The sequence below is a fragment of the Hypanus sabinus genome, chromosome 10 (assembly GCF_030144855.1).
Source record: "Hypanus sabinus isolate sHypSab1 chromosome 10, sHypSab1.hap1, whole genome shotgun sequence".
In the NCBI taxonomy this organism is placed as follows: Eukaryota; Metazoa; Chordata; class Chondrichthyes; order Myliobatiformes; family Dasyatidae; genus Hypanus; species Hypanus sabinus.
Window position 1 is genome coordinate 104056230 of NC_082715.1, and position 144179 is coordinate 104200408.

At 41.6% G+C, this 144179-nt stretch overlaps 1 protein-coding gene across 14 annotated transcripts; it reads left to right on the forward strand.

Moving 5' to 3' along the window:
- Positions 1-13034: 13034 nt before the first annotated feature.
- On the forward strand, positions 13035-91789 carry LOC132400922 (general transcription factor II-I repeat domain-containing protein 2A-like). 14 transcript variants are annotated; one of them, XM_059982466.1, is made up of 5 exons: positions 21968-22273; positions 39842-39977; positions 40765-40818; positions 43029-50679; positions 50765-50998. In XM_059982466.1, exon 4 carries the CDS (start codon positions 49518-49520, stop codon positions 50673-50675), a length of 1158 nt encoding a protein of 385 aa, XP_059838449.1. In that variant the 5' UTR covers positions 21968-22273; positions 39842-39977; positions 40765-40818; positions 43029-49517; the 3' UTR covers positions 50676-50679; positions 50765-50998. The 14 variants fall into 14 exon arrangements, with proteins under 14 accessions (XP_059838459.1, XP_059838451.1, XP_059838452.1 ...); XM_059982471.1 differs by lacking the exons at positions 21968-22273; positions 43029-50679; positions 50765-50998 and adding exons at positions 23168-23629; positions 39472-39557; positions 91473-91789 and having other exon boundaries at positions 39842-39965; XM_059982470.1 differs by lacking the exons at positions 21968-22273; positions 43029-50679; positions 50765-50998 and adding exons at positions 23168-23629; positions 39472-39557; positions 68463-69158 and having other exon boundaries at positions 39842-39965.
- Positions 91790-144179: the final 52390 nt, after the last annotated feature.

The following is a 144179-nucleotide window of genomic DNA, read 5'->3' on the forward strand; positions in this document are numbered from 1 at the left end:
AAGTACAAAACCAAAGCGACACAGGAATGGTTTTAAAACAACAAAGTTGATGTCCTGCAGTGGCCAAGTTGGAGGTCAGACCTCAACCCAATTGAGAATGTGGCTGGACTTGAAAAGGGCTGTTTACTCATGATCCCCATGCAATCTGACAGAGCTTAAGCAGTTTTGCAAAGGAGAGTGCAGAAAAAATGCAGCATCCAGATGTGCAAAGCTGATAGACCTGCCCAAACAGATTTCAGGCTGGAATTGCTGCCAAAGGTGCATCTACTAAATACTGACTTGAAGGGGGTGAATACTTATGTAATCAATTATTTTGTATTTTATATTTGTAATTAGTTTAGATCACTTTGTGGAGATCTGTTTTCACTTAAATATGAAAGTGTTTTTCTACTGATCAGTGTTAAAAAAGCCAGATTAATTCCACTGATTCAAAACAACAACATGAAAACATCTGGGTGGGGAGGTGGTGAATACTTTTTATAGGCAAATTAGTAAATCTAATTTACAAAAAGCTAATATTCAGAATGTGTCTTGAAATAAGTTTATGAAAACATGGAGGAGCCACCATGAACTCTTGCATCCCCTGATGATTCTGTGATTTCATACTCTGAAGCCAATGTGCAAGCAGCCTTCAGAAGTGGGAACCTATGAAAAGCACCTGGCCCACACAGGGTACCTGGATGAGTAATAAAGACATGTACTCATCAACAGCGGTCTTTAACCTCTTGCTTCAGCAGTGTTTGGTACCCACCTGCTTCGAGCAGGCTTCAGTTATATCAGTGCCCAAGAACAGCACGGTGACCTGCCTCAGTATTGCCCAGCAGTACTTACATCCACAGTGATGAAGTGATTAGAGAGGCTGGTGATAAAACATTAGCTGGTGACTTAGATCTGCTCCAATTTGTCTACCTGAGCAACAGGTCCACAGCAGATGCCATTTCTTTGGCTCATCACTCAACCTTGGAACATCTGGACAGCAAAGGTGTTAACATCAGAATGCTCTTCATCGACCACAGCTCAGCATTCAATGCCATCATCCCCTCAAAACTGATCAATAAGCTCCAAAGTCTTGGCCACAACAGCTCCTTTTGCAATTGAATCCTGGAGATTATCATTTGCAGACCTTCGTCAGTTTGGATTGGCAACATCTCCACCATCTTCATCGGCATGGTTGCACAACAAGGCTGTGTGCTCAGCTCCTTGCTCTACTCTATTTACACTTACAACTGTGTGGCTAAACACAGCTCCAATGCCATATCCAAATTTGATGACAACACCACTATCATAGGCTTAAATAATGGTGGTGATGAATCAAAATATAGGAGGGAGATTTAAAATCTGGCTGAATGGTGCTATAACAACAACCTCTTACACAAGGTCACCAAGATCAAGCTAATTATAGATTTCAGGGGAAGAAAACTAGAGGTCTCTGGGTCAGTCCTCAGAGAATCACAAATAGATAATGTCAGCAATTTCAAATTCCTCAGTGTTATAATTTCAGAGTACCTATCCTGGGTCCAACACACAAGTTCAATTATGAAGAAAGTACTGCAAAGCTTTTACTTCCTTAGGAGTTTGTAGAGATTCGACATGACATCAAAAAATTTGACAGACTTCTATATATGTGTAATGGAGATCACAGCCTGGTATGGAAACACCAAGGCCCTTGAATGGAAAATCCTACAAAAAAAAGTGGTTACAGCCCTGCCCATCACAGGTAAAGCCCTCCCCACCAATAAGCTTATCTACTGTACATAAATCACTGATACAGTAAACTAGCATCCATCTTCAGGGATTCCCACCACCCAGGACATGCTCTTCTCACTGCTGCCATCAGTAGCCCTAGGATTCACACCACCATTTTCAGGAATAGTTACTACCCATCAACAATCAAGCTTTTGAACCAAAGGAGATAACTTCACCGAACTTCACTTATCATTGAAATGCTCCCCCAACCTATGGGCTCACTTTAAGGACTCTTCATCTCATTCTTGACATCTATTGTTTATTTATTTATTTATTTATTATTATTTCTTTCTTTTTGTATTTGTACAGTTTGTTGACTTCTGCACATTGGGTGATCTTCCTGTGATTTCATTAAGATTATTATTCTATAGATTTATTGAGTATGCTCACAAGAAAAAGAATCTCAGGGTTGTATATGATGGCATATACGTACATCGATAATAAATTTACTTTGAACTTTGATTGTATGGCATGCTGATGAGATGCGCACCTTTCTTTATTGAACCTGAATAATTTGTAGAGCTGAACTCAAAGAAAATAAAGACAATAAACTAAGTTAATGTGCAGTGTGCTAGAGTAGACAACTTTCTTCTCACTTCTGGGAAATCTTTTCTTCTTGGTCACTTCAGAGATCTGACTTCCCTCTTGGCTATTCCTAGAGCTCCCAGTCTGAAATTCCCTACTCGGCTACTTTTTCCCTGCAATGCAAAGCAATCACATCCCCAGATGATAACAAGGGTATGGAATGAACTGTCATAAGAAATAGAGGTAAGCATAACAACAAAATTTGAACAACACTTGAACAGCCACATTGATGGGAAAGGTTTATAGTAATATGGGTCAAATGCAGCAAATGGAGATTTTCATCAGCATGGAGGATTTGGGTTGAAGGGCTGTATTACTCTCTGACTCCAACTCCAGACCAATGGACTGCACTGCAGCAAAACTAGTACATTGGAAAGAACATTTACCATAAAGTTAAAACTTAACCGTATAACAATCACAGCACGGAAACAGGCCACCTCGGCCCTCCTAGTCCATGCCGAACCCTTAATCTCATCTAGTCCCACCTACCCGCACTCAGCCCATAACCCTCCACTCCTTTCCTGTCCATATACCTATCCAATTTTACCTTAAATGACACAACTGAACTGGCCTCTACTACTTCTACAGGAAGCTCATTCCACACAGCTATCACTCTTTGAGTAAAGAAATACCCCCTCGTGTTTCCCTTAAACTTTTGCCCCCTAACTCTCAAATCATGTCCTCTCGTTTGAATCTCCCCTACTCTCAATGGAAACAGCCTATTCACGTCAACTGTATCTATCCCTCTCAAAATTTTAAATACCTCGTTCAAATCCCCCCTCAACCTTCTACGCTCCAATGAATAGAGACCTAACTTGTTCAATCTTTCTCTGTAACTTAAGTGCTGAAACCCAGGTAACAACCTAGTAAATCGTCTCTGCACTCTCTCTAATTTATTGATATCTTTCCTATAATTCGGTGACCAGAACTATACACAATATTCCAAATTTGGCCTTACCAATGCCTTGTACAATTTTAACATTACATCCCAACTTCTGTACTCAATGCTCTGATTTATAAAGGCCAGCATTCCAAAAGCCTTCTTCACCACCCTATCTACATGAGACTCCACCTTCAGGGGACTATGCACTGTTATTCCTAGATCTCTCTGTTCCACTGCATTCCTCAATACCCTACCATTTAGCCTGTATGTTCTATTTGGATTATTCCTGCCAAAATGTAGAACCTCACACTTCTCAGCATTAAACTCCATCTGCCAACGTTCAGCCCATTCTTCTAACCGGCATAAATCTCCCTGCAAGCTTTGAAAACCCACCTCATTATCCACAACACCTCCTACCTTAGTATCATCAGCATACTTACTAATCCAATTTACCACCCCATCATCCAGATCATTTATGTAAATTACAAACAACATTGGGCCCAAGACAGATCCCCGAGGCACACCAGTAGTCACCGGCCTCCATCCCGATAAACAATTATCTACCACTACTCTCTGGCATCTCCCATCTAGCCACTGTTGAATCCATTTTATTAATCCAGCATTAATACCTAACGACTGAACCTTCTTAACTAACCGTCCATGTGGAACTTTATCAAAGGCCTTGCTGAGGTCCATATAGACTACATCCACTGCCTTACCCTCGTCAACATTCCTCGTAACTTCAAAAAATTCAATAAGGTTGGTCAAACATGACCTTCCACGCACAAATCCATGCTGGCTACTCCTAATCAGATCCTGTCTATCCAGATAATTATAAATACTATCTCTAAGAATACTTTCCATTAATTTACCCACCACTGATGTCAAACTGACAGGTCTATAATTGCTAGGCTTACTCCTAGAATCCTTTTTAAACAATGGAACCACATGAGCAATACGCCAATCCTCCAGCATAATCCCCGTTTCAAATGACATCTGAAAGATCTCCGTCAGAGCTCCTGCTATCTCTACAAACTTCCCCCAAGGTCCTGGGGAATATCCTGTCAGGACCCGGAGATTTATCCACTTTTAACTTTCTTAAAAGTGCCAGTACTTCCACCTCTAATTGTAATAGGTTCCATAACTTCCTTACTTGTTTCCCACACCTTACACAATTCAATATCCTTCTTCTTAGTGAATACCGAAGAGAAGAAATCATTCAAAATCTCTCCCATCTCCCTCGGCTCCACACATAGCTGACCATCTTGATTCTCTAAGGGACCAATTTTATCCCTCACTATGCTCTTGCTTTTAATATAACTGTAGAAACCTTTCGGATTTACTTTCACCTTATTTGCCAAACCAACCTCGTATCTTCTTTTAGCTTTTCTGATCTGTTTCTTAAGATTCCTTTTACATTCTTTATATTCCTCGAGCAATTCCTTTACTCCATGCTGCCTATATCTATTGTAGACATCCCTCTTTTTCTGAACCAAGTTTCTAATATCCCTTGAAAACCATGGTGCTTTCAAACCTTTAACCTTTCCTTTCAACCTAACAGGAACATAAAGATCCTGTACCCTCATAATTTCATCCTTAAATGACCTCCATTTCTCTATTACATCCTTCCCATAAAACAACTTGACACAATCCACTCTCTCTAAATCCCTTTGCATCTCCTCAAAGTTAGTCTTTCTCCAATCAAAAATCTCAACTCTAGGTCCAGTCCTGTCCTTCTCCATAACTATATTGAAGCTAATGCTATTGTGATCACTGGACCCGAAGTGCTCCCCAACACATACATCAGTCAGCTGACCTATCGCATTCCCTAACAGGAGATCCAACACTGCCCCATCTCTAGTCGGTACTTCTATGCATTGTTGCAAAAAACTATCCTGCACACATTTCACAAACTCTAAACCATCCAGCCCTTTTATAGAATGAGCTTCCCAATCTACGTGTGGAAAATTAAAATCTCCCACAATCACCACCTTGTGTTTACTACAAATATCTGCTATCTCCTTACACATTTGCTCTTCCAACTCACACTCCCCATTAGGTGGCCTATAATACACTCCTATCAGTGTTACTATACCCTTCCCATTCCTCAATTCCAACCAAATAGCCTCTCTAGAGGAGCTCTCTAATCTATCCTTCCAAAGCACCACCATAAGATTTTCTCGGACAAGCAATGCAACACCTCCTCCTCTGGCCCCTCCTACTCTATCACATCTGAAGCAACTAAATCCAGAAATATTTAGTTGCCAATCACACCCTTCCTGCAACCATGTTTCACTAATAGCTACAACATCATAATTCCAGGAATCAATCCACGCTTTAAGCTCAGCCTTTCTTACAATGCTCCTAGCATTAAAATAGATACATTTAAGATACTCTCCACCTCCTCCTCTCTTTTCATCCCTAACAATGCATTCAAATTTATTATCCTTTTCTTTCTTCTCCCCTACATCTTCAGGCTGAGCACATCCCTTCTCCATCACCTGCCTTTCCTCCCTCACACACTGTCTATTTACTTGCTCTACTGGTGAACTAACCTCCTCTCCCATAGTTTCCTCAAATTGATTCCCGCCCCCCCATCATACTAGTTTAAAGTCTGCCCTGTAGCCCCAGCAAACCTCCCCGCTAGGATATTGGTCGCCCCCCCCCCCCCCCCAGGATTCAAGTGTAACCCGTCCTTCTTGAACAGGTCACGCCTGCCCAGAAGAGGTCCCAATGATCCAGAAACTTGAATCCCTGCCCCCTGCTCCAATCCCTCAGCCACGCATTCATCCTCCACCTAATTCCATTTCTACTCTCACTGTCGCGTGGCACAAGCAGTAATCCCGAGATTACTAACTTTGTAGTCCTTCTTAACTGCCTTCCTAACTCCCTATACTCTCGTTTCAGGACCTCTTCCCCTTTCCTACCTATGTCATTGGTACCTACATGTACCATGACCTCTGGCTCCTCACCCTCCCACTTCAGGATATCTTGGACGCTATCAGAAACGTCCCCAACCCTGACACCAGGGAGGCAAACTACCATCTGGGACTCCCGATCACCTCCACAGAACTGCCTGTCTGAACCCCTGACTATCGAGTCCCCTGTTACTATAGTCCTCTTTCTTCTATCCCTACCCTTCTAAGCTACAGGGCCGTCTTCTGTGCCGGAGGCCCGGCCACTGTCACTTCCTCCAGGTAGGTTGTCCCCCACAACAGTACTCAAACATGAGTACTTATTGTCAAGGGGTACAGCCACTGGGGTACTCTCTAGTACCTGCCTCTTCCCCTTCCTGACCGTGACCCACCTATCTGCCTCCCGTGGCCCCGGAGTGACCACCTCTCTATCGCCTCCTCACTCTCCCTGACCAGGCGAAGGTCATCGAGCTGCAGCTCCAGTTCCCCAACTCGATCCCTCAGGAGCTTCTGCAGACATAGCTTAAATACCTCCATAAAGTATAAAAGTGTTTATTTACTTTAAACTGTTTCTTCTCCCAGGAAAGAATGTTTACTGACCTGAAAATTACCACAATCAAGAAATGTAAATGTTACTTTTCTGAAATGATGACCGCCTTGTCTATAATTCAGCCACAATTTTTTTTGAAGGTCATCCTGGAATTAAGGTTTAACCTTAATTATGGCTTCTTTTTATATTCATCATGTACAGGATGAGGATGCTGCCAATGAGACTTCTATTCCATTACTAACTGTACAGGACCTGAGATAGCACATTGGTGGGTTGGTGGTCACAAACTGGGCAAAGCATGAAAGGATGCCAGGCTTCCTTTCCTCAAGCAGAACTGTGAACCAGCAAGTGCTTAATTCATCTACACAACCAAAAGAAACATCTTGGCGTAGTTTTTCTTTGAAAAAGGAGGACATCTCCTTCACTGTAGAATGAAAAGCATAATCCTGAGGGGAAATGCAAAAGAAACAGGCTTCCCTTCCTCCACCATCAAAGATGCCCTCAACCCCATGTCTTCCATTTCACGCTATCTGCTCTTACCCCATCCTCCTACCACTCTACCAGGAAGAAGTGCTAAACCTGCCCCTACACCACATCCGTCAGTACCATTCAGGGCCCTAAATAGTCCTTCCAGGTGAGGCGACACTTCACCTGAGAGTCTGTTGGGGTTATATACTGTGTTCAGTGCTCCTGGTGTGGCCTCCTGTATATCGGTGACACCCGACGTAGATTGGGAGACTGCTTTACCAAGTATTTACACTCTGTCCACCAGAAAAAGCGAGATCTCCCTATGGCCACCCATTTTAATTCCACTTCCCATTCCAATACGTCCATCCACGGCCTCCTCTACTGTTGTGATGAGGCAACATTTAGGTTGGAAGAACACCTCATATTCTGTCTGGGTAGCCTCCAACCTGATGGCATGAATATTCTGGTAATGACCCCCACTCTCTCCCTTCACTATTTGCAATCCCCATTTCCCTCTTTCTCCTTAATTCCTTGCCCACCCATCACCTCGCTCTGCTGCTTCTCCCCCTTTTGTCTCTTTCACTAAAGAACTTCCAAGCTGTCTACTTCATCCTTGCAGAGGGCTAGCTCAAAGGTGAAGAGGCAATTTCGAATAAGGCTGGGGGCAACATTAGATGCACGGCAACTCTGGCAGGGTCTGCAAGACATTACTTCCTACAAAGCGAAAACCAATAGCATGAATGACAGTGATGCCTCACAACCAGATGAACTCAACGCCTTCTATACATGCTTTGAAAGGGAGATCACAACTACAGCTGTGAAGATCCCCGCTGCACCTGATGGCCCTGTGATCTCCGTCTCAGAGGCTGATGTCAGGCAGACTTTAAAGGAGTGAGATATGCCAACTAGTGGACTGGTGCCACAGCAACAACCTGGCACTCGATGTCAGTAAGACGAAAGAGCTGATTGCGGACTTCAGAAAGGGTAAGATGAAGGAGCACATACCAATCCTCACAGCGGGATCAGAAGAGGAAAGAGTGAGCAGCGTCAAGTTCCTTGGTGTCAAGATTTCTGAGGTTCTTATCTGGTCCCAACATATCGATGTAGTTATGAAGGTGGCAAGACAGCAGCTATACTTCATTAGAAGTTTGAAGAGATTTTACATGTCAACAAAGAAACTCAAAAACTTCTATAGTTGTACCATAGAGAGCATTCTGACAGGCTGCATCACTGTCCAGTATGGAGGGGCTAGTGCACAGAACCGAAAGAAGCTGCAGAAGGTTGTAAATCTAGTCAGCCCCATCTTGGGCACTAGCCTATCAAGTACCCAGGACAGCTTTAGGGAGCAGTGTCTCAGAAAGGCAGCGTCCATTATTAAGGACCTCCAGCACCTAGGGCATGCCCTTTTCTCACTGTTACCATCAGGTAGGAGGTACAGAAGCCTGAAAGCACACACTTAGTGATTCAGGAACAGCTGCTTCCCCTCTGCCATCCGATTCCTGAATGGACATTGAAGCTTTGGTCACTACATTTTAATATACAGTATTTCTGTTTATGCACACTCTTAAATCTATTCAATATACGTAATTGATTTACTTGTTTATTTATTGTTATATTTTATTTTTTTTTCCTCTCCCTGCTAGATTATACTTTACATTGAACTGCTGCTAAGTTAACAAATTTCACGTCGCATGCCAGTGATAATAAACCTGATTCTGACCCTTCACCCTCCAGGTTTCACTTATCACCTGGTGTTTCTCTCTTCCCTCCCCCCGTCTTTTAAATCTACTGCTCAGATTTTTTCTTCCCCAGTCTTGCCAAAGGGTTTCAGCCTGAAATATCAACTGTATTTTTTTCCATATTCGCTGCCTGGCCTTCTGAGTTCCTTCAGCATTTCGTGTGTGTTGCTCAGATTCCCAGCATCCGCAGATTTTCTCTAGTTTCTGATCTGGGATCAGAGGCTTCTGTCTTAGTGCTGGCTGAGGTAGACCATTCTATATATTGCAGAGTACTGTTGTAGTCTGATTGCTAAGCTTTACAGACTGATGAGAACTCTTAGTAAAAGCAGGGAAAACAAAACAAATCATCAGCTGAAATATTCTCGTCAATGTGTAACTGTGATGCCTGGGAACAGGTCGAGAACAATTAACTAAGTCAAAGATCACTACTGAAATTTTGGAACACTGAACCTTCAATAGCTTGATATCTAACTATTCCCATTGCTGCAGCATCTGGCTCATCAGCAAATGTTTGTCATGCATTCTTTAATACATTAGTATCTCAGTTTTGAACACACCCAGGCCCCAGTTCCTCTATTCCCTTTCAACACTGTCATCCGGGGTCCTACAGTCACTTCCTGCTCACCAGGTTCTCAGTCCCCGCACTCTATCCACAGTCCCATGCTCCCTTTCACCTCACCTGAAGAGCATGTTAATGGAGCATATATCATACTACGTAACATCTAAAAAGTGTTAAAATTGTGTTGCCCAGTTAAGTTTAAGAACATCTGATAGTGTGAAACTCTGCACCATCAAGTCCTATGCAACTAGCCTTTAACATACTAATTCCTATTGGATAGCTTACCTTCAGGAGACTGCTGTAATATAGATGAAGGTTAAATTAATTAAACACAGACTGTGAGGTCAACACAAAGAGCAAATTTCAGGCAAATTTCTGACAAGTGTTAAATCAATATATTACTAACAGTACTGGAATTAATGACTAATATTGACTGGATATAATCAGCATGAAGGGCAAGAGAATGTACAACTCCTAAACTCAAGCCTGGAGACTTGAGTAAAAGGGTCAGTGAGAGCATTTTTGTAGTTTGATCACAATCCAATAGGAATTAGTATGTTGAAGGCTAGTTGCATAGGGCTGAGAAATGATTTCACAAGAGGGCCAGAAGCTGTTCCTCATGATAAATCAGAGCAATGTGTGGAACTAAGGAAAGAGATACAAAGCAGCTGAGGCATTCTCATAAAGAACAGAAGGTTGTGAAAACTTAGTTAGCATGCTTGCCTTCAAAGGATGAGGCATAGAAGAAAAGAGTTGGGATGTTATGTGTGCAACAGTACAAACTACTGATTAGGCTGCTTTTGGAGGATTCTGTGTAACTCTGGTCACCGTACTATAGGAAGTATGCTCAAATGTTCATTTCTTACCAAAGAATACAACTCTGAAAATCTTCAGTACCCCAGGTAGTCATGAAACCAAGAGAGCAGCACAATCATCAACCCCCAAATCCCCCCTCCCTGCAAAAACAAACAAGAATGGAGCAGGTACATCAACTCCCAAATCCCTCCTCCTCTACAAAAATCAAGTAAAATGGATCAGGCACATTGACCTCCAAATCACCCTCTCCACACAAAAAGACCAAGCAAAACAGAGCAGGCACATAAACCCCCAAACACCCCACACAAAAAAAAAAAACAGGAATATCAGGCAAAAATAACACAGAGTATAAAATCCATAAGACTAGAAAAAAAGGATTTATAGTCCAAAGCCCAAATCCAAAAAGCAGAAAACACCTGGTCAACACCCTCCAGGCACAGCTGCAGGCTCTCCCCTCTCCGGTACAGTACAACCAATCTAAAGGCAAGCAACTAGCACTCCCCCTCCACACTCAACTCAATGCTTCAATCTCCATTGCTCAATGATTAGAGTGACATCAGGAGTTTAATCAGTGAAATAGAGCCAAACATCAGCCTACCTGCTATGAGGTTCACTCACACTGCCTCTGCCTGTTGCACGGGGCAACTGAGGAGAGCCCAAGTGCAGGACACCAGCACATCAACTGTGTTGGGGAGGCTGGCATAGACATGAACATAGAACAGCAAACCAGAAGAATCTTGACAAGGAGACAGGATTTACAGGGACTATCTTGAAACTAGAGTAGAACTAACCGTTCTAATCAGACAAGGGACCAAAGTATTACAAAAGAATAGACCTGCAAATGGGCAACCTGTGCTACTGATGCCAGTACTTATTCCACAATCTCTGATGAAAACCAGGTGTACTGTAATTAAGTAAGCTAGCAGTAATTGGAAATCTTATGACTGAAATTAGGGCATAATCGGGGAGAAAGGAGCGTTAAAGGGGAACCATGACACTGCCTCATGGAATTCTCTCAAAGACTGCAGAGTGCTGGAACACACAAACAATCTCCAAACTTCTGCACTCGCCTTGATGTTTCAATCCCCCTCGTCGCTTTAATCAGAAAAGTGGGCTCAAAGATCAGCTCATGCACCATCTTGCAGCCTTCCTGCCACGAGGGTCACTCATGCTGCCTCTGCCTACGGGAATGCTCTCAGAGACTGCAGAGCACTGACGCACCCAAATGATCTCCAAACAGCAAAACCGGAGCACTGGAGAGAGTGCAGAGTGGATTCACTGGGGTGTTGACCAGACTGGAGTACCGTACTTCAGTTCTGGAGGAGAGAACAGATAAGGTGGGCAAAGGAGTTCTGAAGGATGATCTGAAAGAAGTCTATAACATCATAAAAGATATAGATAGGGTGAAAAATCCAAATGTTTCTCCTGTGGTAGGAGTATCAAAGACAAGTGGGCATAACTTTAAGCTGAGAAGTAGTAGATTTAAAGGGGATTCTATGGCTAAACAACTTTACACAGAGTGGTTGATATCAAGAACAAGTTGCCACACGCAGTGATGGAATCAGATAAGGTATAATTACGACATATAAAAGGCATTACAACATTAAACATTAGTAGCATTTAAGTAAGTAAATCATAGAAATACATGGGTCTTAGTAAGAGCATCAAAGGAGAGAAGAGATTGTGAGGGCAAAAAAAATCAGTCATGATCAAATGGTGGAGTAGACTCGACAGGCTGATTAGCCTAATTCTGCTCCTGTTTTTTATTGTGCAGCCAAGTGGCATTAGTGTAGATTGGTAAAAGGGTCAGCATGGTTGTGATGGGCTGAAGGGCCCACTACTGTTCTGTACAACTCACAGTGTACAAGTATAGGACAAAAGTGGGACTGTCCATTCTGGAACTTCCTGAATGACATGATGCACAGACAGTATAATAAGACTAAAGAGCAAAGTTTATGTCAAACACAAAGAAATGAATAATCCAGAAATTCTAAAAATGTGTAGATCACGTAGAAATAAATTGAAAGGAAACTTAAAATACCAAGAATCAATATGAAAAGATATTGACAAATAAAATCAAAGAAAATTCAAAGATGTTTTATAAGTACATAAAGAGGGAATATGTTACAAAGGAAAGCAACCACTAACATAATCGGTATGTGGAGGTGGAAGATGTGGACAAGCTTGTTAATGAATATTTTGTGTCTGACTTCACAAAAAATAGGATAATATCATTGTTGTTGCGAAAGCAAAGAAGAGTGAAATATCAAGTGGGATTAATAGTAGGAAAGGTATTCAGCCATTTATCACCTTTGAAAATGTATAATTTGCCAGGCCCACAGGAAATCTATCCAGTGTGTAAAAGAGGCTTGGAAGTCAATAGGAGAGACTCCACCTATCACTTTCAATAACCCCCCAGCCAGAGAGCGGTGTGAGAGGGAGGACTGGCAAACTCCTACGATTGTACTGTTGTTCTAAAGGGATGGATAGGATCGATACATGTATAGGTTAGTTTTCAGTGTGTGTAAATTATGGGAACAAATCCCAAGGACAGCATAACCCTCCATTTAGAAAGATTAATGATGGGTCAATCAGAAGGTCTCGCCTGACTCAATCATGCTGAGTTTTTTGGAAGGACAATGCACAATGAAAATTAATTAGGACAGTATGGTTAATATTCTGAATGTGAATCTTGGTAAGACTTTTCATGTTCTGCATGGCGCACTGCACACAAAAAAAACTCAAACTCATGGCATTTGAGAATGTGGTGAAATTGATCCAAAGCTGACATTGGCAAGAAGCAAAGTGTGATGGTTAATGAGTGTTTCTCTGAATAGAAAATCGTTACCACTTTGTACGCACGGTGTATCTCTATATATACACTGGCTCAGTATGCAGATTCTATTTTTATTGTTTGAAATATAGATCAATGATTTAGACAGATTCAGAAAAGGTTTCAAAGGTTTCATGTATTTACAAAAAACATGGCAGATGTTGATACTGAGAGGAAAGATTTGGGTTGAGAGACAATAGTCTGCTCAGTCAGGAAGGAGAGCGGCATATGGAATTTAATCCAGAGGACAATGAGTAACATATTTGCAGAAGTGAAGCAAGGTAGGCAATTACACATTAAATGAGAGAATATTGGGAAGGGTCCTGGAGCAAATGTTAACAGATCCAGAAAAGAATGAGAAAGGGTCATTTAGAAAAGCATGTGAGATGCTTTATTCTATAGGCAGGCTATATACTATAGGAACAGGAAGAACTGTCTACAATGCAAGTTAGGCCACAGCTTGGGCACCACTTACAATTCTGGACAGCACGTTACAGAAAAGATGTAATTGCACTGAAGAGGGTGCAGCGAAAAATTTAAGTGGGAAGAAGATTGGAGCAATTAAGGTGTTTTCTTTGAAACAGAGGGAGCTAAGGGGCAATTTAACAAAGGAACATAAAATTAAGAGGGACCTGCAGGGAGGTAATGATAAGAATTGGTTTTCTTCTCTCTCAGCAGAGGGGTGAAAAGCCAGAGGGTCAGTTTAAAAATAACTAATGGAATGATTCAAGGTGAAGTGGACCTTTATCCCCCTAGGGATAGTTAAAGATCTGGAATTACAGTCTAAAGGGATGGAGCAAACAGAAAAATCTCATCACATCTAAATAATACTTAATTACATTTGAGGAGCTGTGATCTGCAGGGATATGATCTACAGAGGGATTAGGTTCTTTTTCTGCTCTAACACATCCTGCAGAACAGATTTTCTGCAATTCCAGGCTTCATCAGGTCCAACTTGTAACATTTTTAGTGGTTTCAATGAAAAATCTAAGCAGTATCTGAATCCATCATTTCCAAGAAATGCATATTTATATGTGTGTGTATACTTGCCCAATGCACGATTCCATTAAGAATTCTATTCTTACGTTCTTTTGGGGATTCCTAGTAACATGAAATAAATTTTAAAGATATGCTGATGATTGTAAAGCCTGCACACCCAGTATTGATGTGCATTTATCAAATATTATATGTCCTATTAAGTCTGGAAAATCACATATCCACAATCTTAGCCCAATAGCGCAAAACACTATTGCTGTGTTTACATAGTTGAAATGTAATGGTGCGCACTCATATTGACGTGTCAATGTTGAGTCTAGCACATGTAGGCAATATGCATCAGCTGTGCACTTTATTGTGCACTTAATGTGGGAACAAGATGTTAATAATGTTATATTGTGTGCCAAGACCATGATTCAAGCATAAACTCTATTTGCTGTGATTCTGGGAATCATACTTTCCAGCAGTAATCATCACTAAGAGCTCCTCACACTCACAGAAAAATTATTATTTAATCCATAACAGCTCTTTGCTGCACCTTCAGCCATCTGGAATGTTTTAGATGACGTTGGCAGGAGCAGCATACAAATGAAAAGGAAAAAGCCAGGGGCCAGAGTTCTGAAGTACAGAAGCAAGCTCTGGAGGTGGTCTACAATCGAGAGCTGCCATTGCAAAATAAGAGAGTCAATACTGCTTAGTGCTGGTAAATGGGATTAATACAGGGTTACGTGAGATCTCCAAGGGTGTTCCGTGCTGCATCACTCTGATATAATGATTCCATGAAGGTGCGATTATCAAAACCTGCAGGGAATCCAAACAGGATGAGATGAATCATGCAACAAAATCATAATCAGAAAATGACATGATTCAACAACGATGGGACATCATTTGCTGGTGGATAATGCATTCACAACGGTACCAAAAAATGCTATTGCATTCTTCCCATCACAAATGAAGCAGGAAACTCCTAAATTCCATTTATTTAACTCGAAATTGAGTTAACAGCCATCATATATGTTGTCCGATTGATAATAATGCTCAAGTTTCTTCAGAATATAGGAACGGATGTAGCCCATTCAGCTTCTTAACTTTGACAAAACAGTGACATGGACAAGGGGGTAAGAAATTGACAAACAGCTGGAATATTGACACACTAGTCTGCTGATGCTGGGATCTGGAGTAATAAAACCAACTACTGAAGGACCAGAAACTATGCAGGTCATCTGTAGAAGGAAGTAGTTAAATCCTTTCATCTGGGCTGTAAGAGTAGAGGGGAGATGGCCAATATAAAGAGGCGTGGGGATAAATAAAGTTCAAAGTTCAATGGAAAATTTATTATCAGAGTACATACATGTCACCACATGCAACCCTGTGATTCTTTTTCAGCAGGGATACTTAGCAAATATATAGAACAGTCATTGTAAACTGTAAATATCAGGAACTGTTAACTGTTAACAAACTGTGCAAATGCAGATATAAATAAATAGCAATAAATAACGAGCCTGAAATAACAATATAACAGAATCCTTAAATGAGCGTAGCTATTCCCTTTGGTTCAGGAGCCTGGTAGTTGAGGGATTCAAGGCAGAGGTTGATAGGTTCTTGAATGGTCAGGGCACGAAGGGATTTGGGGAGAAGGCAGGATATTGGGGCCGGGAGGAAAATTGGTCAGCTGTGATGAAATGGCAGAGTAGACTTGATGGGCCAAATGGCCTAATGTTGCTCCTATGTCTTATGTGCTTACGGGTAGTAACTGTTTTTGAACCTGGTGGTGTGAGTCCTGAGGCACCAGTACCTTCAACCAAATGGCAGCTGCAAGGTGGAGATGGAGCAAGGGCTTGTAAGTGATAGTTGTTAGGATGTACTCTGGAGTTAGGAAACATAGCAAAATATTAACTTCAGCAACCAATCTTTAGACCTGAACATAGATTGTAAATTAAATTTAAAATACAGCCCTAGACAAAAGTTTCCTTGAGCTGTGGACTTCAGTTAATTGAAAAGCAGACAACACTGATTAACATTCATTTTGGGTGTCTGGAGTATGGGTGCTAAGAAGGAGATGCGAAAATTATATGTAACTCAAAGGAAGTATTGTAGATACATTGTAACTACAGAAATGTGCCTTGGTTTTTAGCATATAAAATGTCATGTAACATTAGGTCGAACAAGCACCTTCCTGCAGAAAAATCTTCAATCATCTAGCTTCAGTCTCTCTCCAGTGACTTCGTTCACATTACAACATTTGGGGGCTCGAAATGTTGTAACGTGAACCAAGTCATGAAGTAACTGGAGTTCACAGCTCAAGGAACCTATTGTCCAGGACTGAATTCTTAAATTTAATTTTCAATATTCAGGGCTAAAGATTGGTTGCTGAAGTTAATATTTGGCTATATATCCTAACTCCAGAAAATGTCCCAACAATAGTGGGGCCTAGGTAAGGAGATGTGGAGGGGGGAAATAGCAACAGAGGCTGGGAGATGATATATGGAGACGATGAAGTGCTGAAGATGATGGAATCAGATAGAAGAGTTCATGGAACCAAATAATGGAGGTGACAAGCAGATGCTAACAATGCGGGGAGTTCCCAGTGTGTGCGTGATAGACATGAATTCAGAAACATTTCTTGTTAGCAAAAACCATCACTAGTAAAGAGTGATTATCTTAACAAGAAAGCTTTCCATATTATTCTAGAAGAACCTGAAGTGTTAAATAGTGAACAGTTTTTTTTGTGTGTTCCACTTTACACATGAGTCAGAGAGTTATCCATAGTTTCCTAGCCTTCCTGGAATCCTGTAAATCTGTTGTGCAACACCCAGACAATTTGGCTGCCAATTATTACTTGCTTCAATCAGAAAAAAATATTTACACTACTTTTCCAGTTCTGACAAACTGGATTATTTATTTCTTCAAATCCGTTTCACGCTTAAAATCGGAAGTGTGATCAGAAGTAACACATTAATTCATCTAAACCATTGTCAGGAGGTAGTATTTACGCAAGTATCTGTCGGACATGTAAGGGGGAGGCTTTAAGGCCACATGCGGAGGCAGAGAGAAAAAAGATAATAAAAATCATTCAGTAGGGCAGATAACAAGAGTTTTAACCTTAAAGTCATAATCTTCAGAGTTGATATCTGGAAACATTCATTCACCCAAGGGATAGGAGGGGTCTGAAACCTTCTCAAAATAATTCTGCATTTGGCCTGGATAGATGGGTAATTTCAAAACTGAAGTTGGGATATGAATTGTCTACTGCTGTTCCTTAAATCCAATGTACCAAGGCAGTTTTAATTTGAAAGAACCTCATTATCTCATACCACTCCAATTAATGAAATGGTATAAAGTCCCAGCTACCACTGGTGTGCAGAGATGATTTGGCTGCTATTCTGCATGCATAAAGATTCTATAAACAGCAATGAAATGAATGACTCGTCAGCCTGCTGCATCCTAGTTGCTACTAGAATGCAAGAAAAAATGATCTTGGCATCCCAGTGTCAGCGATAGACTGCTCATAGATTATTCAATGAGGTAAAGAGATAGTCATGTGCCTCAGGAAGCACAGAATAAGGAATAGTGTTCCTTAAAGCTTACCACTGTGCAATTGGCTCCTCAAATTCTTCTCTGCCAGTCCCCAGTTAGTACTGGCAACAACATCTCCACAATCACCATCAGCACAGGGTTGTGTGCTTAACTTCCTGCTCTACTCACTTCATACTTATGACTATGAAGCTAAGTACAGCTCCAATGCCATGTTTAAGTTTACTGATGACACCATTATTGTTGGCCAAATCAAAGGTGGTAACATATCAGCATTTAGGAGAAAGATGCCACAGCAAGAACCTCTCACTCAACTTCAGCAAAACCAAAGAGCTTATTATCGACTACAGGAGGAAGAAGTAGAGATCCATGAGCTAGTCCTCATCAGGGGAACAGAGATGGAAAGAATCATTAGCCTTAAATTCCTTGGCGTTAACATATCGGAGGATCTGATATGGGACCAGCACATAAGTGCCATCACAAAGAATGCACAACAAATTTCGTAGATGTTTGCATTGATTCGGCATGTCACCAAAAACTTCAATAAACTTGTATAGGTGCACAGTGGAGAGTATCCTGAATGGTTACATCATGGCCTGGTATGGATACACCAATGCCCAGGAATGGAAAAGGCTACAGAAAGTGATGGATACAGCCCAGTTCACCACAGGCAAAGACCTCCCCTCCACTGAGTACATTTACATGAAGCACTGCCACACGAATCAGCATCCATCATCATCCAGGCCGTGCCATCTTGTCATGGCCATCATCAGGCAGGAGATACAGAAGCCTTAGGTTCCCCACTACTCAGTTCAGAAACAATTATTACCACTTAACTATCAGGCTCCCAAACTGGCATTGATAACTTCATTCACCGCTATTCTGGACAGATTCTATAATCTACAGTAGAGTCTTTCAAAGACTTTACTACTCATGTTCTAAGCATTATTAGTATTAGTTTTCATTTGCACAGTTTGCCTTCTTTTGCACAACAGTTGCCAGTCTTTGTTTATGTTAATTGTCGTAAAATTCTATTGTTCAATAGATCTTAGGGTAACTTTAAATGTCAGGACATTATAATGGACTGCAAATCCTGCACTATGCTCATATTGCTCTGTGCATGTTTACTACACATATTGTTCTATGTTTGATGTTCTTTTTATTCCTGTAAATGCATGCACTAAAATGAATCTCAAATTAGAATACATACTTTGATAATAAATTTACTTTGAACTTTTGAACTTTGGTTGCCATGCATCTATATATATCAAAAATGGAAGAAGTTAAGAAGGGCTGACAGCAGAAAGTGAGTCCACATGAAGGATATCAGCTCAAAATGATGCGTCATTTCCCTCCAGATGCCACCTCACACACTGAGCTCCTCAAGCAATTCATTATTTACTGTATTTCTTTCTCTCTTGCAAAAGAGCACCAGGCAGAGTGAGCAAGCATCTTTCCCAGAACGGCAGGCTTCCGATAGAAGCACTGTGTTTCTAATAAATCTTCGAAGTTCCTACTCTCACTGGACTCTTGGTTCCTCTTCATTTCCATCACTTTTACTATTTTTTCTGCAGTGAAAATTGATATAAAATACTAGTATACCCTTTCAGAATTTGTCCTTTCACTGATTCTATCCATGTTCTTTTTACTGCAAGTTTCCTTTTTGCATCATAATAGAAGTTCTTACAATATGGCACCACAGTGGCACAAACAGTTAATGCTGCCCCTGCACATCTCCAGCAGTCTAGATTCAATCGGGACCTCACACGTGGAGTTAGCTTGTTCTTGCAACCATTGGGTGTCCTCTCGGCATTCCGATTTCCTCCACATCCCCAAAAACATACAAGTTGGTATATTGGTGACAGTAAATTGTAGTTAATATAAGGAAGTGATAGGATAATTTGGGTGGATGGTGGTTGAGATGACGATACATAGAAAAAATAGGTAACAGGAAATTAATTGGGGAATAGTCCTGATGGGAATTGTCTGACAACTGACATAGACTTAATGGACCGAATGTACTTTTTAAATCTGCAATCTCATAATTTATTCTCTTCTTCTAAGAATTCCTTCCTTATTTGACACTGCTTCCAAAAACTAGCAAAATATTCAAGCTTATTACTGTTCCCTTCATCTTAATGGTCTCCAGAATGGTCAGAAGAATTTATATTCACTAAGCAATTTGAAATACTTCTTCAGATACCTGCCATTATTTTGGTACTGGGCAACTTTTAATCTGATCTCCCACTCTGTCAATGAATCACTTACAGCTATATAAATGAATTTATTTAAATTCAAGATGCTAGCTTCTAACTCAAGTGTCATTTATTTTGAAGGCTGCTTACTGATGTTATTGTTGTCACATCACTACATAAAGGCTGCTTTATAAACACAAGTTGCTAATGTGTGGGCAAAACAGAACCAGTGTAATTCTACCCTAATCACCATGACAAGGGAGAAAGAAAGTTCAAAGTAAACTTATTATTGAAGCATGTGTATGTCACCATGTACTACCTTGAGATCCACTTTCTTACAGGCATTCACAGCAAAAAAGAGAAATACAATAAATTCAATGAAAAACTACAAATAACAACTTGAAAAATGACCAAAGTGCCAAAGACAAAGTAAATGAAAACATACATACTGAGAACAACACACACAAAATGCTGGTAGAACACAGCAGGCCAGGCAACATCTATAAGGAGAAGCACTGTCGACTTTTCCGGCCAAGACCCTTCGTCAGGACTAACTGAAAGGAAAGATACTAAGAGATTTGAAAGTAGTGGGGGGAGGGGGAAATGCAAAATGTTAGGAGAAGACCGGAGGGGGTGGGATGAAGCTAAGAGCTGGAAAGGTGATTGGCGAAAGTGATACAGAGCTGGAGAAGGGAAAGGATCATGGGATGGGAGGCATGGAGGTCAGTGACCAGTGGAGTGCCTCAGGGATCTGTGCTGGGACCCTTATTCTTTGTGATTTTTATAAATGACCTGGATGAGGAAGTGGAGGGATGGGTTAGTAAGTTTGCTGATGACACAAAGGTTGAGGGTGTTGTGGATAGTGTGGAGGGCTGTCAGAGGTTACAGTGGGACATTGATAGGATGCAAAACTGGGCTGAGAAGTGGCAGATGGAGTTCAACCCAGTTAAGTGTGAAGTGGTTCATTTTGGTAGGTCAAATATGTTGCCAGGATATAGTACTAATGGTAAGATTCTTGGCAGTGTGGAGGATCAGAGGAATCTTGGGGTCTGAGTCCAGAGGATGCTCAAAGCTGCTGCGCAGGTTGACTCTGTGGTTAAGAAGGCATATGATGCATTGGCCTTCATCAATTGCGGAATTGAATTTAGGAGCTGAGAGGTAATATTGCAGCTATATAGAACCCTGGTCAAACCCCACTTGGAGTACTGTGCTCAGTTCTGGTCACCTCACTACAGGAAGGATGTGGAAACCATAGAAAGGGTGCAGAGAAGATATCCTAGGATGTTGCCTGGATTGGGGAGCATGCCTTATGAAAACAGGTTGAGTGAACTTGGCCTCTTCTCCATAGAGTGACAGAGGATGAGAGGTGACCTGATAGAGGTGTATAAGATGATGAGAGGCATTGATCATGTGGATAGTCAGAGCCTTTTTCCCAGGGCTGAAATGGCTACCACAAGAGGACACAGGTTTAAGGTGCTTGGGGGTAGGTACAGAGGAGATGTCAGGGGTAAGTTTTTTACACAGAGAGTGGTAAGTACATGGAATGGGCTGCCAGCAACGGTGGTGGAGGCGGATATGATAGGGTCCTTTAAGAGACTCTTGGATAGCTACATGTAGCTTAGAAAAAATAGAGGGCTATGTGTAACCCTAGTAATTTCTAAGGTAGGGACATGTTGGGCACAACTTTGTGGGCCAAAGGCCTGTATTGTGCTGCAGGTTTTCTATGTTTCTATGTTTCTAAAACTTTCTTTTAGAAGATTCAATCTGAAGCTTTTATGTCATAAGTAGCTTAAATCAAAGACAAACTAAGATAGAATTGATATTCATGCCAATTTAAACCTAGAAGTCCAGCAATGAAAAGGATCTCCAAACATTATTATGGCAAATAATAATGAATGTCAGAGATAAGTTTTTCACAGAGTGCTGGGTGCATGGAACACACTGCCAAAGGTGGTTGTACAGGCAGACACAGGTTTGTGTTGTAATGTTCTCTGTTCAAACATAAATCAGTCATTAATCCTGCTTAGGTTATCAGTCACTATCTAATTATTTATTTTTGTCAAAGTAAACTTTAACCATTCAATGTTCTGAACAACAATATTTGAATATAACATACAATTTATACCAGTCAGACATTTTTTGGCCATTAAATGTTTCTAATAAGAATATTCCACTGGTAAATAGCACTTTGCTGATGAACAGTGCAAAGTGACCATTAACTGTAATGTTAAAAAAGAATTAATCTAGCACCTTAATTTTCATTAACCAGTAATTCCATAATGTATTGCTTAGCCTCATTCTGTTGTTAATAGGCACTCTGCCAGAAACATTTGGTTACTAAGGAAGATGAGTTTCAGTGTTTTTTACTAAGGGAACAGAGTACAAATTGTAACACATCTGATGCTGGATGCATCACAATGTACTGTAGTGAGGTTCACAATGTTTCTTATTGACGTAAGTATTGTCCACATTACAAGCATGTTTGCATTTCTTTAAGATTTCAATATTGTGTTATCTGCTTTGTAAACAGTTGATGACAAAAGACAAATATTTGAAATGCCTCAAATTTCAGTCTCCTATTTATCTGCTGACTGGTAAATCAAATCTTGAAACATTTGAAATCCTTAATAGAGGCCTCATTTTATTTTGGATAGGCTCTGGTAAACCATTAAGTCTACTTTAAGATGGCCCTCAATGTTGGCTACTTCAGAGTAGGACAGATATTCCTTGGCTTTCCCTAGAATAAGTTATATTAAATATGCAGCGCTGCTAAAAGGCAGAGCTTACGTTTGTTGACTTGGTGTATGCTGCCTTAGATTTGTAGGTGGAGGAACAGAAATACTGAAACAGACCAAGCTAGAGTAAAAAATATTTGATGGGTTGGTCTAGTGCAAGTCAGCCCATTGATTGGCCAGGATATTGTTGGCCTAGCCTATCTTTCCCTCCTTCATCCTTTCTGTACCTTAAAACTCTGTTTTCTAGTTATTCCAGTACTGATGCTAAAGGCTATTTCTCTTTCTACATATACTGTACCTGCTGAGTGTATCCAGCACCTATTTGTTACAGTTTTAGTTGGAAAGAATTAAAGGAAGACATTTCATTTATTTTATTCAGGAGTAAGGCAATATTAGATTGATAGGTCTAGAGCAGGGGTTCCCATCCTACAGTCCATTGCTTGGTCCATGGCATAAAAAAGGTTGGGAATGCCTAGTCTAGAGTAAGAGCATTTAGATGTCTAATTACTTTTTTTTTAGCTTGTTTCACTGGATACCTAAAGAATCAAGTAATCAAATGATGGGTTCATATATTTTCAAACAACCATTAAGTCTGTAAATACCCATTGCTCCCAGACAGTGAAGCTTTGTCTGCATACACTGAATTCCATGGCAGAAGTCCACAGATTAGGTTTACTGGATTTGTCTGTAAAAAAAATCAATCAGTACTCTGCAATCAAACAGTGCAACTATACAGAGATAAACAGTAACTAGCTCTTTCTTGGACATCAACCTGATTTTCACATATCTCTTAAAAAATTTTCCAAAATTGTTGAGAACATTCTCCGTGACAAATATGTTTCCTTTCCACACTTTTCAGTTTCCTTATTGCTGATTGTGGGTAATGATTTATTCGAGCTCTCATTGCACGTACCAGCAAAGTAAATTCAGCTTCTTCTTTAACAAGATTCCACTATAAATATAGCTTAATGAAGATAAATAATCTGTGGAAGTGGACTAGTGGTCTCAAATTCAGCACCTCAACATCGTCAGTAAATGGAAAATACGATCTCATAATTCATGTGCAGCAGAAACGGTAACATAATACTTCAATGCATTTTAATTTATTCAACTATCCAAAATAGAATAATACAAGTTTTTATAATTGTTAAGGACATCTGGCTTCTGAGAATATCCATGTCAGGGAGTGGAGAAATGAAAGATATGCATGAGCCATTGAAGACCATTTTATGTAAAGATAATTAATGGTCAGTTTTACACAAAGTGCTGGCACCACCTTCAATGGGACCTATCTCCAAACATACCTTTACCTCCCAACTCTCCATCTTCCACAGGCATTGCTCCATCCATGATTCTCATGTCCATTCATCCCTCCCCACTGATCTCCCTCCAGGCACTTATCACTGTAAGTGGCAGATAAGTTACACCTGACTGTTCACCTCCATCCAGAGCCAGGTGAGGCAACAATTCACATGCAAATCTGCTGGGGTTGTCTACTAAATCTGATGCTTCCAGTGCGGCCTCATCTACGCTGGTGAGACCTGACGTAGATTTGGGGATCGTTTCGTCGAGCACCTCAGCTCCATCTGCAAAAAGTGGAACTTTCCAGTGGCCAACCATTTCAGTTCCTCTGCCCCTTGCCGTTCCAACACGCCGGTCCATGGCTTCCTCCTCCGCCACAACAAGGTCATTCTCAGGTTGGTGGAGCAACACACCATATTGCATCCAGGTAGCCAGCAACCTAGTGGCATGAACATCGATTTCAGTCATTTTCCCTCCCACTTCTCTCTTTTTCACTTCCCCACTCTGGCCTCTTACCTCTTCTCATCATCTGCCCTTCACATCCCGCAGTTCCTCTTCTCCTTCCCTTTCTCCCATGATCCTCTCTCCTCTCCTATCAGATTCCTTCTTCTCCAGCCTTTTGCCTTTTTCCACTTATCACCTCCCAGCATCCACCCTCCGCCACCCACCTGGCTTCACATATCACTTTCTAGCTTGTCCTTCTTCCCCCTCCCCACTCCTTCTTATTCTGGCATTTTCATCCTTTCCTTTCAGTCCTGAAGAAGGGTCTCAGCCTGAAATGCCAACTGTTTCCATAGATGCTGCCTTTGAGTTCCTTCATTGTTGAGTTCCTTCAGCATTTTGTATGCGTTGCTCTGGATTTCCAGCATTTGCAGGATTTCTTGTGATTATAATTGTTTGTTTTAATGAATACAGTATTACAATAACTGGATTTCTTAAGAAGTTTTCATTGATTTACTATATAGGATCCTGATCAAACCCCACTTGAAGCACCGTGCTCAGTTCTGGTCGCCTCACTACAGGAAGGATGAGGAAACCATAGAAAGGGTGCAGAGGAGATTTACAAGGATGTTGCCTGGATTAGGGAGCATGCCTTATGAGAATAGGTTGAGTGAACTCGGCCTTTTCTCCTTGGAGCGACAGAGGATAAGAGGTCACCTGATAGAGGTGTATAAGATGATGAGAGGCATTGATCATGTGGATAGGCAGAAGCTTTCTCCCAGGGATGATATGGCTAACATGAGAGGGCATAGTTTTAAGGTGCTTGGAAGTAGGTACAGAGGAGATGTCAGGGGTAAGTTTTTACACAGAGAGTGGTTATAAACAAGATTCTGACCTGTTAGATATTATTTTAAAAATGAATCCTTTAGTGAAGGGTTTTATTGGGAAAATTTATTATTTATTGTTACAACAGCACAATTACCCTTCACTTAATATTAAGCAAGATTGGGAGAGAGAGCTTAACATGACCTTGATAACAGAAGATTGGTTGCGGATTTTGAAGTTAGTTAACTCTTCTTCGATCTGTGCCAGTCACTCTTTAATTCAATTTAAGATTGTACATCGTTACTATTTGACAAAGGAGAGACTGTCTAAAATGTTTCCTAATGTTGATAGTCAGTCTGACAGATGTAAAACCGAGACAGCCACATCGACACATATGTTTTGGTCGTGTTCTGTATTGAAACATTTTTGGAAGTCTATATTCTCTACAATTTCTAAAGTTTTAAAAATTAATTTATAACCTAGTAAATTGACAGTTTTATTTGGTATAATTCCTCAATATATTCATGGTATTTCTCCATCAGACCAATATGTAATTGCATTTGTTACATTATTGGCCAGAAGGACTGTTCTGTTGAAATGAAAGATGCTTCTGCTCCTACTTTGATACAATGGTTTTCTCAGGTGATGTTATGTCTTAGTTTGGAGAAAATCAGAAGTCAAACTTTTGATCCTTGATTTGATTTTGAGAAAAGGTGACGTTCATTCACCCGCTACTATCATCTGATTTGAGTTAATTAATATGGTTTCCTTCTGATTTTTCTTTAGATGGATTTGAGTTGGTGGATTGATTTTTTTTATGGAAGCTTGTATGATCTATTGCTCCTGGGTTGTGTTTCCAATGGGGTTTTTTTCCTCATTTTGTTTTTCAGTTAGTAGGGTTCTTTTTTCTTACAAAAAAAATCCTTAACACTTTATTTTTTCTTATTATTGATATATTGCTTAGCTTTGTTAACCATATAACAATTACAGCACGGAAACAGGCCATCTCAGCCCTTCTAGTCCATGCCGAACACTTACTCTCACCTAGTCCCACTGACCCGCACTCAGCCCATAACCCTCCATTCCTTTCCTGTCCGTATACCTATCCAATTTTACTTTAAATGACAATACCGAACCTGCCTCTACCACTTCTACTGGAAGCTCATTCCACACAGCTACCACTCTCTGAGTAGAGAAATTCCCCCTCATGTTACCCTTAAAGTTTTGCCCCCTAACTCTCAAATCATGTCCTCTTGTTTGAATCTCCCCTACTCTCAATGGAAAAAGCCTATCCACACCAACTCGATCTATCCCCCTCATTATTTTAAATACCTCTATCAAGTCCCCCCTCAACCTTCTATGCTCCAAAGAATAAAGACCTAACTTGTTCAACCTTTCCCTGTAACTTGGGTGCTGAAACCCAGGTAACATTCTAGTAAATCTTCTCTGTACTCTCTCTATTTTGTTGACATCTTTCCTATAATTCGGTGACTAGAACTGGACACAATACTCCAAATTTGGCCTTACCAATACCTTGTACAATTTTAAGATTAAATCCCAACTCCTATACTCAATGCTCTGATTTATAAAAGCCAGCATACCAAAAGCTTTCTTCACTAGCCTATCCACATGAGATTCCACCTTCAGGGAACTATGCATCATTATTCCTAGATCACTCTGTTCTACTGCATTCTTCAATGCCCTACCATTTACCATGTATGTCCGATTTGGATTATTCCTACCAAAATGTAGCACCTCACACTTAGCAGCATTAAACTCCATCTGCCATCGTTCAGCCCGCTTTTCAAACTGGCCTAAATCTCTCTACGTGCTTTGAAAACCTACTTCATTATCCACAATGCCACCTATCTTAGTATAATCTGCATACTTACTAATCCAATTTACCACCCCATACTCCAGATCATTAATGTATATGACAAACAACATTGGACACAATACAGATCCCTGAGGCACACCACTAGTCACCAGCCTCCAACCTGACAAACAGTTATCCACTACTACTCTCTGGCATCTCCCATCCAGCCACTATTGAATCCATTTTACTACTTCAATATTAATACCTAACGATTGAACCTTCCAAACTAACCTTCCATGTGGAACCTTGTCAAAGGCCTTACTGAAGTCCACATAGACAACATCCACTGCTTTACCCTCATCAACTTTCTTCGTAACCTCTTCAAAAAATTCAATAAGATTTGTCAAACATGACCTTCCATGCACAAATCCATGCTAACTATTCCTAATCAGACTCTGTCTATCCATTTAATTATATATACCATCTCTAAGAATATTTTCCATTAATTTACCCACCACTGATGTCAAACTGACAGGCCTGTAATTGCTAGGTTTACTCTTATAACCCTTTTTAAACAATGGAACCACATGAGCAATACGCCAATCCTCCAGCACCATCCCCGTTTCTAATGACATTTGAAATATTTCTGTCAGAGCCCCTGCTATTTCTACACCAACTTCCCTCAAGGCGCTAGGGAATATCATGTCAGGACCCGGAGATTTATCCACTTTTATATTCCTTTAAAGCACCAGTACTTCCTCCTCTTTAATTGTCATAGTTTCAATAACTTCCCTACTTGTTTCCCTTACCTTACACAATTCAATATCCTTCTCCTTAGTGAATACCGAAGAAAAGAAATTGTTCAAAATCTCCCCCATCTCTTTCGGCTCTATACATTGCTGTTCATTCTGATTCTCTAAGGGACCAATTCTATCCCTCACTATCTTTTTGCTATTAATATAACTGTAGAAACCCTTTGGATTTATTTTCACCTTACTTGCCAAAGCAACCTCGTATCTTCTTTTAGCTTTTCTAATTTCTTTCTTAAGATTCTTTTTACATTCTTTATATTCCTCAAGCACCTCATTTACTCCATGCTGCCTATATTTATTGTAGATCTTCCTCTTTTTCCGAACCAAGTTTCCAATATCCCTTGAAAACCGTGGCTCTCTCAAACTTTTAACCTTTCCTTTCAACCTAACAGGAACATAAAGATTCTGTACCCTCAAAATTTCACCTTTAAATGACTTACATTTCATTATTACATCCTTCCCATAAAACAAATTGTCCCAATCCACTCCTTCTAAATCCTTTCGCATCTCCTCAAAGTTAGCCTTTCTCCAATCAAATATCTCAACCCTGGGTCCAGTCCTATCCTTCTCCATAATTATATTGAAGCTAATGCTATTGTGATCACTGGACCCAAAGTGCTCCCCAACACATACGTCTGTCATCTGACCTATCTCATTCCCTAACAGGAGATCCAACACTGCCCCTTCTCTAGTCAGTACCTCTATGTATTGCTGCAAAAAACTATCCTGCACACATTTTACAACCTCCAAATCATCCAGCCCTTTTACAGAATTGGTTCCCAGTCTATGTGTGGAAAATTAAAATCTCCCACAATCACAACCTTGTGCTTACTACAAATATCTGTTATCTCCTTACAAATTTGCTCCTCCAATTCTTGCTCCCCATTACGTGATCTATAATACACCCCTATAACTGTTACTACACCTTTCCCATTCCTCAATTCCACCCAAATGGTCTCCCTAGATTAGCCCTCTAAACTATCCTGCCAAAGCACCGCTGTAATATTTTCTCGGACAAGCAATGCAACACCTCCCCCTCTTGTCCCTCTGATTCTATCACACCTGAAGCAACGAAATCCAGGAATATTTAGTTGCCAACCACACCCCTCCTGCAACCATGTTTCACTAATAGCTACAATATCATATTTCCAGTTAATCAGTTATTTGCTAATTTAATTCTTCATTGTACATAATGACATATTGACTTAATGTATCTTTTTTGTTGATCAATAATAATTAATAAACAAGATTTTAAAATGAGAGAGTGGTGAGTGCGTGGAATGGATTGACAGCGGCAGTGGTAGGGGTGGAAACGATAGGGTCTTTTAAGAGAATCCTGGATGGATACATAGAGCTTAGAAAAATAGAGGGCTATGGGTAATCCTAGGTAGTTCTAAGGTAAGTACATGTTCAGCACAGCATTGTGGGCCGAAGGGCCTGTATTATGCTGTAGGTTTTCTATGTTTCTGTTTCTATTAACCTTGTCTTCTTTTGAAACTTTGAAAGATGTTCTTAATGTCATGCAGCCAAAGATAAAAGTTGGTTTCCTGTTGCAGACTGTTTTTGTTCTTCAGTGAATACAGTGGAACATTTTTACTGTTTGTAAGCATAACCATCTATCACCAGAAAATAGTTACCCAATAAAAGGAGACAAAGTTTAGTACAGCCACGTGCTGCAGTAGCAGAAGGACTATCCTGACAATTAATTCTGATCCCAGGTGTACAAAGGTTAACGTGGGCTGTCGACAAAACTTACGAAACCAGGAAGTGAGTGAATCCACATGTTCTGACAATCATAAACATCTGACTGAAAGGATCCCAGTTATTCTGAATTATTTTGCAGTACTGATAAGAAAGTATCCCAGCAGCTCCTTCCCTGTCGTGTAGTGAGAGAAGTGTTTGCTCACAGTAATTTAGCTTTGAGGCCATAACAAGGCATTCACTATGGCTTGCTGACTAATGGGAACATAGAAACTAAGAGAAAAATAGGCTATTTAGCCCATCAGGGTCACTCCAGCATTCAACATGACCACAATCAATCATCGATTCCTGTACCCTGTTTTTACCTTGATGATAGAATGGATGTACCTCCAAATACACATAGCTTCATGTATATTAGTGAATCCTCCCCTCAATATCAGAATCAGAACGAGAATCAGGTTTGTTATCACTGGCGTTTACGTGAAATTTGTTAACTTAGCAACGGCAGTTCAATGCAATGCATAATCTAGCAGAGGGAAAAAGTAATGATAATAAATAAACAAGTAAATCAATTATATTGAATCGATTAAAAAAAGTGTGCAAAAACAGAAATACTGTATATTTTTGAAAAGTGAGGTAGTGTCCAAAGCTTCAATATCCATTTAAGAATCAAATGGCAGAGGGGAAGAAGCTGTTCCCAAATTACAGAGTGTGTGCCTTCAGGCTTCTGTACCTCCTCCCTGATGGTAACAATGAGAAAACAGCATGCCCTGGGTGCTGGAGGTCCTTAATAATGGATGCTGCCTTTCTGAGACACTGCTCTCTAAAGACGTCCTGGGTACTTTGTAGACTAGTGCCCAAGATGGAGCTGACTGTGGATTTACAACATTCTGTAGCTTCTTTCAGTCCTGTGCAGTATCCCCTCCATATCAAACAGTGATGCAGCCTGTCAGAATGCTCTCCACAGTACAACTATAGAAGTTTTTGATTGTATTTGTTGACATGCCAAATCTCTTCAAACTCCTAATAAAGTATAGCCTTCTTTATAACTACATCGATATGTTGAGACCAGGTTAGATCCTCAGGGATCTTGACACCCAGGAACTTGAAGCTGCTCACTCTCTCCACTTCTGATTCCTCTATGAGAATTGGTATGGGTAATAAAGAGAGTGTCCTTGTCTCTGTAGTGCCCTGATGAAAGGTCTCAATCTGAAATGTCAACCCTTCATTCCTCTCTATAGATGCCACCTGATCTGCTGATTTCTTCCAGCATTTTGTATGTGTTAATCTGGATTTCCAGCATCTGCAGCATCTCTTGTCTTTGTCATCTGCTTTAAGCGGTGGGTAGGATCTTAGGAACATCATGTGACATTATAAAGTGCAAAATTAAGCAAAGACCAATCTTATACCAAACCTGGTGCTTTTTGGACCCTTTGTCCAACAGGACACACTGATGCATGATTTCCCGCTGTGCCGTTTGCAATCAAATATCCAATTAGTCTTTCAGCTTCAAACCCCAAACTAATTTCAGACATACCTTTAACTCTGGGTTTTGCGTTATAAAATGGTGTTAGTATGTCAGAGACAGAGCTTTGTATGTTTGTATTATTGTGATCTCTTGATCACATTCCTAAGAAGGGACCTGAACTGATGAAAGTCTCAGTTGTAACGTTGACTATTTATTCCTCTGCATAGATGCTACCTGACTTGCTGAGTTCCTCCCCTGAGTTGTGCGTGTTTTCTAAGACGTTTCTCCTTTTCATCAACCATGCAGACGGGATGGACTAAAGGGCCTATACCTCATGGTCTTTTCCTGATTATCATTGGTGAGCCCAACAGCAGGGGAGCGGCATGGCCTCGGTTGTTGCGCAGACTGGACCTTCACACTGCAGAATCACCAGTGGCAGCCACACGGGGAGGGAGGCGTGGATGCGGTGTGGAAGAGAGCAGAGGCTTGGCGGATGTGCTTGAGTCCATGCTGGGTTGGGTCTAGTCCCTCCCGTTGGGTGCTGCTCTCCAGTGTTTGCTCGGTGGAAGCCGTGTTGGATTGCACTGGGCTGTGGCTGCACAGGTGGCGTGATGAGGATCTGCTGCATGCTTGTTCTTGCAGAAGTGTGGCTCCAGGACAACATGCCATCAGTCCATGCCACTCAGGGACTTGAGCTAATGCTATTTTCCTGTGACTGTATGCACTATTGTAAATATATGTGCTCTGTGCTGTGCGCTGTGTGATGGTATTACAGAATTTTGTACTTAGGCCCCGGAGAATGCTGTTTCATTTAGCTATATACGTGTGTATAGCTGAGGATTAATTTAACTTGACCTTGCCCTTAAACTTCAGATTCTCCAACATTATAAACTTTCTCTTTTGGGGATGTCTGCTTTCCTCCAGTTCTTCCCTTCAACAGGATTACTCCACCCAAACAAATTTCTCCTTTACTCCACTGTTGCTTCCCATTATGTTTCTCTTTAACATTTCCTCTTTGCCCACTAATTTCTTGCCCTGAACCTCTGTTCTAAAACTGCCTTTAAATTATGAAAATCAGCAGAAAACTGTGGTCTTACTCAATCCAATCCCCACTTCCTTGGTGTTGCAGATGAACTTGGTAGCCAAAGAGGTTGAGAACCTCAAGGTCTACCTGCCACTGGGCCTCACCTCCACAGCTATTCTTGAGCTGAAGGAGGCACTACAGACCATGTGATTCACCAACTACACGGTCATCCCTAATGGACATCCAGCTCAGCAAATAAGGACACCTCCCAATGGTTCTATTACCAGGTCCATACCATCAAGAAGGGCAACCACTCAGCCCAGTGCTGTCACGAGGATGGGGGCAGTGATGTTATCTGATGGCTCTTCTGTGGTACTAAGCCACCTGAACCTTGAAGGGAGGAGGAGCAATGCCTGCAGAGAGTCAATTGTATAGACATGGGTTGATCTGTAAGCATTGGGAAGTCAGTACCAGTACTGAGTCTGCCCCACCATAAGGCACCGCTGGTTATTACCTTGAACCAAACTGTATGCTGTTTGTTCCAATCTTGGCGATGGAAAGTTTCTTTTGAGTTGAAGCTTTTGGACTTTTTACTGAATTACAAGTTTGGAACTTGGCAGACAAGTCAAATTTGACATTAAGTTTATTGGCCTGGTTCACTGCACACTCACATGCAAAGAATGCTCACTTCAAGGTCAATGATCAAATTGGCCAACACTTGCCATTCCTTCAGAGCGTGTTGTTTTATAACTGCATGTTCAATCTGGGCATACTTTAGAGATAATCTTCTCAAGAGGATGAAAGTGCAAAAAGGAAAATTAAGTTGTATTTAATGCAATCTGTATTACATGATTATGCTCACAGAACAAAGATCAAGAAAAAAGATTTGCTTTACTCTTCTTTTTGTATACCTTCTTACCTTCAAATGTTGTTGAACAACGTGTAGGTTCTGTGCAACTCTCACAAATTCAGTCCATATGAAAAATCTTATCAGCAATTTTCCAGATCTTATTTTAGTCGTTGTTCTGAAAATAAAGCAGACTCTGTTTGTGATGCCATTTTGAAGTTGGATTATAATGGAACACAAAGCTAAATTTTAACTCTGTGATATGCTGGGAGCAAGGATGGGATAGTGACCTGCAGAAGGAAACACTTATCATTTTCAGCACTACTGGTTGTTAGTGCAGTCTTTATTCAGCAACAGTACTAATATGACATTATCAGATTTCCTGACCTGTTGGGTCAAACAGGCAAAATGACAGCACCACATGCTCAATTTCATCTCCACTATTTAAAGACAAATTGCACGTAAGAAATCTGATGGACTTCCCAGCTCAACAAAGGAGAACAAGAATGGAAGTGTATGTCGTAGATTCAGGGACAACTCGAGTATTCTAAATGCAAGCGAGTCTTCGTCTTCCCTGCCAATGGCAGGAGGAAGTGTCTAGATGATCCTTGAAATGCATCGCATGGGTAATCCAGAAGTCAAGAACAGGAGTACGGGTTCACTCTCACAAGCACTTCAAACAGTTCATCAGGACAAGAAAGATGAACACAGTAAAATGCGAATTCAACCCTATCAATTTACCTTCTTAATTCCACTCTCCACACTTAAAATCACAGCTTCTATTATTTTAAAATCCCCTCTATTTTAAAATAAAATTGTCACGGTATTGAAGCGGTTAGCACAACACTGTTACAGCTCAGGGCATCACAGTTCAGAGTTCAATTCTAACCTCCCCTGTAAGGAGTCTGTACATCCTCCCCATAGAATGCACGGGTTTTCTCTGGGTGCTCCAATTTCCTCCCACTGTCCAAAGACATCCTGGTTAGTAGGTTAATTGGTCATTGAAAATTGTCCTGCGATTATACTTGGGGGAGGGGTGGCTTGCTGGTCAGCATGGCCAGAAATGCCTGTTTCGCACTGTATACCTAAATAAATAAACAAATAATTTAAAAACCCGGATTTTATGGTCAGAGTGTTTACTAAGCAGTAGTCCAGGTTTAATGTGTCAATTAAAACTTAATTCATGCAACAATGCATAGTGTTTTCAGATCATTTTAAACAACCATAGGGAATACACACTTGAAATATTCCACCATTTGCTGATTACATTTGATGTGTGAGGAAGACTAGTGGAGATGGATTGCACAACTTTATGATTTCCATCATAAACTCCTCAGGGACAGAATTACAATATTCATCACTTGGGGCTGTTTGGAAGACATATCACTATGACTTCATCAGCATTAGAGTTCAAAATGATAACCTGAATTGATAGCACCATGATGAACAATTTATTCCATTTAGATCAGGGAGGAAAATGCTCACCTTTATAACTTGTCCACATCCTGATCCAGGTTGGACGTCAGGAGTTGGATCTGTTCCAGGAGTTTAGACCTCAGAAGCGGGTTGCCATACTGCTGATAGACACAGATTTTTGCTCATTTCCTTCAGTCAACAACAGGAACTGTTTCAAGATGAAGATGAGACCACATTATTAAATGGACAATATTCAATGTACTGGTTTATACGACCATAAGATATTGGAGCAGAAGTAGGCCATTCGGTCCATCGAGCCTGCTCCGCCATTCAATCATGGGCTGATCCAATTCTTCCAGTCAACCCCACTCCCCTGCCTTCACCCCACACCCTGTGATGCCCTGGCTAATCAAGAACCTATCTATCTCTGCCTTAAATGCACCCAATAACTTGGCCTCCACGGCCACTCGTGGCAACAAATTCCACAGATTTACCACCCTCTGACTAAAGTATAAATCATAGTTAATGTGATCCACATAGATTGTTAACCTTGTGCTTAAATCATCCCTGACCTAACACTTCTCTAATTCTGAAAAGCTCTCCAGACATCACAAACTACCCCAAACTTGCCCCCACCCTACCCATCACCACCACCCCACATACTCTTTCTATTGGAAATATGATCCATTACTCAGCTGTTTATTCACTTATGTCAACCACAATCTATAAAATAAATTCCTCACCATCACTGTTATCATATCTCTATCTTTCTCTCTTGCTCACACACACGCACTCACTTTTTCTCCTTCTCTCTCCTCTCTCGCTCTTCCTTTGTCTGTTTTTCTCTCTCTCCTCTCTCTGTCTCCCTATCTGTCTATCTTTCTCTTGCTTTTTCTGTCTCATCTCTCCTTTCTCTCTCTTTCTCCATCACTATCTATCTCCCTTTCTCCCCCATTTTCAGACCCTCATTAAATCCTGACTATTGTTTTACATTCTTGCAGTGTCCGCTTTATGTATATATAGTAGATCGTAAAACTCCTTTAGCGCCCTGAGGTAAAAGAGCATGCAAAATTCTTTTTCTGTGGTTTGTGATCATGGCTTAACCTCTCATTTCTCCATTTGCTTCCTGTGTACTTCCTAAATTCTTTTGTAAATTTTTGTAAATGCCTTTTGTAAATTCTTTGGAGATCTATTTCAATATGTAAGCATCATTAAAATGGAAAAAAAAGTTATTGTTTTGTTTTGATAATTAATGGCCCCCTAGGGCCAGTACATTGCCAGCTTCTGTTTTGAGTTTTGCTTTGCTCTGTCTACAACTCTAATCTCAGGTCATACAGGAGTTCTTCATCGGATTAGAAATAAAGAAACAATATGAAAGCAGCAAAGACTTGATTTCATCATCTCTCTATAGTAGCTTCCTGACCTACAAATAATGAAGTTATAACTTCAAGACATCTCTAGAAAATTGAACCAAAAGTCTGGTCTGAGCCATCTGGCACTATAGAGCAGTGCTTAAGAACTGCTGCAGCCATGTTCTAGATCAGCGGTTACACCTTCCCCCCATTGCTCTGTAAGGTAGATACAAGGAGTCTCAGGAAAGTGCATTAAAGAAAAGCAGTAGTGTTATCCCTGGTGATGCTCACCCTTCGACTGACGAGCAGCCAGAATTAGAGTCATATTGTCATGGAGCTTACAGCACAGAAACAAGTCCTTTGGCCCATGTAGTCCCTACCCACCTGGTCTGCCCTGTCCCGGCTACCTGCACCCAGACCATTGCCCTCCATACCCCTTTCATCTAGGTACCTATCCAAACTTCTATTAAATGTTGCAATTGAACCTACATCTGCCAGCAGCTTATTCTGTGCTCACATCACCATCTAAGTGAAGAAGTTCCTCCTCAGATTCCCCTTAAATATTTAAATTTTCACCCTAAACCTAAAACCTCCAGTTCTATTCTCACCTAATCTCAGTGGATAAAAGCCTACTTGCATTTGCCCTATGAATACCTCTCATAATTTTGTATCAAATTTCCTCTCATTCACCTGCACTCCAGGAAATGAAGTCCCAACCTATTTGGCCTTTCCTAATAACCTGTAGCTTCAAGTCCCAGTAAAGTTGTTGTAAATCTTCTTTGCACTTTTTCAAGTTTAATATGTTTTCTGTAGATAGGTGACCAGAAATGGACATAATACTCCAAACTTGGCCTCGCCAATATCTTATACAAATTTAACATAACATCTCAACTCCTGTACTCAATAAACAGACAAAAGAAAATCTGCAGATGTTGGAAATTTGAGCAGCACACAGCATACTGGAGGAATGTAGCCGGCCAGGCAGCATCGATAGAGAGAAGTCCTGCCGAAGGGCCTCAGCCTGAAACGTTACAAGAAAGGTCAGAGCCGTTTCTACTTCCTGAGGAAACTGAGGTCCTTTAACATCTGCCGGACAATGCTGAGGATGTCCTACGAGTCTGTGGTGGCCAGTGCTATCATGTTTGCTGTTGTGTGCTGGGACAGCAGGCTGAGGGTAACGGACACCAACAGAATCAACAAACTCATTCGTAAGGCCAGTGATGTTGTGGGGGTGGAACTGGACTCTCTGATGGTGGTGTCTGAAAAGTTGTATGCCATCTTGGACAATGACTCCCATCCACTCCATAATGTACTGGTTAGGCACAGGAGTACATTCAGCCAGAAACTCATTCCACCGAGATACAACACTGAGGGTCATAGGAAGTAATTCCTGCCTGTGGCCATCAAACTTTACAACTTCTCCCTCAGAGTGTCAGACACCATGAGCCAGTAGACTAGGTCTGGACTTATTTCCACTTGGCATAATTTACTTATTATTATTTAATTATTTATGGGTTTATGTTGCTATATTTCTACACTATTCTTGGTTGGCGCGACTGTAATGAAACCCAATTTCCTTCGGGATCAATAAAGTATGCCTGTCTGACTGTCTGGCCTGCTGAATTCCTCCAGCATTTTCTGTGTGTTGCTATACTCAGCACCCTGATTTACGAAAACTACACTACCTCAGTTTTGGAAAATTGAGACATTGCATTCAAATTCCACAATGGCAATGGGAATTTGAAATTCAAATAATTCAATAAATCTGGAATTTTAAAAGAATCAGAAAAAAAATCTTAGAAACAGTAAGCATGAAACTATCAGAACTCCCTCAAAAGGCATTGAATTCACTGTTTTCCTTCAAGAATGAAATCACCGAAAAACTGCGAAGTGTAATTCCAGATGCGACATCATGGTTGACTCGTAATTACCTTCTTAGCTGAGAGGCAATAGGACATGGATAATAAATGCCAGCATTACAGGAAATATCCACATCCTGTGAATGAATAAATAGAAACACCCTGCAAAAACAAACCACCTGATTTTTACCCGACTGATCTTCGTGGGGGTTTTCTATGGCCAAATGTATCTGCAGCTTTTTCTATATTCTTACAAAAAGGCATTCATTGGATCTCAAGCACTTGACCCTCCCAAGGTTATAAAATGCATTGTATAAATGCAAGTCTTTCTGTTTGCTGTTGTGAAATGTATATTTACAATGAATAAAACTGTTTGTGTTTGCATATAGAATAATAGATCTTCAATATTATCAAAATCTTCAATACTACTGATAATGTATATCAGAAATTAAAGATAAGGAAGTTTATAGCTATTGGTTTTACTTTAATAAATCAAGACGCTCATCGTTATTTCTATGTCAGCAAGGCTAGTATTTGTAGAGCAATTTTCTTGACCACTAGATACTCCAAAATAACCCATAGCCCATTAATTATATAGATTTTGAATTATTGTTACCATTGTCTTGAAGATAATTTGCTTTAAGCAAAGATCCAACCCATAAACTTGTCAAGATTGTGCTAGATTATGCTAATGCATATCCATCTATTAAATCTATTGCAACCATTCTACTTTTTAAATATAAATTTACTTTGTACTACTTCAGTATACTTAATGTTTTGACATAATCTGCACAGATGGCTTTCAAAACGAAGTTTTTCACTGTATGTCAGTATATTTGACAATAATAAAACAATTATCACTGACTAATGAGATAAAGGACCAGGAGACAAGAAGATACAGAAGAGGAGCAGAATTATGTCGTTTGGTCCATTGAGTCTGCTAGTCAATTCAATCATGGCTTTTTAACCCCGTTCTTTTGCTTTCTCTGCGTAACTCTTAACCCCTTATAATCAAGACCATTGATGAGAAAAATATGACTGCACTGGAGTGGGTTCAGTGTTGGTTCACCACGATACTGTCTCAGGTGGGGTGTCCCAGTTATGCAGAGAAATTGTAAAAGCTGTTACAGAAAAGGCTTAGGGGTCCTGTTTGAGGAGTACAAAATTGCGATGGACATGGAGTAAATTGTCAAAAACTTTTCCCCTGTACACACTTTAGTTCTGGAGAAAGGTTTCTTACACTTTACACCGTATTCCTCATAATTCTGTATTCCTGAAACAGGTACCCCACCTCAGCCTCCTCTGAAAACAGACTTTACAATTTCTCTGCATACCTGGAATGCTTATGGTAAGGGGCAGAAAATTCAGAGGATCTCTTAACGTTGAAGGAGTATCTAGACCAGCATTTGACTTGCCAGTTGATAGAAGGCTACCAGCCATGTGCTAGAAAATGACGTATAGATAAGAACTGGAGGTTTGATTTAGACATAGTTTGCAAAAGAGCCTGTGTCCATGCTGTAACAAAATTTTTGGTCTATGGAGCAGTCATCCTTCTGACATTAGTATGGAGCCGAGTCATGGATCACCTACATTAGGCACCTAAAAGCCCTGGAACAAATATTAAAGATTTTGTGGATCAGCTGAAAGGACAGACATACCAACAGCAGTGCACTGGAGGAGACCAATATGATCAGCGTCTCCACCATGATAATGTATCATAAACTCTGATAGATAGGTCAAGTCATTCAGATGTATTATTCACATCTCCCCAAACAGATCCTTTGCTCCGAGTTGAAAAAAGGCTAGCGAGCCCCCAGTGGGCAAAGGAAACGTTTCAAAGATAACATCAAAATCAGCCTGAAGAAATTCAACATTACACTTAAAAACTGAGGTGACATTGCACTCAATAGATACACCTGGTACAGAAAATCTGGTCACGTGTGAGTGACCTCCGCTTTGTCACAGAGAGCAAGCGGCAGCTGTGGAAGAAGAAACTAAACAACCAAAAATACCCAGCCACTAACCACAGCCACCACTTAATCTTGCCCTCACAGCACCAGAACATGTGGATTCAGGATTGACCTCCACAGAGGGCCCACCAATAGAATATCACTTGCTGTTCACCACACCATAATTCCAGGTAATCTTCAAGAATTGACTTCAAATTATGAGGATTTTAGTGTTGTTAATGCTGTAGCAACAATTTCCTCAAAACTATGGGTAGGGCTGTCAGTACCAGTAACTGTGGTGTTAACTGTTCATGCTAACAAAATGGCTTCTCTGTAATGTTACTTAATGCTGTAATGGGCTTCTGTATCTGAACTGTTTGGGTTATAACAGTAGATAACAGGGGAACTAACCAATGGAGAACTGTTATGCTATCTTGAAAGTGTAAGCTGAGCGGGAGTTCGTGGTCTTTTTCAGGAGGCAAGCGAGGAAGACGGACGTGTGAGGAGCGGACTGCGGTTCCAGGGCGGCAGATACAGGATATCGGCGGTTCGGACGGTGGCAAAATGCTCAGAAGGTCGTTGTGGATAGAACCAGAGGCGTGAGCTCAAACGTATTAAAATATTATTTGCACAAACTGATAAATTTACTAATTTGGCGCCTGTAGGTTATCTGTTTCTACTAAGCCATCACTAAGGAATAACTATAAAGTTGCAATTATTTACCCACCTTTGGTGTTTTGTCTGGTATTTATGTTATGAGCGTGTACTAGGGGAGGGCATTACTCCATATTTACACCAAAGTATTGCTCAATTGGCGGGGCAACAGCAGTTCACCCTAGGCGATCGGGGGTAAATTGGGGGCATGGATGCTACATATGCTTAAACAATGCATAGCATTTTTGCTGCCAATCTTTAATTTACTAGGATGCTTGGTATTGTTTAATGGACACCTCTTTACAAAGACCTGTTACAGCCAATACCCAGTCCCTACATGCAGAAAGGTTTTTGGAACAATAATCTCCTGACCGCAGTTGCACTCTTCCAGCATTCTCACACAGAGTACATCAAGAGGCAAAAACCACAGCTTTTAGTTAGCTTTGAAACTTTATACTAAATAAAATTTGAATCACATAAATAAGATTATAGTCAAAGGTGAAATATCATGAACAATTGACTTTAAAAGTTACAAAAGTTTGTATGCTTTGAAATCCTTATGCTGGAGAATTAGAGCATGCACACATTTCATTTATTTGTTCATTTGTTTGTTTATTTATTGACATACAGTACAGAATAGGCCCTTTGAGCCAGGCCGTCCAACAATCACCTGATTTAATCCTACCTCATCACGGGACAATTTACAAAGATCAGTTAACCTACCAACCTGTTGATTTGTTGCAGGAAACCGGAGCACTCCCCATGCAGTCACGAGGAGAACACACAGAACCTTTACAGGTAGTGACAGTAATGGTTTCTGCATTACGTTCTGGAGAGTGTGATCAACCAGTATGTAGCAAGCCCAACAAGAGTAGGGATGGTCATGGATGGAATTATGATTTTAAATTTGCATCCAGTGTAATTGTATACAGTGTCATTTTTTAAAATTATTTAGACAGATGTTGCATGGAGATGGAAAAGGACAGAGATAACATGGGAGAAAGGGTTCTAAATTAGGTGAAGATCAATTTTACTAGACTAAGAAATGATCTAGCAAATTTGATCTAGAACCAGCTATTGATGGTAAATCAGACTTAGAGCAATAGGAAGTAGCCAAGAAGGTGATTCAAGGAATTGAGGATAAGCACAAAGGAAACAAGTCAGTCTGTCAAGGGGTCTCAGCTCGAAACGTCAACTGTTTATCACTCTCTACAGGTAGTGCCTGACTTGCTGAGTTCCTCCAGCATTTTGCGTGTGTTGCTCAAAATTTCTGGCATATGCAAATCCTCTAAACCCTGGAGCCTCTGGAGCAGCTGGGGTGCGCCCAAGCCTCGATCCCAGTTCATCACACCAGCAGAGCAAAAACACAGAGCAGCCAGATCAGTTCACAGCCACGGTGCTGTGGAGCAAGGAATGAACATTCACAGGAGAGCCAGTGAAACCAGCCCGACCCTCGCCTCCGTTCCTGACATTCGAGCTTCCAGTCTTTAAATTGCCCGAGCACTGGGTAGTGCCTGCTTTAGGATCCAGACTCTGGTGCTACAATGCGGAGTGAATAATTTAATTGAATTATTCAGTTTTGCTGCAAGTATTTTATAGACGTATAGTGGAGAGTAGTGCATCAGAGCCTGGTATGTAAACACCAATGCCAATGCCTTTGAACAGAAAATCCGACAAAATGTAGAGGATTCGGCCCAGTATTTCAGGGTAAGGCACTCCTGTCCATTGAGCACATCTACATGAAACACTGTCATAGTATAGCAGCATCTGTCGTCAGGGATTCCCACCACCCAAGCTGTGCACTCTTCTCACTGCTGCCATCAGGTAAAATGTACAAGAGCCTCAAGACTCGCACCAGCAAGCTCAAGAACAGTTTTGACCCCCCAACCATCAAGCTCTTGAATAGACTCACTTGCACCATCATTGAAACATTCCTACAACCAACCAACGATCTCACTTTAAAGACTGGTTATCTTGTTATTTCATGTACTCATTATTTGTTGCCATTTATTTATATTCACATTTGCACAGCTTATTGTCTTCTGCACTCTAGTTGATTGTTCATTGATCTTGTTATTGTTCCTATTCTACAGATTTTTTAAGTATGCACCTGGGAAGATGAATCTCAGGGTTGTATATGGGGACATATATGTACTTTGATAATAAGATTTACTTTGAACTTTGTTTTTGCACTGAGAATGAAGAGTTTTCACATGTTAGTCTTTTGTGGGCAGTGCCATCCATATTGAGAATGTGACTACTGTTTTGATCAGCATGGTTAGACGACTGAGAAAAACTGTAAACCAATCTAAGGATAAAATACTAGAGGCACTGACCATCATTTTGCAGTCTGTCCGGCTACAGGACTAGTAGCCGTGGGTTGGAGAACTCACGTTCAACCATTGTTAAAAACAGGAGACCAAGATAAGACGAGTAATTCCAGGGCAGTTCATTCCACATTAGTGAGAGCTAATTATTGGAGTGCATTCCACTTAAAAAAAACCCCTTCATTTGGAAAGCCACAGGAGCTGTAGACGTTGATCTGCAAAGGCAATATCATGACATTAATTCCACACAAACCAGGGAAAATGTCTAGGAATTCTCTAATCTGTTGCTTATTACTTAATCATATTGCTCATTTCGGTCCGTGTTACATTTTGTTTTATTCCCAAGGATCTCAATTGTGAAGCACAATTTGTAATTTTTTATTGTAATCTAACTTGTTCCATTCACTGTTAATGTACTTGTTCTGAATGATACACACTGTTCAAAGTTCACAGCTTTGCATGCAGGTGCTAAGAAACCAATTTGTTGTTATGTGTTTGTTCAGCTGGTGCCCACACCTTCAAATGGATATTACTGATCAGCTGTGCACTTTGTTACTGCGTTAGTCAGTAGGGAAAACTCATGTTACTTGTAGAATAGCTCATAATGTTATGCACATTCCTGTGCCCTTTTTGTGCTTGAAGCAAAATAGCAATTCTGCTTCCTTTTTCTCTTTGCTTCAGGAGGTGATATTTTCCTCCTGCAGATGACCCAAAACTGGACAAAACACACAGAGGTTGCAGCATTCGAACATTGAACAGACAACAGTAAAGCAAAGGAAAGGACTTTGACCCCACAGTGTTGTGCCAAACCAGCAAAAAAAATTAAATCAAAAACACCCAAATACTAATCCCTCCTACTGACACAACGTCCATATCCCTCCATCTTCCTACGTCCTATCTAATCGTCTCTAATGTATGTGCCTCTACCACCATACAGGCAATGCACTCCAGGCATCCACCACGCTCTGAGTAAAGAACTTACCCCTCACATCCTCTTTGAACCTACCCCCTTTCACCTTTAATGCTTGTCCTCGGGTATTAGACATTTCAACCCTGGAAAACAGATACTCCCCAACTACTTTTATATCTATGCCTCTCATAATCTTATAAAAGTCTATCAGCTCTCCCTTCAACCCCCACAGCTCCACAGAAAACAACCCAAGTTTATCCAGCCTCTCATGACAGCACATGCCCTCTAAACCAGGCAGCATCCTGGTAAATTTCTCCTGCACCCTCTCCAAAGCCTCAATGTTCTTCCTACAGTGGGGTGACCAGAACTGTATGCAATACTCCAGGCCTAACCAGAGTATGATAAAGTTGCAACATAACCTCTTGACTTCTGAACTCAATGCCTCGACTAATAAGAGCAAGCATTCCAAAAGCCTTCTTAACCACCCTACTGACCTGTGTAGCCACTTTCAAGGAGCTATGAATCTGGATCCTGAAATCTCTCTGCTCAGCAACACTGATAAGGATTTTGCCCTTAACAGTGTACCATCTCCTTGCATTTTCCCTACTGAGGTGCAACACCTCACACTTATCTGGGTTAAACGCCATCTGCCATTTCTCTGTCCATATCTGCAACTGGTCTATATTGAGCTGTATGCTTTGCCAGTCTTCTACACCATCCACAAATCCATCAATCTTGGTATCCTAACCCCCCACACCCCATCTACATATTCATCCATGTCATTTATATACATCACAACAGCAGATCCCTACAAATCACCCCTAATTACAGACCCGTGGAAATCTGCAGATGCTGGAAATTCAAGCAACACACACAAAATGCTGGTGGAATGCAGCCCCAATGAAGGGTCTCAGCCTGAAACATCGACGGACCTCCCGGTTGAATGAGTCCCTTCAACCTCTACCCTCTGTCTTCTAAGGGCAAGTCAGTTCTGGATCCAAACAGCCAATTCACCACGGACCCAGTCATCTTAACCTTCTGGATTAGACTCCCATGGGGGACTTCGACAAACACCTTACTAAAATCCTTGTAGATAACAACCACAGCTCTACCCTTACCAATCTCGTCACTTTGTCAAAAAACTCAATCGTTGGTAAGACACATCCAGCTCCACACAAAGCCATGCTGGCTTTCCCTGATTAGGCCATGGGTTTCCAAATGCTCATATATCCTATCCTTAAGAATTTTCTCCAGCAATTCCCTACAACTGACGTGAGTCTCACCAGTGCATGGTTCTCAGGAGTTTCCCTTGTTCCCTTTTTAAAAAGAGGTACAACATTAGCCAATCACCAGTCCTCTGGGACCTTGCCTTGCTTGGAGAGGACACAAAAATAATGGTCAACGCCCCAGCAATCTTGTCTCTTGCCTCCTTCAATATCCTGGGGTAAATCCCATCAGACACTGGGGAATTATCCACTTTAAAGCTCATTAGGAGGCCTAACAGTCACTGCTCCTTGACCTCCAAACACTCCAACATTTATACACTCAACAATGATCTCCCTGTCCCCCATATCCTTTTCTTCACTAACTACTGAAGCAAAGTACTCCTCAAGTACCTCAGTCACATTCTCTGCATTCAAGCAGATGTTTCCCCCCCTTAATTCTTGAATGGCCCCATCCACTCCCCAGTTACCCTCCTGCTCTTGGTATATCTATAATGCCTTGGGATTCACCTTAATTCTACTTGCCAAGAACCTTGGGCTTTCATAATTCCTTTCATTAGTTCTTTTCCTGTTTCTTTATACACCTCATGTGCTTGTTTGATCCTAATTTCTGAAACTTTACGTACCTTTCCTTTTTATTTCTTGACTAAATTCATCACCTCTCTGGACGTCCAAGGTTCTCTTATCTTTCCATCCTTGTCCTTCCTTCTAACAGGAACATACCTTTCCTGTACTCTCTACAATTGAACTTTAAACACCCACCACATGTCTTATGTGGACTTGCCAGAAAAAAAGATGTTCCAATGAACTTATCTTAGTTTCTGCCTAACGCCCTCGTAATTTGTCCTACTCCATTTTAAAACGTCCCCGTAAGGACCATACCTATCCTTATCCGTAGCTATCCTGAATGTTAAGGAGTTGTGATCACTGTTCCCTTACTGCTCACCCAGGCTTAAGAGCCAACATCAGGTCCGGTGAGCCCCTCCTCTCATTGGACTGTCCACATATTGATTTAAGAAACTTTCCTGGATGCACTTAATAAATTCCACCCCATCTAAACCCCATCAAAGCCCTAAATTCAGCCCCATCAATACTAAGAAGGTTCCAGTTTATATTAGGGAAGTTGAATTCCCCATGAGAGCAACATTTCCTTAATCTGATTTTATATCTGTTCCTCAATGTCCTGGTGGCTATTGACGGGTCTGTGTTCAATCCCATCAGTGTGATTGCACCCTTCCTATTCCTGAGTTCCAACCATTCTGACCCCTCCATTGTCCCCTCGAGTGCAGCTATGATATTGTCCTTGATTAACAGTGCAATGCCTCCTCCATCTTTTCTAAACCTTCAGAAGCCTGATACATTAATCACACATTCCTGCTCCTCTCTCAACCATGTTTCAGTAATGGCTACGGTTCACAGTTCCATGCACTGATCCACGCTCTAAGTTCATCACACTTACCCAAAATACTCCTAGCATTAAAATACACACACTTCAAATTATCCGTCCCAACATACCTGTTATTTTGATTTTGCCTTTCAATACTTCCCCTGGCAGCTACCTTCCGGTCTTATCCTTCCCTTACTGACCTGGTGCTCTGGTTCCCAGTCCCCTGCAGAACTGGTTTAAACTCTCCTGAGTAGCATTAGCAAGCCTCCCAGCCAGGATACTTGTTCCCCTCAGTTTCAGGTGCAACCCATGACTACCTCATGTCTCCAACTAAAGCTCTCACTTCCTCTTTCCTCTATGACAAGTGCTGGCTATTCTTTTCCCGATCATGGGAGGAACAGGCTTGGGTCTTTGAAGGTTACCCTCTCACCTGCCCAGTTACAGAGCTGGCTGAGAACCTGTGTGCAACCCACTCCCTCCACCATCCCTGGCAAGTGGTAGTACAACTAACAGTCAGCTCTTTCTTATCCTGGCATTCAGATGAATTCAGCTAGATCTCATCCACTCTACACTGGAATCCATCTTTCCTAACAGCTCTTATTCCTTGACCTAAAGATTCATGTTTTTCCAAATGGTGAGAGAGGACACAGAGTAGTCTACTCCCTCTTCCTTATCAGTCATAAACACATTATCAAACATTCTGATCCAACTTTCAGGATTCAGGTCATTCGTTCAGTGGTTGCCATTGTTTTTTTTTGACAGGTGCAATGTCTAAGACACACCTACCTTCATCCACAGAATACCTTCGGCATCATCAAGTTAAAACCATCAACTTGGCCTACACTGTGCCTCTTAATTATACAACAGCTCCAACTCTACAAATATTATATTCAGGTGGGCTGGGTCAGTTTTCTGCTTGGATTATCCAATTGTCAAACGGCAGTGGACAATCAATTCTTCCCCTTCCGATCTTCAAGTGCTTTATCAGGTTACCTTGTTCCTGAGCTGCCTGGTTAGCTTCACAAAAGTGACCCCTGTTTCAATCCATTTCAGAGCCACAGCCTGCATGATCGGTTTCCGTAGCCTGGCCCTCCTCAATGACTGGTCAGTGGACTTCTGGCGAGTGTCATACTGCATTTTAATTTTCAGAGTGCTAGGCAGCTGCTTAGAGGAGCCCACGGCCACTGATTATTGGGACAAGGCTTGAGGGGTCAGGATATTTATAAAGCTTTGAAATTTGCATCACCTGGCCTTTCCTAACAATGACTGTGAACAAGCCATATCCCTAACAAGCTAATTAAGGTCTGAGACCTTGGTAAAAGTTATCTGAGAGCTCAAATCTATTGGGATGTCCAAACTTTTGCATGGTGCTTCTTTCCTTTTTTTCCACTCTAAAATTGTACAGAACAAAAATAATACACTAATCTTGCTTAAAATGTTGAAAAGAATGTTTCATCTTTATGCCTTTTAGAAATCCTGTCATTTTTTTACTCGCTTAGCTATTCACAGTAACAGAAATTTTGACCAGGGGTGCCCAAACTTTTGCATGCCACTCTATCTACAACAGCCATTTAACCTTGCACCTGATCGATCATCTACCAGCTCTCAAGGGTCTTGTTATTCAGTTTTGATCTCATTTTGTACCTATATGTTTTTTTGCCTTTGTCTGATTGGAAAGTGAGCAGATGGTACCCAATGTCCCAAGCAAACAGTTCTACAAAAAATAATTTTCTTTTTCATCTCTCTTTCCCCACCAGCTTGCGGAATTTGGTACACTTGTCTCCTTATGCCTTTTCATTACTTCAATTATTCTGCTTTACTCTTTTCCCTTTACACAAACTTAGTTGTGTATAGTTTATGGCTCTTGGATGCTCATCTTCAACTTTCTTGCACTTCCAAGCCTGTAAGAACCTCATCAAGAGCCCACACATGGGCTCTTTGCTTAAAGCCATAAAGCCATCAAGAGCATTCAATATTATTTCTATGATACTAGCTAAATTTCTACAGCGGTAATTGGAATAGAGAATTGAACCAAGATCTAGGAGAACTACCAACAATGAAAATTTTAAAAAATATAATTCTATTTCATTTCTCACCAATGCCATCCAACATTTTGTAGATCATAACTTTTTAGCCCATTCTTTCTAAGTTTCAAAGTATATTTATTGTCACTAATCTTGCTTAAAATGTTGAAAAATTATACAACCTTGAGATCTGTTTGCTTACAAGCAGCCACAAAGCAAGAAACCCGAAAGAACCCAATTTAAAAAAATAAAAATAAAGACAATATCTGATGCGCAGAGAAAGGGGGAGAAAAACACAGATCATGCAAACAACAGAAGCGAGAAAGAACACTCCAAACTAATGTGAGTTCTTAGATCCGAACCCCGGAGCGGTCCTAAGCAGGCCCAAAGCCTCGTTCTCAGTTCATCATATTAGCGGGCATGGAGCAGAGCAGCCAGAGCAGTCTTCATAGGCTCAGTGCCATAGAGAGAGGAGTGAACATCACGGAAGAGCAAACGATGACTTTCCAATCTATCTGTGCTAGAAACCAGGCTGTGCCGCAGTGAAATGCATGGGCCTAGACCAGGGGTCGGCAACCCGCAGCTCCAGAGCCGCATGCAACTCTTTCATCAATGTGATGCGGCTCCCTGTGGCTTTGGAAAATAAATGATGAGTATTTAATTAAAATGTATTTTATGTTAGTTTGTTAGTTTCTGAAATGTAATTCTAACTTTGAAGATTATGGTGATCTTGTCCAATCTAAATAAAATGTGCTTTTTGTCGCTATTAATATACGTCACCACTGTCAATGCCTGACACCCGCCAGTGCGCGATTTCTTTAATCTTTCGATCCAAGGTAAGCTAACTACGGAGAATTCTAAAAAAAGAAAAGTGACTGAAGAAAACAGAACGTTTAATGATACGTGGGCAGATTCATTTGCTTTCACTGCTGATGAGACTGGTTTACCGGTATGCTTAATATGCAATGAGAAGCTAGCAAACAACAAAAAGTCAAAAGTCGCAAGACATTTCCAGAATAAACACGCAGCCTTTGCTCAAAAATATCCGGATGGAGATGAGAGAAAAAAAGCCGTTTCGGAACTGATGCGGAAGGTTGATTGGAGCAAAAATCATTTCATCAAGAAGTGGATGAAGTCTGGAAAATCAACTACATATGCTAGTTTTGTTGCCGCTCAGGAAATAGTCAGGCACGGGAAGCAGTTTACAGATGGTGAATATATAAAATAATCTTTCATTAAGATTTCAGAACATCTATTCACGGACTTTAAAAACAAGAGTGAAATTGTGCAGAAAATCAGGGATATGCCCCTCTCTGCAAAGACTGTCAAAGACAGAACCATAAAAATGGCAGAAGACTTCACAAGCCAGCAAATTAAAGACATCAGTTCAGCTGTGGCCTACTCAATTGCCTGTGACGAGTCTAAAGACAAAGGTGATATTGAACAAATAGCGCTGTTCTGCCCGTATGTAAACTCTGCCGGGCCACAGGAAGAAATGATTGAGTTGATACCTCTAAAAGGCCAAAGAGGAAAGAGGACATATGTGAGGCTGTCTTGAATTGTTTAAGAGCCAAAGGATTAAAGATCACCCACCTGGTGTCTGTAGCTACTGATGGGGCACCAAGTATGACAGGAGCGCACAAGGGATTTGTGGCTTTACTGCAGAAGTCGCTGGACAGAAAGCTGCTGACTTTTCACTGCATCTTGCACCAAGAGGCACTGTGTGCTCAAACATTTCCTCCGGAATGCACAGAAGTAATGGATGTTGTCATTCAGATTGTCAATAAAATAATGGCTAAAAGTTTAAATCACTGTCAATTCCGTTTGTTACTGGACGAGCTGGAAAGCGCATATTCTGATCTCCTGCTGCACAACAAAGTCTGGGGGCTGTCAAGAGGGGAGGTGCTGAAACGCTTTGTCGCGTGTCTGGAAGAAGTGAAAACTTTCCTGGGCAGCAAAGGGCTCACCTTTCCTGAGCTGGAACAGCCAGAGTGGCTGGAAAAGCTACACTTCATGGTAGACATGACAGCGCACCTGAGCACACTGAAAACAGCTCTTCAGGGGAAAGGACGTACAGCCCTGCACATGTTGGAGGATGTTTTGGCATTCGAGCGCAAGTTGACAGTGCTTGCCAGAGATTTACAGAAAGGCACATTGTCTCGCTTCCCCAATTTGAGAGAGTTCAAACAAGCTCACGACATGATAAACTCGGAGTATTTACATTCTGCAATCATCGCAAAGCAAACATCGTTTGGGAAACGCTTCTGTGAGTTCAGAGAGGAAAAAAACACATTATCCTTCCCGGTCACTCCCTTAAGCATCGATCCTTCCCTACTGAATACGACTGCATTGGCAGGAGTGAGTCAACCTGATCTTGAGATGGAACTGGCCAACATAGCCGACAAAGACACATGGGTGTCCAAGTTTAGACGCTTGACAGCAGACCTTGAAGATGTTGCCCGTCAGAAGGCCGTTCTTGCTCAGAATCACAAATGGAGTGATATTGAAAACCTCCGTAAACCGGACAAACTTGTGTTCGAAACATGGAATGCTATCCCCAACATTTATGTAAACATTAAAAAGTATGCGCTTGGAGTCCTGTCCATCTTTGGATCCACATATGTATGTGAACAGGTGTTCTCCAACATGAACTTTATTAAAAACAAATATCGTGCACGCCTCACAGATGACAGCTTGCGATCCTGTGTAAAGATGAAGGTGATGTCATACAGCCCTGATGTGCAGACACTGTACGCTGAGGTCCAGGAGCAGAAATCCCATTAACCAAGTATGATAAATATTTTAATTGCCTATTATTTTACGTATATTCATATTTTTTCATTGTTCAGTAAAATAGTCCTTTTATTTTTCAGGTTGACAGCTGGCTGACGTTATTTTTGGTTTGCTGCTGGTGGATAATTTAAGTTTGGCGTTTTTCATAAATACAAGAAGGACTCAAATAGACATTGAGTATGTTACTTAAAAGTAACCTTCAACCCAACGTCTTTTTTTCGGAGTTCAAAATGTTTTTGTTGCATGCAGTAATGTAATTTCGTTTTCTCTGCAGGAGTTCATCGATTTCATAAATGCAACACATTATAGTTTGTTTATACATAGCATAAAGGCAAAAAAACGTTGTATGCAGTGTTATTTCATTTTAAATGTCAAACGGGTTTTGTGGCTCCCAGTGTTTTCTTTTCTGTAGGAAACAGGTCCAAATGGCTCTTTCAGTGGTAAAGCTTGCCGACCCCTGGCCTAGACCATACTGCCCAGTGACTCACTCCAGGCCCAGATTCTGCCACCCAGCCCAGAACTGCTCTTGACTTCTCCAAATCAGTCCGGCGCAGAAAGATCCAACCTTGCGACCGGGCCGATTATACAGGCATTAGAACTCCTCTGTCTCGAGTTCTCCTCTCTGGGTGGCTCACTCCATCTGTGTCGATTCTGCCACATTCCAGCACGGTTCATTGCTCGAATTTGTTTCACCTTCACTCACCTCTACATGAATTTACCACAATTTGTTTCAGAAAAGGTGTTATTAGTAATACTTTAATCAAAATTTTAAACTAATATGGCAGGGAGATGGGAACCCACACAGAAAAGAAGAGGGAAGTGATGCAGAGACCAAAGCTAGATTTGGTGAAGAGAAAAGAGTAGAGTGCGTAAAAGTAAAAAGCAAAAATCGCAAAGGTCATTAGATTCTAAAAGGACGATGAGTATAAGGGCACTTTATCTAAATGCCTGTAGTATTAGAAACAAGGTTAGTGAACTTGTGGCACAGATCAGTAACAAGGCATATGATTTAGTGGCCATTACAGAAACCTAGTTGCAAGGCGGAGATGACTGGGAATTAAACATCCAAGGGTATCAGGTAATACAGAAAGATAGGCTGGAAGGCAAAGGAGGTGTGGTGGCGGTCTTGATTAAGAATGAGATCAGGACGATTGTGAGAGACGACATAAGATCTACAGAGCAGAATGTTGAGTCCATCTGGGTAAAGATTAAGAATAGTAAAGGGAAAAAGTCACTGGTTGGTCTTGTCTATAGGCCACCTAATAAAAATATTGCAATGGCAGAGGCGATTAACCAAGAAATAGCTGAGGCTTGTAAAAACAGAACTGCAGTTGTCATGGGGAATTTTAACTTCCGCATAGATTGGGTGAATCATTTTGGTCAAGGAAGTCTTGAGGACGACTTCACAGAATACAGCTGTGATGGCTTTCTTGAGCAGTATGTTAGTGAACCTACAAGGGAAAATGCTGTCTTAGATCGAATCCTGTGCAATGAGACAGGTAAGATTAATGATCTTGTAGTCAGGGATCCTTTTGGAAAGAGAGATCATAGTATGATTGAATTTCGCATACACGTGGAGAATGAAATAGTTAGATCTAAACTAGTGTATTATCCTTGAATAAAGGAGACTACAACAGGATGAGGGAGGAGTTGGCTAATGAGGATTGGGAGCACAGGCTATTTGGTAGGACAGTTGAGGAACAGTGGAATACTTTCAAAGAGATTTTTCACAGTGCTCAACAAAAGTATATTCCGGTCAAAAGCAAGGACAGTAAGTGTGGGGAGATCCAGCCTTGGATAACTAAGGAAATAAAAGATAGTATCAAGTTAAAAGCTCATGTGTACAAAGTCGCAAAGAGTAGTGGGAGACTGGAGGATTGGGAGAACTTTAAAAAGCAACAAAGAACAACTAAACAAGAAATAAGGAAAGGGAAGATAGAGTATGAAAGTAAATTAGCACAAAATATAAAAACAGCAAAAGTTTTTATAAATATATAAAGTGGAAGACAGTGGCTAAAGTTAATGTAGGTCCCTTGGAAGACGAGAAGGGAAATTGATATTGGGTTATAAGGAAATGGCTGAGGCATTGAACGACTATTTTGTGTCGGTCTTCAAGATCAAGGACACATCTAATATGCCACAGAATGATGTTATGGACGAAATGGGAGGTGAGGACCTCGATAAAATCACTGTCACTAAAGAGATAGTGATGAGCAAACTAGAGGGTGTGAAGGTAGTTAAGTCCCCTGGTCCTGATGGGATGCATCCCAGGGTGCTGAGGGAATTGGCGGAGGTTATAGTAGACGTGTTGGTAATCATTTATCGAAAATCTCTAGACTCTGGGCAGGTCCTGTCGGATTGGAAGACAGCAAATATCACGCCACTTTTTTAAAAAGGACATAGGCAAAAGATGGACAAACATAGGCCAGTTAGCTTACCATCTACAGTTGGAAAAATGCTTGAAGCTGTCATTAAAGAAGATATAGCAAAACATTTAGAAAGGAGTGGTTCCATTAGACAGATACAGAATGGATTCAGAAAGGGCAGGTCCTGTTTGACAAACTTACTGGAGTTCTTTGAGGACATAATGAGTGCAGTAGATAGAGGGGAACAGGTGGATGTTTTATACTTGGACTTCCAGAAGGCGTTCAATAAGGTGCTGCACAAGAGACTTATAAATAAGACAGGGATACATGGAGTCTGAGGAAGTGTATTGGCATGGATAGTGGATTGGTTAATGGATAGAAGGCAGAGAGTTGGTATAAATAGGTGTTTCTCCGGTTGGCAGTCGATGGTGAGTGGGGTGCCGCAAGGCTCGGTGCTGGGCCTGCAGCCGTTTACCATTTACATTGATGATTTGGAAGAAGGGACTGAGCGTAGTGTAGCAAAATTTGCTGATGACACTAAACTGAGTGGAAAAGCAAATTGTACAGAGGATGTGGCGAGGCTGCAGAGGGATACAGATAGGTTAAGTGAGTGGGCCAAGGTCTGGCAGATGGAATATAACGTTGGTAAATGTGAGATCATCCACTTTGGAAGGAAGAATAGAAGAGAAGATTATTATTTAAATGGTGAAAGATTGCAGCATGCTGTTGTGCAGAGGGACTTGGGAGTGCTTGTTCATGAATCGCAAAAAGTTGGCTTGCAGGTATAACAGGTTATTAAGGTGGCAAATGGAATGTTGGCCTTCATTGCTAGAGGGATTAAATTCAAGAGCAGGGGAGATCATGCTGCAACTATACAGGGCACTGGTGAGGTTGCACCTGGAGTACTGCGTGCAGTTCTGGTCTCCATACTTCAGGAAGGATATACTGGCTTTGGAGGCAGTGCAGAGGAGGGTCACCAAGTTGATTCCAGAGATGAAGGGGTTAACCTGTGAGGAGAGATTGAGTCACCTGGGACTATATTCTCTGGAATTCAGAAGAATGAGAGGGGATCTTATAGAAACATACAAAATTTTGAAAGGGATGGATAAGATAGTAGGAAAGTTGTTCCCATAGGTCGATAAGACTAGAACTAGGGGACATTGCCTCAAGATACAGGGGAGGAGATTTAGGATGGAGATGAGGAGAAACTGTTTTTCCCAGAGAGTGGTGAATCTGTGGAATTCTCTGCCCAGGGAAGCAGATGAGGCTTCTTCACTAAATATATTTAAGATACAGTTGGATAGATTTTTTACATAGTAAGGGAATTAAGGGTTATGGGGAAAAGGCAGGTAGATGGAGCTGAGTTTACAGACAGATCAGCCATGATCTTATTGAATGGCAGGACAGGCTCGATGGGCCGGATGGCCTACTCCTGCTCCTATTTCTTATGTTCTTATGAATTTCTTGTCTTTAAGAACTGTATACGTTCGGTAGCATCGTCTTAAATCTGAAGAATCTTCCAAGAGGTTGTTTACATATTCTTGTAAACACCTCCATGGAAAAATTAAAACTTGCATCATTATATCTCCAAGATGTGGATGCTTCCTACAAACAAGCTATTAAATGACTTTAAGTGAAAAATAAGAAGAGCTCGATTGATGACACAGGCATGGTATTCTGAAACACGAGTAACTCTGTACACAGTATTACAAATTCTAAATCTTATGCTTTAAACCTAAATTCTCCTAAATCAAGTGACTCATCTACACCAGCACTGTCCTGGCACAAAATAAATATTACAAGGAAATCAGTGGGATGGAAAGAGTGATACAGAAACACACAGCTGTGGGGACACATAGAAATGAAATAATACTTCAGAAAGAACTAGCAAGACATTGGCTTAAGATGTGAGATCTCTGGAAAATAATACAAAAAAAGAAAGTCAAGGTACACTGGTTTCATTACAAAAGCATTTAGGAGAACTACAGATCTGCTGAAAGAAACTACATATAGTTCACTTTATCAAGCCTGCTGGAGGCAGCTCAATGTGGTTCATTCACATCAAATTAATTTTAATATCTGCAGTAAAATGTGGCAGCTAGTTAGAGCGAGGAAATTTTCTTATAAATAACCATGGGCAAAATACCAATTGATATAATTTTGGTGGAGTTATTTGAAAATGTACTGACACTTTCTGATATAGAATGTAAACAGAAAACTTCTTCACCCAGAGAGTGGTGAATCTGTGGAATTCTCTGCCACAGGAAACAGTTGAGGCTGGTTCATTGGCTATATTTAAGAGGGAGTTAGATATGGCCCTTGTGGCTAAAGGGATCAGGGGGTATGGAGAGAAAGCAGGTACAGGGTTCTGAGTTGGATGATCAGCCATGATCATACTGAATGGCAGTGCAGGCTCGAAGGGCTGAATGGCCCACTCCTGCACCTGTTTTCTATGTTTCTATGTTTGGAAGAACTTAGCATGTCAGACAGAGAGTACCACCTCACTACTGTGAGTAGTAGAGAGGTGGTACCCTCTTTCCACCATTTGCACAGGGATTCTGTAAATGACCATAAGGTTCTCGATACTCTCCTGAAAGCAATGTGATTCAAGATGGCGGCACGACACAGCTTGCAGCGGCCACTCCGGAGCTGATACATTATTTGCTAAGCGGGGGTGCCATGCGCAATCCTAATCTAATAAAAAAACGGACGTGGGAGCATGGAGCACGGAGCACGGAGGAACATCTGGAAATCTCCAGGAAGGTCCTCTTCATTCCTGCTGCTGCGCGGTCCGGGTCTCTGCTGAGAAGAACAGGTCCCCAGTCCTCGGGGGTCACGTTGCCAGTGGCCGTTGGCAGAGGCGTCTTATACACTCGGCAGAGGATGGTGCTCGGAGAAGCTGTGCCGGAGGGGATGGTCGGAGGCTCGGAGGTTCGACGGACTTGGATTCCGCTGAAGTCGGGGCTCTTTCACTGTGCGTTGCGTCTGCAAGGCGGGGTTTGACGGAGCTTTCACTGTGTGCTGTGTCTGTGAGGCTGGGTTTGACGGAGCTTTCATTGTGTGCTACGTCTGCGAGGCTGAGTCCAGCACCGTGGAAGTCCATAGCGGGGGTATTCCCTTCTGCCGTCTGCATGGGATGATGAGTCTATCAGACTTGTGGAAACTGTGTGGTGGTTTCTTTCGAACTTATAGTCTTTTAACATCTTTGGACTATTTTTACCGTGCCCATGGTCTGTTTTTTTTATCAAATTATGGTATTGTTTGCACCATTGTAACTATATGTTGCAACTATGTGGTTTTGTGTGGGTCTTGTAGCTTTAGTTTTTGGTCTTGTTTTGTCTGGTGGAATTGGAGCTCCTTTCCGGGGTACGTGCTAGATTGTAGCATGATGTTAATACGCAGCAGCCTCTCCGGACTCTGGATTGGGGATTGCCAAACGTTATGTGGATTTTCTGGTGTAGTCTGTTTTGTCATGTGCTTTGTTGATATCATTCTGGAGGAATGTTATCTCATTTTTTAACTGCATTGCATTTGTGGTTTTTAAATGACAATAAACTGAATCTGAATCTGTATTTTGAGCAATCTTCAGCCAGCGGTTCCCAGGCATCAGCAAGGATGCTGATAGTAGCACGGAAGTTCGCACAATGCTATTACAGCTCAGGCGTTCCAGATTTCAGAGTTCAATTCAGGCTCTATTCAGTAAGAAGTCCCTGTACAAGCTCCCCATGGAATGGTGAGTTTTCTCCAGGTGCTCCAGTTTCCTCCAAAATCCAATACGGGTCAATTAATTGGTGATTGTAAATTGACTGGTGATTGGGTTATGGTTAATCAGGTTTGTAGGGGGCTGAGTCGTATGGTTGAAAGGGCTGGAAAGGCCAACTCCACATTGTGTCAGTAATTAAGTAAATAAATAACAGCAGGAGATTCCATAAAATTTCAATAGTTACAATGGCAACAATTATTTCAACAATCTGTGCCTGTCAATATTCAGTTATGTGTCTACAAAGGGAGACACTTCTGAATTCTCCCACCTTTGCTGGGAGAAAACTAATTCACAAGGATAATCCCAAAGCTTCAGTGCTTAGAGAGCACAGGGACCCCAGAGACCCAAAGTTAATCCAGACTCTGAGTACACGAATATCCCAACCATTGGCAGGTCAAATATGCCTGTGACCATGTTTGATGTGCTAAGTGACAATATCAATCTGGTTTCCTAACTTCCTTGAATTCAGTCAAAAAAACTCAAGTCATATTGCCTAGTTTGAGAGAGGCTAAGTAACATAATACCTTAGTTTTATATTTAGCTGGTGCATACAAAAACATTTCATTAAGAACTGAAGACTGATTCCTAATTGAATTCATATCTGCTGTGTCCACTTAATTCTTTAATTTTTGAATCCTTAACAGTTGAAACCTCAAAATTCAAAGTTCAAATTTATTCTTAAAGTACATATGCCAATTATAACCTCAGGATTCATCTTCTTGCAGGCACCCACAAAACAAAGATATAGAATCCACAAAAAAATCACACACAACATGCAAAAGAGGAAAATTGTGCAAATAGTGAAAAAACAACAAAAACATAGAGATCATGGGCTGCAGAGTCTCCAAAATGAGTCCACAGGATATCACATCACTAATTGGTAGAAGGAAAGTCCTGTGAGTCGTCTAGTAGTCAGGTTTTTTCATAAATTCGCACTGTTAAAACATGTAAAGATAGGATGAAAAGAATGGAGATGGTTTAATTCACTTTTAGACAAATATTAAAAATAATATAGATCGAAGTTAAGGACAATATCTACCTAATACTGTAAGTGTACAGGGCCAATGATAGTCAGTAGCTTTCAATTATGGACATCCCCTTCACTGCAGGACCAGCAGGTCTAAGGCAGATCAAAGTGCATCTTTCACTGAACTACTGATCTTTCTGCAACAGTTTGGAAAGCCCCAAGAATCACAGAGTCTTCTGTTATACAGCTCTCAGGTTGAAGTCAGTATGGACCTGAGCATCCTTTATCCATCATATCGGAGAAAAAACCTGGGTGAGAGAGTTTTTTAAAGCAGAAAAGCCATTGCACTGGGGCATTTCCATTCTCTCGTCCTCAGATGTCTAAGTCCAGTGGTACGAACAAGCGTCACAAATTAGGGTCTTCCTTGGTTACAGTGGATGACCACGATGTCTTCTTGCCTTGTCATGCCCTTTGCTTTCCACGGAGCATTGCAGTACCACCTTCCTGGCCATTGGATTTCACTGTAGTTCTCATCCACCCAGGCTGTCGGAGCTGACTTTGCATGCTAGGGCAGACATGTCCCTAGCTTACTGGGGTATGAGGCCATTGGCTACCCTCTCCTAGTTTCGGTCACTTGTCGAAGCGGTGTACCACGGTGTGGCCACTGTTGCATGCAAACATCTACTTGCAGCCTTAGGTGAGAGCTGAGTGGCTGGTGGGGACCAATGGTGAGTGAGCTGCTCCCAGATGGACACAACAAGGCTCTTCACCAGAGGTGCTATCCCTCCCTGGACACCCCATACTTTTCCATTCTTTACATGCCAATGCATTTCTAGACCTTCTCGGCAGATACATAGTTCATCGAGATTTGGACCAACAATTCATCTGCACTGCAGCTAACTTGACAATAGCAATACTGGAACAGATAGTGGAATTTGGTGTCTGCAGACTCCAGCTCCACACACAATTCGATGCTGTCACACACACACAAGGATGTCCTTCAGGGCTATGTTGGATATGGTTTCCCCCACTTCATCAGGAGACTGGAACATCATATGCAAAGGACACGGCACATTCTGGATCTCTCTGAAATGGAAGATGACTCAGGTGACTGGCAAAGCACAGGCACCGTCCACAGAAACACCGTGAACATCTTGCAACTGATTACTATGTTCCTGCCCACCACTGAGAGGAAGTACCGCTCCGACATTCCCATTTCTGATTCAGCTTGGATACCTACCCCACCCAGCATTGCCACACAACCTGGCTGCTGCGAACCAGGTCCACAGCAGTTTAGGGAAGTTGGACTTAATAGTGTTGCGACCAGAGTATTGATTAGGGCAATTACAAGAAGATATGGCCTCACTCCAAACTGGTCACAGATGTTATTCAATTTTCAGGTAAACTGTAGATCCAGGGAGAAGACGGCAATATCTTCAACACACAGAGAGGTTGTGATCTGCGTACCTCCACTGCTCACATCTCAACCCTTTCATGCCCACATCTTTCCTGACAGATTTGGCAAACAAGACAGGAACGTAGGCCATAGAACAATACAGCACAGTGCAGGATCTTCAGCCCACAATGCTGTGCAAACCTTTCAATATACCCCAAGATCAATCTAACCCTTCCCTCCCACACAAACCCCCATTTTTCTTCAATCCATGTGCCTAAGTCTTTTAAGTGTCTCAATGAGTCTGCCTCTACCACCAAATCCAGGAAGTGCTCCTCGCCCTTACCACTCTGTTTGAAAAAAACACCCCTGACTTCCCCACCCAGTTCCCTCCATCACTTCATAAGTATTGAGAGGAAAATGAGACTAATCTCATAGTAGTCATTTCTACCCTGGCAGGAAAACATATGACTGTCCAGTTTATCAATGCTTTTTACCATCTTATACACCTCCATCGTCATCTCTTATTCTCCTTCATTCCAACACTAAAGTTTGAGTTTGCTCAACCTCTCCTCATAAGACATGTTTTCTAATCCAGACAACATCCCAGTAAATCCCTGCTGCACCATCTTTAAAGCTTCCACATCCTTCTTATAATGAGGGGATCAGAACTGAATGCAATGCTCCAAGTGTGGTCTCACTAAAGTTTTATAAAGCTTCAACTCAATCCCTGAAGTAATAAAGGCCAACATACCATATCCCTTCCTAAATATCCTTCTGCTTAGAAATTCGTTTTAACCTTATTAATCAGGAGGACTTCTTAGTCATCCTCCTGTCTTCATGTACATGTAAAATGCTTTGGGGTTTTCCTTAATCCTACTTGCCAAGGCCTTCTCATGCCCCTTTCAGCTCTTCTAAGTCCCTTCTTAAGCTCGCTCCTAACCACCTAGCTTCCTAGCTATCATCTGCAAACTTACCCACTCACTTTCTACATTTTCATCCATGCCATTTATATATATATCACAAAAAGCAGGTCCAGTATGGATCCCTGCACATCACACACCTCCAGCCGGAATAAGTTCTATCAGCCACAAATGAAACATAGAAACAAAGAAAACTTACAGCGCAATACAGACCCTTCAGCCCACAATGTTGTACCAAACATGTACTAACTTTAGAAATTACTTAGGGTTATTCACAGCCCTCTATTTTTCTAAGCCCCATGTACCTATCCAGGAGATTCATAAAAGACCCTATCGTATCCACCTCCACCACCGTCGCTGGCAGCCCATTCCATGCATTCACCACTCTCTGCGTAAAAAACTTACCCTCGACATCCCCTCTGTACGTACTTCGAAGCACCTTAAATCTGTGCCCACTCATTTTAGCCATTTCAGCCCTGGGATAAAGCCTCTGACTATCCACATGATCAATGCCTTTCATCATCTTATACACATCTCATCTTCCATCGCTCCAAGGAGAAAAGGCCAAGTTCACTCAACCTATTTTCATAAGGCATTATCCCCAATCCAGACAACACCCTTGTAAATCTCCTCCACATCCTTTCTGTAGTGAGGTGACCAGAACCGAGCACAGTACTCCAAGTGGGGTCTGACCAGAGTCCTATATAGCTGTAACAATATCTCCCGGCTCTTGAACTCAATCCCTTGGTTGATGAAAGCCAATGCACCACATGCCTTCTTAACCATACAGTCAACCTGTGCAGCAGCTTTGAGTGTCCTATGGACATGGACCAAAAGATCTCTCTGATCCTCCACACTACCAAGTCTTACTATATTCTGCCATCATATTTGACCTACCAAAATGAACCACTTCACACTTATCTGGGTTGAACTCCATCTGCCACTTCTCAGCCCATTTTTGCATCCTATCAATGTTCCACTTTAACCTCTGACAGCCCTCCACACTATCCACAACACCTCCAGCCTTTGTGTCATCAGCAAATTTACTAACTCATCCCTCCACTTCCTCATCCGGGTCATTTACAAAAATCTTGAAGAGTAAGGGTCCTAAGAACAGATCCCTGAGGCACACCACTGGTCACCGACCTCCATTCAGAATATGACCCGTCTACAACCACTCTTTGCCTTCTGTGGGCAACCCAGTTCTGGATCCACAAAGCAATGTCCCTTTGGATCCCATATAACCATATAACAATTACAGCACGGAAACAGGCCATTTTGGCCCTTCTAGCCTGTGCCGAACACTTACTCTCATTTAGTCCCACCTACCTGCACTCAACCCATAACCCTCCATTCCTTTCCTGTTCATATACCTATCCAATTTTTTTAAGTGACAAAATCGAACCTGCCTCTACCACTTCGTTCCACACAGCTACTACTCTCTGAGTAAAGAAGTTCCCCCTTGTGTTACCCCTAAACTTTTGCCCCTTAACTCTCAACTCATGTCCTCTTGTTTGAATCTCCCCTACTCTCAATGGAAAAAGCCTATCCACGTCAACTCTATCTATACCCCTCATAATTTTAAATACCTCTATCAAGTCCCCCCTCAACCATCTACACTCCAAAGAATAAAGACCTAACTTGTTCAACCTTTCTCTGTAATTTAGGTGCTGAAACCCAGGTAACATTCTAGTAAATCTCCTCTGTACTCTCTCTAGTTTGTTGACATCTTTCCAATAATTTGGTGACCAGAACTGTACACAATACTCCAAATTTGGCCTTACCAATGTCTTGTACTATGCCTCCTTACTTTCTCGATTAGCCTTTCATGGGGTACCTTATCCTTCAGATTTGCTGAAATCCGGATGCACTACATCTACTGCTCTACCTTCAGCAATCTGTTTATTCACATCAAAAAATTTAATCTGGCTCATAAAGCACAACTTGCCTTTGACAAATCCATGCTGATTATTCCTAATCATATTATACCTCTCCAAATGTTCATAAATCCTGCCTTCTCCACAAACTTACCAACCACTGAAGTAAGACTCACTGGTCTATAATTTCATGGGCTATCTCTACTCCCTTTCTTGAATAAGGGAACAACATCTGCAACTCTCCAATCCTCCAGAACCTCTCCTGTCCCCACTGATGATGCAAAAACCATTGCCAGAGGCTCAGCAAACTCCTCCCTCGCCTCCCACAGTGGTCTGGGATGTATCTCGTCCAGTCCCAGTGCCTTACCCAACTTGATGCTTTCCAAAAGCTCCAGCACATCCTCTTTCTTAATGTCTATATGCTCAAGCTTTTCAGACCACTGTAAGTCATCCCTACAATCACCAAGATCCTTTTCCGTAGTGAATACTGAAGCAAAGTATCCATTAAGTATTTCTGCTATCTCCTCTGGTTCCATACACACTTTTCCACTGTCACATTTGATTGGTCCTATTCTCTGAAGTCTTATCCTCTTGCTCTTCACATTCTTGTAGGACACCTTGGGGTTTTCCTTATTCTTGCTCACCAAGGCTTTCTCATGGCCCCTTCTGGCTCTCCTAATTTCATTCTTAAGCTCCTTCCTGCTAGCCATGTAATCTTCTAGACTATCATTACCTGGTTTTTGAACCTTTCATAAGTTTTTCTTTTCTTCTTAAATAGATTTTCAACAGTTGTTGTACACAGTTCCTGTACTCTACCAAACTGTCCCTGTCTCATTGGAATGTACCTATGCAGAACACCACGCAGATATCCCCTGAACATTTGTCACATTTCTGCCATACACTTCCCTGAGAACATCTGTTCCCAATTTATGTTTCCAAGTTCCTGCCTGATAGCCTCATAATTCCCCTTTCTCCAATTAAGCACTTTCCTAATTTGTCTGTCCCTATCTCTCTCCAATGCTATGGTAAAGGAGATAGAATTGTGATCATTATCTCCAAAATGCTCTCCCACTGAGAGATCTGTCACCTGACCAGGTTCATTTCCCAATACCAAATCAAGTACAGCCTCTCCTCTTATAGGCTTATCAATAAACCTTCCTGAACACACCTAACAAACTCCATCCCATCTAAACCCCTCGCTCTAGGGAGCTGTCATTTGATATTTGGGAAATCTAAATCTCCCACCATAACAACCCTGTTATTACTACTCCTTTCCAGAATCTGTCTTGCTATATGCTCCTCGATGTCCCTGTTATTAATGGGTGGTGTATAAAAAACACCCAGTAGAGTTATTGGCCCCTTCCTGTTCCTAACTTCCACCCACAGAGAGTCAGTAGACATCCCCTCCATGACTTCCTCCTTTTCTATAGCTGTGACACTATCCCTGATCAACAGTGACACACCCTCACCTCTTTTGCCTCCCTCCCTGTCCTTTCTGAAACATCTAAAGCCTGGCACTCTAAGTAACTATTCCAGCTCTTGAGTCATTCAAGTCTCTGTAATGGCCATAATATCATAGCTCCAAGTACTGCTCACTCTAAGGTCACCCGTTTTATTCATAATACTTCTTGCATTGAAATAGACACATCTCAAATCATCAGTCTGAGAGTATCCCTTCTCTATCACCTGCCTATCCTCCCTCTAACACTGTTTACAAGCTTTCTCGATTTGTGAACCAGCTGCCCCTTCCTCCATCTCTTCAGTTCAGTTCCCACCCCCCAGTGATTCTAGTTTAAATTCTCCCCAACAGTCTTTGAAAACCTCCTTGCTAGGATATTGGTCTCCCTCAGATTCAAGTGCAATCCGTCCTTTTTGTACAGGTCACTCCTGGCCCAAAAGAGGTCCTAATGATCCAGAAATCTGAATCCCTGCCATCTCCTCCAAACCCTCAGCCACGTATTTATCCTCCACTTCACTCTAGCCCTATACTGACTGTAACATGGCACAGGCAGTAATTCCAAGATTACTATCTTTGAGGTCCTGCTTCTCAACTTCCTTCCTAACTCTCTTTTCAGGTCCTCCTCCCTTTTCCTTCAGGATATTATGGACACGATCAGGAACATCCCAGACCCTGGCACCTGGGAGGCAAACTACCATCTGCGTTTCTTTCCTGCGTCCACAGAATCACCTGTCTGACCCCCTGACTATAGAGTCCCCTATCACTGCTGCCATCCTCTTCCTTTCCATACCCTTCTGAGCCACAGGGCCAGTCTCTGTGCCAGGGGCACGGCCACTGTTGCTTCCCCCTGGTAGATCCCCTCCCCTCAGGAGTACTTATTGTTAAGGGGGACAGCCACATGGGTACTGGCTAGTATCTGACTCTTGCCCTTCCCTCTCCTGACCGTTACCACTTATCTGTCTCTTGAGGCCCCGGTGTGACTACTTGTCTATAGCTCCTCTCTATCACCTCCTCACTTTCCCTGACCAGACGAAGGTCATCAAGCTGTATCTCCAGTTCACTAACACAGTCCCTAAGGAGCTGCATCTCCAGTTCCCTAATGCTGTCCCTAAGGAACTGCAACTCCACTCACTTGGCACAGATGTGGCTGCACAGGAGGCTGGAAGTCTCCCAGACATCCCACATCCGACACCCAGTACAGAACACTGGCCTCATAGACATACTTCCTATTCATATTCTTCACAAGTAAGTTACCTAGCCTCGACCCCTTATCACCAAAGCCCTCCTACTCCAACTCCCTCTACTCCATTGCCCGCTCCTCAAATACCCGCTCTTATTATATTCTTCTCTTCGGTCTAACTCGTTGATATCCACGTGCCTGCACGGTCGTTCCTCAATTAAACCCATTTGGAATCCAAGTGTCCTATTCATCATGGATCCCATGCATCTTAATCTTCTGGTTCAACCTCTCATGAGGGACCTCGTCAAATTCCTCAATAAAATCCATGTAGACAGCACCCACAGCCCTACTGTCATCAACCACCTTTGTCACTTTGTCCAAAAACTTGTTAGTAAAGCATAACTTGCCCTCCCAAAGCCATGCTGACTGCATGTTTTCCTAATTACACCTAAATGGAAATCTATGGTTTTCCAAATGCTCTTAAATCTTATCCCTAAGAAACCACTCCAGTAACTTGAGACTCACCAGTCTTTAGTATGCAGGATTATCCCTATTTCCTTTCTTGAATAATGGAACAACTTTAGCTACTCACCAGTCCTCTGGGACACAACCTACAGCTAGAAACATAAAGATATTACTCAAGGCCCGAGCATTCTCATATCTTGTCTCTCTCAATAACTTGGGGTACATCACATCACTCACTGCCCAGATGGGACATACCAAACTCTGCTCTCCTCTAAAGTCAATCTGACTCATCATCAGCCTACTCAGTGCAGCAAATGTTGCCCAAATTCCATCCATTGTAGTTTTTAGGTTTCCTGTTCTCAACTTGCAGTATTTTCCTTGAATATTCTCAAAGCAGTGAGTCAGTGAATTGGACAGAAAAGGCCAGTAACTGTGATGTATTCAGTTTCACTCCAGCTGGCATGAACGATTAATGGAAATGCTTGACAGCGATGACAAATGCATTTACAGAGAATGACAGTGCTATTGATAGGCTTTTGAAGCCCAGTAGTCAGTGATTCAGTGTTTAGTAGTCCACTCTCATCCTGCTCCAAAACAATCTACACAGCCTCTGCAATGCTGTTGTCATTCAACATGACATTCTACATCAGCCAACACCCTGCAATCTGCAGAGGAGTGCAGCACACAGGAGAAAACGATTGCAGATTAGTACAGGGTGGTGTCTTCCTTTCGGAATGGAGTCCATTTGACCAAATTTGGACACTTTCCTCAATCCTCTCGGGCCCAGCCCTCGAAGCTTAACCAGAGCTATTATTTTAATTTCTAAGGTTCAGTACATATAAGTAACCACATCAAGGAGCATCAGGAAAAATGAAATTTATACTTTTTGAGAAAGAAAAAAATGTCTTTTAGTATGCATAAATCCACAACTTCATCTGACCAAGGTATAGATCATCAGAGGCATAAAAACTTATCTCCAGTTTCCAGTCCTCTTACGCATGTGTCACAGCCTAGGCAATGTCATGCACTCCCTGAACCTAACCCCACATCCCTCCTCCACCCTGCTATTTGAACCAAGAATTGACCAGTTTGGTCATAATGCATTTTCCACTATATATCACATCTGCCTCATTTAAAATATCCACATCAATGTAAAACTTGCCAAACATTGCTAGGAGTTACCCTGAAGGCAAAATTAAGCTTAAAGGAACAAACTGTTCAATGAACATTGTTTTAAGGAGTCGCCCTAGCATACATGCATAACGCCATGGTAGAGAGTGTTACTGCTATGCTGGAGGTATTTCATTTTAGCAGTTCTGTAAGAACAGCCTGCTTGGATCTGAGCTGAGATAAGACACTTTGTCGCTCAACTTAGATATGTGTTGTCAGCCAATCAGGACGGTGGAATTGGGAAAAGGTTCTGGAGAAAGCTGGGCAGGGAAGTTTTGTGGCGGACATTGGTGTGGGTCGAAGTCTTCTTTGGTGGGAGCTGAGAGAAGATGGCTGTGGATGCCATCCCTGTTGTACGAGCTGCTTTGTGCAGATGAATGGTCCCATGGGAGACTTGATTGTTCAAGATGGATTTTGAGCAGCATTCGGAAGGTGGTGTGTAATTTCACACCGACCGAGGGCCTAGCACGTGAGTTACAGACAAGTTCAAGATGAACTCCAACTTAAGTGCACGTTTGACTGTTTAAGTATAATGGGCCTATTTTGTTTTTTCTGTCTTTCCTTTAATAATTGTTTGCTTAAGTTAACATTCTTAAATATACTTCTTCATAATTTTATGCTGTGCGTGGATCTGTTATTTCTTGCCGAGGGTGGTAAATCGCACAGCATTCACACAAACTAGAGAAAACCTTTAGGTGCTGGAAATCCAAGCAACACACAAACAAAATGCTGGAGGAACTCAGCAGGGCAAGCAGCAGCTATAGAAAAAAGCTCAGTGGATGTTTCGGGCCGAAACCCTTTGTCAAGACTGGAGGAAAATAGCTGAGGAGTAGATTTTAAAGATCAGGGAAGGGGAGAAAGAAACACAAGGTGATAGGTGAAACCTGGAGGAGGAGGGATAAAGTAGAGAGTTGGGAAGTTGATTAGTGAAAGAGACAGAAGGGCATGGTAGAAAGAAAAGGGGGGAGGAGCACCAGAGGGAGGTGATGGGTGGGCAAGAAGATAAGAGAGGGAAAAGGAGATGGAAATGGTGAAGGGGGGGTGGGGGCATTACCAGAAGTTCCAGACATCCATGCTATCAGTTTGGAGGCCACCCAAACAGAATATAAGGTTTTTTTCCTCCAGCCTAAGTGTGGCCTTATCATAACATTGAAGGAGGTTATGGACAGACTTGTCGAAATGGGAATGTGAAGTGGAATTAAATGCCTCACCGCTGGGAGTTCCTGCTGTTTCTGGCAGACGGAGCACGTGCTCTGCAAAGCGGTCTCCCAATCTACGCCAATTCACACAAACTGGCGAGACATCCCATCCTCGCAGATTTGACAGAGCCGAAGTTGTGTACATCCTAGACGTACAAAGCCTGTGTACACTGGTTGTTAGTGAGGGGTTAACGAGCTGCATTTCCAGGGGCGCCCAGTAAAAAGGGGTTTCACTTGGTACTCAGTTTTATATAATAAAAATGCAGCAGACAATGTAAAAAAGGAAATATCTCTGAATTGGAAACCAAAGCAGATACAATAGGAAATAAGTGAGAATTGTACCCAACCAAATGCCTGGTGATGTGATACACAATTCAACATTATTTCATGCTGGAAACATCAAGTCACTGGCTGCTCCAAGGATGGGAATTATTAGGAATTATTAAATCCTTACATCCCAGTGTAATTACAGTGCACAGCCCTTCCTTCAATGACAACCATAGGTTTATAAAAGTATTCCTGAGGGGTGAGTCATGCAAGGTCAAGGGTAGTAACCTATCAGAGAAACATTGTGGATTGTTTGGTTTTAAATGCGCAAAAGATGGGATTGAAGGATCATAGGCTTTGAACCTCTAAGATACATTTTTTAAAGTTTGACGCACAAGGTCCGTCCACAGATCACAGCTGTAGATTGAACCTCCAGATGCTTCATTCACAGAAGCTGACAGCCTGAGAACTCATACAGACAAGATGAATAATCCACTTTAAATTCAGTCCATTCCCACAGTAATTCCTCACAAGATTACAAATTATGTAACTGTAAATATTAATATCATTGTCACGCGTAAAACATTGAGACAAAGGAAAGTCTCCATTCATAAGAGAAGCATTTTCCTATGATGCCATGATATTAAAATACCATGGTACCTGTGGTAAGAATTCTATTCAGGAGTCTGATGTGACATCAGCTGTCTTGATGTTAGGATAATGACCTCTTATCTAATTTTTTTTTACAGGATATGTCAACACAAATCACTTCAGACTGAGATGAATGCCAGGTTAATGAGCCAAACTAAATAGATCTGCCATTAACTAGTAAAACAAGTGCTGAGTGCAGTTGCAACAACAGCCAATCATTTGACAGCAGCAGGACCAATGGGAAGCCAAGAGAAAACACAGCAGGCCTTATTAAGGGTTCAGTGATTGAGAAAGGTTGAGCATCTGTAATTTCTTGAGCGTCAGCATGTTGGAGTTTCTGTCCCAGCACCAACACAATGGACCCATCACCAAGCAGGCACACCAATGGATCTACTTACGAGTCTGAGGAGATTTGATATGTAATCAAAATCTCTTGCAAATATCTATAGATGTATGGCAAAGAGCATTTTAAATGGTTGCATCACAGCCTTATATGGAGGCTCCAATGCATAGGATTGCAAGAGGCTGTAGAGAGTTGTGGACTCAGCCGACTCCATTATGGCCACAGCACTCCCCAACATTAAGGGCATTTTCAAGGGGCATTACCTCAAGAAGGGAGTATCCGTCATTAAGGACCTCACCATCCGGAACAAGGCATCTTCTTGTACTGCCATCAGGATGGGATACAGAAGCCTGAAGATGCACACTCAGCAATTCAGGGACAGTTTCTTCCCCCCGTCATCAGATTTCTGAATGGTCCACAAACTCGTGAACCCTTGTTACTCCCTTCTCTTTACTACTATTTATTTATTTTATAATTTATTGTAATTTTATGCTGCAGTAAAACAACATATTTTACATCTGATTCTGATTCTGCCTGCTTGGGTTTACTGAGTGTTTTGCTAAGAATATGAATAGTAACTTATATTTATATCATGTCACAAAATCAGGCAATAGAGTTGATTTCATGTGCAATTCATGGTCATATGTGAGGCATCCAGCAGTTTCCTTACCCGAGCATCGAACATATTGGTTGCAAGTGTCAAACACTTTGGTTGTAAGTTTTAATCAGCGGTTTCACAGTACTCCCATAGATAGTTCATTGAGAACTATAGGTAATACAAGCAACATCATTGCAAAGAGACAGAGAAAGAGAGCGAGCAAACAGAAGACAGTTCCATTATCTCATACTATTAATTACCCTAACTCATAACCCATTTATTTTTAGCTTCCTATTAACTCTTTACTTAAATGCACTACAGAAATTTGTTAGATCATGCATCTCAAGGGGCGTCAGAGTCTAATTCCTATAAAGTGCAGCAGTACTGCACAGTTTCAGCCCTTTTAGCCCACGGTGTCTGTGCTAACTACGATGGCAAATGAAACAAAACTGCATGCACGTGATCCTCATTCCTCCATTCCTTGCATCCTATGATGATCATGGAGATTTTAGTATGCAGGTAGATTGGGAAAATCAGGTTGGTACTATAACCCAAGAGAAATCATGTGTTTAATACCTACAAGATAGCTTTTTACAGTACCTTGTGGTTCAGCTCAAAAGGGAAGAGGTAATTCTGGATAAGAAATTGAAACAGATTAGATTAGGGAGCTTAAGGAAAAGGAACAATTAGGACAAGGTGTTCATAATATGATAGAATTCACCCTGCAGTCTGAGAAGGAGAAGCTAAAATCAGGTGTAATTTACTCAATTACAGTTGAGTAAAGGTATGGGACAGGAGATGACCAAAGTTGAATGGAAGGGATCATTAACAGGAAGGAAGGAAGGCAGAGCAGTAACGGCTGGATTTTTACAAGTAATTCAGAAGGCGCAGGATCAGTTCATCACAAAAATGGAAGAAGTAACAGTGGCTGACAAGAGAAGCCAAAGGCACCATAAAAGTAAAAGAGAAGGCATACAATATAGCAAAAAACAGTGGGCAGCTAGAGGATTGGCAAGCTTTTAAAAACCAACAGAAAGCAACTAAAAAGTAATAAGGAGAGATAAGATGAAATATAAAGGTAAGTTAGTCAATAATTGGAGCGTAGAAGGTTGAGGGGGGATTTGATCGAGGTATTTAAAATTTTGAGAGGGATAGATAGAGTTGACGTGAACAGGCTGTTTCCATTGAGAGTAGGGGAGATTCAAACTAGAGGACATGATTTGAGAGTTAGGGGGCAGAAGTTTAAGGGAAACACGAGGGGGTATTTCTTTACTCAAAGAGTGATAGCTGTGTGGAATGAGCTTCCTGTAGAAGTAGTAGAGGCCAGTTCAGTTGTGTCATTTAAGGTAAAATTGGATAGGTATATGGACAGGAAAGGAGTGGAGGGTTATGGGCTGAGTGCGGGTAGGTGGGACTAGGTGAGATTAAGGGTTCGGCATGGACTAGGAGGGCCAAGATGGCCTGTTTCCGTGCTGTGATTGTTATATGGTTATATGGTTATAATATAAAAAGAGGATAACAAAAGAGGATAGTAAAAGAGAAGTGAAAGTGGATATCAGATCACTGGAAAATTATGCTAGAGAGGTCGTTATGAAGGACAAAGAAATGGTGGAAGAACTCAATAAACATTTTGCATCAGTCTTCACTGTGGAAGACATTAGCAGTACGTCAGAAATTTTAGGGTGTAAGGGCTAGAGGTAAGTGCAGTCACTTTAACTAAGAAGAAGGTGCTTGGAAAACTGAAAGGTCTGAAGGTAGTTAAGTTAACCTGCACCAGATGGACTACATTTCATAGTTCTGAATGAGGTACCTAAAGGTATTGTAGAGGCATTAATAGAGTTCCTTCAATTGGATTCATTGGATTCTGGAGGACTAGAAAATTACAAATATCACTCCACTGTTTGACAAGGGAAAAGAGACAAAAGGAAAATTTAGGCCAATTAGCCTGGCTTCAATGGTCGGTAAGATGTTAGAGTCCATAATGAAAAAATTAAGTTTCGGGGTACTTGGAGGCACATGATTAAATAGGCCAAAATCAGCAGTTTCCTTAAAGGGAAATTTTGCTTAACAAATCTGTTGGAATTCTTGGAAGAAATAATAGACAGGATAGATAAAGGAGAGTCAGTGGATGTTGTTTACTTGGATTTTCAGAAGGCCTTTTACAAGGTGCCACATATGAGGCTGCTAAAAAGATAAGAACTCAAGATATTATGGGAAAGATACTAGCAAGGACAGAGCAATGGTTGACTGGTAGAGAGCAAAGAGTGGAAATAAATGGGGCTCTTTTGATTGGCTGCCAATGACCAGTGCTGTCCTGCAAGGATTAGTGTTGGGACCATTCCTTTTCATGTTTTTTGTGAATGATTTGAACGATGGAGTTGATCAATTTTTGCCAAGTTTGCAGATAATACAAATATATGTGGAGGGGCCAGAAGAGCTAAGGAAGCAGGGTGCAAAATCATTTATATTAGGAGAAAGGAGAATGGTCAATGAAGTGGCAGATGGAATAATGCAGAGTAGAGAAGTATATGGTCATGCATGTTGGTAGAAGGAATAAAGGCATAAACTACTTTCTAAAAGGGGAGCACATTCAGAAATCAGAAGCGCAAAGGATTCCCTAAAAGTTAATTTGCAGTTGAGTTGGTAGCATTTCGAGAAGCAAGGATATAATGCTGAGTCTTTATAATGCCAAAGTATTATTCAGACTACACTTAGAACCATAGAACATTACAGCACAGAAACAGGCCTTTTGGCCCTTCTTGGCTGTGCCAAACCATTTTTCTGCCTAGTCCCACTGACCTGCACCTGGCCCATATCCCTCCATACCCCTCTCATCCATGTACCTGTCCAAGTTTTTCTTAAATATTAAAAGTGAGCCCACATTTACCACTTCATCTGGCAGCTCATTACACACTCTGACCACACTATGTGAAGAACCCCCCCCCCCATGTTCCCTTTAAACTTTTCCCCCTTCACCCTTAACCCATGTCCTCTGGTTTTTTTCTCCCCTGGCCACAGTGGAAAAAGCCTGCTTGCATCCACTCTATCTATACCCATCATAATTTTATACACCTCTATTAAATCTCCCCTCATTCTTCTACACTCCAGAGAATAAAGTCCTAACCTATTCAACCTTTCTCTGTAACTCAGTTTCTCAAGTCCCGGCAACATCCTTGTAAACCTTCTCTGTACTCTTTCAACCTTATTAATATCCTTCCTGTAATTCGATGACCAAAACTGCACACAATACTCCAAATTCGGCCTCACCAATGCCTTATACAACCTCACTGTAACATTCCAACTCTTATACTCGATATTTTGATTTATAAAGGCCAATGTACCAAAAGCTCTCTTTACTACCCTGTCTACCCATGACACCACTTTTAGGGAATTTTGTATCTGTATTCCCAAATCCCTCTGTTCTACTGCACTCTTCAGTGTCCTACCATTTACCTTGTATGTTCTACCTTGGTTTTTCCTTCTGAAGTGCAATACCTCACACTTGTTTGTATTAAACTCCATCTGCCATTTTTCAGCCCATTTTTCCAGCTGGTCCAAATCCCTCTGCAAGCTTTGAAAACCTTCCTCACTTCCACTAAACCTCCAATCTTTGTATCATCAGCAAATTTGCTGATCCAATTTACCACATTATCATCCAGATCATTGATATAGATGACAAATAACAATGGACCCAGCACTGACCCCTGTGGCACACCACTAGTCACAGGCCTCCATTCAGAGAAGCAATCCTCCGCTACCACTCTCTGACTTCTCCCATTGAGCCAATGTCTAATCCAATTTGCTACCTCACCATGTATACCTAGCAACTGAATCTTCCTAACTAACTTCTCATGCGGGACCTTGTCAAAGGCCTTACTTAAGTCCATGTGTCATGGTTCCAGTTAGCCATTCCCCTTTAACACTTCTTTCTCCCTAATCATGCCCCAATTTCAGTCAATTGCTGCTAGTTACCCAATTACCGTACATCTGGCCTTCATCAGAGACTGGGAAATAAATACAATGGTGACTCTATCACGGGTTGCTAGTTCGTTGGTCAATTCTCGTGTGATACTTCGTTCCCTGTTCTGATTAGAACCGTTAGTTCTAAGCTCCGCTCTAGTTCTAGAGAGTCCCTGTGAATCCCGTCTCCTTGTCAAGATCCCTCTGGTTTCCTGCTCTATGTTCAGGTCTACACCAGCCTCCCTAACTGAGTCGACGTGCCAGTGTCCTGCACTTGGGTTCTCCTCCGTCGCCCCTGTGTAACACCATGTAAACAACATCCACTGCCTTCCCTTCATCCACTTTCCTCGTAACCTCCTCGAAACATTCTAATAGGTTTGTTAAACATGACTTGCCACGCACAAAGCCATGTTGACTCTCCCTAATAAGTTCCTGTCTATCTAAATACTTGTAGATCCTATCTCTTAGTACTCCTTCCAATAATTTACCTACTACCAATGTCAAATCTACCAGCCTATAATTTCCCGGATTACTTTTAGAGCCTTTTTTAAACAATGGAACAATATGAGCTATCCTCCAATCCTCCGGCACCTCACCTGTAGATACCAACATTTTAAATATATCTGCCAGGGCCCCCGCAATTTCAACACTAGTCTCCTTCAAGGTCCGAGGGAATATCCTGTCAGGTCCTGGGGATTTATCTACTCTGATTTGCCTCAAGATAGCAATCATCTTCTCCTCTTCAATCTGTATAGGTTCCATGACCTCACTACTTGTTTGCCTTATCTTCATTGACTCCATGCCAGTTTCCTTAGTAAATACAGATGCAAAAAACCCATTTAAGATCTCCCCCATTTCTTTTGGTTCCATACATAGCCCACCACTCTGATCTTCAAGAGGACCAATTTTATCCCTTACTATCCTTTTGCTCTTAATATACTTGTAGAAGCTCTTTGGGTTATCCTTCACCTTGACTGCCAAAGCTACCTCATGTCTTCTTTTAGCCCTCCTGATTTCCTTCTTAAGTTTTTTTTTGCACTTTTTATACTCCTCAAGTAGTTTATTTGCTCCCTGTTTCCAATACATGTCATACATCTCTCTCTTCTTCTTTATCAGAGTTTCAATATCCCTAGAGAACCAAGGTTCCTTATTCTTATTCAGTTTGCTTTTAATCCTGACAGGAACATATAAACTCTGCACTCTCAACATTTCTCCTTTGAAGACCTCCCACTTACCAATCATATCCTTGCCAGAGAACAAACTGTCCCAATCCATGCTTTTTAGATCCTTTCTCATTTCTTCAATTTTGGCCTTTTTCCAGTTCAGAACCTCAACCCAAGGACCAGATCTATCTTTATCCATGATCAAGTTGAAACTAATGGTGTTATGATCTCTGTAACCAAAGTGTTCCCCTACTTGTGAGCTATTTTGTGCCCATTAGATAAGAAAGAATTAGAGAGGGCCCAGAGACATTCATGAGAATGAAAAGATAATGTATGAGGAGTGTTTGATGACTCTGGATCTGTAGTCACTCCAGTTTAGAAGAATGAGATGGAATCCCATTGAAATCAATTGAATATTGAAAGGCTTGGATAGATTGAACTCAAGAGGATGGTTCCAGTTCAGGGGTGGGGCGTAGGGGTGGTGCGGTTCGGACCAGAGGGCACAGCATCAAAATACAAGGACTTCACATTAGGAGAGAGATGAAAGAAAATTTCTTGAGCCAGAGGATAGTGAATATGTGGAATTCATTGCCACAGATGGCTATGGAGGCCAAGTCATTGGCTATATTTTAAAAAGAGGTTGATCGATTCTTGGTTAGTAAGGATATCAAAGGTTATGGGGAAAAGGCAAGAGAATGGGTTTGAGAGGGATAATAAATTAGCCATGATTAAATGGTGGAGCAAACTCAAACAGACAAATGGCCTATTTCTGCTCCTATGGTCTTTATGGTCTTAAAATAAACCCAACACAACTAACATTGCATCCATTTATCAACCAAGAAACATTGAAAGATTTGTCAGCTTCACAGCTGGTTTAGAAATTCTAGTCATTGACAGCTGAAGATGTTGGAAATTTAAAATTAAAAAAAAAACAAGATTTCTGGAGATATTCAAGTCAAGTCGTCACTTTTTATTGTCATTTCGACCATAACTGCTGGTACAGTACACAGTAAAAATGAGACATTTTTCAGGACCATGGTGCTACATGAAACAGTACAAAAACTACACTGAACTATGTAAAAACAACACAGAAAAAAACTACACTACACTACAGACCTACCCAGGACTGCATAAAGTGCACAAAACAGTGCAGGCATTACAATAAATAATAAACAAGACAATAGGGCAGTAAGCTGGTGTCAGTCCAGGCTCTGGGTATTGAGGAGTCTGATGGCTTGGGGGAAGAAACTGTTACATAGTCTGGTTGTGAGAACCCAAATGCTTCGGTGCCTTTTCCCAGACGGCAGGAGGGAGAAGAGTTTTTATGACGGGTGCATGGGGTCCTTCGTAATACTGTTTGCTTTGCAGATGCAGCGTGAAGTGTAAACGTCTGTAATGGCAGGAAGAGAGACCCCGATGATCTTCTCAGCTGACCTCACTATCCGCTGCAGGGTCTCGCAATCCGAGATGGTGCAATTTCCGAACCAGGCAGTGATGCAGCTGCTCAAGATGCCCTGTCGAATGTGATGAGGATGGGGTGGGAGATGGACTTTCCTCAGCCTTCACAGAAAGTAGAGACGCTGCTGGCCTTTCTTTGCTATAGAGCTGGTGTTGAGGGACCAGGTGAGATTCTCTGTCAGGTGAACACCAAGAAATTTGGTGCTCCTAACGATCTCTACCGAGGAGCCGTCGATGTTCAGCGGGGAGTGGTCACTCCGTGCCCTTCTGAAGTCAACAACCATCTCTTTTGTTTTGTTCACATTAAGAGACAGGTTGTTGGCTCTGCACCAGTCCGTTAGCTGCACCTCCTTGCTGTAAGCTGACTCGTCGTTCTTGCTGATGAGACCCACCACGGTCGTGTCATCGACGAACTTGATGATGTGGTTCGAGCTGTGTGTTGCAGCACAGTCATGGGTCAGCAGAGTGAACAGCAGTGGACTGAGCACACAGCCCTGGGGAGCCCCCGTGCTCAGTGTGATGGTGTTGGAGATGCTACTCCCAATCCAGACTGACTGAGGTCTCCCAGTCAGGAAGACCAGGATCCAGTTGCAGAGGGAGGTGTTCAGGCCCAGTAGGCTCAGCTTTCCAATCAGTTTCTGAGGGATGATTGTGTTGAATGCTGAATTGAAGTCTATGAACAGCATTCGAACGTACGTGACTGAAGTCTATGAACAGCATTCGAACGTACGTAACTGAAGTCTATGAACAGCATTCGAACATACGTGACTGAAGTCTATGAACAGCATTCGAACGTACGTGACTGAAGTCTATGAACAGCATTCGAACGTACGTGACTGAAGTCTATGAACAGCATTCGAACGTACGTGACTGAAGTCTATGAACAGCATTCGAACGTACGAGACTGAAGTCTATGAACAGCATTCGAACGTACGTGACTGAAGTCTATGAACAGCATTCGAACGTACGTAACTGAAGTCTATGAACAGCATTCGAACGTACGAGACTGAAGTCTATGAACAGCATTCGAACATACGTGACTGAAGTCTATGAACAGCATTCAAACATACGAGACTGAAGTCTATGAACAGCATTCGAACGTACGTAACTGAAGTCTATGAACAGCATTCGAACGTACGAGACTGAAGTCTATGAACAGCATTCGAACGTACGTAACTGAAGTCTATGAACAGCATTCGAACGTACGTAACTGAAGTCTATGAACAGCATTCGAACGTACGAGACTGAAGTCTATGAACAGCATTCGAACGTACGAGACTGAAGTCTATGAACAGCATTCGAACGTACGTGACTGAAGTCTATGAACAGCATTCGAACGTACGAGACTGAAGTCTATGAACAGCATTCGAACGTACGTGACTGAAGTCTATGAACAGCATTCGAACGTACGTAACAGAAGTCTATGAACAGCATTCGAACGTACGTGACTGAAGTCTATGAACAGCATTCGAACATACGTGACTGAAGTCTATGAACAGCATTCGAACGTACGTGACTGAAGTCTATGAACAGCATTCGAACGTACGTAACTGAAGTCTATGAACAGCATTCGAACGTACGTGACTGAAGTCTATGAACAGCATTCGAACATACGAGACTGAAGTCTATGAACAGCATTCGAACGTACGTAACTGAAGTCTATGAACAGCATTCGAACGTACGTAACTGAAGTCTATGAACAGCATTCGAACGTACGTAACTGAAGTCTATGAACAGCATTCGAACGTACGTGACTGAAGTCTATGAACAGCATTCGAACGTACGTGACTGAAGTCTATGAACAGCATTCGAACGTACGTGACTGAAGTCTATGAACAGCATTCGAACATACGAGACTGAAGTCTATGAACAGCATTCGAACGTACGTGACTGAAGTCTATGAACAGCATTCGAACATACGAGACTGAAGTCTATGAACAGCATTCGAACGTACGAGACTGAAGTCTATGAACAGCATTCCAACATACAAGACTGAAGTCTATGAACAGCATTCAAACATACGAGACTGAAGTCTATGAACAGCATTGGAATGTACGTAACTGAAGTCTATGAACAGCATTCGAACATACGTGACTGAAGTCTATGAACAGCATTGGAACGTACGTGACTGAAGTCTATGAACAGCATTCGAACGTACGTAACTGAAGTCTATGAACAGCATTCGAACGTACGTAACAGAAGTCTATGAACAGCATTGGAACGTACGTGACTGAAGTCTATGAACAGCATTCGAACGTACGTAACTGAAGTCTATGAACAGCATTCGAACGTACGTAACTGAAGTCTATGAACAGCATTGGAACGTACGTGACTGAAGTCTATGAACAGCATTGGAACGTATGTAACTGAAGTCTATGAACAGCATTGGAACGTACGTAACTGAAGTCTATGAACAGCATTGGAACGTATGTAACTGAAGTCTATGAACAGCATTCGAACATACGAGACTGAAGTCTATGAACAGCATTCGAACGTACGTAACTGAAGTCTATGAACAGCATTGGAACGTACGTAACTGAAGTCTATGAACAGCATTCGAACATACGAGACTGAAGTCTATGAACAGCATTCGAACGTACGTGACTGAAGTCTATGAACAGCATTGGAACGTACGTAACTGAAGTCTATGAACAGCATTCGAACATACGAGACTGAAGTCTATGAACAGCATTCGAACGTACGTAACTGAAGTCTATGAACAGCATTCGAACGTACGTGACTGAAGTCTATGAACAGCATTCGAACATACGAGACTGAAGTCTATGAACAGCATTCGAATGTACGTAACTGAAGTCTATGAACAGCATTGGAACTTACGTAACTGAAGTCTATGAACAGCATTCGAACATACGTGACTGAAGTCTATGAACAGCATTCGAACATACGAGACTGAAGTCTATGAACAGCATTCGAACATACGTGACTGAAGTCTATGAACAGCATTCGAACGTACGTGACTGAAGTCTATGAACAGCATTCGAACATACATGACTGAAGTCTATGAACAGCATTCGAACATACGTGACTGAAGTCTATGAACAGCATTCGAACGTACGTAACAGAAGTCTATGAACAGCATTCGAACGTACGTGACTGAAGTCTATGAACAGCATTCGAACGTACGTAACTGAAGTCTATGAACAGCATTCGAACGTACGTGACTGAAGTCTATGAACAGCATTCGAACGTACGAGACTGAAGTCTATGAACAGCATTCGAACGTACGTGACTGAAGTCTATGAACAGCATTCGAACGTACGAGACTGAAGTCTATGAACAGCATTCGAACGTACGTAACTGAAGTCTATGAACAGCATTCGAACGTACGAGACTGAAGTCTATGAACAGCATTCGAACATACGTGACTGAAGTCTATGAACAGCATTCAAACATACGAGACTGAAGTCTATGAACAGCATTCGAACGTACGTAACTGAAGTCTATGAACAGCATTCGAACGTACGAGACTGAAGTCTATGAACAGCATTCGAACGTACGTAACTGAAGTCTATGAACAGCATTCGAACGTACGTAACTGAAGTCTATGAACAGCATTCGAACGTACGAGACTGAAGTCTATGAACAGCATTCGAACGTACGAGACTGAAGTCTATGAACAGCATTCGAACGTACGTGACTGAAGTCTATGAACAGCATTCGAACGTACGAGACTGAAGTCTATGAACAGCATTCGAACGTACGTGACTGAAGTCTATGAACAGCATTCGAACGTACGTAACAGAAGTCTATGAACAGCATTCGAACGTACGTGACTGAAGTCTATGAACAGCATTCGAACATACGTGACTGAAGTCTATGAACAGCATTCGAACGTACGTGACTGAAGTCTATGAACAGCATTCGAACGTACGTAACTGAAGTCTATGAACAGCATTCGAACGTACGTGACTGAAGTCTATGAACAGCATTCGAACGTACGAGACTGAAGTCTATGAACAGCATTGGAACGTACGTAACTGAAGTCTATGAACAGCATTGGAACGTACGTAACTGAAGTCTATGAACAGCATTGGAACGTACGTAACTGAAGTCTATGAACAGCATTCGAACGTACGTAACTGAAGTCTATGAACAGCATTCGAACGTACGTGACTGAAGTCTATGAACAGCATTCGAACGTACGTGACTGAAGTCTATGAACAGCATTCGAACGTACGTGACTGAAGTCTATGAACAGCATTCGAACGTACGTGACTGAAGTCTATGAACAGCATTCGAACGTACGTGACTGAAGTCTATGAACAGCATTCGAACATACGAGACTGAAGTCTATGAACAGCATTCGAACGTACGTGACTGAAGTCTATGAACAGCATTCGAACGTACGAGACTGAAGTCTATGAACAGCATTCCAACATACGAGACTGAAGTCTATGAACAGCATTCAAACATACGAGACTGAAGTCTATGAACAGCATTCGAACGTACGTAACTGAAGTCTATGAACAGCATTGGAACGTACGTAACTGAAGTCTATGAACAGCATTCGAACATACGAGACTGAAGTCTATGAACAGCATTCGAACGTACGTGACTGAAGTCTATGAACAGCATTGGAACGTACGTAACTGAAGTCTATGAACAGCATTCGAACATACGAGACTGAAGTCTATGAACAGCATTCGAACGTACGTAACTGAAGTCTATGAACAGCATTCGAACGTACGTGACTGAAGTCTATGAACAGCATTCGAACATACGAGACTGAAGTCTATGAACAGCATTCGAATGTACGTAACTGAAGTCTATGAACAGCATTGGAACTTACGTAACTGAAGTCTATGAACAGCATTCGAACATACGTGACTGAAGTCTATGAACAGCATTCGAACATACGAGACTGAAGTCTATGAACAGCATTCGAACATACGTGACTGAAGTCTATGAACAGCATTCGAACGTACGTGACTGAAGTCTATGAACAGCATTCGAACATACATGACTGAAGTCTATGAACAGCATTCGAACATACGTGACTGAAGTCTATGAACAGCATTCGAACGTACGTAACAGAAGTCTATGAACAGCATTGGAACGTACGTGACTGAAGTCTATGAACAGCATTCGAACATACGTAACTGAAGTCTATGAACAGCATTGGAACGTACGTGACTGAAGTCTATGAACAGCATTCGAACGTACGTAACTGAAGTCTATGAACAGCATTGGAACGTACGTAACTGAAGTCTATGAACAGCATTGGAACGTACGTAACTGAAGTCTATGAACAGCATTCGAACATACGAGACTGAAGTCTATGAACAGCATTCGAACGTACGTAACTGAAGTCTATGAACAGCATTGGAACGTACGTAACTGAAGTCTATGAACAGCATTCGAACATACGAGACTGAAGTCTATGAACAGCATTCGAACGTACGTAACTGAAGTCTATGAACAGCATTCGAACGTACGTGCCTGAAGTCTATGAACAGCATTCGAACATATGAGACTGAAGTCTATGAACAGCATTCGAACGTACGTAACTGAAGTCTATGAACAGCATTGGAACTTACGTAACTGAAGTCTATGAACAGCATTCGAACATACGTGACTGAAGTCTATGAACAGCATTCGAACATACGAGACTGAAGTCTATGAACAGCATTCGAACATACGTGACTGAAGTCTATGAACAGCATTCGAACGTACGTGACTGAAGTCTATGAACAGCATTCGAACATACATGACTGAAGTCTATGAACAGCATTCGAACGTACGTAACTGAAGTCTATGAACAGCATTGGAACGTACGTGACTGAAGTCTATGAACAGCATTCGAACATACGAGACTGAAGTCTATGAACAGCATTGGAACGTACGTAACTGAAGTCTATGAACAGCATTGGAACTTACGTAACTGAAGTCTATGAACAGCATTCGAACATACGTGACTGAAGTCTATGAACAGCATTCGAACATACGAGACTGAAGTCTATGAACAGCATTCGAACATACGTGACTGAAGTCTATGAACAGCATTCGAACGTACGTGACTGAAGTCTATGAACAGCATTCGAACATACATGACTGAAGTCTATGAACAGCATTGGAACGTATGTAACTGAAGTCTATGAACAGCATTTGAACGTACGTAACAGAAGTCTATGAACAGCATTCGAACATACGAGACTGAAGTCTATGAACAGCATTCGAACGTACGTAACTGAAGTCTATGAACAGCATTCGAACGTACGTGACTGAAGTCTATGAACAGCATTCGAACATACGAGACTGAAGTCTATGAACAGCATTCGAACGTACGTAACTGAAGTCTATGAACAGCTTTGGAACGTACGTAACTGAAGTCTATGAACAGCATTCGAACATACGAGACTGAAGTCTATGAACAGCATTCGAACGTACGTAACTGAAGTCTATGAACAGCATTCGAACATACGAGACTGAAGTCTATGAACAGCATTCGAACGTACGTAACTGAAGTCTATGAACAGCATTGGAACTTACGTAACTGAAGTCTATGAACAGCATTCGAACATACGTGACTGAAGTCTATGAACAGCATTCGAACATACGAGACTGAAGTCTATGAACAGCATTCGAACATACGTGACTGAAGTCTATGAACAGCATTCGAACGTACGTGACTGAAGTCTATGAACAGCATTCGAACATACATGACTGAAGTCTATGAACAGCATTCGAACGTACGTAACTGAAGCCTATGAACAGCATTCGAACGTACGTGACTGAAGTCTATGAACAGCATTCGAACATACGAGACTGAAGTCTATGAACAGCATTCGAACGTACGTAACTGAAGTCTATGAACAGCATTGGAACTTACGTAACTGAAGTCTATGAACAGCATTCGAACATACGTGACTGAAGTCTATGAACAGCATTCGAACATACGAGACTGAAGTCTATGAACAGCATTCGAACATACGTGACTGAAGTCTATGAACAGCATTCGAACGTACGTGACTGAAGTCTATGAACAGCATTCGAACGTACGTGACTGAAGTCTATGAACAGCATTCGAACGTACGTGACTGAAGTCTATGAACAGCATTCGAACGTACGTAACAGAAGTCTGTGAACAGCATTGGAACGTACGTGACTGAAGTCTATGAACAGCATTCGAACATACATGACTGAAGTCTATGAACAGCTTTCGAACATACGTGACTGAAGTCTATGAACAGCATTGGAACGTACGTGACTGAAGTCTATGAACAGCATTCGAACGTACGTAACTGAAGTCTATGAACAGCATTGGAACGTACGTAACTGAAGTCTATGAACAGCATTGGAACGTACGTAACTGAAGTCTATGAACAGCATTCGAACATACGAGACTGAAGTCTATGAACAGCATTCGAACGTACGTAACTGAAGTCTATGAACAGCATTGGAACGTACGTAACTGAAGTCTATGAACAGCATTCGAACATACGAGACTGAAGTCTATGAACAGCATTCGAACGTACGTAACTGAAGTCTATGAACAGCATTGGAACGTACGTGACTGAAGTCTATGAACAGCATTCGAACATACGAGACTGAAGTCTATGAACAGCATTGGAACGTACGTAACTGAAGTCTATGAACAGCATTGGAACTTACGTAACTGAAGTCTATGAACAGCATTCGAACATACGTGACTGAAGTCTATGAACAGCATTCGAACATACGAGACTGAAGTCTATGAACAGCATTCGAACATACGTGACTGAAGTCTATGAACAGCATTCGAACGTACGTGACTGAAGTCTATGAACAGCATTCGAACGTACGTGACTGAAGTCTATGAACAGCATTCGAACGTACGTGACTGAAGTCTATGAACAGCATTCGAACGTACGTAACAGAAGTCTATGAACAGCATTCGAACATACGAGACTGAAGTCTATGAACAGCATTCGAACGTACGTAACTGAAGTCTATGAACAGCATTCGAACGTACGTGACTGAAGTCTATGAACAGCATTCGAACATACGAGACTGAAGTCTATGAACAGCATTCGAACGTACGTAACTGAAGTCTATGAACAGCTTTGGAACGTACGTAACTGAAGTCTATGAACAGCATTCGAACATACGAGACTGAAGTCTATGAACAGCATTCGAACGTACGTAACTGAAGTCTATGAACAGCATTCGAACATACGAGACTGAAGTCTATGAACAGCATTCGAACGTACGTAACTGAAGTCTATGAACAGCATTGGAACTTACGTAACTGAAGTCTATGAACAGCATTCGAACATACGTGACTGAAGTCTATGAACAGCATTCGAACATACGAGACTGAAGTCTATGAACAGCATTCGAACATACGTGACTGAAGTCTATGAACAGCATTCGAACGTACGTGACTGAAGTCTATGAACAGCATTCGAACATACATGACTGAAGTCTATGAACAGCATTCGAACGTACGTAACTGAAGCCTATGAACAGCATTCGAACGTACGTGACTGAAGTCTATGAACAGCATTCGAACATACGAGACTGAAGTCTATGAACAGCATTCGAACGTACGTAACTGAAGTCTATGAACAGCATTGGAACTTACGTAACTGAAGTCTATGAACAGCATTCGAACATACGTGACTGAAGTCTATGAACAGCATTCGAACATACGAGACTGAAGTCTATGAACAGCATTCGAACATACGTGACTGAAGTCTATGAACAGCATTCGAACGTACGTGACTGAAGTCTATGAACAGCATTCGAACGTACGTGACTGAAGTCTATGAACAGCATTCGAACGTACGTGACTGAAGTCTATGAACAGCATTCGAACGTACGTAACAGAAGTCTGTGAACAGCATTGGAACGTACGTGACTGAAGTCTATGAACAGCATTCGAACATACATGACTGAAGTCTATGAACAGCTTTCGAACATACGTGACTGAAGTCTATGAACAGCATTGGAACGTACGTGACTGAAGTCTATGAACAGCATTCGAACGTACGTAACTGAAGTCTATGAACAGCATTGGAACGTACGTAACTGAAGTCTATGAACAGCATTGGAACGTACGTAACTGAAGTCTATGAACAGCATTCGAACATACGAGACTGAAGTCTATGAACAGCATTCGAACGTACGTAACTGAAGTCTATGAACAGCATTGGAACGTACGTAACTGAAGTCTATGAACAGCATTCGAACATACGAGACTGAAGTCTATGAACAGCATTCGAACGTACGTAACTGAAGTCTATGAACAGCATTGGAACGTACGTGACTGAAGTCTATGAACAGCATTCGAACATACGAGACTGAAGTCTATGAACAGCATTGGAACGTACGTAACTGAAGTCTATGAACAGCATTGGAACTTACGTAACTGAAGTCTATGAACAGCATTCGAACATACGTGACTGAAGTCTATGAACAGCATTCGAACATACGAGACTGAAGTCTATGAACAGCATTCGAACATACGTGACTGAAGTCTATGAACAGCATTCGAACGTACGTGACTGAAGTCTATGAACAGCATTCGAACGTACGTGACTGAAGTCTATGAACAGCATTCGAACGTACGTGACTGAAGTCTATGAACAGCATTCGAACGTACGTGACTGAAGTCTATGAACAGCATTCGAACGTACGTGACTGAAGTCTATGAACAGCATTCGAACGTACGAGACTGAAGTCTATGAACAGCATTCGAACGTACGTGACTGAAGTCTATGAACAGCATTCGAACGTACGTGACTGAAGTCTATGAACAGCATTCGAACGTACGTAACTGAAGTCTATGAACAGCATTGGAACGTACGTAACTGAAGTCTATGAACAGCATTCGAACGTATGTAACAGAAGTCTATGAACAGCATTGGAACGTACGTGACTGAAGTCTATGAACAGCATTCGAACATACGTGACTGAAGTCTATGAACAGCATTCGAACGTACGTAACTGAAGTCTATGAACAGCATTCGAACGTACGTGACTGAAGTCTATGAACAGCATTCGAACGTACGTAACTGAAGCCTATGAACAGCATTCGAACGTACGTGACTGAAGTCTATGAACAGCATTCGAACATACGAGACTGAAGTCTATGAACAGCATTCGAACGTACGTAACTGAAGTCTATGAACAGCATTGGAACTTACGTAACTGAAGTCTATGAACAGCATTCGAACATACGTGACTGAAGTCTATGAACAGCATTCGAACATACGAGACTGAAGTCTATGAACAGCATTCGAACATACGTGACTGAAGTCTATGAACAGCATTCGAACGTACGTGACTGAAGTCTATGAACAGCATTCGAACGTACGTGACTGAAGTCTATGAACAGCATTCGAACGTACGTGACTGAAGTCTATGAACAGCATTCGAACGTACGTAACAGAAGTCTGTGAACAGCATTGGAACGTACGTGACTGAAGTCTATGAACAGCATTCGAACATACATGACTGAAGTCTATGAACAGCTTTCGAACATACGTGACTGAAGTCTATGAACAGCATTGGAACGTACGTGACTGAAGTCTATGAACAGCATTCGAACGTACGTAACTGAAGTCTATGAACAGCATTGGAACGTACGTAACTGAAGTCTATGAACAGCATTGGAACGTACGTAACTGAAGTCTATGAACAGCATTCGAACATACGAGACTGAAGTCTATGAACAGCATTCGAACGTACGTAACTGAAGTCTATGAACAGCATTGGAACGTACGTAACTGAAGTCTATGAACAGCATTCGAACATACGAGACTGAAGTCTATGAACAGCATTCGAACGTACGTAACTGAAGTCTATGAACAGCATTGGAACGTACGTGACTGAAGTCTATGAACAGCATTCGAACATACGAGACTGAAGTCTATGAACAGCATTGGAACGTACGTAACTGAAGTCTATGAACAGCATTGGAACTTACGTAACTGAAGTCTATGAACAGCATTCGAACATACGTGACTGAAGTCTATGAACAGCATTCGAACATACGAGACTGAAGTCTATGAACAGCATTCGAACATACGTGACTGAAGTCTATGAACAGCATTCGAACGTACGTGACTGAAGTCTATGAACAGCATTCGAACGTACGTGACTGAAGTCTATGAACAGCATTCGAACGTACGTGACTGAAGTCTATGAACAGCATTCGAACGTACGTAACAGAAGTCTATGAACAGCATTCGAACATACGAGACTGAAGTCTATGAACAGCATTCGAACGTACGTAACTGAAGTCTATGAACAGCATTCGAACGTACGTGACTGAAGTCTATGAACAGCATTCGAACATACGAGACTGAAGTCTATGAACAGCATTCGAACGTACGTAACTGAAGTCTATGAACAGCTTTGGAACGTACGTAACTGAAGTCTATGAACAGCATTCGAACATACGAGACTGAAGTCTATGAACAGCATTCGAACGTACGTAACTGAAGTCTATGAACAGCATTCGAACATACGAGACTGAAGTCTATGAACAGCATTCGAACGTACGTAACTGAAGTCTATGAACAGCATTGGAACTTACGTAACTGAAGTCTATGAACAGCATTCGAACATACGTGACTGAAGTCTATGAACAGCATTCGAACATACGAGACTGAAGTCTATGAACAGCATTCGAACATACGTGACTGAAGTCTATGAACAGCATTCGAACGTACGTGACTGAAGTCTATGAACAGCATTCGAACATACATGACTGAAGTCTATGAACAGCATTCGAACGTACGTAACTGAAGCCTATGAACAGCATTCGAACGTACGTGACTGAAGTCTATGAACAGCATTCGAACATACGAGACTGAAGTCTATGAACAGCATTCGAACGTACGTAACTGAAGTCTATGAACAGCATTGGAACTTACGTAACTGAAGTCTATGAACAGCATTCGAACATACGTGACTGAAGTCTATGAACAGCATTCGAACATACGAGACTGAAGTCTATGAACAGCATTCGAACATACGTGACTGAAGTCTATGAACAGCATTCGAACGTACGTGACTGAAGTCTATGAACAGCATTCGAACGTACGTGACTGAAGTCTATGAACAGCATTCGAACGTACGTGACTGAAGTCTATGAACAGCATTCGAACGTACGTAACAGAAGTCTGTGAACAGCATTGGAACGTACGTGACTGAAGTCTATGAACAGCATTCGAACATACATGACTGAAGTCTATGAACAGCTTTCGAACATACGTGACTGAAGTCTATGAACAGCATTGGAACGTACGTGACTGAAGTCTATGAACAGCATTCGAACGTACGTAACTGAAGTCTATGAACAGCATTGGAACGTACGTAACTGAAGTCTATGAACAGCATTGGAACGTACGTAACTGAAGTCTATGAACAGCATTCGAACATACGAGACTGAAGTCTATGAACAGCATTCGAACGTACGTAACTGAAGTCTATGAACAGCATTGGAACGTACGTAACTGAAGTCTATGAACAGCATTCGAACATACGAGACTGAAGTCTATGAACAGCATTCGAACGTACGTAACTGAAGTCTATGAACAGCATTGGAACGTACGTGACTGAAGTCTATGAACAGCATTCGAACATACGAGACTGAAGTCTATGAACAGCATTGGAACGTACGTAACTGAAGTCTATGAACAGCATTGGAACTTACGTAACTGAAGTCTATGAACAGCATTCGAACATACGTGACTGAAGTCTATGAACAGCATTCGAACATACGAGACTGAAGTCTATGAACAGCATTCGAACATACGTGACTGAAGTCTATGAACAGCATTCGAACGTACGTGACTGAAGTCTATGAACAGCATTCGAACGTACGTGACTGAAGTCTATGAACAGCATTCGAACGTACGTGACTGAAGTCTATGAACAGCATTCGAACGTACGTGACTGAAGTCTATGAACAGCATTCGAACGTACGTGACTGAAGTCTATGAACAGCATTCGAACGTACGAGACTGAAGTCTATGAACAGCATTCGAACGTACGTGACTGAAGTCTATGAACAGCATTCGAACGTACGTGACTGAAGTCTATGAACAGCATTCGAACGTACGTAACTGAAGTCTATGAACAGCATTGGAACGTACGTAACTGAAGTCTATGAACAGCATTCGAACGTATGTAACAGAAGTCTATGAACAGCATTGGAACGTACGTGACTGAAGTCTATGAACAGCATTCGAACATACGTGACTGAAGTCTATGAACAGCATTCGAACGTACGTAACTGAAGTCTATGAACAGCATTCGAACGTACGTGACTGAAGTCTATGAACAGCATTCGAACGTACGTAACTGAAGTCTATGAACAGCATTGGAACGTACGTGACTGAAGTCTATGAACAGCATTGGAACGTACGTGTATGTACATGTACGTATTCAACAGGTCAGGAAGCACCTGACAAGTGAAAAACAGAACAACTGTTTTAGATCAGTGATGAGTTTGGAGCACTTCTGAGGAGGTACTATCTGAAGTATTAACTCCCTCCAAGACATGACCTGTTATAAAAATGCCAGATACTTTGAAATGACTGTTGGTCATCCTGAGCATGGCAAATGACAGAAAGATTTGTGGAGTTATTATTGACAGTGTGGAAGATAGACTTGGGCTAAAGGGTGGTATTGATGTGTTGGTGAAATGGGCTGTGCAATGGCAGATGGAGTTTGATCCTAAACAAATGTGAACAAATGCAGCTAGGAAGTACAAATGAGGCTAGGACATGCACCATGGGTGATATGATCATTAAGGGTAGGGACAAACAGAGGGACTTTGGCACACAAGTCCAAATATCCTTGATAGCGGCAGCACAGGTAGCTAATGCGTATAGGATTCTGTTCTTTTTAGGCGGGCTTTGATCACAAGAATGAGGAGGTTATGCTCTAACTTTATAAAACTTTGGTCAGATCGCAACCAGAGTACCTGACTGGAGTTCTAGTCAGTACACTTGAGGAAAGATGCATGGCTCTGCAGAGAGTGTCAAGGACGTTGCCTGGGATGAGACATTTCAGTTACCAGGAATGTCTGGAGAGGCTCAATTTCTTTTCCTCGCTGTGGTGGATGTAAGAAGGGGCACACGATCAATGTACGTAAATAAAGATATGAGGGGTATAGACTGGGTGAACTACACCAAGCTTTTCCCTATATCTAAGATGAAGAAATAGAGATTTAGAGTACAGAGTAAAAAATTTAGAGGGAGTCTTAAGGGATCCTTTTTAACTCAAAGAGTGCTGTTAACCTGGAATGTACTGTCAGAGAGAATGCCTACTGGTGCCAATGCACACAAAATCTTCAACTGTGTGCTGTATTTTGGATGTCAAGTTCATTATTTTAAAGTTAATTGAATTAGTTGAAGGGGCACAGTACAATGTGTGGTGTGGCTCTATCTGTGCTGATAAATTTCCAAACTACCCTACTGAGGTGAATGAACAGAACTAAGAACCTCTACACATCGATATCCCCTCTTAGTCATTTCTTCTCTTCGTAGTTTGGATTGAGAAATGCTGAGCACAAAGTAATTTTGCTGTTCTTCCCTAGTCACAGAAAGCAGACATTGCAGGTGCAGTAAGCAGTTAAGAAAGTAAATGGCAGGTTGGCCTTCGATGGAAGTGATTTTGAGTACAGGAGCAAGGATGTCTTGCAGTGGTTGCAAAGGACCTTGATGACTGTACATGGAGTAATATGTCAGGTTCTGTTCCCCTTACATAAGAGAAGATTTCCTTGCCATAGGTGGAGAACAGGGGGTTGTCAGGCTCATTTCTGGGAAGACCAGGAAAACTGGGTCAACTGGGTAGGTTTCGGTTACAATTCAGAAAAACAAAGCATCTTAACGAAATGTACAAAGTTCTAATATGGCTGAACCGAGTGGATGTTTGCACTGGTTGAGGCATCTAGAACTTTGAACTTTGCTTCCCCTTGCTGAGGCATCCACAACGAACCAAGGCCCAGTGTGCCATAGGATGTGCAGGAACGTTCCAAAGAGAGTGAAGGAATCAGTACGCAGTGAGCCAGATGCAAAAAAAAAATTGGGAGTTCCAAACATACGGATTGGGAATTATTGGCAATTTACTGTATTATTGTCACTGTATTAAATTTATTACACTAATAAATTGAAAGATTTTTTAAAGAAATTGTTTCACTTAGTTAACACAAAAAATCTTATCCTGCTGGTCCATGAAAGAAGGCTTCATTTAGTTGCATTTTCTTAATTGCATATCCTCTAAAATTTTGCTTAATTGCATATCCTCTCAAGCCTTGGATGCATCATATGACCCTATGTTAACAGTATTAAAGGATTAATGTTCCTGAATGAGAAATATTTTGCTGCAATCATTGACAGGTTTAGCCTGAGATTGAACTTACTGACTTGCACATTCGCATCATGTGACATTAAAATCGGAACGTTTTTGAGCCCTTGAGTACTGTATCTAAAAATAATTATTAACTCTCTAGGGTATAGTTTTGTCAGCAAGTTCAACATCTAAGATAAAATACACTAATGAGAAAATAACATGTACCATTTTTGAAGGGTTTTGAAAGACATACAATTTTTTTTTCCTTTTGCCAAAGGCAATGAACTACGGCAGGAACGGAATCTACGGATGCTGAGAATCCAGTCAGAAACAGGTTGAACAACATCCATTAGGAGAGAGTTAATGTTCCAGAGCAAGGATCCTTCGTTAGATCTGGAAAAGTGTGAAACGAAGTTGCAGAAAGGGAGAGGATTGGAAAGAACGGGAGGTATTTACTGTGTCATGTAACACCGTGGCCCTGAAAAAACGTTGTCTCATTTTTACCATGTACTGTACCAGCAGTTATGGTCGAAATGATAATAAAAAGCGACTTGACTTGACTTGACCTGACTTGTATGTATGTGACAAGATGCAGACCAAAGATGTCAAGGAAAGAAAGAGACATGGAATAAAAAACAAAATAAATTGATAAATCAAACAATCCCACTGTGTTTCCTTTGTCCCTAAAAATTCCTGTTTCACCTATATTGTTGGTGTACTCCATACCTCAACATCCAGCTACACAATCCAGACTCACACAGGTAAGCCACTGTAAAGACTGCAACCTTGCTGTAAGTCTGTTGACACAAAGGCAGGCGGCATCCATTGAGGAGAATGAACAGTTGTCATTTCAAGCCAGGACCCTTAATCAGAACTGAAAAGAACAGGGACGGAAGGGAGAATAAATGGGTGTGGGGGATCAGCAGAAGAGGGTAGTAATAGTGAGTCCAGGTGAGAGGGGAAAGACAGGAGGGTGAGGGAAGAGGGTGAAATGAGAGCAGCTGGGAGGTGGTAGGTGGGGAAGGTAATGGTATGTAGAAGGAAGACTCTGATAGGGAGGACAGCAGGTCATGAAATAAAGGGAAGGAGGCAGTTAGCCAGAAGGAGAAAGATGCAGGAGATTCAGAGAGACCAGGGGAGGGGAGTGGTTATTGGAAGTTTGCGAAATGTTCACGCCCTCAGGCTAGAGACTAGCAAGGTGGAATATGCGGTGTTGCTACTTCAATCTATGTCTGGTTTCAACATGGCAGTGAAGGAGACCAGGGACAGACATGTTGGTGTGGGAGTAGGCAGTGGGAGAAATCTGGCTGTTGCAGCATTCAGAATGAAGATGCTCGACAAAGCAATCTCCAAATCTGTGTTGGGTCTCATTGATGTAGAGGACACTGTGCTGGAAGCACTCGATGCAATAAATGACACCTGGGAGAACTGTTAGAGTCCTGAATGGTGGTTGCCCCTTTCCTTGCCCGTGCTGCTGAAAGGTTTCAGCCCAAAACATTGATTGTTCATTTTCCTTCATAGATGTTGCCTAACCTGTGAAATCCCTCAAGCATTTTGTGTGTATGGTGATCCTGATTTCCAGCACCTGCATCTTTCCTTGTGTCAGAAGTCTGCTGTCCCCTTTTATAGGTATTACACTTTTGTTAAAGTCAATTGTACCAGTTGAAATTCAGCAATATGATCGTTAAATGAGCCTCTTCGTCTGGATGTCCACTTGGCTCACTGCTGCATCTGTCTGTTGTGCCCAGCATAGCAACACCTGTTAGAGTGGGGCTGCTTCATTATCGATGCTGAAATGTGAAATCTTTCTCTATTAATGTTACATAAGGAGGCTAATAATTATCTAAACCTCTCAGCATGTTATATGATATTAAGTGTTTTTAAAAGACAGTTTATTAAACTGTGACACTGATCGTAACACAGTATGGCTTGCGGGATTAAAAGCATAATGAAACAATTTTTTTCTAATTATGGACAGAGATCAAAATACAAGTCTGATGAGGTTCAACCAATTCTCTGGGCATGATTTGTGCAGACAGGAAAATTAAATTTATTATTTAGGATATTTAAACAAATAATTTAGCTTTTATGCAGTCCAGTTTATAATAATGACTACCTCATAATTTTGAATTCTGGAGCCATATTAGAGCAAAAAGACCAGAAATTGAAATCTCATTTTTTCAGCCACTAACCTACATCAGTGGAGAACTAATAATATAATATTCAGTTCAAACCCAGTATTTAACTTTCTGAGGTCTGGAATTTTTCTGAATCCCAAGTATATATGGAAATACCATGAGAGAACTGCTGAGACAATGTGTCTGCCAGTAGAGACAATGTATGAAGGGTTTCAGACCTCTGTCCCAAGTCAGCTGCTGTCACTCCCTGCCCAACCCCTGAGTCACTGTGGTCAAAAAATAAATTGCAGCTTCACAGCGCCGAATCTGAAATAGCTTGAAGCCTAATTACAATGTACAGGACAGGAAACAGGCCTTCCTACTGCCGACTGCATCGGATGAATCCTGGAGACACCAGATTTTAGCTCAGACAGAGCACGCCTGGAGCCAGCTTAATGCATGATGAGAAACAGCAGGTAGTATTTAAGAAACATTATTTTCTTCCTGTCCACAAGAGTCTGACACTTAAATTTTACTCACTTTAAATATCTTGGAAGCAAATTTCAATATATTGTTCAAGGGAATAAAAATGTAACATATATTGTTTTTTAAAAAATATTCCTTTACCTCGCGTGCATTTTCCCGCTTCAGTTATTACTTTAAATCTGAGCTCAGGAAATGCGTGGGCCATATTTAGCACTCGAAGCACTGGGCAGACTCCACAGGGTGGAGTGGGATGTCCAGGACCAGAGACAAGGGGGACATCCAGGAAGAGTGCTCAGTCAGCTTAACAGACACTTCACAAGCATCTATTTCTGAAATGTTTGTTCAGACGACGAAGCAATTGCAGATAGAAAAGAAAGATCATCACTTATGAAAGAGCAGACTATTTGAGGAAGGCAACTATTTGCACATATGCATGATTACTTTTCAGGCAAGAGAGGCAGCAACAAGCACAGTGGCGATAACAAGGCAAGCAAACCATGAAATATGTTTCCACCTTCACCGACAGAGTGGTGAGAAAATCTCATAGGTTCTTTAAACGTCACATGTTCTATCTCCCAAACTAGTGTTTGATGAACATCTGCCTTAATATTACCTTCTTACCTAATTTAAATGAGAATTCACCTAAAAGTAGCTGATGTTTCCAATAGATAACTTGTGGTGCGATTTGAGGCAAGGTGGGGCTTGGTTATCTGGGGTATAACAAAGTCCTTCAGCAATTGAAGTCTATTGATAATTTCTATAATTATAATAAAGTTAATGAAGCAATGTCTCAGAAACGTGGTATAAGCCGAAAGTATGTATAACGATTACTTAATTAATATTACCAAATGTATAGTGCATCCATACTTTAATTTTCCCCCATAGATATGTACATTTCACGTTCCCTTCCAAATGTACATGCATATAGATATTTTGAGTGAAATGAGGTAGAAAAAAGGACTAGAAATCCAAACACATACTTTATAGCTAGAAAATGTTCAGCAGAGGCAGACGGAATTGCAGCGTACATCCATCATGCAGTCCAGGTAAATCTCTCCTTATCTGTTTAGGGCATACTGGAAATGCTAAAAAGCTTTACTAAAATATTAAAGTACAGACCTCAACATTTTTTAAAATTTTTTACTGACTTTGCTCTTTCTGAGCTCTTCCACTAGACTAATCTTGATGAATTCAGAGTGTCTCCATGACAGGCCTATGCAGCTGATGGTTGCTAGATGATGGTAGCATGGCTGTGTACCTTCAACAGCAGTGCCCTTCTTTCCCTCCTTCACGAACAAGGAGTTTCAGCACACCTGAAATGTTAGTATCAAGAAGTAATGATGTATCAGAGGAAGCCAATGCTTGATCAGTGGAGCAAAATGCTGTGATACTGACCACGTTAGTACAATCACATGAAAAATGTGTGGTTCCAAGACCAGGAGTTGTCAGCATCTGGCCTTGACTTGCCCTTGGCTAAAGTTCCTCCACTCTTCCTGCCCATAGTTTCCATTGCAATAAGACCACACTGGCTTCTTCAACATAATATTCCGGTTTGTCTTCCTAGTGCTTCGTCAACATGCTCAGGAACAAGACATAAACAGCAAGGCCTCAGCTTGTTGAAAAAAGCAAGTTTTCTCATAAGGAAACTCTGAAAGTACAATCACCCTGAAATGGCAGAAGAGTGCAGGGAATTTTGGTGCCTTCTTTATCTCAAATGAAAGAATAAATACAGTAAAGTCAAAAATTGCTCCTATTTTCACAGAATGGTACAAAGTTATAAACTGAGCATGTTTCTACAGTTCTTTATGCAACTAATAAAATGTTTTCTCTTCAAATCTTGTTTATGATACTATGGTAGACCGGCATCAGGCATTATCCTCCATTGCTGTTTGAGTCTTATTTTGTTTACTTTGGCTAACCATAGATTAAATACTTTGTCATAATGTCATTCAGCATAACAGCACAACAAGCATGCCGATTATATCGATGAGTCAGATTGTATTCCAGCAGTCTTATTTTTAATTGAGTGTAAACCACTCTTCACCAATTTGCAGACTTTATTCGATGGAACTGTTGGATCATAGTGTGATGCAGCTTGGAGAAGCTGAATAAAATAAACTTGGCCCTTGAAATTCTTCAGTGCAAAGTGGTGGATACTGCCTTGTCCATCACAGGAAACACATCTGCAAGGAGCACTGCTACAAGAAAGCAGCATCCATCAAGAACCCCACCATCCAGGCCATGCTCTCTTCTCACTGCTGTCACTGGGAAGGAGGTACAGGAGCCTTAGGCCTCACACTACTAGACTGAGGAACAGTTATTACCCTTCATACAGAGTCACCTCAAAACTGAACTGATTCCACAACCTGCAGATTCACTTTCAAGGACTCTGCAGCTCATGTCCTCAGTATTATTTATTTATCTATTTTTATTATTTGTTTACTTTTGTACTTTCATACTTTGACTTCTCTTGCACATTGGTAGCTTGCCAGTCTTTATCTGTGTTTAGTTCTTCATTGATTCTGCTGTATTTCTTTGTTCTACAGTGAATGCCTGCAAGAAGATAAATCTCAGGGTTGTATATGGTGATATATATGCACTCTGATAATAAATTTACTTTGAACATTGAAGTTCATGCACAGTGAGCCAATGATGGGATGGTGCTGGGTTATATACCTTTAGGGATCACCTGTTGGAAACCATCCTTCAGACAACAGGGATTCCAGAAGAGGTGAGTCCAAGACCAGTGCCAATTCTAACATCTGAACAGGAAGCAATTGCAAGCAGTTAAGGGCCCAATCAGGCCAGGAAATCAAGAACCAAAGAGCTTGGAAAATGATGGAAGCCAGGGGTGAGAAGTGAGTTTTGGTGGGGGAAAAACCCATTATTCAAAGCCTTGGGTGGACTGCAGTGCTCAACAAATAGCAAATATTTTTCATTGGGACTCTCTTCTTGTTTTTTTTCAGCTTTATACTAAACTGTTTGCAGTTACACACTTAGTGAGTTGTCACTTCATACGGAGAACTGCAGAAAAACAAGATATAGCAGGTTTAGAGTCATAACAGATATGATAAACAGCTTCTCTTCATTACTCACTCTGCATTGTAAGGTGCAACTGAGGAATTCCCTCAGAACTTCAGACACAGTAAACCTGTTCTAACAGAACTCTCTCTGAAAGCAAAAACTGCTGGTTCATTCTGAACTTAGAAGTGGCACAACTTGTGTGAACAGTGGGTTCATTACAAAGCAGCTATTGACTAATAGTCAAATGCACCCCTCAAGACTGTTTGACATCTTTATGTTATCCATATCTTAGGTTATGGAATTGTAACCCTGAGGTTCTGTCAGCTGTGTAAGTCTAGGGAAGGCCGTCTCTGGCCCCACCAAACATATGAGATTGAGGTGCAAAACCTCCTATTTGTGTGGATGTTGTGTGATGTGTTACCCTGTTACAAATGTGCCACGAAATAACAGACAGTACACCATATGCAATTAAATGATTTAGCTTTATAATTCTTAATTTGACTAAAGGGTTAGTAAAGTAAAACAAAAAGAAAAGGGTCCATTTTAATGAAACAGTCTAATGTGCACAAGTTGGAGTTCATGGCTTCTCTTCTGCTGGTCCTCCGTCAATTTCCCCGGGGTTCGTCAACTCCCGGCTCCACTCCAAGACCTCTCCTTTCTGGCATCTTTTCTCTTCATCTTCCACCGAACTGGTGTCCATGACCTCTCCTTTCAGGCATCTTCTCTCTCCATTTTCCACCGAACAAAAGACCTAGATCACCTCGCTCTCAGGCACACAACAAGAAAAAGCACTCCTTTCTTTGGGTGCCACATATTCCAAAGCCCCCATTATCTCTCGCCATAAATCAGACACTAATGCTACAGAAAGACCATTACATTAGCAGTGCATCTACAGAAAGAAACCTTCCCCAGGGTGTACAGAATGATTCAATTTCTTAGGCCTATCCTTGATCAGAATTCTCCTCAACATTTTTTGTGCTCCATGCATCCATGATAGTAGGGTTAGTTGCACACATCATATATTATGGTCCTGCTTAAGCATTAAAGAGTTGTTCATTAGTTTGGTAATCATCCATCTTTTGTTTTAATTAATCAAAAAATAAAAGACCCGAGACGCTTACAAAACATTTCACTCTGATCAACCACCAAGATATGAAAAAGCCTGCCTTGAACATCATTCTCTTCACTACTCTTTCTTGGCTCAATGTCACAATGTGCTATGGTCACTTATGGACGATCATTCCCTAGGTGCTCAATGCTTGTGTTCACAACTTCAGACCCCTTTCGTTGTCTGACTATTCACGTGATGTCTAAATAGTTGTCAAGGGAAATATTCAAGTATGCACATCATGCTCTGGCATTTGCACTGCATATAAGAGCTGTAACAAAACTTCTAAAGTCGATTGTGTTCTACCACCTCATTCAAAGCAAATTCATATCTTGGTGGTTGATCAGAGTGAAATGTTTTGTAAGCGTCTCGGGTCTTTTATTTTTTGATTAATTAAAACAAAAGATGGATGATTACCAAACTAATGAACAACTCTTTAATGCTTAAGCAGGACCATAATATATGATGTGTGCAACTAACCCTACTATCATTCCAATCACTTGGACACCACTTTTTCACTCTACTAGAACAGCAGCTGTTTCCTGCCATTAATTACAGGGTGGAAATGACCATAATAAACTGCAGATGCACGAATTTTTCAACATGAAACGTAACTCTGTCTCTTTCTCCATTGATGCTATCTGACCTGCTGTGTGTCTCAGGCATATTCTGTTTTGTTATACACAAAGAAAAATGAACTCCATTTTAACTTAAAAATAAATTATCTCACCTTAGAGGATTTAGAATAATCCAAGTATTGGCTAATTCTGTGGGGCTCTTTCTTCTTATCTGTCTCAGAGCAAGGTGCTTCTTCAAGAGGTTGTCCAAAGAGGTTGCGATGTCTCACTAGTCCTCTGAAAAGCAATTCCAGTTGTTGGTGAGCCTGCTTCTGTCCTGTCTGTTCTTCACAATTTGGATTCCCCCCCCCCCACCCACCATTGTTTGAGGAAATGTAAAAAAAATAAATTAGCATTTTTATTTCAAATCTAATTGTGATGTGCATCCAAGGACAAACATTTCATATAAATATTTATCCCAATCTTCTAAATCAATTCTAATTTACAAAATAATTCCAAGTTACAAACTATCTAGGAAAAAGGATATGATGTCCCTATTGCATCAAGATTTTAATATTCAAAATCTGTAAACCATTTGGAATGAGCTAAATTAAATGAGGTTTTAGAGCTGAAGATGGGTCTGTAATTGTCTTTATAATTCACTAACACACTATGTAGAATATGTCACTGTGTCAGATTTATAAGCTGACTTGGTAATGACCCAGTCTGTTTCTGGAGCTAACCATTCATGAGTCTGAATACAGTTCACACACTGTGCGGCATATGCATCATGCAATCCTACTCTGTTCCACCACCGATTTCTCCAACACCACCTCCCCCTGACTCCGCACATACTTCCCATCTTACTCAGTACATAGTCCAGAAATTCAACAAACCTGATACACATGTCAATATACCTGCTTTCCCGAAACTGAGTGTCCACTTTATTAGGTACAGCAGTGGAACCCCATGTGATCTTTTGCTGCTGTAGCACTTCCACTTCAAAGTTGGATGTGTTGTACATTCAGAGGTACTTCTGCACACCATAGTTGTAACATGTGCTTATTTGAGTTACTAGTTCCTTCCTGTCAGTTTGAACCACTCTGGCCATTCTCTTCTGACTTCTCTCACTAACACTGCATTCTTATTTTAAAATGTCTTTTGCACCATTCTTTGGAAACTCTCGAGATGACTGTGCATGAAGATCCAGGAGATCAGCAGTTTTTGAGATAGTCAAACCACCCTGTCTTCCACCAATAATCATTCCATGGTCAAAGTCAATTAGATCACATTCTTTCCTCATTCTGATGTTTGGTCTTGACTGTGACTGCATGCTTTTAATCTTTGGGTTGCTGCCTCATGCTTGGCTGAATAATTATCACCATTAATGAGCAGATGTACAGGTGTACCTTATGAAGTGGCCACTGAGTGTAATGATGGGATCATCTCTTAGTGGAGGGAATCAGATCCAAAGTAATGGTAACAGTGGCAAAATGTTTCCTACTGATCTGCTTACCAAGTGTTATATTTGATTATTAATAACCAGATAAATTATTCCTTCATATTTTTCATAAATATAGATTGATCCACTCCCCAGAACATAGCAGAAATGTTTAACAAGCTTAAAAGATGATACTGTTCTAGGTTATTTTAAAGACCATCCCAACAATCGACATGTTAAAATGCAAGGTAAAAATATAAACTGCTTGCACTTAGAAAATCCAGTCAGTCAAGTTCATGAAGTACAATCTGAAAGAATTGCCCTTTCAGAACGTGGCAGTTTTGTTACCTCTGGACCATTCGTTGAAATCAGGCTTCAGTTGGTTTCAACCAGCGAAAATGATCTTCCATTTTGAGTGTGAAACATCAAATAGGTCATAGAATGCATTCACCATTAATGCTGACAGATTTTTAAAAATCAGTATAATTAGCAAGTGAAGTTATTACTAAAGATATCCTCCTCTGCTATCTGGGTTTTCTTTCATAGTATTATTAACCCTTTGAGTACTGGAGAAACAGAGTGATTGCTGTACATCTACTGGGAGTCATTTACGTCCCCCGGGCTGAGCAGGTCTAGCGTGGAAGGCATTCACTGCAGCCTGTTTCAGGCTGACTCAATGAGTTAAATTTGGACGGCCTTCCCATCAAATTTAAGCTGAAAGGAACACGCCTTCTGAATGGTATAACGTGCAGTCATACTTAAACTAAGCAGACACTAAAGGGCAAAGTACCAGAGGTAATGGCAATAAAGAAGGGAAATGGGAGGTAAAGGAGCAACTACAGGACTGCTTCAAATTGGCAAACAGGGCCACGTTCAAGAATTCAGGAGATCTGAACGATATTCATGGATAAGTGTATTCCATCATAACCATTCAAGTCAACCAGAAACCCTGGATGAACCAAGAGATCCATACTCTGCTGATGGCCAAATCTATCATGTTTAAGACTGGACATCCAGGTATGACCTTTTGAAACCATCTTATGTTCAAATTGGAAATTTCCAGAGTAAGCATAGGGATGCTTGAGAACTGTTACAGGGCTTGAATATCATTACCTTCACAAAACAAAACCAGGTGAGGTAAATGAAAAGAAGGGCTTGCTCCCAGATGACCTCAATGCCTTTTATGCTTGTACAACACCCTGGGAAAGGTTTGACTGCTAACATAATGGTCTTTCTGTAGAAGCAGTGTTTGGGTTATGGTGAGAGATAATGGGCATTTTGGAATGTCTTTTGTTCAGCGGGAGATAAAGAGAGAAGATGCTGGACAGAACTGGTCATTACGATACAACCCAGTGGGGAGGTTGTGATATGATGGAGTCTGACGGCGAGATCGACTGAGGATCAGTGAACTGAGCTCCAACTGGTGCATTTTTGACTGTTTAATTATAATAGACCCTTCTTGTTTTTTCTTACTTTTCTTTAATTTTCAGATTAAGATTTTTAAGATTCATAAATATAATTCCTTTAATCATATGCAGTGCGTCGTCTGTTTTTTCTTTCAGACCTCACTTGGTGTACTGTGCTCATTTCCGGTCACCTCACTACTGGAATGATGTGGAAGCCACAGAAAGGGTGCAGAGGAGATTTACAAGGATGTTGCCCGGATTGGGGAGTCTGCCTTATGAAAACAAGTTGAGTGAACTCGCCTTTTTCTCCTTGGAGTGGCAGAGGATGAGAGATGGCCTGATAGAGGTGTATAAGATGATGAGAGGTATTGATTGTGTGGATAGTCAGAGCCTTTTTCCCAGGGCTGAAATGGTAGGCACAAGAGGACACAGGTTTAAGGTGCAGGGGAGTCGGTACAGAGGAGATGTCAGGGGTAAGTTTTTTACACAGAGAGTGGTAAGTACATGGAATGGGCTGCCAGCAACGGTGGTGGAGGCGGATATGATAGGGTCTTTTAAAAGACATTTGGATAGGTACGTGGAGCTTAGAAAAATAGAGGGCTATGGGTAACCCTGGGTAATTTCTAAAGTAAGTACATGTTTGGTACAGCATTGTTGGCCGAAGGGCTTGTATGGTGCGGTAGGTTTTCTTTGTTTCTATTTCAGTAATATTTGAGTAGTAGGTAGTATGGTTAAGGATTCTTTGTTTGTTTACATAATATATTATGGATTATATGTAAAAGTACATAAATGGCATATGTCATCATGTCACCACGTCATATGTGTGAGCCTCACCAAAGTAAAAATGAACGAGGCGCACATTGTCTTCTGGCTTCATGTTTTTCTTTCAATTTGTTTTATGTTTTAGAGTTAAAAAGCATAACAGTAGTGACAAGTAAGTTTCAAAACGAACCCAGTACATTGATGTACAGTGAGACATTCAAGTTTAAAAAGAAGCACGACACATTTTTTCCTTTGGAAGTGCAACGAGACATTTAACAAAAAAGCAGAAAATGGTTGAAATTCATGGGCTCATAAACAGTGAACACTGGGTGATAATAAATAAAAATTAAAAAACAGAAAGACAGATGCATTTGAATGCACAAGAGAATACTGGATATTGTATAAGGAACGAAATGTGCAGTATTTTGAAGCAAATAAAACAGCCAATGCCAAGCAAGTACCATTCTTGCTGGGTGCACTTGGTGGAACAAAATACGGTTTTCTTAGAAGTTTAACTGCTCCAACCAAACCAACCAAAAGGAGCTTTGCTGACATTGTGAAAGTAATGCAGGAACTTTTAGAACCAAAAGAACGGTTGATTGCAGAACACTTTAGGTTTCACAAGCAGAATCAAAAGAGAGGCAAGTCCATTTCAAAGTACGTAGCTGAATTGAAGACATTCTCTGAGCATTGTCAATTCAATAATAGACTTAATGATACATTGAGGGATCATTTAGTTTGTGGAACCTTACAAGAAAGCATTCAAAAATAGCTCCTAACTGAAGCCCAATTCACATTTAAAAGAGCAGTTGGGCAGAGAAAAATAAATGGACTGCACAGGGAAGAGAAAAAGAGAAAAAGTCAATTTGCAGTTTCAAAAAGAGAACCAACCTGAATGCTGTTGATGAAAAATCTGAAAATGATGAGAGTGATTAGGACTGAGTAGCCCTGAGACTGACATTGTGAAAACCAACAATAGACCAGCAATGCACACAAAATGTTGGAGAAACTCAGCAGGCCAAGCAGCATCTATAAAAAAAGTACAGTTAACGTTTCGGGCTGAGACCTTCTGGCAGGTCCTGCCAGGAACCAGCTAAAAAGTAAATCAAAAACACCCAAACTCTAATCCCTCCTACCTACACAATGTCCACATCCCTCAATCTTCCTTACATCCGTGCATCTATCAAAACATCTCTGAAAAGCCTCTAACGTTCTTGTCTCTACCGCCGTACCAGGCAGCTCCTTGCAGGCATCCACTACTCTGAGTAAAAAACACCCTCGCATCCCCCTTGAAGCTATCCTCTCTCGCTTTCATGCTTCCCTCTTTTAGATATGTCAACCCTGGGAAGCAGGTTCTCCCTGTCTACTATATCTATGCCTTTCATAATTTTATAAACCTTTATCAGATCTCTTCTCAGCCCCCACCGTTCCAGAGTAAACAATCGAAGTTTATTCAGCCTGTCATGATAATACATACCCTCTAAACCAGGCAGCATCCTGGTAAATCCCTCCTACACCCTCTCCAAAGCCTCAACATTCCATAAGTCTTAACCACCCTATTGACCTGTGCAGTCACTTTCAAGGAGCTATGAACTTGGATCCCAAAATCTCTTTGCTCAGCCACACTGATAAGGATTTTACTCTTAATAGTGTACCGTCTCCTTGCAGTTTCCCTACTAAGGTCCAACACCTCACATCTTTCTGGGTTAAACTTCATCTGCCATTTCTCTGTCCATATCTGCAACTGACCTACATTGTGTTGTATTCTTTGCCAGTCTTCTAAAATTCCACCCATCTTGGTACCATCCACCAATTTACTAACACATCCAATTATATTTTCATTCAAGTCATTTATATACACCACAGACAGCGGAGGTCCCAGCACAGATCCCTGCGGATCACCACTAATTACAGACTTCCAGTTCAAATTATTCCTTTCAACCACTACCATCTGTCTTCTATGCACAAGCCGGTTCTGAATCCAAACAGCCAATTCACCACGGACCCCATGCATCTTAACCGTCTGGATTAGCCTCCCATAAGGAATTTTGTCAAATGCCTACTGAAGTCCATGAAGACATCCACTGTCCTACCCTCATTAATCTCTCTTGTCAGCTTGTCAAAAAACTCAAACTGTAAGACACAACTGGCCCCATACGAAGCCATGCTGGTGCTCCCTAATTAGGCCATGGGTTTCCAAATGCTCATGTATCCTATCCCTAAGAATATTCTCCAGCAATTTCCCGATAACTGATGTAAGACTCACTGGTCTACAGTTCCCAGCATTTTCCCTTGTTCCCTTCTTAAATAGAGGTGCAACATTAGGCACTCTCCAGTCCTCTGGGACCTTGCCTGTGGCTAGAGACGACACAAAAGATACTGGTCAAAGCCCCAGCAATCTCGTCTCTTGCCTCCTTCAATAACCTGGAGTAAATTCTTTTAAGCCCTAGGAGTTTATTCATCTTAATACACATTAGGAGGCCCAACACTTTCTCCTCCTTGCCCTCTAACATGCTATATTATACACGCAGCACTGAACTGCTGGTCCTCCATATTCTGTTCCTTAGTGAATGCTGAAGCAAAGTACTCATTAAGTACCTCACTCACATTCCCCACTTTATCCTTGAGTGGTCCCACCCTCTCCCTAGTCATCCTCTTGCTTTTGATGTGTGTATAGAACGTCTTGGAATTCACCTTAATGCTTCTTGCCAAGGACTTTTCATGGCCCCTCCTGGCTTTCTTAATTTCCTTCTTTAGTTCTTTCTGGCTTCTTTATACTCCTCATGTGCTTCATTTGTACCTAGTTTCTGAAACTTCACATGCTTTTCCTTTTTCTTCTTGATTAAATTCATTACCTTGCTGGACATCCAAGGTCCATCCCTGTCTTCCCTTCTAACAGCAACATACTGTACCTTTCCTGTACTCTGTACAAATGATCTTTAAACACCCTCCACGTATCTGATGTGTTCTTGCCAGAAAAAAGGTGTTCCCAATTAACTCTTCTTAGTTCCTGCATGATACCCTTGTATTTTGTCCTACTCCAGTTTAAATCTCTCCCGCAAGGACCATACCTATCCTCATCTATAGCTATCCTGAAAGCTAAGGAGTTGTGGTCACTGTTTCCTAACTGCTCACCCACTGACAGGTCAGATACCTGTCCAGGCTCATTACCCAACACCAGGTCCAATTTGACCCCTCCTCTCAAAGGCAAATTAATTAAAATGGAATTGGACACCGGCTCGGCCGTTTTTGTCATTCCACAACATGAGTTTGAAAAGCATTTCAAAGATATTAAACTGAAGCCTGCAGATATTCAACTAAGAACATATACTGGAGAAAAGATAGCTCTTGTGGAAATAACATTCATAACAGTAAAATACAACAACCAACAAGCCACCTTGAGCTTGTAGGCGGTAAAAACAGGAGGACCAACATTGTGGGATCATGATTAGCTGAGACAACTACAACTTAGTTGGAGATCCATGACACATTCCCTGCAGCAGAGTCAACTGAAAGTGAATTAAGAAGGGTACTGGATGATGTCACAACAGTATTCAAGGATGGTACTAGAAAACTCAAACATATCAAGGGTAAAATAGTGTTAAATGAAAATGCCACACCCAAGTTTTACAAAGGCTGTCCGGGTCCTTATACCATCTGTGAAAAAGTAGCCAAAGAGATACTGTAGGAATGAAGGAATTATTTCCAAGGTTGAGTGGAACCCATGGTCAACATCAGGGGTCCCAGTAGCCATGAAAATGGTTCTTACAGGATCTGTGGTGATTTTAAGGTCACCATCAGCCCAGTACTGAAAGTAGATCAATATCCTCTGCAAACCTTTCTAGAGGAAAACACTTCAGCAAAGCAGGCTTAACTCAGGCCTATCTACAGATGGAGATGGAAAAAAAAGTCAAAAGTGTATCTCATCACAAACACACATAAAGGGCTTTACCACTATAATAGGTTTATTTTTGGAGTAGCATCTGCACCTGCTCTCTGGCAGAAATCTACGGACCAGGTGCTGCAAGGATACCCACACAATCAGTATTACCCAGATGACAACATTGTTATCAGTGAGGATGATAAGAAACATCTCCAAAATCTCTAGACAGTGTTAAAATATAAGAAGATTATGGGCCCAGAGTATGATGTAACAAGTGCTAATTCTTTAAAGCAGGCATCACTTACTGCGGTGGCACCTTTGATGCACAAGAATTACACAAATGTGCTGAGAAAATTCAAAGCAGTGGGGAATGCTCCAAGAACAAAGTTTGTGTCAGAGTTGAGGTTCTTTTTAGGATTTGTCAATCTCTGTAACAGGTTCCTGCCAAACTTGGCTACTGTACTCTATCCTGTAAACTCATTACTATAGGTTGGGAAGAGATGGCAGTGGACAAAGCAGTGTGAGATTAGTATTCCAAAAGACAAAGTAAGTGGCGATGCCAGACACTGTACTCTGGCCTGTGACACCTCACCTTAAGATCTATGTACAGTCATGTCACATGTTATGAGTGATGGAAGTCAACGCCCCATAGCCAATACTACTGCAGAGAAGAGTTGTACACAAATTGAGAGAGAGGCCTTGAACCTGATTTGGGGTGTAAAACATTTCAACTAGTACTTGCATTGAAGAGAGTTTACCCCCATTACTGATCATCAACCACTCGTGTCCATTTTCAACCCACAGAAGGGAGTTCCATTAACAGCAGCAGCAACAATGCAGAGATGAGCTTTATTTCTTGGAAGATACAATTACAAGATTGAATTCTAGAGGATGACTAATCATGGAAATGCTGATGGATTGTAAAAGAGAATACCTGAAACATTTACAAAATGGGACATTCCTCTTGACATATTCTCCTTAATGCAAATTGAAAGTCTCCCTTTTAACAGCAGAAATGATCCAAAGGGAAACCAGAAAAGACTCCACACTGTCTCAGGTCAACATGGCAACCCAAAATGGCTGGAATATGAAATTCCAGCTCCCCCATTTTTACCAGTGCCGGGTTGAACTTACCCTTGACAGGGGTTGCCTTTTGTGGAGGTTGAGTGTGTTTGCAGCATCCAGTCTGAGAGCTAAGGTGTTGGAGGAGCCTCAAGCCAGTCATCCAGGCATGGTCAAAATGAAAGTGTTGGCTCAAAGTTTTGACTGGTGGCATAGGATAGATTGAGCAGCTTGCTGTGCATTGTGTCAGATGCTAACAGGTGCAGAAGATGCCAAGGGCAGTGCTTCTGCATTCCTGGGAATGGCCTGCATTGGCCTGGCAGAGGAGTCATATGGATTTTCCTGGACCGTTCATGAGGGAGAAATATCTTGGTATTAGTGGACACAGCTACGAAGTGACCAGAAGTGTTCCCAATAGTCTCCACTACAGTCTTGCACACTGTTGATGCATGGAGAAGCTTTTTCTTAAGGACTGGTGTTCCAGGACACTTAGTCAGTGGCAATGGACCACAGTTTGTTACGGAACATTGTCAGTAATGGAATAACCCATATTACATCTGCACTGTACCACCCAACTACAAATGGCTTAGCAGAAAAGTTTGTCCAGAGGTTAAAGAACACTCTGGGATTAACGTCAGCAGAACACACTACACTAACACTGAATCAGAAGCTTGCCAATTTCCTCCTTGCGTATCGTAATGCAGCACACTGAAATGGTCTTACAGCCACAAGTCTCTCCTGCCGAGAAGAATGACCCCCTTATCAGGAAAGACATTATCCCAAAAGAGTAAGAAATCCTCCACAGTGATTAAATCGTTAGGCCTGAATGGGACGATTTAAAATTTATATGCCGTGGATGTCTACATATATTTGAGTTGAAATGCATTCTATGTTGAATTGGAGTGTATAGCTAAGCAGGGAGGAGTGTTGTGTATTTAAAATTTCAGTAGTATGTGAGTAATATTGTAAATAGATTGCTTGATTAAGCATTATTTGTTGGTTAACATGGCTAATATGTAAAAGCACTCGAACGGTATACGTCATCTCGTCACCATGTCATACGTGTGCGCCACAATAAAGTGAAAACAAAGCAGACACACATTATCTCCCAGCTCCGCATTTTTGGTCAATTAGTTTTATAATTTAGAGTTGCCATCATCCATAGTGCTTCTATCCACTATGAAGTGCTTCAAGAGGCTGCTTTGTATCATATCAACTCCTGCCTGAGAGAGACCTCGAACAGCTCCAATTTTCCCACCATCACACAGGCCAACGGTACATGCCAGTTCATTGGCTCTTCAATCAGATCTGGAACATCAACACAATGAGGATGGTCTTCATTGACTACAGCTCAGCATTCAACATTATCACCTCCTCAGAGGTGATAATCACTAAACTCCAAGACCTCCGCCTTGGTAACTCCCTGTGCAGTTAAATCATTCCTCTTTGGCAGGCCCCAGTCGGTAAAGATTGGCAACAACATCTCCCCACACTCTCCTTCAGCCCAAGTGCACCACAAGATTGTATGCTGGTCTACTCTCCTAAAACTTATGATTGTGAGGCTAAGTACAAACTTGCCATATTTAAGTTTGCTAACAACACCGCTGTTGTTGGCTGAATAATGGCAGGTATAAATCGACATGTAGGAGGGAGATTGAAAATCTCATTGAGCTTTGCCACAACAACCTCTTACTTAACATCAGCAAAACCAAAGAGCTATTTATTGACTACAGAAGGAAAAAGTCAGGGTCCATTAGTCAGTCCTCATAATGGGAACAGAGGTGGACAGGGTCAGTAACTTTAACTTCCTCAGTGTTAACATATCAGAGAATCTGTCCAGGACCAGTGCCTTTAATTTCTTAGAGGTGTGCGTAGATTCAGTATGTCATCAAAAGTTTTGACCACTTCTATAGGTGCACATTGGAGAGTATCCTAATGTGTTGCGTCATGGCCTAGGACGGAAGCGCCAATGCCCAGAAATGGAAAAGGCTACAGAAAGTTCTGAATAGAGCCCAGTCCATAACAGACAAACCCCTCCCCACCATGGAGAACGTCTAGAAGGAGTGCTGCCACAAGAAAGCAGTATCCATCATCAGTCATCAAAGACCAACTCCATCCCTTCTCACTGCTGTCACCCGGCCAGAGGTATAGAGCATTAGGTTCCACACCACCAGGTTCAGGAACAGCTATTGCCCTACAGCCATCAGGCTCCTGAACCAGCATGGATAACTTAATTTATTACTACTCTGAAATGATTCTATGACCTACAGATTCACTTTCAAGTACTCCTTACAGCTCATATTCTCAATACTTTTTTATTGCACAGTTTGTCTTTTTTTGCACGTTGGTTGCTTGGCAGTCCTTATCTAGTTATGTGTAACATTTTACAAAATTCTGTTGTATTTCTTCTATTTTCCATTAAATGTCTGCAAGGAGATAAATGTCAAGGTAATTAGATATGGCAACTTATATGTGCTTCAAAAATAAGTTTACTTTGAACTCTGAACTTCGACATGTTGTATGACAGTAGCCTGGATTTGAATGTTCATAGACAAGGCAATGATAGGACAACTGCCTCAGAGCAAGTGAGGAAGATACAAAAGATTCTGCAAGTACCAAAAATCCTGGCAATACATCTTTAGTTCTTAAGTTCTGATGGATAGCCACTCGTGCTTACCTGCCACCAGAAAAGCCATGGCCGATTTTTTTTCCTCACTCCATCACTTCCCTTTCATTGCCTTAATATCTAAAGATCTATTTGCTTCTGCATTTGCTACCCTAAGTGACCAGGTAAAGGATTTCAAGGATCCAGATCTGTTGGGTGACCAGCATCTAATTCTGAATCTCTGACCCGTGGCTCTGAAAATTCCAGACCAATGTGTATCATTCCCATATCAGACAGAAAGAATGATTCAGTGAGATCACCATTTAGTCATCTACATTGAAGAGGGTATTGAATCAGTCTGATTCTCTCCTCAAAGAATAAAACATCCCAGCCGAATATTGAAACTGGTGAGTAACATGTTGCACTTCTTCCAGGTCAAGTATACCTGGGCAGTAGGCAGTAGCAAAGACATCTGTACACAGACAGATCCGCGTGTGAAGAATGCCAGCATTGTGTTTCCCTTCCCAATTGCCTGGTGTTCTCTCTGGTTTCAAAGGCTTCAAATTCACATTTAATGTCAGAGAACTGTATACAATAGACATCCTGAAATGCTTTTCCTTCGCGGCCATCCACAAAAACAGAGGAGTGCCCCCAAAGAACAAACGACAGTTAAATATTAGAACCCCAAAGTCCCCCCCCACCTCCCCACCCCCCCCCACACATAAGTGGCAGCAAGCAACAATCCCCCCTACCCCCACTGGCAGAAAAACAGCATCGGCGCCCACCACCAAGCACTCAAACGTGAGAAAACCACAGACAGTAAAGACACAGACTTGCAGTTACCCCAAAGACTACTTGTTCACTCGGTATTTGACATACCACAGGCTCTCTCTCTCTCTCTCTCTCTCTAATAAGGGAGAAAGTGGTGTCTGCTTTTCACGGAGAGAGGGGAGACATAACAAACAACTCACTGGTTTACGATGTTAAAAATCCCTTGCGTCACTTTTTCTGAGCTCTGTGCCCAAAGATCTCAGCTCTCTGGGCACACAGCCTTAGATATTCCATCTCCCATGACTCACCAATCTCCCGCCCAGACGCCCGTCAGCAGAGCCACGAGATGTCGGCCCTCCAAAGGCAAGCTGAGTTCTTAGGCCGAGCCCTTGGTGTGCCAAAGAATGAAACCCCGAGAGCCGGTCCCACTCCCGCAAAGAACTGCAGTCAGCATGTAACTCCAGGTCAGGCTCTTCAAAATAACCCTGAAAGGGAAAAATAGAATATTAAAGGGAATATTAAAGATGGAAGTAGAGCTGTTGCTGAAGATGCAAGAAAAAGAGTCGCCATTAGGCGCCATTAATCCTCCTAAGCTCCTCCTCCACTAGAACTTGTATATCAGATCAGACCAGATTCAGTTTATTGTCATTTAGAAACCACAAATGCAATGCAGTTAAAGAATGAGACAACGTTCCTCCAGAATGATATCAACAAAGCACATGACAAAATAGACTACACCAGAAAATCCACATAATGTTTGGCAATTCCAAAATCCAGAGCCCGGAGAGGCTGCTGAGCAAATTTATTTGTATAGCACTTTTCAAACACAAGGCAGCTCAAAGTGGTTTACAAAATACAAAAATCAAACATCAAATTTCAGACACTATATAAGAAAATAAAACCACACTAAAACAGAAATGATAAATAGAAGTTACAGTGCAGGATAGTCTAATTAAAAGCTATAGTGAAAAGAAAAGTTTTAAGCCTTGGGTTAAAAGAGATTAAAGTTAGGGCAGACTTCAGATCCTCTGGAATGTTATTGCGGATATGCAGAGCATAGTAACTAAAACTGCTTCACATTATTTAATTTTGACCCTGGGGACCGTGAGGTTGGAGATGCATTTTGGCCTGAGATCATTCAGTGCTTTATAACCCAGAAGTAATATCTTAAAGTCAGTCCTCTGATGGACAGGAAGCCAGTGCAGTGATCTGAGACTGGAGTGATGTGTTCTACTTTCTTGGTCTCAGTGAGGACTCTAGCAGCAGCATTCTGAATGAGTTGCAGCTGTGTGAAGGACGTTTTACAGAGACCTGAGAAAAAAGCCATTACAGTAGTCAAACCTACTAAAAATAAATGCGTAGACGAGTTTTTCTAGAACCTGCTGAGTCATGAGCCCTTTGACCCTCGCTGTAGTTTTAAGTCAGTAGTGGACTGACTTTGTAACCATCTTAACATGGTAGTTAAAATTTAACTCAGAGTCCATCACAGCACTAAGGTTTCTGGCTTGGCTTGTGGTCTGTAATGACAGGGATTCTAAGTGAGCACTGACTGTTAATTGTTCTTTTTTTGGCACCAAAAACAATCATTTCAGTTTTCTCTTTGTTTAACTGGAGGAAATGCTGGCATTGATGAGTAACAACCAGGTATTTATTTTGTATTCCTTAATTTCATAAGACAACTGTTCCATTAGTGTGATGGTGCAGGGGTTCCACAGAACACCAACATCTTTCAATTTATCACCATTAATAAAATATATTTTAATCAAAATCGCTTACCTCACATTTTATCCCAAATTATCTTCCATCCGTCAAGTTCTCTCCCAGCTGCCATTCACCTGATGCTACTCCACAACACTGCCACACACCTTGGATCCATCGGCAAATTTGGACCAAGTACACTTGATCTCTTCAGAATAGATTGTGAATAGCCAGGGCCAAAGCACTAAACCCTGTGGCACTCTACCATCCATCGTCTCATGGTATGGAAGTAATCCGTTTATTCCACCTGTTTTCAATCCTCACTTCATACTCACAATCACCTCCATAACCGTGCACTCCACTTTAATTTAATGACCTCTTGTGTGAAATTCTAAGTGAACCCACCTCTGCTGAATACAACTTCAAAAAGCTGCAACAGACTTATCAGACATGATCTCCCTTTCATAAATCCAATCCCTGTCCCACCTGATTGTATTTTAAGTACTCTGCTGTCACTTCTATATTAATAAAAGATTTATTTTTTCCTTCACTACTAGCTTCTGATTTTTCCAAACAAGAGAAAATCTGCAGATGCTGGAGATCAAAGTAATACACATAACATGCTGGGGGACTCAGCAGGCCAGGCAGCATCTTTGGAAAAAAAGCAAACAGTCAACATTTCTTCCTAAGACCTTTCATCAGGACTGGTTTTACTTAAAACCAAATCTACGTTCCCATCTAAAGGGAAAATTGCATCCCCTTTCTCTTCATCTACATATATTCAAAACTTCAGGATGCAGGTCATTAGGTCCTGGGGATTTGCTGGATTTACCTATCACCAGGTGCCTCTGCTAATAGAGCAATCAAACTTCGGAACTTTTGATGTGGCTAACCTGGAAGAGGTGGATGGGTGGTTAGGGGTGGGGGAAATTGGATATAAGTTTTTAAAAACTTGTAGCAGTGTGCTACACACAGTGCTGAAATAGCGACATGCAGTCGGTGAGTTGCAGTTGCAAAAGAGATCTATTCAAACTTTGCGGCCTCACTTTAAGACTTCCTGTTCCCGCCCTCCCTGGGCAGGAATGTTGTAGGGGGCACATATTCACAGTCTCATCCCACGTGCGGGCTTTTCCCCTTGCTGGTGAAGAAGGCCTGGCACCCTTTTTGGGGCCAGCCTTAATGCTGGTGCGCGCCACTTTGTGAGCCGGTTCAAGTGCGCTAGGAAGTGGGTCGCTACATAACCCCCCCCCCCCTGCAGAACCAGCGATACACCCACCAATGTCCTCAGTCTGGGTCGGTCTCAGTTTGGGAGGTCTGCCTCTGCACCGCGGTGCCTGAATCTCGACCAGCTGCGCCAAGTCCACATGGGCCGGTTGGAGTAGGTCTACTGTGAAAACCTCCTCTTTCCCCCCAATGTCCAGCACAAATGTGGACCCGTTGTTTCTGATCACCATAAATGGCCCCTCGTAGGGCCGTTGTAATGGTGTCTGGTATCCGCCCCGTCGTACAAAATCAAACTGCAGGCCCTTGGGTACGCAAGTCGGGTTCTGCCCATGCTGTGAAGTGGGTATGGGGGCCAGGTTACAGAGTCTCTCACATAGTCTGTCCAGGACTGCTGCGGGTTCTTCCTCTTGCCCCCTTGGGGCTGGTATGAACTCTCCTGGGACGACCAGGGTGCGCCGTACACCAACTCGGCCAATGAGGTGTGTAGATCCTCTTTGGGCGCCGTGTGGATTCTGAGCAGGACCCAGGGAAGCTCATCCACTCAGTTAGGCCCTTTCAGGCAGGCCATGAGAGCCGACTTTAGGTGACGGTGGAAACGCTCCACCAGGCCGTTTGGCTGCGGGTGGTAGGCAGTTGTGTGGTGCACCAAAGCGGGATACCCAGGTTGCAATCAGTGTTCGGACGCAGGATTCGGAGGTGGTGTCAGTGAGCAGGACTGCCTCTGGCCATCTTGTGAACTGGTCCACGATAGTCAGGAGGTGCCGCGCTCCTTGCGACACTGGCAGGAGGCCCACGATATCTACATGAATGTGGTCGAAACACCGGCGGGAGGGGTGGAACTGCTGCAGCAGGGCTTTGGTGTGCCGCTGCACCTTGGCTGTCTGGCAGTGCATGCACATTTTGGCCCATTCACTGACCTGCTTGTGGAGTCCGTGCCAAATGAACCTGTTGGAGACCATCTGGACGGTTGTCCTGATGGAGGGGTGCGCTAAGTTGTGAATGGAGCTGAAAACACACCGCCGCCAGGTTGCCGGGACGATGGGGCAGGGTTGGCCGGTGGCGACGTCACAGAGCAGGGTCCTCTCACCTGGGCCTACGGGAAAGTCCTGGAGCTGCAAACCGGAGACTGCAGTTCTGGAACTAGGGATCTCCTCGTCTGCCTGCTGCGTCTCCGCCAGTGCTTCATAGTCTACCCCCCGGGACAGGGCTTGGATGTTAGGTCTGGAGGGAGCGTCCGCCACAACATTGTCCTTTCCTGAGACATGTCAGACATCTGTCGTGTATTCAGAGATGTAGGGCAGATGTCACTGCTGGCGGGACAACCAGGGGTTGGATGCTTTCATGAACACAAAGGTAAGCGGTTTGTGGTCCGTGAACGCGGTGAATGGCCTACCTTCTAAGAAGTACCTTAAGTACCAGATTGCCAAGTATAGCGCCAACAGTTCCCGGTCAAAAGCACTGTATTTGAGTTCGGGTGGTCATAGATGTTTGCTGAAGAACACCAGGAGTTGCCAGCGACCCTCGATGAGTTGTTCCAGCACTCCACCGACTGCCGTGTTGGATGCGTCCACTGTGAGGGCAGTAGGGACATCCATTCTGGGGTGCACTAGCATCGCAGCGTTTGCCAAGGCTTCTTTGGTTTTAACGAAAGCGGCTGCAGACTCTCCATCCCTGGTAATGTCCTTGCCCTTACCCGACATCAGGGCGAACAGGGGGCGTATGATTCGGGCTGCTGAGGGGAGGAAGCGGTGGTAGAAATTCACCATACCCACGAATTCCTGAAGGCCTTTGATTGTGTCGGGTCGGGGGAAATGGCGGACCGCGTCTACCTTGGCGGGCAGAGGGGTTGCCCCGTCTTTAGTAATCCGGCAACTGGGCTTCACCCAGGGAGAACGTTTGAAAGGTCTCGGTGCAGACCAGTCTCTTCCCTTGCAGGTCGACCAGTAGGCTGTGACCCCACAAAAAATCCGCGCCCAGGAGCGGTTGGGCTACGGCGGCCAGTGTGAAGTCCCACGTGAACTGGCTGGAGCCGAACTGTAGCTGCACCGTACGGATGCCGTAGGTCCTTACTGTGCTGCCGTTCACGGTCCTCAGGGTAGGACCCAGTTCTCTGTTGCGGGTGTACCAAAAAGCAGCGTCCCGACTGCTTGTCCCAGACATATAGGAGGTTATACTGATGGCCAGCTGCCGTAGCCATCAGCGGCGGCTGGCCCTGGCATTTCCTGGGAATTTGCAGGGCGGGCTACAGCAGCGGGCTTCTGTGCCCCACCTCTGGTGATAGAAGCATCATTGTTCGTTGGTCTCCTCACTCCTGCCTCTGGGGTTAGTGGGCTCTGCAGCTGGGCCTGGTCTGGTCTGCTTCTAGGAGCGTGTCTTGGTGATCTGTGCGACAGACGCCACACTCTTCTTCTTGGCTTTCCACAGCACGTCTGCCCGGGCCGCCACCTTCCGGGGGTCGCTGAAATCCGTGTCAGACAGCAGCAGGCATATGTCCTCGGGCAGCTGCTGTAGGAATGCCTGCTCAAACATGAGGCAGGGCTTGTGTCCTTCAGCCAGGGCCAGCATCTCATTCATCAAAGCCGACAGCGGCCTGTCTCCCAAACCATCCAGGTGCAGTAAGCGGGCAGCTCGCTCGCGCCGTGAGAGTCTGAAAGTCCTTATGAGCAGGGCTTTGAATTCTGTGTATTTGCCATCCTCCGGGAGCGACTGTATGAACCCCTCAACCTGGACGGCTGTCTCCTGGTCGAGGGAGCTCACCACGTAGTAGTAATGTGTGGAATCCGCGGTTATCTGCCGAATGGGGAATTGGGCTTCTGCTTGCTGGAACCATAGGTGAGGTCGCAGCGTCCAGAAGCTTGGCAGTTTTAATGAAACTGCATGAACAGATGTGGCATCGTTCATCTCCGGTCATTTGGATCATTTGGGTCATCGGGGTCACAATTGTAGCGGTGTGCTACACACAGCGCTGAAATAATGACACGCAGTTGGTGAGTTGCAGTTGCAAAAGAGATTTATTCAAACTTCGCAGCCTTGCTTTAAAGCCTTCCTGTTCCCGCCCTCCCTGGGCGGGAATGCTGTAGGGGGCGCATATTCACAGTCTCGTCCCGCGTGCGGGCTTTTCCCCTTGCTGGTGAAGAAGACCTGGTGCCCTTTTTGGGACTGGCCTCGATGCCGGTGCGCGCCATTTTGTGAGCCGGTTCAAATGCGCTGGGAAGTGGGTCGCCACAAACTAATATATTTGAGGCTAACCTGCAGTGACCCAAAGTCAGTACCTGAGACATCACAGCTCTTGACCCTTCATAGGTTAACAGAGGCTCCACAAAAACACAAGATTATTCCCAGATATGACAAGTGCAACATATTTGAGGATGCGCCCATTTTCAGTTTTCTCAAAGACAGTGGTGAAGTAGAAACTTGGGAGATGGATGATTACACATATCCTTTCCCACTGTCTTATATCTTCCAATCTATGAATCTTGATATCTAGGATAAAAGAAAAGCTTCTGCTCTTGTATTGTGAGCCAAAGATGATTGAATTTAGATGCTTGACAAAAAGAAACAAACTTGGCTGTGTTCAAGCAATGTCAGGTTTTCACATCAATTCAATGTTCTTCAAAAATTATTCAGTGTTCTCCCGGTTACAGCCTGTGATATGCAGTATGTTGGTGCTTTCACATGAATTGGGATCGGAAATGGATTAGTTTATTATTGCCACACCAACTAAGATAATGGAAAAACTTAAATGTGCTTGCCATCCATGCAGATCGTTTCAAAACTTAAGTAAATGAAAATGACAAAACAGGGAGCATAAACACAAGAGATTCTGCTTTGCTGGAAATCCAGAGCAACACACAAAAATCACCAGGCCCCTTCTTCAGGACTCATCAGTAGATTAAAAAGACTCAATTTGGGGAAATCCTCTGAAGGAAATCCTAAAATAGCACAATATGCAGAAGCCCTGGAAAAATACAATCTATTCATTATATTCAGTATATTCATCTGCTGTAACTGATCAAGTAAAAACTAGGGCTAATATTGCCAGATTTCAAAAAGCTCTCGGTACAGCACTGAGGGGCCTCTTCCATAAACCAGTTTAGAGTGCCTCGACATCTTAAATTACTCTGAAGAATATCTGGAGCTCTGGCTCCAGCTAGTCTAGTTGGACAATGGGTCATGAGATGAGGGATGCAATAACCTTGAAAGTGTTTGATTCTTAACAATCAGCCCCTCCTGATTGTTTCTTACCAGATGACTGAAAAAAGACAAACCTCCCACCAGCAATCCTGCTTTTGTCTTCATACAGGAAACTTGTGCTCTTGATCAGAATCAGAATCAAATTTAATATCACTGGCACATGTCATGAAATTTGTTAACTTAGCAGCAGCTTTACAATGTTATACAAGATAAATCTAGAAAAAAGTTAATTAATTTCAAGTATTTATATATTTTAAATAGTTAAACTAAAAATAGTGTAAAAACAGAAATAATATAAAAATAACGATTATTCATGGGTTCAATGTCCATTTAGAAATCAGATGGAAAAGAGGAAGAAGCTGTTCCTGAATCGCTGGGTGTGCGCCTTCAGGCTTCTGTACCTCCTCCTTGATGGTGACAATGAGAAGAGGGCATGCATGGCTGATGGAAGTCCTTAACAAATGACACCACCTTTCATTTCATTACAGGGATTACTGCGTGTGCATGTGACTGTGAGTTTAGGAATAGAATGAGATGGAGAGATGAGTGGCTGAGGGATTGGAGCAGGGTGCAGGGGGTTCAGATTTCTGGATTACTGGGACTTATTTTGGGCCAGGTGTGACCGGTACAAAAAGGATGGGTTGCACTTGAATCCCAGAGGTTTGCAAAGGCTATTGGGGAGAGTTTAAACTAGAATTGTTGGGGGGTGGGAACCAAACTGAAGAGACGGAGCAAGAGGCGGTTGGCTCACAAACAGAGAAATCTTGTAGGCAGTGTGAAAGGGAGGATAGGTAGGTGATACAGAAGGGACGCACTCAGACTGATGGTTTGAGATGTGTCTATTTTAATGCAAGGAGTATTATGAACAAAATGGATGAACTTAGAGTGTGGATCAGTACTTGGAACTATGATGCTGTGGCCATTCCAGAGACTTGGATGGCTCAAGGGCAGGAATGGTTACTTCAAGTGCCAGGCTTTAGATGTTTCAGAAAGGACAGGGAAGTGCACAAAAGAGGTGGGGGCATGGCACTGCTGATCAGAGATAGTGTCACAGCTGCAGAAAAGAAGGAAGTCATGGAGGGATTGTCTACTGACTCTCTGTGGGTGGAAGTTAGGAACAGGAAGGGGCCAATAACTCTACTGGGTGTTTTTATAGTCCACCCAATAGTAACAGGGACATCGAGGAGCAGATAGGGAGACAGATTCTGGAAAGGTGTAATAATAAAAGGGTTGTTGTGGCGGGAGATTTTAATTTCGCAAATATTGATTGACATCTCCCTAGAGTGAGAGATTTTGATGGGGTGGAGTTTGTTAGGTATGTTCCGGAAGGTTTTTTGACACAATATGTAAATAAGCCTACAAGAGGAGAGGCTATACTTGATCTGGTATTGGGAAATGAACCTGGTCAGGTGTCAGATCTCTCAGTGGGAGAGTATTTTGGAGATAATGATCATAATTCTATCTCCTTTACCATAGCTTTGGAGAGAGATAGGGACAGACAAGTTAAGAAAGCGTTTAATTGCAGTAGGGTGAAATATGACACTATCAGGTAGGAACTTGGAAGTATAAATTGGAAACAGATGCTCTCAAGGAAACATACAGAGGAAATGTGGCAAATGTTCAGGGGATATTTGTGTGGAGTTCTGCATAGGTATGTTCCAATGAGACAGGGAAAGGATGGTAGGGTACAGGAACCGTGGTGTACAAAGGCTGTTGTAAATCTAGTCAAGAAGAAAAGAAGAGCTTACGAAAGGTTCCAAAAAATAGGTAATGATAGAAATCTAGAAGATTACAAGGGCTAGCAAGAAGGAGTTCAAGAATGAAATTAGGAGAGCCAGAAGCAGCCATGAGAAGGCCTTGGCAGGCAGGATTAAGGAAAACACCAAGGCATTCCACAAATATGTGAAGTGCAAGAGGATAAGACATGAGAGAATAGGACCAATCAAGTGTGACAGTGAAAAAGTGTGTATGGAACTGAAGGAGATAACAGAGGTATTTAATGAATACTTTGCCTCAGTATTCACTACAGAAAAGGATTTTGGCAATTGTAGGGATGACTTACAGCAGACTGAAAAGCTTGAGCATGTAAATATTAAGGCAGGGGATGTGCAAGAGCATCTGGGAAGCATCATGTTGGGTAGGTCACTGGGGTAGGACGAGATGTACTGCAGGCTACTGTGGGAGACAAGAAAGAAGATTGCTGAGCCTCTAGCAATGATCTTTGCATCCTCAATCAGGATGGGAGAGGTTCTGGGGGATGGGAGAGGTTCCAGAGGATTGGAGGGTTGCAGGTGTTGTTCCTTTATTCAAGAAAGGCAGCAGAGATAGTCCAGGAAATTATAGACCAGTGAGTCTTACTTCAGTGGTTGGTAAGTTGATGGAGAAGATTCTGAGAGGCAGGATTTATGAATATTTGGAGAAGCATAATATGATTAGGAATAGTCAGCATTGGCTTTGTCAAAGGCAGGTCATGCTTCACAAGCCTGACTGAATTTTTTGAGGATGTGACTAAGCATTGATGAAGGTAGAGCAGTAGATGTAGTGTACATGGATTTCAGCAAGGTATTTGATAAGGTACCTCATGCAGGGCTTAATGAGAAAGTAAGGAGGCATGGGATCCAAGGGGACATTGCTTTGTGGATCCAGAACTGGCTTGCCTACAGAAGGCAAAGAGTTGTTGTAAAAGGGTCATGTTCTGCATGGAAGTCGGTGACCAGTGGTGTGCCTCAGGGATCTGTTCTAGGACACCTTCTCTTTGTGATTTTTACAAGTGACCTGGATGAGGAAGTGAAGGGGTGAGTTAGTAAATTTGCTGATGACACAAAGGTAAGGGGTGTTGTGGATAGTGTGGAGGGCTGTCAGAGGTTACAGCAGGATATTGATAGATGCAAAATTGGGCTGAGAAGTGACAGATAGAGTTCAACCCAGAAATATGTGAGGTGGTTCAATTTGGTAGGTCAAATATGATGGCAGTATTAATGGCAAGACTCTTGGCAGTGTGGAGGAGCAGAGGGATCTTGGGGTCCGAGTCCATAGGACACTCAAAACAGCTGCGCAGGTTGACTCTGTGGTTAAGAAGGCATATGGTGCATTGGCCTTCATCAGTCGTGAGGTTGAGTTTAGGAGCCAAGAGGTAATGTTGCAGCTATATCAGACCCTGGTCAGACCCCACTGTGCTCAGTTCTGGTCGCCTCACTACAGGAAGGATGTGGAAGCCATAGAAAGGGTGTAGAGAAGATTTACAAGGATGTTTCCCAAATTGGGGAGCATGCCTTCTGAGAATAGGTTGAATAAACCTGGCCCATTTTCCTCGGAGCGACGGAGGATGAGAGGTGACCTGATAGAGGTGTATAAGATGATGAGAGGCATTGATCATGTGGATAGTCGGAGGCTTTATCTATCTCGATACTGTGCACCCTTTGAAGGGATTACAGCCACAAATAGTAAAAAGGAAGGGGACTGGAGTGAGTTTTGCTACTACTTTATTGAATTGTACTATCAATGTGAGGAGATCAACTTTAATTTTGTTGAATCAAAACAATAAAATGTCAAAAACATATCACAGAGCATTAGCACAGGTGAACAATTTCAGGTGCGGGAAGGCTCCCACTGGAAATGGTTACCTGCATAGCTTTTCCGTGACCTGCTGAAAGTTTCCTTTTTTTACCTTTTCCAAAGGTGGTTTATTTGATGATCACAAGAGCTTATTGTTACAATATTACAGTACTTCAGGATACATACTATTGCCTATTTTAAATTATACATAGCATCATTATCCAGAACACACTTGAGCCCCTGTGACACCCACCAGTCCCAGAAATCTTCATTGGCCCCATGGAAACTGGTTTGTTATTGTCACATGTACCAAAGTACAGTAAAAAAAAAGGTCTTGACTGTCATCAATACAATCATTTCATCACATCAGTGCATTGAGGTAGGACAATAGAAAATAATACCAGAATGCAGAATTAAGTGCTACAGTTGTGGAGAACGTGTGGTGCAGGTAGACAACACATTGCCAGGCCACATTGAGGTAAATTGTAAGGTCAAAAGTCCATCATAACATACTAGAAGATGATTTAGAGTCATATAACATTGGAGTAGAAGCTGTGCTTGAGCCTGGTGGTACATGCTTTCAGGATTTTGTATCATCTGCTCGATGTGAGAGGGAGAATAGAGCATGTCTGGGTTGGGTGGTATCTTTGAATGCCTTGGCTTCTATAGAGCATCTATAAAAATTTCTACAGCCTCCTGATGAAGTAGAGATACTGGTGCACTTTCTTGGCCGTAGTGTCTACATGGTTGAACCAGCACATGCTATTGATCCTAGTAATTTGAAGCCTTCTTGACCTAGAACTGTTGATGTAAATTGCAGCAATGAAGTCAATGACCAGAATTTTTGTTTTGCAGACATTAACAGAAAGGTTGTTGTGATGACACCGTATCATTAGGCTCAGTATCTCCCTTACTGTTATTTGAGATTCAGTGTACTGTTATGGTATCGTCTACAAACTTGTAGATGGAGTTAAGAGCACAATCTGACCATGGAGTCGTGAATGTACAGGGAATAAAGTAGGAGGCTGAGGGTGCAGCCTTGTGAGGTATTGGTGTTGAAAAGAATCATGGCAGAGATGTTGCTGTCTATCCTTATTGACTGCCATCTGTTGATCAGGAAATCAAGGATCCAGTTACAAAGATGTTGAGTCCTGGATGTAGGAATTGAGAGATACCTTTGCTGGAATGATAGTATCGAAGGTGGTAGATGTCTGTAGTGTCCACATGCTCCAGAAATGAGTGCAGGCCCAGTGAAATAGCATCTGTCGTGGACCTGTTTCAGCGGTGAGTGAATTGCAGTAAATCAAAGTTGCCTGTGGGATTGGAGCTGACATATAGAGAGAAACACACAATAACAGGCCCTTCGACCAGCTGAGTCTACATTGACCATCAAACACACATTTTCACATTAATCCTACACTAACCTATTTTTTCTCCCCACATTTTCTCTACATTCTGATACACAACTTCACACCAGGGGAAATTTACAGTGGACAATTAAACTATCAAGGCAATAGTGGATTGTGGAAGGAAAATAATTTTATTGATTTGGACATTAACACTTACACTATCTAACTTTACAGAACATTAAAAATCACAGCATAGTACATGCCCTTTGTCCCACAATGTTGTGTCAACCTTTTAACCCACACTAAAATCAATCTAACCCTTCCCTCCCACATAGCTCTCCATTTTTCTATCATCCATCTGCCTATGTAAGAGTCTCCTAAATGTCCCATACACTCTCTGTATGGGGAATGACCAGCACAGTGAAGGTTTTAAACTACACATGGATCTAAGTGTCAGATATTTGAGTGCCCCAGCTGCTGTGGAGGGTTCCAGAGGGAGAGGAACTCAGGAAGTAACATATGGGAAGTGGTGATGTGGAACTAAACTGGTCAGCTCTATCAAAGCTTCAGCAAAGCGGCAATGGGCTGAGCAATCACTTAATATTCTGTACACACTCGAAGACTTCAGTGCACAACATTTAACCAGCAGCTTTGGATGTCCACCATGTTGGAACGGAAAACACAAAATGTGGAAATGCGAAATAGGCAAATGAAGATATTCTGCATTGCATTCAATAATACCATGAAAGCAGAGAGTCGGGTTGATGCACTCTGAATGTTTATGTCCCTTTCATCTGAGTATAGTTGGTCACCAAATTAGTTTTACTTTAGAATGGCATTGAGTGTTACAGTTACACAGCATCAGTATTTCAATGTGAGAAGCATTCATCACCCCTTGTTTTGGGAACTTTGGAAACAATTGGAGTCTCGGCATTAAACAACCTTTACTGGGTTGTGGGAACAGACTGAGTGTGTTCTTGTATATAAAACCAGCATTGTCGCCACATTGGCAAATTTCAGAACAGGGGTTTAGGGTGGAAGTAGAATCTAACCCATGGGTCACCATTGAGTCTATGGACGTGCAGTATATTCCTTTTAGAACTACCAGCATTTTGGTGCTACACCAGTATTTCATATTCACCTTGGAATGCCTTCACTTTTACAGTTGATAAAATGTTTAGGCATATTACAATGAATTTTAGTGAATAATGAGTAACCTACTAGTCAGATTTGCTGGCGATCTAGGAATTTATGCCAACAAAATGGTTCTTTTTCACATGATTCTGTCTGGTATTCAGAGAGCTGTGTTTTTGCCAAACAGAAAGATGTATGCTTTGCTAGTGACTGAAATCAGTAGGAGGATGTAATTAAAGGATCTGCATTTTGAGAATTTCTGAACTGAAGCCACGGCTGTCTGTTGTGCGTGAAGCCCTGATGGTGAAGCAAGTAAACATAAGTACAGAACAGTTCTCGACAGGTGGACAACAGGCAAGGATAGTGAGAAGACTTTCATGAGGGTTTGCTCTAGTTTCCCTTTCTTTTTGCAGTAAAGTAATGGAAATTCCAGAAAATGCTGTTCTTGTGGATATTGAGCAGCACGCCATAAAAGTATATTCCCAAATGCTCTAGCCTTTTTCCTGAGTGTCATTCAAGTTCTGGACCAGGATTTAATCAACAGTCTTCTCAGAGTGGTTGAACATGCTGATGTTATCATCACAAAGACACGATCATCAGCTCAAACTCTGTCGTTATTAGTGATGGGAAACATAATCGTCCAAGTAAAAGTTGATGTGGAAGAATCACACATTGGTTCCTTTCTCATATTGTACTTGATACCCTAATCACACCTAACATTAACAAAATGAGCCACAACTTGCTGTATATAGTCAGCCATCCATTGCAGCAAATGATATCACCATCAAATCATTGGTGAACACTACACTGGTCCTATATGGTGAGGCCTTGCGTGGGAGCATAGATGGCCTAATGTAGTCAGTCAGAACCAGTACTGCCCATGAAAGCTGAAGAAACTTTGACAGTCAGAACAACCCACCCACAGCCCTTGTTGGCTTTAGTTGTCAAAAGCTTCAAATGCTCCTGCATGGTGCTCATGCTCAAAGCATTCAAAAATACATAGCCACTAACAGCTGAGGAGGCCAAGTCATCGTGTATATTTAAAGCAGATTCTTGATTAGTAAAGATATCAAAGATTACAGAGAAAAAGCAGGAAAATGGGGTTGAAAGGGAAAGTAAATCAGCCATGATCGAACAGCAGAGCAGACATGATGGGCCTATTCTGTTCCTATTGTCTTATGGTCTTAAGATAAAAAAATCAAGGTAGTAATTTAATATTGTTAAAAAAAGAATAAAATTAGAAAGAAAGATGAACAATGAAAAGCATTAAGGCAAACGCAATAATTAAAAGAAAGTGTAGGCGATTTAGTCCTTGCCCTTCTCCCTTCCAGACATGGATCACTGCAATGTCAGATTTAAACTGATACCTATTCAGCGGGCAGATTCTAAGCATTATTCTGCGCTGTGCAGTTGAAGGACAACTCATCAGGCACCACCACAAAGTCCAGGACGTTTATGAGCTGTATATGCAGCAGTCCTGAATTTCCTGTCAGCCATAAATGCAAACATGAAAAGTTCAACAAGAACTATTGGAATGTCTCAACAAGGCACAGCTTATTAATTAATCATTTAAGAGAAAGTCACAAAAATCAATGGTCACTGTCTAATGTTACTGAACAGAAAGATTTTTCTCTTATTAAAGCAGGAGAAATTCAATCTTGCATCAGTGGATAATCAAAATAATCAGTAAACAAGAGGAAAACTTGTTAATCTATTAGCAATTCTGTTTCTCCAAGTTTAGCCAGTATCTCTGCTATGCAACCTTATCTATTTCTATCAACTTTATACCTTTTCTGATGATCTAAACATTTCTTGATTATTCCTCCTGATTCTCCATATGTTTCTCCTTCCTCCATCGATATATTTAAATACAACAGTAATACACCAGCTCCACATTCCACAGAATTTGAGTTCCCCAATATTAAATCACTTTTTCCAGGCTCACCTCTCTCCTTTATTATACTTCTCAATGTGTATAAAAAGATGCAAATGTACAACACGAATGCCTCATGGCTCTGGGCCTGTACTCATTTAGAAGAATGGGGGGAGGAGTTCTTCGAAACCTACCAAATATTGAAAGGTCTGCTGAGAGTTGCATGAAGATGTTTCCAATAGTGGGGAAGTATAGGAGCAGATGGCACCGCCTCACAACAGGAGCACATCCCTTTTAGAACAAAGGTGAAGAGGAATTTCGTTAGCCAAAGAGTGGTGAAACTGTGGAATTCATTGCAACATGCAGCTGTGGAGGCCAAGTCATTGGGAATATTTAAAGCAGATTAGAAACAGCATCAAAGGTTATGTGAAGAAGACAAGAAAATGAGGTTGAGACAGAAAATAAATCAGCCATGATCGAATGGCAGAGCAAACTTGGTGGGCCAAATAGCTTAATTCTGCTCATATGTCTTATGGTTATATAGCCTAACTTAGAGTTCATGCAGCAAACAAACTGTACATTATCATGGCAAAGACAAACATAAATTTGCCTGGGTACTCTGATAAATGACTTGGTCGTCTATTTTCTGTGAACATTCTGACATCTCCATCAGTGCAATTTCAAAATGAAGCACAAGGGACTAGTGTCTTTTCTGACATCTTGATATTATGATAAAGCACGGGTGCGAATTTTGTTTATTTTTCCATAACTTAACATACATCATATGAACTACTAAAGGTCATTAATGTAGTGTAAGTGTTACCTTTAATTACTGATTTCAAATATATATTTATGCATACAACATTGGAGCCAGTCACAACAGAACAGTTGATAATTTTATCAATTTCTTTGCATTTCACGAGAATAGTAAGCGTACACCGACAGAATTCTTTTCTTTATAAAGTGTAACAAAATTATTGATGATTTATTTTCACAATATAAAGAGAAATTTTGGACAATAAAATCTAATCCTCAACATACCACAAAACAGCAGTTCTGACTTCATTAACTGGTGATGTACTGCTCCCCTGCCCCCCCCCCACCAAAGTTGATGAGGACATTTAAGGGGTCTCACAGAAGCAACCTATTCTGGTAGCAATTACATTCTCAGGTTCTGGCTATGGATGACCTAAACATTAACCCTGCCCATTCAGGTCAGGGTCTATGTATTGTACAGAAAATAAATCACAGATAATCAGTGGTGACAATGTTCACCTTGGGTTTTATTGCCAGCAGAAAATCTATTCCATCAACATCCACTCCATGTGATGAATCGGTAAGTTGTTCCTGCACAGTAGTTCTGCTGCTTAGAAAGTGACCCACAAAATAACTGCAACTAGTTTCATGGGAAGGGCTCTAATTTTATAGAGTCAGAGAACTGGAGAATTGGAAGCTTGATTAAGCAATCATAAGGCATAAATTATACTAACCTTTTGCCCTCATTATATAGATTAGCTGTAATTTTAGGGGCTGAGGTTAATTCCATGCATTACACAGAACTATTATTGTCCAGCATGCCCTGAATATGAAGAGTGAACAAAGCACTTCACCATTTCAGAGAACGGCTTCTCTCTCCCCATCATCCTCAACATGGGTGCCCCCAGGGCAGTATGCTGAGACCATTGCTGTGCACTCGGCCCATGCATGACTCCATGGACAAATATCTGAGGACATGACAGTGGTGGGGACCATCACCAACAATGATGAGATGGCCTACAAAGAGGAGGTGAAGAGCTCAAGGCCTGGTGTCGGGCAAATAACCTCAATGTCAACAAGACAAAGGAGGTGGTTATCAACTTCAGGAGAAATCACACCACTCACACAAAGTCTCGTGGTCCTGGAGCACATTCTACACAATCAGGAAAGCCTACCAACACCTCTACTTTCTGAGGAGGCTGAAGAGAGCTGAACAATGCTTATCTATATCATATCATTCGACAGAAACGCAGTGGAGATCATCTTAACAAACAGCATCACTGTGTGGTACGGAAATTGCAGGAAGGCTCTACCACAGATAGTCAAATCTACCCAATGCTTCACTGGCACCAGCCTACCTGCCTTCAAGGACATACATACAGGTGCCAGATAAAGGCCAGTAACATCATGAAAATTCCCCCCCCCCACTCCACTTCATGGTCTGTTTGTCCCACTCCCATCAGAGAGGAGGCTACATAGCATCCATGCCAGGATTACCAGCTTCAAAAGAGTTATTTTCCCCAAGCAGTAAGCAGTAAGGCTGATCAACATATTCACCCACTAACCCACCCCTCCACAACCCAACCACCACTACTTTATCATTTCTTGTCAGTCACCTTATGTACAGACACCCCTGTGTCTAGTGTCACTATGAACATACATATACAATCAATATTTATAAGCTGCCCTTGAGCCTGGTGCTGTCCTGTGGCAGGGGTCACATTTTCTACCTGTGACTGCACAGGTTTCCTTTCACCTTATCAAAATGTACAGTTTGTCAGGTTAGTGGGCAGTATAAATCGCTTCTAATCTGCAATTGAGTAGTAGAATCTAGAGGCAGATGATGGGAATGTGAGAAACAAATGGGTAATGAACAGACTCATGCAAAAACGGATGTAGGTGGTCAGCACAGAGTTGGTGATCCAGAAGGAGTATTCCTGATATCTTTCTGTGACCGTGATGCTCAATTACATATGAGATAGCATTATTTTTTTTCTGGGACAAAGTTCTACTTCATAATGTAAGGATACCTGCTGTCAACCTGAAGCATAGGCATGGCTCTACCAGCAGCCAGTACCGTCCTTAACCCATTCCTCCAATCCAGTGTGGATAGTTACTTCTGTACATTTAATGTGTTGGATGGAGATGCAACATAGTATGATTGGGGAGGGATGAACATTATCTGGGTGAAACTGGCTAAAAATGCAAAGGGACCAGTTCTAACCTGAATAATTCCAGGACAACATTTGACTCAGAAACACTGATGGGCTATTAGCAACAATGGAACCAATCAGTAGATGAAATAGTGGAATCCAACAGCTGAGCTTTGGAAGAACCAATATTACTGGAGTGATCCTGAGAAATCAGGCTGAATCTGCTCACAAAGCTTTGAAATCCAGGAACCTGCATCCACCCAGTTTGCTTTAAACAACAGCCATTGTCTTTCAAGCTAGTGTCTTGGTGTAACCTGGAGCAGTATGCCCTCAAAACAGTGGAGATGCATATCGACTTCAGGAGAAATGTGTGCCCTCCCCACCCACTCATCAACAACTCTACAGTTAGCACCACTTCAACATTCAGGTTCCTGGAGATCATTATTTCACTGGACCTCATGTGGGACAACCATTTCTCCGTCATTAACAATAAGGCTCGGCAAACAATGTTCCTCTTGCAACAATTGGTAAAGCTCCATCTTCCCCAGAAAATACTGGTGCAGTTCTACACTGCCATCGTAGAGAGCATCCAATCAGTTTGGTGCAGCATCCTCTCACAGTATATGAAAACTACAGTGAACAGTCAGGTGAGCAGTAATAGCCTTTGGCTGCAGTCTGACATTGCTGCAGGACTTGTATGGGTATCGGACAAAGAAGCCGGTGGGAAAAGTCATTGTGGACATTATCCACCATGAATACTATCTTTTCCAAAAGATCCCTTCTAGAAAGCACTGTAGGGCTATTAAAACAAAAAGTGCATGCTGCCATAAAAGTTTCTTCCCTCAGGCAGTTAATCCGATCAATCATTCAAGTCAGTGCCCCCCACCTCCAACACTCTAATAGGTCAGTCACTGTGCTGCACTGTAAATACTTCAAACCACTTTTCATAATACTGTTTACATTGTAAGTAGATGTTGATATTTATGCAGATTTCATCCCATATTTGTACTTTAACCTTAAACATTCATATAATTGTTTATTGTTTATAATTGTAGAAAGTTGTGTGTTTCTGTTGCCTATCGTGTCAACACACCACAGCAAATTCCTAATACATGGCAAATAAAGTTGATTCTTGAAATGAGTCCCATTTTGAAAAGACTATCACCCAAAAACTAAAGATCATTGACAGCAGCTGCGACTCTTCCTCAGCTGGTCCTCCACACTGCAAAGATGAAGAAGCCTGCCCACAGAGCTGAAAACAATCACAAAAATTATGCCTAGCTTTAACTGGTATCCAAGCACTCAATCCAAAGCACTTGCAATCGAGCATGGAAAAACACCCACTATTTGAAAAGTCACTGAACACAAAAAAATTAATTATGTTCCCACATAAGTAAATATTCTGCCTGCACTAGTGGAAAATCAACCCAGTAATGACTCAGCAGCTTAATTATGGCACGGTACATAATACAACCATTGTTATTCTTCTCTTCAGATCATTTTCTATAATCAGAAGCTGATGCTTCTGTCTGTTTTCATTACACCTCCTTCCTTGAACAATGAGTGGATTTGTACTTGTGTCTAATAGAACCATGGTTTTCTCCAAGCTCACTTTTCAAAAATTTGGCAGTGACATTTATGTGGTGGACCTTTGGTTTCTAAGACTTTATTTCACAATCTCATACTGGAGTCTACACCCCATTAAAGTTGCTGTGTGGGCATGAGCTCCTTTAGGAAAATTAGACTGCTTTCAGAAGACTGAGTCCCATACGGAACACTCTGTGCAGTTGATGACAGCTCCACTGTTGGTAATGCTTGAAGTTTTTATAAAATGCTGCAATGAGTTGTTCCTTGCTCAGTTGTGAAAGCTCCAAGATAAAAACTTAAAGCAATCATATCTCTTCACTGGTAATAGCACTCTAATAATCCTTCTGATACAATGGAGCAAATGTTATAATTTAAAACACCTGACAATGAATACCTGAGTAAATATCCCTGGATACAAAACACCATCTTGTGGCGACCCATTTCCTGGCACATCCGAACCGGCTCACAATTAGATAGCCTACGGGGGTTTGCGAGCACAGAGCTTTGGAGCCTCTGCGCCACGGGGGGCAGGTTGAGGGAGGCTTAAAAGTAAGGCTGAGGATTTCGAATAAAGTTTTTCCTTCGACTGCAGTTACCGACTCCGTGTCGTAATTTTAGCGCTGCATGTAGCACACCGCTACAATCTGTATATTATAGCTGCACTTTTTGGAAAATTGGCCTTCAATGGAGCTACACTATGATTATCCTTCATTAGATCCACGCACCCTACACAATAAGTTTGTGCAACTCAGAGCTTTTCTCATCTGTAGTTCAGTGCTGTTCAAGTGGGTGTACTTCAATTGGCCCATACATTGCATTTTATTGACCTTCATTAGATCTACTATCACTTACTGTTGTCTTTCATTTGCTCTGACAATATCACACCCTATCTAACATCAGGACACGTGCATCTTGTACAATTATCCTTTGTTTGGTCTTTTGGCTTTTAGTGATGCCTGTCACGTATGCTTACTGAAGCCATGGTGTAGCTAATTGTCTATGTCCTCATCTGTGTCATCAAGTGTTTATTTCCAACATTTTTGGAAGTATTCTTCACCTGCTGCTGAGACATATTCTGTTGTTTTATTTGTATAATTTTAAAGTGTTAAAATCCATTTGTGTCATACAGTTCACCAGTCAACCAATTAAGTTCATCCACACTCTTTAAAGATAATGTTTGAGTAGTCTAACCCACTAATCTTTCCTCATAGCCTTTCAAGTATTTTATTTTCAGTTTCCAGAGTTAGGGCCATGGAAATTAAAGTGGGGTTCAGCCTTAACAGAATGGCCAGTTGCCTTTGTTACTTGTGAATAAAGAGATCATTTTATCTGCAAATGGAAATATTAAAAGGTAAAATCATATTGATGTTTGGTAGCCTGCCGTGTAAGGACAGAGTTAAGTAGCTTAGATAGAAATTATTTGTTCATCACTCTACTTCTTAAAATGGATTTCCTTCCATCATAGGAATAGAGTTCTAAGGAGAATCACACCCCTTTAGAAGGTTCCAGGAAGCTCCTCTCAAATCTCCATTTTTGTTGTGATTTCTTCATCAGCCAAGCCTCAGATGATGTCATTCCTCTTGCAAAGCTTCTTTTGGAGTATTGCATGGAAATGAGTTCATGTTGTCCCAGGAGCCCATTTCTCAGGGTGCTGCAGAACAACATTTTAATGCAGCTACTCCAGACAGGAACTTCACCAGGTCCCATTACTTACCTCCTCTCCTTCGTACTCAACCATTACTGGACCAGTCTGGAGCTCTCAGATTCCCAGCTCTATCACACCCCTATGTTAGTTGACTGTCACATCCAACATTGACAGGAGACAGGGAGAATGGAAAAGACATTGCAATGAAATAATTCCACTCTTGTGACCTTGGAAGTCTGGGCCCAGTGGTATGAGTAGTTGATACAAACTGAGGTCTTCCTTGGTTGCAGTAAATGTCCATGACTTCTTCTGTGCCTTGTCATGTCCTTCACTCTCCACAAGGCATTGCAGAACTGCCTTCCTGGCCATTGGATCTCACTGTTGATCTCATCTGCTCAGTCCGCCAGAGCTAACTTCACAGGTTAGGACAGGCATGTCCCTATTTCACAACGGTATGATTCCTTCCCCCTCCCCACCTCTGACTACACTCACCAGATTCAGCCCACCTGTGGAAACAATGTACTGGAGTATGGATGCTGTCACAGCTACTGGAGACACAGGTGAGAACTGAGTGTCTGGTAGGACCCAAAGGTGAGTGAGCTCCCCGCGAATGGACACAACAAGCCCTTTCGCCAGAGGTGATTCCCCTCCATGGGCACACCACACACTCCAAACCCCTATAGAAATCCAACCTGAAACCAGGTATCATCTCACCACCACCAATGCCAAGTCCCAATCTCCACAGATGCTGCTTGTCCTGCTGAGTTTCTCCAGCTGGGTTTTGCTCAGTTGTCAGTGCATTCTCAGCCAACTCCCAGATGCAAAGTCTCTCTCGGACTGCATGAAAGCTCACAGTAAGATCTTGGGAGACGACTGAGACAGGCCCCCCAACCAAAACACGCCAGTGCCCTCCAATGCTACCTCAGTCTGCTTCTTGAGCTCAAACTCCAGCTTCCTGTAGTCTGAAAAATTCTGTGGTCTCACTCCATTTACAAAGTAAATTGCTTTCATGTTATTGCTTTCAAAGTGGATAAAACCACATTTTATATTCTACCTGCTCTTTCTTTATAACTCTGTTAATCATCCTTTTCTTGGTTTCAAAAAATGGACTAATCCTTTGTCAAGGTGGCATCCTTTTTTTTCCTTTTGATACAGTATAAGTGAGCAGGTGTCCTTCCAGAATTGGCCGGCTGTTAGCTCACCCACTGCAACTCATCTATTCAAACAACAAAACATCCCTTCATCAAGCCTCAAAACTATAGGATTCCGGGTGCAAATCCTGCTGTGGGTGCTGAATTCATATGGCAAAATACATTCAGAGGGATTAGTATGGAGAAAATTCTGTTCAAAGTACTTGCAACTAGTGACCTCCTTCTGACAGCTTGCAGTTCAAACAATAAAAGCTAAAAGTAAAAATTTAACAATGATCTTCTTGACTAATGCTACCTGATTTAGTTTTCCATCTTTACCCTCTTAATGGTATCACATTCATGCTGGCCTTTAGTCAAAGTTGTAAATTAGGTTGGCATTATTTCAAACACAGGTGAGGCCACACTTAGAGTACTGTATACCCTTTGTTCATCCTGTTATAGAAAAGATGTTATTAAGCTAGATAGAGCAAATAAAAGATTTACCAGGAAATTACCTGGATACGAGAATCTGAGTTATTAATGAGAGGCTGCAATAAACAGATCTTTATTTCTGGGAACATGGGGGATTAAAGGGTGACCTGATAGAGATATAGAAGATCATGAAGGGCAAAGAGAGTTGTTGTGTATTTAATATTTCAGTAATATTTGAGTAATATTGTAAATATATTTTTTGATTAAGCATTCCTTGTTTTTTCCATAATGCAATGATAGTTATAGATAAAAGTGCATAAATGGCATACATCATTATGCTGTTAACGAAGTTAGACTACTATTCCTGGATCTGTTGCTTTCCTTATCATCAGTTTTTACGTTTTGGAGTCACAAAGCATTACAGTGGTGATGGGGTATTTTTAAAACAAATCCAAAATTATCGACTACCTGTTGAAACTTAGCAAGATGCTTAAGTATAAAAAATGCGCGGTCAGAAATGGTCGAGTTAAAAAAAGTGCAGCCTGTTTCTTTCCTTGAGAGCAGCACATTTTCTTCACAAAAGAAAAGATGATTGAGTTTTTTTAAAAAAGCAGAAAATGGAAGAATTCAAGGGTCTATAAACAGTGAGTACTGGATGATAATAACCATAAATTACCATAAATAACCATAAGAGCATGCCTTATGAGAAAAGGTTGAGTGAACTTGGCCTTTTCTCCTTGGAGCAATGGAGGATGAGAGGTGACCTGATAGAGGTGTACAAGATGATGAGAGGAATTGATCGTGTGGATAGACAGAGACTTTTTCCCAGGGCTGAAATGGTTGCCACAAGAGGACAGACGCAGGTTTAAGGTGCTGGGGAGTAGGTACATAGGAGATGTCAAGGGTAAGTTTTTTGCTCAGAGAGTGGTGAGTGCGTGGAATGGGCTGCTGGCGATGGTGGTGGAGGCGGATACGACAGGGTCTTTGAACAGACTTCTGAATAGGTACATGGAACTTAGGAAAATAGAGGGCTATGCAGTAGGGTAATTCTAGGCAGGTTCTAGAATGTTCTAGAATAGTTGGCACAACATTGTGGGCCGAAGGAAGAAGGTTCAGGAGCTTGAAGATTTGTACGGCCAGATTTGGGAACAGCTTCTTTCCAACTGTGATAAGACTGCTGAACGGATCCTGACCCGGATCTGGGCTGTACCTTCCAAATATCTGAATCTGACTTGTACTACCTTACTTTCCCTTTTCTATTTTCTAATTATGAATTATAATTTAAATTTTTATTATATTTACTTCAATTTGTACTTCAGGGAGAGTGAAGCGCAGAATCAAATATTGCTGTAATGACTGTATGCTCTAGTACCAATTGTTTGGTGACAATAAAGTAAAGTAAAGTAAGGGCTTGTAATGTACTGTAAATTTCTCTGTCCTATGTTCTATAAATTTAAAATAAATTTAGAACCAAAATCGTCGTTGATGCAGAACACTTCACATGTCATAAGTGGAATCAAGAGGAAGGGAAATCCATTTCAGTACACGTGGCTGAATTGAAGAAGTTGTCTGAGCTTTGTCAGTTTAGTAACAGGCTTAATGATGCACTGAGAGATCATTTAACTAGTGGAGTCTTACAAGAAAGTATTCAAAAACAGCTCCTAAATCAAGCACGATTTACATTTAAAAGCACAATTGCAGTAGCTGTATCAGTGGAAAAAGCAGACAGAGATGCAATTGAGATGTAGTCAGGAATGTAAGTGAGTGTGAACAATTTAGCAGTGTCTGAACAGAAACCAGCCTAGGCAAAAAAATTGTGTTACCATTGTGGTCAGGGCTCACATACACCAGACAAATACAGACTTAAAGGTGAAACTTGCAAAAAATGCGACAAAGTAGGACAAAAAAGAGAGCATGTTGGGCAGACAAAAATAAATAGACTGCAAGGAGAAGAGAAAAAGATAAAATGTCAAGTTGAACTTTCAAAAAGAGCACTAAAGTGCATGCAGTTGACGAAAAATCTGATAATGATGAGAATGACAGGACTGAGCAGCGTCAAGATTTAAAATGTGAAAACTAACAATACACAAGCAATATGGTTTACACCAGAAACAAAGGAAAAATCAATTAAAATGGAAGTGAACACCAGCTCAGTTGTTTCAGTCATTCCACAGATGAGTTTGAACAGCATTTCAAGGATATTGAGCTGAAACCTGCAGATATCCAATTAAGAGCTCATACTGGAGAAAAATTAACCCCTGTGGGAATGACTTTCCTAATAGTTAAATACAACAACCAACAAGCATCTTTGGTCATGAGTGTGGAAGAAAGAGGAGGGCCAGCATGGTGGGTTGTACGTAAAAGGACATAAATGGCACACATCATTATGTCGCCACATGATATGTGTGCACCTCACATTAATTAATATAAAGCTAGGCTCTCATTCCCCACTCTGTTGGGTTTTTATGTTTTGGGGTTACAAACCATAACAGAGTGAAAGCACATAATCTTTTTCCAAAGATTCAAAATACATTTATTATCAAAGTACGTATGCAGAAAAACAATTGAGATTCATCTTCCTACAGACATCCATGAAACAAAGAAGCATGATGGAAACATCAAACACCCAATGCACAAAAAAGAAGATAAATCACGCAAATGGCAAAAATCGAGCGAGAAACGTAGAATATAAAACAAGCAGAAAGTAACAGCCTAGGAATGTTAAGCTTAGTTCAGCTCAGTTCAATTTAGCACTGTGTCGTTCGTTGACTGCATGCTGCAGAGCTGGTAGGCCCCAATCAAAACCACATGAACAGTCTAAACAATGCAATCTTTGGTCATGTTATTCGCTGGTGCTATGAACAAAATGGCATAAGTTTAAAATCAAGAGCAAGAGATTTAAAAGGGAAATCATGTATATGTTCTTCACATGAGGGTGATGCATGTTTGGAGTGATTTGCTGGAAATAATGTTTGAGGTGGGTTTAATAGCCATTTGGATAAGCACGTGGATATGAGAGATGTAGAGGATTGTGGACATAATACAGGCTGATGGGATTAGTTTGCTGAGCAACACAATCAGCGTGAACAAGTGGAGCCAAATGGCCTGTTACCATTTCAAATGACTCTATGACAGTCAATTCTGCCATGATCTTCACTGTGTTTGCAATGCTGACAAGCATAAAATGGGTGTAACAAGGAACAATTTCAATGTCCAATACTCTTGAGAGATAAGGATTGGATACAATTCTCTGCACTGTGGGGACTGCTTCGTACAAGTTTCATTCCCCTGAATCTGTTTCATGCAGATGGTTCACTTATTGAGCAAACAAACCTTTTTTTTTAACCCTTTTTTCAACTGGTCTCCTAAGAGACAAAATTCGGAGCTATTCAGAAACCATCAAAGAAAATAATAATGATAATCTCATAAATTCTAATGCATGTACTTCAAATCGTGGGCATTCCCATTCATTTTTTGGGACTTACCCAAGCATAAACTTCCCCAGTTAAGACAATCAAGAAATTGATTGCCACAGATATTGATTTATATTTAAACATTAAATCTGTGACATAAACAAATCTTTTAAACCATCCTAAAAGCCAGTCTGGAAACTCCCATGCAATTTCTCACTACATAGATAATCACACTGACAATCAAAATGTTCAGAAATATGTACCAAAGAGAATCAATCTCTCCAATTTATCACAAGCCAATATTTGAGCCCATTTTGCATCTGCAGTAGATTCTTGAGACTGACTCTAGAGATTCTTGAGTACCTGGCTGTACTTTCTGTGGTTATCAGGATTAGCTCTCAAATTCCTGACTTTAACAAAATACCCATGAAGGACATCATGTTATAAAACAAATATCTTCTTTGTTCTGCCTTTGAAAATGTTTCAAACTTGCAATATTTCTCACGCACAAGCTGTACTTTTTAGACACAAAGCAACAAAAATTACATTAGCTGGAAATCTGAAACATAGAAACATAGAAAATAGGTGCAGGATTAGGCCATTCAGCCCTTCGAGCCTGCACTGCCATTCAGTATGATCATGGCTGATCATCCAACTCAGAACCCTGTACCTGCTTTCTCTCCATATCCCCTGATCCCTTTAGCCGCAAGGACCATATCTAACTTCCTCTTAAATATAGCCAATGAACCGGCCTCAACTGTTTCCTGTGGCAGAGAATTCCACAGATTCACCACTGTCTGTGTGAAGAAGCTTTTCCTCATCTCGGTCCTAAAAGGCTTCCCCTTTATCCTTAAACTGTGACCCCTTGTTCTGGACTTCCCCAACATCAGAAACAATCTTCCTGCATCTAGTCTGTCCAATCCCTTTAGAATTTTATACGTTTCAATAAGATCCCCCCTCAGTCTTCTAAATTCCAGGGAGTATAAGCCTAGTCGATCCAGTCTTTCTTCATATGAAAGTCCTGCCATCCCAGGAATCAATCTGGTGAACCTTCTCTGTACTCCCTCTATGGCAAGAATGTCTTTCCTCAGATTAGGGGACCAAAACTGCACCCAATATTCTAGATGTGGTCTCACCAAGGCCTTGTACAACTGCAGTAGAACCTCCCTGCTCCTGTACTCAAAAGCTTTTGCTATGAATACCATTTGCCTTTTTCACTGCCTGCTGTACCTGCATGCCAACCTTCAATGACTGGTGTACAATGACACCCAGGTCTCGTTGCATCTCCCCTTTTCTTAATCGGCCATTGTTCAGATAATAATCTGTTTCCCTGTTCTTGCAACCAAAGTGGATAACCTCACATTTATCCGCATTAAATTGCATCTGCCATGTATTTGCCCACTCACCTAACCTATCCAAGTCACCCTGCATCCTCTTCACAGCTAACACTGCCGCCCAGCTTCGTGTCATCCGCAAACGTGGAGATGTTGCATTTAATTCCTTCGTCTAAACCATTAATATGTATTGTAAACAACTGGGATCCCAGCACTGAGCCTTGTGGTACCCCACTAGTCACTACCTGACATTCTGAAAATGTTCCGTTTACTCCCACTCTTTGCTTCCTGTCTGCCAACCAATTCTCTATCCACATCAATGCCATAACCCCAATACTGTGTGCTTTAAGTTTGCACACTAATCTCCTGTGTGGGACCTTGTCAAAAGCCTTTTGAAAATCTAAATATATCGCATCCACTGGCTCTCCCCAATCCACTCTACTAGTTGCATCTTCAAAAAATTCTATAAGATTCATTAGACATGATTTTCCTTTCACAACTCCATGCTGACTTTGTCCGATGATTTCACCTCTTTCCAAATGTGCATTTATCACATCTTTCATAACCGACTCTAGTATTTTTCCCACCACTGATGTCAGACTAACCGGTCTATAATTCCCCGGTTTCTCTCTCTCTCCTTTTTTAAAAAGTGTGGTTACATTAGCCACCCTCCAATCCTCAGGAACTAATCCAGAATCTAAGGAGTTTTGAAAAATTATCACTATTTCTTGGGCTACTTCCTTAAGCACTCTGGGATGCAGACCATCTGGCCCTGGGGATTTATCTGTCTTTAATCCCTTCAATTTACCTAACACCACTTCCCTACTGACATGTATTTCCCTCAGTTCCTCCATCTCACTAGACCCTTGGTCCCTTACTATTTCCAGAAGATTATTTATGTCCTCCTTAGTGAAGACAGAACCAAAGTAATTATTCAATTGGTCTGTCATGTCTTTGTTCCCTATGATCAATTCACCTGTTTCTGACTGTAAAGGACCTACATTTGTCTTGACCAATCTTTTTCTTTTCATGTATCTATAAAAGCTTTTACAGTCAGTTTTTATCTTCCCTGCCAGCTTTCTCTCATAATCTTTTTTCCCTTTCCTAATTAAGCCCTTTGCCCTCCTCTGCTGGTCTCTGAATTTCTCCCAGTCCTCAGGTGCACTGCTTTATTTTGCTAATTTATATGTTTCTTCTTTGGACTTGATACTATCCCTAATTTCCCTTGTCAGCCACTGGTGCACTACCTTCCCTGGTTTATTCTTTTGCCAAAATGGGATGAACAATTGTTGTAGTTCATCCATGTGATCTTTAAATGCTTGCCATTGCATATCCACCGTCAACCCTTTAAGTATCATTTGCCAGTCTATCTTAGCTAATTCACATCTCATACCTTCAAAGTTACCCTTCTTTAAGTTTAGAACCTTTGTTTCTGAGTTAGCTATGTCACTCTCCATCTTTATGAAGAATTCCACCATATTATGATCACTCTTACCCAAGGGGCCTCACACAACAAGATTGCTAACTAACCCTTCCTCATTACTCAATACCCAATCTAGAATGGCCTGCTCTCTAGTTGGTTCGTTGACATGTTGGTTCAGAAAACCATTCCACATACGTTCTGAAATCCTCTTCCTCAGCACCCTTACCAATTTGGTTCACCCAATCTATATGTAGATTGAAGTCACACATTATAACTACTGTTCCTTTATTGCACACTTTTCTAATTTCCTGTTTAATGCCATCCCCAACCTCACTACTACACAACTCCCACCAGCGTTTTCTGCCCCTTAGTGTTATGCAGCTCTACCCATATCAATTCCACATCCTCCAGGCTAATGTCCTTTCTGTCTATTGCATTAATCTCCTCTCCAACCAGCAATGCTACCCCACCTCTTTTTCTTTCCTGTCTATCCCTCCTGAATATTGAATATCCCTGGATGCTGAGCTCCCATCCTTGGTCACCCTGGAGCCATGTCTCTGTGATCCCAACTATATCATATTCACTAATAACTATCTGCACATTCAATTCATCCACCTTGTAACGAATGCTCCTCGCATTGACACACAAAACCTTCAGGCTTGTTTTTACAAAGCTCTTAACCCTTATACAATTATGTTGAAAAATGGCTCTTTTTGCTTTTTGCCCTGGATTTGCCTGCCTGCCACTTCTACTTTTCACCTTACTACTTTTTGCTTCTACCCTCATTTTACACCCCTCTGTCTCTCTGCACTTGTTCCCATCCCCCTGCCACATTATTTTAAAGCCTCCTGAACAGTAGTAGCAAACGCTCCCCCTAGGACATTGCTTCCAGTCTAGCCCAGGTGCAGACCGTCCTATTTATACCAGTCCCACCTCCCCCAGAACTGGTTCAAATGCCCCAGAAATTTGAATCCCTCCCCCTTGCACCATTTTTCAAGCCATGAATTCATCTGAAATACCCTCCTGTTTCTACTCTGACTAGCACGTGGCACTGGTAGTAGCACTCCAGGTTCTAGCACTCACCTCGGGACAATCTATGGCAGCCAACCAACCTGTAGATTTTCGGGATGTGGGAGGAAACTGCATGGTGACAGGCAGAACATGGAAAGACCACACTGTCAGCAGTGGAATTCCAGATGGAACCCAGGAGCTGTGATCATTAACTGTGTGCAGCTCCATATCCCACAAAGCCCACTGCACTGTCCTCACAGCTCACACTACCACTAGATTGCTCCATATTGCATATGATCCCTCATCCAAATCATTGATATGAAAAGTAAATGGGTGGGCATTTAGCATTGATGCTGTGATATCCTGAAAGACTTGATCTCCACCCTCAAAATACTCTGTTTGTTTCTATTCAATGTTTTCTGTTAAATCACCCTCAATACATTACCCCAAATACAACATTGGTTTAATAATCTCTCAAATTGTGCCCTAGTGAAGACCTATGGAAGTTTAAATATACCACCTCAACTGATTCACTATTATAAACTCTAGCAGTAACAAACTCAAAAGCCTCTCACAAATTTGTTAACATTAAATTGGTAAATTGGTTTATTATTGTCACATATACCAAGATACAGTGAAAAACATGTCTTGCATACTGTTCAAACAAATCAGTTTGTTACAGCATTGCATTGAGGTGGTATATGGTAAAGCAACAAAAGAATAAAGTGTTACAGTGACAGAGGAGGTGCAGTGCAGGTCGACAACAAGGTTCCATATCTGGACAGTAAAGACATCTACGTCAGACTATTGTTTATTGACTATAACTTGAGAGCAAACTCTTCTCCAAACTCCAAGACCTGGAACTGAACAGCTCCCTTTGCAATCAGATCCTTGACTTTCGACCAATAGACCACAGTCAGTAAGGACCGACAGCAACACCTCCTCTACGATTATCCCCATCACTGCTGCTCCACAAGACTGCAAACTCAGCTCTACTCCTTATACACCAAACCATGTGGCCAGAGTCTGCCCTAACTTCATGCACAAGTTTGCAGATAATGGGCCTGATCTTAAATAACGTTGAGCTAGAGGACAGGAAGGAGATAGGGAGCATGGTAACATGCTAACCTTTTGCTCATCATCAGCAAAGCAAAAGAGTTGGACATTGTCTTCAGGAAGGGGGGGGGGGGTTAGTACACATGGTCCTGTCAATATTACTGAGGTAGAGAGGATGCTACACATGGTCCTGTCAGTGGTATTGAGGTTCAGAGGGTTAAGAGCAAGCTATGAGGAGGAACATCATCAATAGCCTGTCCTGGTTCAATAACGTAGACACCAAGCCATAGCTTGCCATGCCTGCTTCCATCTCATGTCCACACTAACTCACACAATCTTGTATTTAATGTGTTCTATTATTATTTCATAGAAGTTGTTACTGCTGTCAAGCTAAGTAGTCTCTAGTTTCCTGTTTTCTCTTTTCTTTCTTCATTTATGGGTTTATGTTCTTCATTTATGCTCTCCAGAATATGGAAACTATTCTAGCATTTATGGAATTTACAGAACCAGTACATCCACTATTTCTAGCACCAGCTATCAAAATCCCAGGATACAAGTCATTAGGTCCTGGAGACCTGTTGGCTTTCAGTTCCACTGATTGCTCCAATAATAATATTTCAATAATGCTAATTGAGCTCATTAACCTGAAAGTTCAGATGGTTTCCTAGCTTAACATGTAGGTGTTCTGAATAGGAGTCCATAAAGGCCGATTGGTGGGCCAGAAGCTGGGCTGAGACCTCCAACAAGAAGTCCAACACTAGAATTGTAACAGACTGTGAACAAAATGAAAGCATTATGACTACTGATTGGGAAGTGAACGGTGATGTGCAATATGGAATTACTTGTGGCATGCAAAGTGTACTTTCAGAGGAGCATTTACTGCTTCACCTAACCTTTGCAAGTGTGAGGGAGCACATGGAGCCTGTGGGTGGATGAATTATTCTCCATTTCAAAGATGCCTCACAGCATTCTCAGGTTTCCATCATTTGTCCATGGGAAAGGAGATTGAATGGTTTGTTGGATGTTGAAAGGCATTGCCTGGTATTGGTCGCTTGTTTTAACTATTTATATGTAGCTGTCTGCCTTCACTTACCAACATCTACATTGGAAGTTTGGAATGGACATTAAAACCTTAACACTAAAGAGATCTGTTATGTAGACAGCTCTTTACAACAAGGTACTTGCAAAGGCTACTGGTTGTAGATTCACTAGATAAAAATGTAAACCTCTCAAAGCATTCCATTGTAAATCACAACCTCCACAGTCACTGGACCTCTGACCAGTGGAGTGGAAAGCAATCCACTGTAGATTCTGGCTTAATGGTGGGCAGGTGCATGTTAACTGGTAAAACCTGACATACCTGTGCAGAAATAAAGGGGAAGATTTTGACCCTACAGATATAATCACTTTGTCACATTTGGACCATGTGGAAAAGAAAAGTGGCTGCAAAACCACCTGTCAACATTAAACCTCACACAAAATATTGCTGACAATTTAATTTGGATACACAAAGAATGTATAGTTGACTATACACACATATTTTGCAATTTTCTCCTGCTGCAGAATAACACAAAATTGAAAGTAATTATGGGAACACTGCCTGAAGTATTATGTCTGGTGTGCAGTGTACCCAGTTATTCACCCATTTAAGTTAAATTGGTCACATTGCTTCTTTTAACAATAGTATACCAATACATGTAAAACTAGAACTACTCATTAAGTCAGGCAATATTTGGACCTGACACTGGGCTCTGTTTTTCTCTCCAGCTGCTTCTTGACCTGCTGCGTAGCTCCAGCAATTTCCTTTCTTTTTCAAATTTAAAAACATAGTTTCTGCAGTGATTTGCTTTAATAATGCTAATATGTGTTCCCATCCTGAATTTCATGGATTGTTTTGGAACATGCAAGCAGATAGTTGTCACTTAAATGTAGGTCTCCAGGACTTTAATCACAATTCAAGTAAAGCTCTTTGCACGGTGTTCTTTACTGACTGAGTACTATCAAAAATGCAACTTTTCTCAAGATCTGGTATGATACATCTCCAGCTATTTTTGATATGAGTATATGAAAATTCACTTCTGAATACAGGGTAGAATATTGAGTGAAATATAAATAATTCTCTAAAATGCACTCTGGATATCCCCAAGAAGCTGAATGAATATGACATAGACCATGCAGCAATGAATTGAACCAGGCAAGAACTTGTTGCACTAATGCCCAAATTTATAACTTAATCTCATTAGAAGAATTACCAATCGTCGATCATGTTCTATCTAGTTCATGCTTATTTTCAGGCTTGTACCTAAGATCTACTGTATACTGGAAATAGTTTGCTGATTCAGGGCTTACCTAAACTACTTTGATTTCTGGAATGTCACAAGACTTAAAATGGATTTACACCCAGTGTGATTCTGCTTTATTCACATGTGATCAACAGCTCCTGAGAGAGTTCTGTGTACAAGCTTGCAGTGGATGTTCCACCTGAGGGGGTAACTCTCCTTTACCCAGTGGTGGGATGAACTAGGAATTTGTTTGTGGTGCATTAGCAGCCAGGACATTTCTTGTAAGCTGCACATAAAATGGTAACATATAGACATTCAGAAGATTTTCTACGTGACTCCTCCTCATCTCAGTCCTAGGTGATCTAACTTTTATTTTGAGAACGTGACCCTGATGCCTGATTCAGGGGAAATATCCTCCAGGTATCCAGACTATCAAGCCTTGTAAGAATTTCATATGTTTCAAAGCAATCTCCTCTCAGTTCTTCTAAACTTGGTAGAATATAGGTGTAGACT

Bases quoted from the DNA above. Each gene is read 5' to 3' on its own strand.
- LOC132400922 (XM_059982468.1), top strand. From the start codon at position 49,518: ATGACAGGAGCGCACAAGGGATTTGTGGCTTTACTGCAGAAGTCGCTG.